Below are 139,417 nucleotides of genomic sequence, written 5' to 3' on the forward strand. Positions count from 1 at the left end.
CAAACAGTGCACAACATACTCTAACATGAACAGAACAATACAATGCTTGGTTCATAGATAAAGCACATCCAATAAACACTCAATAAGCACTTTTCTATGAGGCCAACTGCACCTTCCGTTAGATCAAAAGTGATTCAATACTCAGTTGTTTTTTTGTTTGCCTGGAAAGCCCGCCGTTATCACTGTTTTATCTCCTACATTAAGAACCAGTGGCTACCCTTCTCGGTGCTCGTCTCTCTTGGTCGGGCCCCGTGTGAGTGGAGGAGGGACCCCCTCCTTCAGGAGCCTGCCGGGCTGCAGGCTCTCCCCCCCGGGCCCGCTGCCCCGGGCCCCCAGCATCACCCTCCCCTGCTCCAGCAGCAGCGCCAGCAGCAGCCCCCTGCTGTTCCAGGGCACCAGGCAGCGTAGCGTCAGCCCCGTCTCCTGGGGCTGCAGCCGGCTGGCCGTCACGTAGTCCAGCGCCGCCAGGTAGCGCCGGCCCGCCGCCATGCGCAGCACCCCGCGGCCGCACAGCGCCCGCACGCAGCTGCACGGGTGCGGGGCGCTGTGCTCGATCACCGCCTGGAAGTCCTCCATCGCCCCCCCGCGGTCGCCCGAGAGGACCCTGGCGTAGCCGCGCAGCACGCGCACCGTGTTCCGGTAGCTGTTGAGGGCGCCGGGGGCCGGGGCGGCCAGCTGGCTGCAGATGGACAGCGCCTCCCTGTGCTCCCCCCGGAGCAGGAGGCACTCGGCCAGGCGCACGCGCAGCTCCCGCTCCCCGCCGCCGGGCTCCAGCCGGCACAGGGTCCGGAGGTGGGTGACGGCGGGGTCCAGCAGGTCGGCCCCCTCGTCCGAGCGCAGGTCCGCCCGGAGCAGGACCCTCTCCCGGTAGGCCAGCAGCCCCCGGTCCGCCTGCTGGCGAAGGTGCTGGCGGGCGGCCAGGCCGGCGCCCCGCCCGGCGAAGGACTTGCGGAAGTGTTGGCGGGCGGAGGCCGGGTGGAGCTCGAAGGCCGCGCCCAGATCGCCGCACGCCTCCGCCGCCCGGCCGCCCGCGGAGAAGCGGGCCGCCGCCCGACCCGTGAAGAGCCTGGCCTTCGTCTCGGCGTCGGGTCCCGGCTCGTTCCCCTCGGGGTTCGAACCCGCGTTCTTTGGCTCCGCGGGCACGCCGTCCAAGATGGCGGAGTACGCCTCGGCGCTCTCGACGTACAGACCCGTGAACAGCAGATGGGAGGCCTGCGCCTCCAGCACCCCTCTGTCGCCGGGGGTAACCGCCAGCAGGAAGTGGAGGAACTTGGACAGGTCGGCTGCGTCCAGTTCATCGTGGGCCTCGCCGGCCCCCGGCGTAGGCCCGTCTCCGTCAGGCCCGACGGTGGACGCGTACCGCTGGGACAGAACGCCGCCGAAGGCCTCGACGATCCTGGGCAGGTGCTGGGCCTGTCGCCGCCTGACCAGCGCCACCGCCTCGGACGGGTTCTCCCCGTGGGCCTGCAGGTAGAGGCGGAGCCAGCGGCCGTCCCGCGGGTCAGAGCACAGGGAGGCCAGGGCGCGGGTCAGCCTCAGCAACGCCCGGGCACTGCCCTCCGGACGGGGGCTCCGCCTGCCCGCGAGCAGGGCGGTGCAGCGGGCGTCGATCTCGTCGCAGCCGTGCCCTCCGCTCTGGAGGAGGGACTCCATCTTGAAGACGGTGGCGGACAGGTTGTTAGGGCTGAGTGTGGACAGGAACACGGCCGCCAGACCCTTACCGGCCGGGGACCCGCTCCCGTCGGGAGGGGGGTCTCCCCGGCCGTCCAGCCAGCCCTCCAGGGTGGAAACCACCGCCGCCAAGGCCGGTTTCTCCAGGGTCCGCATGTGGGCCACGGTGGAGGAGGCGTGGGTCTTGAAGGCGGAGGTGTAGCGGAAGGTGGCCTCGGCCACACGGCCTGACCCGAGGAGCTGGTCCCCGTCCCTGCAGAGCGCAGACACCCCGTTTCTAGGAGGAACCACCGCTGCCATGATGGAGCAGTGAGCCCCCTCACGTGGTCAATGTCTCTCTCTCTCTTTTTTTCTCTCCCTCTCCAAATCTTTAGAGTGAGGCTACCATCGGGGATCCATTGTCTTTGACCTCCTAAAAAAAAAAGAAAAGATTACGTTAAAGTGAGTGTCAGTTGATGGAAAGACACTAAAACATGCATAAGCCAAGCACAACAATAAATGAAGTGGTTCCCATCTCAGTTTATACAATGTATCGGGACTGAGCACTGAGCAAACTAACACAAGAAGAAAAAATAAATAAGCAAGTAAGTAATAGTAAATCACATAAGCATACGGTAACAAAACATATGTAGAATTGAAAATGAGGCCCAGTACAACAAATTGCTCAAACAGGCGATAACATCATGTCCATAACTTGCATGCAATACTTCTACAGTGGACTTGGCTCACCTGCTTGTTTCGGGTGTGCGTCTTGGCGGTGCGATTCATGCACTTAAAGCATACATCGACTATCATCTAATTGCGCTCATACCTCACATCAAATAAGATGTTTAACAGGGTTCTCGCTGGTTACAGCGGTCCAGCATCGGATAGTGAATGCCATACGCGACATAACAGCAACTCAAAACCATAGCCCCATCAGTGTAACTCAATAGCCCCCACTACACAGCAACCGCGACCACAACACCGCCACATTCACAATAAGCACACTTGTTTCGATGGATAATTGTTCGCGGTTGCGTAACTTGTAGTCGCTAACTAGTCCAATCGCTATTTATTCGATTCAACTTTTTCCAAAAAGTGGGAAGACACGCATCCAGAGTTGTCAGAGTTGAGTGTCTGGTTCAGAGCAGGAGTTCTGTTGCTAGTGGAAACGGTCGACGCTCCTATCCAAAACATAATGTGCCAGATACGCTCGACTAGATAAGAGGTCCTTTAAAGTGTGTGAATCAAAGCTAGTTTTTTTTGGTAAATGATCGCTCTTTGAATCTCGAAGTTTTTAATCGTTTTAGATCTCAATCACGAGGCTTAGACTAAAAGCAGGATTACCAAAGAGGACAGTGTGTGGACTCCTTGTCTTCACATTTGCAAGTCGTGATGAGATCACGCCGATGGAGCTCATGAATAAAAACTAGGGATTCAAGCAAGTGGAATGTCTATGAAGGGCGAACAAGTTCTCATTTATCGTGCACCAGAAAGTTCCCTTTCAGCGATGTCAACAGCGCCACCTGGTGACCTGCATTTCAATTAGAACAAGCATTCCGTGTATACAAAAACAAAAACAAGAGATGTGAAATAGAAAAAATAGACATTTCATAATTTGAAGGAAACTATAAAAGCGTAAACCAATTTGTTATAAGACATTTCAATATAAGGTACGGCAACGTAACAGCAAGACCACAAATGTCTGGACTGAACCTCAAACAAATTGATTCTGATGAGGACATGTATGTGAATTATTATTCACTCACATCTCAAAAGGTTGAATAATGGAGGTTTCTCAATTGCATACATGGAAATGTAATACTGAAAATGGAGTGAATACACATTACCAAAGAACCAGAATGCACTACTTCTGTTGTCACTTTAAGATGAAAACCCTTTTCCATTGATGCTCAATGATTTCAAAGTGGGTTAAGGGGCATTTCTTAAAGAACCTAAAGCAGTTTCTTGGTCAAACTGGGCGGTAGCATGGTTTAAATACACACAATCTACCAATCAACCCCCTTGTTCCTTGTGCAGTGTAAACAGCAGGTGCAGGTTCCTCAAACAATCAACCGAACAGGCGCTCAAAAGTCGAAATAAAATCCTCAATAAATTAAAGTCAGTACGATTTGTATTCCTATGAGTAGTTACTGATGAGCCTACGGTCTTGACCAGCACTAAGAACCAATCATAGTGTTCTCATGGACGACGGGTTGTGCAAGTGAGAAACCGGATATTACCATGCTTTAGCGCAGTATCGCTTTATCCTTTAGCCAAGGAAATGAGCAATATGGACAGACATATAAATATAAATATAATATAACTATAACAAATCAATTACTTTTTCACAAAGACAAATTCTCCACATCTTGAAGTTTTTAATAGTTTTAGATCTCAATCACGAGGCTAAGACTAAAAGCAGGATTACCAATGAGGACAGTGTGTCGACTCCTTATCTTCATATTTGCAAGTCGTGATGAGATCACGCCGATGGAGCTCATGAATAAAAACTAGGGATTCAAGCAAGTGGAATGTCTATGAAGGGCGAACAAGTTCTCATTTATCGTGCACCAGAAAGTTCCCTTTCAGAGATGTCAACAGCGCCATCTGGTGGCCGTGACCTGCATTTAAATTAGAACCAGCATTCCGTGTATATTTTTTAATAAACAATGAAATTCAATAAATAACACATTCTATGATGTTTTACAAAAACAAGAGATGTGAAATAGAAAAAATAGACATTTCATAATTTGAAGGAAGCTATAAAAGCATAAACCAATTTGTTATAAGACATTTCAACATAAGGTACGGCAACGTAACAGCAAGACCACAAATGTCTGGACTGAACCTCAAATAAATCGATTCTGATGAGGACATGCATGTGAATTATTATTATTCACACACATCTCAAAAGGTTGAATAATGGAGGTTTCTCAATTGCATACATGGAAACATAAATACTGAAAATGGACTGAGTGAATACACATTATCAAAGAACCAGAAAGCACTACTTCTGTTGTCAATTTAAGATGAAAACCCTTTTCCATTGATGCTCAATGATTTCAAAGTGGGTTAAGGGGCATTTCTTAAAGCACCTAAAGCAGTTTCTTGGTCAAACTGGGCGGTAGCATGGTTTGAATACACACAATCTACCAATCAACCCCCTTGTTCCTTGTGCAGTGTAAACAGCAGGTGCAGGTCCCTCAAACAATCAACCGAACAGGCGCTCAAAAGTCAAAATTAAATCCTCAATAAATTAAAGTCAGTACGATTTGTATTGCTATGAGTAGTTACTGATGAGCATACGGTCTTGACCAGCACTAAGAACCAATCATAGTGTTCTCATGGACGACGGGTTGTGCAAGTGAGAAACCGGACATTACCATGCTTTAGCGCAGTATCGCTTTATCCTTTAGCCAAGAAAATGAGCAATATGGACAGACATATAAATATAAATATAATATAACTATAACAAATAAATTACTTTTTCACAAAGACAAATTCTTTGTGAATATTGACTGACTGTATACACATTATCAGGACTGACTCACATTATCAAAGGTGTAGGCCAATTTCAGAGAAGTATCAATTATTTGTAGGAATGGAAGGTTCTGGGTTAGATTCCCAATATCTGCAGCCTACCTGTAGGCAACCTTGAGCATGACACCCGTAACCGTAACTTACTCCTTAAAGGTGACCTATCATACCACCAGGTGTGAGTGGATCACCCGCTACAAGCCGTTTGGAAAATCTGCCTCTTCTGACATCATTCGTGGGCATGTCCACATAGATGTGCGCTGGATAGATCGGTCTAGGTGGACAAGCCCACTTGTGATGTCAGAAGAGGCCGATTTTTCTACATTCATTGCCAGGTTCTTCTTCGAGACATTACTCGAAGAAGAGTAATGTCTGGAGACCATGGGGTCTCCTGGAGACCCCATGGTCTCCAGGAGGGGCCCTTCACTCTGCCCCCCCCTCCAGCCCCATGGTCCCCAGGAGGGGCCCTTCACTCTGCCCCCCCCCCCCCCCTCCAGCCCCATGGTCTCCAGGAGGGGCCCTTCACTCTGCCCCCCCCCCCCTCCAGCCCCATGGTCTCCAGGAGGGGCCCTTCACTCTGCCCCCCCCTCCAGCCCCATGGTCTCCAGGAGGGGCCCTTCACTCTGCCCCCCCCCCCCCTCCAGCCCCATGGTCTCCAGGAGGGGCCCTTCACTCTGCCCCCCCCTCCAGCCCCATGGTCTCCAGGAGGGGCCCTTCACTCTGCCCCCCCCTCCAGCCCCATGGTCTCCAGGAGGGGCCCTTCACTCTGCCCCCCCCTCCAGCCCCATGGTCTCCAGGAGGGGCCCTTCACTCTGCCCCCCCAAGCCCCAGGGTCCCCAGGTGCTCCCGGAGCAGCTGGGCGCAGCCGGCCAGCTCCATGCGCTGCAGCGCGGCGTACACCTCCGGCAGGGCGGACGCGGGCCGCTGGGTCCACAGCCTCAGCATCTGGTACTGCCTCTCCCTGGAGCCCAGGCAGGCGACCCCGGCCTCCACCTCCACCCGCTCCATCTGCTGCTCGGCCACGCCCAGGTGACGGAGGAACTCCTTCCAGCGCCGCAGGGGCACCTCCTGGATGAGGGAGTACAGGACGGCCGGGGGCCAGCGCTCCTGACCTCCTGGGGAGGAGGTCAGGGGGAGGGCTGATGCTGGGGGGAGAAGGGGACGGGACAGGGGTCGAGGGGTGGAGGTTAGGTTGGAGCGAGATGGGGGGGTGGAGGTCTGGGTGCAGCTTTGCTTGGTTAAGAATAATAGTCTCTGGACACAATAGGTCGTTTTTGTCTTGCTATGTTATCACCGCGCCTCTCCGATGGAGCTCACAGTTGTATGTTAAAGTTCACACATTATTCCACCACGTGTGAGTGTGATTCTGTAAAAGTGTGTGCCATTACAAGCCGTTTTGTAAATCCACCTCTTCTGACATCGCAAGTGGGCGTGTCCACCTACATGTATGACGGAAAGATATGGCTGATCACACTCACACCTGGTGGAATAATGTGTGACCTTTAACATACAACTGTGAGCTCCTTCCGAGAGGCACGGTGATAACATAGTGATAATGTTACATATGTTACCTTAAACGTATAATCACATTTGAACTTAGCCGTTTTGTAGCTTATTTTAGTTAGTTATGTAATTATACCATAATACTATAAAATAATTATATACCAATGATGAGCAGGTCAGTCTGCAATACTCATACCAATGTGAGATACCAATACTCATACCAATGTGAGATACCAATACTCATACCAATTTGCAATGTTTGCAAAGGCAACTGATGCTCAGTTTCCACCCATTCAACCGATCTGCTTTGGACTATTTTAAGCGGTTCGACCCTCCCTTCATCCATCTATGGCTCTGACTAAACCTGAAACTACTGTTCATTTCGGAAAAGGGAACTTTTAATTTGCAGGACACACGCTGGTATAACTGTATTGCTATGGTGAGGGAATCTGTCCTTGTGCACAAAGGGAGTTTCCTGTCTAAAGGGAAAGAAAAAAATATACTGCAGGTTTCTAAAATTTGGTTGTGATGAAACCTTGACGTCAGCATTGCGTCGATGTGTGAAGCATGCATGCATCACATATTGGCAATGTGTGATGTCTGATGGAAAAATGTGAGATAAATTATGCCATTTATGAACCCCCTTATATGGGGAGTAATGTTGGTTTAAACGAGTCTATCGGAGACATTCGATGTAACCTACACTCCTCACTCTCAATATTTCCATCCCTGTGTTTCCTCATGCCGGAGGAACAGAACTCTCAATGTCAAGTGTATTGATGTACAGTTCTGTGTTCGACCCAAGTATAAATAATGGCAGCCAGCGGATATGTGTCGTTCTGCCATCAGGAGAGGACATAAATCGGACCACCTTAAAGCTTATTTTTGCATTCGGTTTTGTTACCGTGTACAATACATTTAAAGCATCTATGACCGCCATACTAGCCATTCTTTAACCCAGCTCCGGGAAAAATTCACTCCCAGAGAGAGAGACAGAGATCCAGAGAGAGCGAGACCGAGAGCAAGAGGGAGAGAGAGATTGAGAGAGAGAGAGATCCAGAGAGAGCGAGAGAGAGAGAGAATGAGGAGGCCCCCCCAGGACATATGTGTGGCCCTGTATGCTTGGTCTCACCAGGAGCCTCCATGGGCCTCAGCAGGGGGTATTGGTGGCTGGGATGGGCTGCCATCAGGCCCTGAGAGAACAGCATCGCGGGAGACTCCTCACAAACATGAAGAGTCTTTGGAGAGAGAAAGAGGGGGGGGGGATTCATAAAAACATGTTCCTGCTCTCTCTCTCCCTCTCTCTCTCTCTCTCTCTCTCTCTCTCTCTCTCTCCCTCTCAATATATGTTCCTCTTACATTCTCACCATCTGGATAGAGAGAGAGAAGAGACATGTTGAAAATGTGACAGAAATAGGAACATATATACAGAGAGAGAGATTGTGTTGTTTGATAGAGAAAATAAGTAGTAGGAGTTGAAACCCCTAACCTGTAACCTCCCTCATGCCTCATTTCCTAGAAATTGAACCACATAAACCACCATGCATGCCTTTACCGTTGTTTTACCAAAGCTGTACCAAAATGATTCTTTCCATATCTTTCACGTCATATTTTAATCAGATAGACATGAAGAACATGCTATACACTTTTATTTTTCTGTTTTGTTTAAACATAAATACATAAAATGTGAACTTACCATGCTGCTGGGAGGAAGATTCTCTTGAGCTGTCAGAGGACAGAGGAAACTGATTTTAATCTCACGGTTTCCCGTCACAAGTGCTGATACAGTATTGACTCACAAACAACGTATAGTTTGATGTGGGTTATTTGCAAATAGGCTTTTCTTTCACATGGACATACTATTGCAAACCAACCTAGACCTTTGATCTAGGTCCCTATTCTGATCAAATTAGGATTTGTTTGATTGATATTATATAAATTATATACAGTGGCAGCAAGGTGTTTTGCATAGATACATTAATATATATTAAGGGTACATTAAAGAACCTGAATTTAAGTGAGTAAATGCAGTTGTGCGCATTATTAAACAAAATTAGCATAGAGGATAGTAGAGTAGTGGTTAAAGTGAGCTGGTTAAGGGGTTAAGAGTTAAAGGTTAACTCTGACCCTGTTTAAATGAATACCTTACAATTAGGGCATTTAGCAGACGCTTTTATCCAAAGCGACTTACATCGTTTAATACACACATTGGCACACCGACGGCAGAGTCAACCATGCAAGGTGACAGCCAGCTCGTCAGGAGCAGTTAGGGTTAAGCGTCTTGCTCAGGGACACATCAACATCTATCAAACTAGCAACCTCTCGGTTACAAGACAACTGCTCTACCTCCTGAGCTAAGCCGACACTTAGCATTAACAGCTTTACCCTAGTTAATACGAACACCATTAGTAAACATAAACACCGTTAGTAATGATTACTAGACCAGGTGTGATGATGATTGATTAACCACCAGGTGTGAGTGTGATTAGCCTTACAAGCCGTTTCGAAAATCTGCCCCATATGACATCACTAGTGGGCGTGTCCACCTAGATCTGTGCTGGATAGATCAGTCTACCAGCCTAGCAGTGGACTGAAGTAAACTTTGCTCATCCAGCACAGATCTAGGTGGACACTCCCACTATGTCATATGGGGCAGATCTTCGAAACGGCTTGTAAGGCTAATCACACTCACACCTGGTGGTATAATATGTCTCCTTTAGGCGGTTAGTATCATGGCACTATTACCGTTCAACTTCCACCCCAGGGAAGTGGACTCCAGGTCATCGCTGGCCACAGGCAGTCTGGTGCGGTATAGGATGCGGGCCAAGGCCACTAACCAGTTACAGATCAGAAAGGCCACCGTCACCACCACCACCACTATCAAAACCATCATCATGGTGTTGCTGTCTGCTGGGAAGAACCACAGGGGTAAGAAGAGTTCAACCACCGTGTCGCCATCAATGCCACTTGAAACTGCCAGCGATCCTCTGATACATATAGGACCAACACACTGTCTTTTACAAGACTGTTGCGGTAGCATGGTGTGTGTGTGTGTGTGTGTGTGTGTGTGTGTGTGTGTGTGTGTGTGTGTGTGTGTGTGTGTGTGTGTGTGGAGAGCTTCAAAAGATCTGATCTCCTTTTGATGAAGAAACAAATTGGATGAGTCTCAGAAATCAGACTTTCGTTCTTGGTTCTTGAAAACATAATAACCAATCCTTCCGAGATTACTCTTGGATCAAGGCTTTGTTGATATATGTTAATGGATAAAGACTGTTGAGTTCTTCAGATGGGCAGAAGGACCCATGGGTACTTTCTGGATTCTATGTCAAGAGGAACATCTTGTTTGTTGATCAATTACAATCGTTAAAAGATAACATTTAGCTCGTCTTCTTCTATGCTGTAGGTAATGTTTAGGGGTCCGAGCAGCGAAACTGCTTGGTCCCCTACGTTTCTGTGATGTTTTTTTTTTCCCCTCAAATTCTGTAAAAGTCATACTGCAGCCTATACCGTAAGTCGAAAACTCTTGAAATTTTCAGGTATGGTTAGCAAATTTGTGGTACCTCACCCAAAGGTGGCACTATTGTAAAAGATTATGAACTAGCCTTATTTCTCCTTACCAGATTGACTTGGACTCAAAATTCTTTCATCATATTAATCTCTAAAATCAGATGCATCTTTTTCACCCTGGTCTTCTGCTCTAAAAATGTTTACTTTTCCCACAATTTCATAGAAAAGCCAAACGTCCACAGTCTCAACCCATTTTGCCTATATGACTATTTTGTTAATGTATAGCTACCATACAGCTATCATTAGGTGGATATCATTAACAGGGCAAATTTTCAGTTCTGTACTCCTTTATTCTCCTTTATTATACAGTTCTGTAGCCCTTAATTCTCTTGTGAAATGTGTGCTTGGAGTTTTCTTGATGTTGTGTGCTTATCAATAGACATTTTCAACATGTGAACGAGGCTTCATGCTGTACCGGAATGTCAGTGGCTCAATGGGTTAATACCATGTACTAGTGATCCTTAGGTTGAGAGATCGAATCCTGATTAGAACAAGCTGAACATGACATTCAGTGGTACTCATTTAAGAAACACAATATTGAACAACACTAGAAATTCATCAGGCAATCAACATTCTGACTCATCAGTTTCAAAGAATCTGACCTTAAGGGGAACTTCTTCGTTAACCATTTTTCCTTCATAATTAACTCTGTCATATTTATATTTCTTCCGTTAGTGTTCTTGACTAAAAATGTTTAATTTCTGTTTTTTTTTTATTTTATGTTGAATTTCAAAGATTTTTCAGGTATATGCTTTTAAGAAAGCCATTAATTCACTTGAGAAATGTGTGCTTGGAGTTTTCTGGATGTTGTGTGCTTATCAATAGACATTTTGACCATGTGAATGAGGCTGCAGTTCAGGTTTATAAGAGGCTCAATAGGATAATGCCTTGTACAGGTCATCCTTAGGTTGAGAGTTCGAATCCCGATTAGAGCATTATGAACAAGCTGAACATGACATTCGGCCATTGCTCTGCAGCTCACCTGAAAGTTCATAATTATGTCATATTTATATATCTTCCATTAGTGTGTTCTTGACTTTTAATTTTGCTCGGACCCTGTTAATCACCGCTTGCGGTTATATTTAAGTTTTGATTTTGTTAAAAATGGTGTAGCATTCCATCAGCTTTTGAGTGAAATGCTCTTTGGGAATATCTGTTTAGGGTTTAATGTGCCTCTGTATCCGACTATTTCGTTTTCAGACTGCTCCCTCCTTTCGGTCAAAATCAGTGCATCTCTTCCCTAGTTGGTTCGGGACTCCACTTTGCCTTGTCAGTAACATGCATGCACACAGTGTTATAGCTACGCGTCAGGTGACTGCAACCAATACAACATCCTCAAAGGTGGAGAAAAGTACTGAGGGAGGGAGCAGAGAGGGAATGGGAACCCTATGGGGTAGGGTACCCCTTCTTTTGGGGTTGTTTATCATTATTCTTGCTCTGCTGTGCTCGCTCTCTTTGGCAACAGCCACATCTTACCAACAGCCGCTCTAAATGGGGACCTCCCTTACCCGGGTCAGTTGGTGGGCTGCGGCTGGGTCTTGATGTCCCTGATGTCCCCTCTGATGGGCCACGCCCCGTGGAGTTTAGGAGGGTGTTGCCGGGGGTTGACTTCTGACCCCCCGGATTCCTTGGCGGTAGAATACATTCTTTCCTGAAAACACACACACACAGGCACACAAAAACATATTAAAGAACATTTTCAATTTCAAGCAGGTTTAATGCTACACTGTTTTTCCCATTAGCAACCTAAGTGCCCCCATTAGCGCCCTCTAGGGGGCTTGAGCTGTAGATACAACTCTGTGCCCTTCTGATTGACGTCAAGACTAACTTGGTTTCCAAGCATTCACAATATTTGCCATAAGTATGTGTAGGTGGGCCTTTAAAAAAACACACTTGAGACAAAAAGACACTTGTCTGTTCCGTTGACTGATGCATGTATCAGTCCCTCTGACAAATGCAGCTATATGGTCTGCAGTTCATTTCAAAAACACACTAAACTGACTGAGGCATCTTGTCCTGTGCTCGAGGACACAACTGAGTGAATTTCGGTATAATCGTAAATATTGACCAAATGTGTCAGAACAAGATGTAACATTGTGCTACTCCAGATATCAATGCCGAAATAAATTGTATTGGGACTCTTATTTTATAAGTACTCCCACCTGGGGTCGTCATCACTTCGGAGCCCTGAAATGACAACAAACCGTTACTGTTAGGCAGCTCTGTAAAGTTACAGTCCACAGAGTTACAGTCTCCCTTCTGGAGGGGTTCAGAAACAGGCTTTGTGTGAGGTTGATTTTTTACAAACCGGAACAAGGGAGACATTCCAGTTTGTTAATAAAGGGTCCGGGGAACCATCCATCTTGGCATACACACACAGCATCCCTGTTGTAGTCGCATTCGGTTGACACCATCATGCCACCTGTGGATGAGTCCGATAGGGCATTTCATTATCAAACACACACAAAAACGTGGGGACCAGACCTCGCAAGTTAAGTTTTGATTTCTACATTTCTGCAGTGGCTGTTTGCTCAAGAGGTTTCTTCAGTGGTATTTTGTAATGGTCGGAAATCATTAACATGACATTACCCACCCAACATCAAAAACATGGCAAGGAACTCACCTCCTTGACACGTGTTGCATTTCAAACACTCGTCCACGTGGTTTCTTCTTGAGGTGAAGGTGCGGCCCTCACACCTCTTGCATCTGTATCCGGCCTTGGATTCCGAGTCCAACGCGTGATAGCCTGGAACAAAGCAAAACCAACCAATCTGATCTCTGCTGGCATCGAGGGAAAAGTGACCTAGAGTTCCAGTCCATTCCCTCTCATTGTAATCGGACCAATGCAGGGGCCGGTTGCCGGAAGGGTCCATGGTTTGTGGTTTTGAACTCACCAGGAGGACAGTTGTCACAATGCGTTTGGTTAGCGTTCGTCAGAGTCTCCTCACTACAACTCTGGCCAATTGGAAGGAGTCGCATCATCACCGTCCAAACCTGACAGGGAGAGGTCATACACGTTAATAAACGGACATTTCTCACATTTCCGACATGTGTGCCAAGGACGGGAATCAGCAGGGAGCTCACGATATGACATATCAACGATTTTGGAGTGCCGATATGCATTGCGATTCTGTAAATATTGCACTTTTGTAATTATTGCGATAAGATTTTCCGATTTAATGTGCGACTTAATTGTTTAACCAATTTGTGCCGGCTGCTACGCGGCGCAACATTGTATCTAGTAGATACAGTGCCGGCTGCTGCGCGGCGCAACATTGCATCTAGTAGATACAATGTTGCGCCACGCAGCAGCCGGCACAAATGGGTTAAGTGTTTCAACATACGCCGTATAATGTCCGGTTTCTACAGTTCTGTCTATGTCCTCCATTGTTTTTATACGAAAGTGGCTAAACAGAACTGAACAGCACAACGTTTATCAACTAAAGGCGAATAAACAAGAGCGACCTCTGTAGGACTGTACCATTAATATGTCTCTACTAGGACGACCTACACAAATTAATATAAACGTGTAATACAATAACAGCTAATAAAAAGAACAGTGAATATAATATTGGATAGGCCTAATAAAAACGTCAAGACATCAATACAAATGAGGCATTATGGATTTCGGTAAAGCATAGTCCTACTCACCAACACTGAGGATATCATTTCAAAAAAGAAAGAAAAATAGCCAAATTAAATAAAAGTTTTCCAATAAGATGTTAAAAACAAAATGAATGAGTTCAAGGAACTACATTCTCTTTGGAGTTAATTTGTAAGGGTTCCTCGGGTCATTTGCCGTCAACCGGGATGAAGGAGTGAGATGAGGACTCCACCAGTCAATAATGATCAAGTTTCGCCTCGTCTGTCCCCTCATCAGACTCAAGGGACAGGAAACGCACACTGAGTGACATCTCAGAAACCATCACACACACACACACACATCGGTCACGCTGCTTTCTGTCAGCACAGCGGGGTTATGCGGAACTCGTGTGGCCAGGATGTAGTTACCCTGTTAATACCGTAATATGGCCTTGGGTCATGTTAATTATTTTTGTCATCGTTCATGATGACCCACATGGTCATTTATTTGGACCTTATCACCACACGTCTAATAAATATGTTGTTACACAGCGGCTGTAACACTTCTTACGTTATTGTTCGTAATTGACATTGTAAGAACATTTGTATAACCTCACAACTTAAACATCTTCGACCGAGGCTACGTATAGTCCTATAGGTGGTCAAATGTATAATTATTATATCCATTTATATAGAATAAAATAGCTTTTTGGGAGCTTATTGAATATGGGCTATATAGCTTTCAATAAAATGTGCTTCCCTAAGCGTTGGTTTTAAATCCAGTGTTTTTACGATTACGACAATTGCGGTAAAACACTACATAAATACGACGAAGCAACAATACAGCACTGTTTAGGACACATTTCCAACTCTCTCTCCCTCTGTGTGTGTGTGTTGCACGGTGTGCAGGCTACCCAGAAGTGAACAAAGCGACCCGGAAGCGGTGGTCGTGTCGGAGGCTGGCAGAAAGAACATCAACCTTTTATATTATAGCTCTTCTGGAAAGAGAACATCTGCAATCACGACTCCCTCAGGTATTTCTGCACGTATTTCCACCGCTGCACTGTTTTTGCAGATCTCTAACACGCAACATGGTCCTCGAACGCGTTTGCATTGTTCACATTCTTTTGCTGTGTCTTGATTCGTCAGAAAGTTGCCGAATGTAAAAAAAAAAACAAGCCAAAGTGATTTTTTTGGGCTGCGACGGTTCGCCTCCCGAGCGACACGGGAGCGTACATGTGCAACATTATGCCCTTTATATTGCAATGCTATTGTTTTACCAATGCATCGGCAACGACTCCGCATCTTTGCTATTTCCGTGGTGTTTTTGCAGGGCATGGTCGCTGTAGGAAGTGTCAGTTTTTTTAGGAGGGGAGGCCGGGCTATTCAAACCTGCAAATCGCCGTAAACAATCCTTCATGCCTTTGACATGATAAACACAGCATTGAGCGAGGGGGTCGGCGCCTCCATCCTCTGCAATAGACGTACATGTTCCACATTTTTTTGGGGGGGGGGGTCTGCAGAATATGGCGTCCCGCCTTATAAAAATAAGGCTGCCATTTTTGTTTCTCTTTTGTCTGGAAATGTTTTACCTAAAGTGTCTGAGAATGTCTGGGTCGCACAGGCTGGGCCGCAGTAGCACGCACGCACGCACACACACACACACGCACACACACACACACACGATGTTTTGGTAGGCTATCAAAAAAAGCGATGTCAAGTTTACTAAGGCTCTTTTTTGTGAGAGTAACGACATATACTTATTGTAAGACATTCATTGCCAGATTTAAAAAAATCGATGCTACCATGAGAGGCGATTCGGTTTACATGCTTAAGAAACGTACCTTGCAAATTGTTGTTATCCAACTTGTTAGGGGTGCGCAGGCATGCCCTTTCACTATGTATTCGGGATTCCTATGGTATTACTATTGATGTGTAATAGCCTACCCAGACGTGTAATACCTTGGTGAATACATGAATTGTCTTACAGTAATAGCGACATTATCTAAATATTGGCAACTTTGTATGATGGCCGATTTAATTTGATTAAATATTCATAGATAATAACTAAACATTAAATCACAAGCAATGCAGGCCTATTCATGAACTAGTTGTAAAAAAATTTGAACAGATACATTTAATCATGGAAATGCATCGATACATAACCAGCTCACACATGATGAAATAAAAAGCAACAACTGCTTGAAAAATGATTTCAAACAAAACATTCAATGAATGTTGAATTGCTGTGAATGTAGAGCAAGCACCTGCTCCTTAAATAATCCCAGGCATCCAGGGGTTGATAAAGAAAACATCTGTATTAGTGTGGAACCAATTGTGCTTAACATAGGATGGTGATGTAAAAAAATATCGCTATTAACCCGATTTTTCAATCAAGAGCCAACGATTTTGCCCCAGGTTCATCATAGGCTGACATCTATTGTTCAGTTAACATAATAGTATAGTTTGTATTGAGTCTATACACTGTATTGCCATGTATTTGTGAAAACTTGTTACTTATATATATTTTACAAAAAACACAATATCTAAGGTCCTTTTAAACGCACAAGAGTAATAATACGTCTTGCATACAAACTCAAGAGGACACCTCTGATTTAAACAACCATTCATGAAATATGAGCATCTGTCCCACAACCAATCATTGATATTTCTAATCACAGGATGGCTGAGCCCCGGTTCAACAACCCATACTTCTGGCCTCCTCCTCCCTCCATGCCCAGCCAGGTAAGTCCCCTCCTAGCCCCCCCCGTGTGGAAGGCCCTACCTGGAGAGAGTGGGGAACCACCAGGGGACCCTGCTGTTGCACGGGAAGCCCCTTCTGTAGACAGCTGTGGACGGTTCTGTACCTTGGATTGGCGTGTGAGATGGTGGCGGTGGTGGTTCCGGAGTCATAGCTGTGTGAGAGCCTTTGAGAGTGCGTTTATTGTTTAATCTCTTTTATGATATGGATTCAGATAATAGCTGTGGAAGGTTGTGGGAGAGTCGCCACCCTGTCAAACAAAAGTCTCCATTAGTTTAACGCTGCTTAGCAGGGTTCAAACGCAGGCGTGGAACAGTCAAAGCCCTTAAAGGGCCTTTTACGTGCTTTGTTATGGTTGCCGCGTCAAACGTTGGCTGTTTGCATCTATGTGTCTAAAGGTCTCTTGGCCGTTTGAAGTGCCTAACCTTTTGGAAACTATGGAATATTTATTCTCAAGTCTGCTTTAATGCTACAGGGCTCGTTAGCGCCAGCTTTGGGTTAACAAGAAGGTGATAATAATAACCTAGTAGGAGAGCATAAAACACAGCAAACGTTTAGTCGGATATCGTCGACCAGTTGGGTGGGAGGGGTTTGTGGCTCGGATAAGATTGATTATTTACTCCAAGGATGACATTCACACACGGACGGCGGTCGTCTGTTGAGTCTGACCCCTGACCTCCTGAGGCTGACCCTTGACCCTTTCAGCTGGATAACCTGGTGCTCATCAACAAGATCAAGGAGCAGCTGATGGCCGAGAAGATCCGCCCGCTCCACCTGCCCCCGACGTCCAGCTCCTCCCAGCAGCCCTTGATGATGCCCTCCTCGCCCTCCGACGGTGGGGGTGGTGGCGGCGGTGGTGGTGGTGGTGGTGGGATCCAGCATGGCATGCAGGTGCCCAAGCTTCAGCCCCACCAAGTCCAAGGGCACCACCCATCCCAGCCCCAGTCCCAGGTGGGCTCCGGGCAGCCTGACATCGCCCTGCACGCACGCCCCCCCTCCAGCTCAGGACCAGGTACGGTGGGGGCGTCAGCACATTGGATCTATCAGAATCTGAGTCCTAACTTGTTAGGCGAGTACCTTGGCACTTGCCTTTTTATTACATTGTTTGGTTTGTTGTTGCTGCTGCTGTTGCTGCTGCTGCTGCTGTTGTTGTTTTTGAAGAACGATTCGGTCACGTATTCTCTCCTCCTCTTTGTGGTCAAAAACGCAGCAGAAATGAAAATTCTCATAGTTTGTTGAGGATTTTAATTTCTCCCCGGTCGTACGACCATGGCGATTCACAGTCAGCAGGATATCCTGAAACTCGAAAGAGAATCAAAAGGCGCTTGACATCGCACTATTATACACAGTATTAATAGCACGCCACCGCTTCCCCCGTCATGTTGACGTAGCCCCCCTACTAAACCACAAGGTATCCGGGGGGGTGGGGGTCCCCCTCAGGCGATTGATGTCCAACATAGACCACCCTTCCAGACGGCCACCCCCGGACAGTCCGCCCTGTTTAGAAATGTGCATGGTGCTGTTGTTTTACATGGGTGGTGTGATCATCATCTGCGCTGCTATGCAATACATGGGAAAAAAAATGTGCCGATCACCTTACAACTTCTCAGACGCAAACATGGACAACATGTCAGCAGTGAAGGCCAAAGGATTGTGGGAAGACTGGCACATGAGGCAGATTGGTGAGCAACCCCCCCCCCCGTCACCCACTGTCTACTAACGTGTCAGGTACCGCTGTCGGCTCCCCCCTTGCTGGGGATAACGGGGGAGACGACGGGAAGCCTGGCAGCCAGGAGGTGTATTGAGGGGAGGGGGAAGCGGGAATATCCCACAACTGTATAAGGAAAAGCTGGGATGGCTGGAGTACCGTAACATCAGAGAGGGTTTTATGTCATGGCCGTTGAGGTGGCTGGACAACCCTAACAGCCCGCTAAACCACCTGCTCCACATTGGGGAGGGAGGGAGGGAGGGAGGGAGGGGAGGCACTAAAGGGAGGTCACGGGCTGTGGGGTTGTTTAAGCGACTAGCTGGGGCTCTACTGAACGAGGCATGTTTAACCACATGGGTGTAATCCCTGAACGTAAAGACGCGCAGTTCAGATATAAGAGGCCGTTATGCAGCCAATCGGAGCGCAGGGCTTAAACAAACCCAGGGAGGCGGATCCAAGGCTAGAGCTAGATGTGGGAGGAGCATCTGAACTTAACGTCCTCAAAGGCTTGTTGACTTGACTAGGGGGTCTCCCTAGTATCCCCCCCCCCCCCCCTCTGTAAAGATTTTTTTTTGTTGCAGATTCTGTAGGTTGTTGCTCTGTACGGATACATCTCTGATCTTCCCCGAAACCCCAACAGGTCTGGCCCCCTCGTCGCGACCCGAGAACCACGGCACCTCGGAGGCCCTCACCCCCACCACGCCCACCTCCAGCGGCCAGAACCGCATGGGCGGGGCCCCGGGCGTCAACATCCTCTCCGGGCTGGCCAGCGGCCCCGGCATGGACCACATGAAGACGGGGGGCCTGGCGGGGCTCCTGGGACCCCCGCCCAAGGCCCCCAGGGGCCGGAAAAAGATCAAGGCGGAGAACCAGTCGGGCCCCCTGCTGGTGGTGCCGTACCCCATCATGGCGGACCAGGGCTGCGTCACCATCGCCCCCAAAGAGGGCAAGACATACAGGTTGGGGAGGGGGGCTATAATCGGGGTCCAGAGTTTACAACACAAATCACTTCCAAGAACCAATAGATTGGATGTTTGGCAGGTCAAACAATTCAGGGTTATAAATGTAAATTACTTTCCTAATCACATTTTGGACCCTAAATCTTGCATGTAGTTATACCCAGGAAGTTGTCGTGCCGTTAAAATACATCTTGTTATGGTTTTGTGTTATCAGTTTAAGAACGATATCAGTTTATCTTTCTTTAGATATTGTGAAAGGTCTGCTTTCGCAATGGTTTATTGAGTGCTGTTGCATCGTTGGTGCAACATCGGTGCTGTTGCTGTAGTACTGAAGTCAGACTGAGGCTCTGATATCTTGCCAATAGTGTATATAGTTTCAAAGTCAAGCTTACTCTGGCTGCTTTCTCCACATTGCCTACCTCACCTTTAAGACTAGGGGGAAGGATCAAAGCTTTGAGACGACCAAGACGACCCCTGACTCACGTTTGTGGCCCCCCAAACCCCAGGTGTAAGGTGTGCCCGCTCACCTTCTTCACCAAGTCGGAGATGCAGATCCACTCCAAGTCCCACACGGAGGCCAAGCCCCACAAGTGTCCCCACTGCTCCAAGTCCTTCGCCAACGCCTCGTACCTGGCCCAGCACCTGCGCATCCACCTGGGCATCAAGCCCTACCACTGCTCCTACTGCGAGAACTCCTTCCGCCAGCTGTCGCACCTGCAGCAGCACACCAGGTCAGCCTCCGCCCACCACCATGCAGACCGGGACAGGAGTGGGTGGGGTATGAGGCCTCCACCATGCACACTGGGACAGAGGTGGAGGGGGAATCTTGAATCATGGATTCAACCGTGCGCAGTGGATTTTTCAACACTTCTATCCTTGACTGATGAATTACCTTTCTTTTTTTGAATGTACTTTTCTTTATACTGTAACACACACAGCTCAAGCAGCACACATTTCAATCACATCTTCGACAGTGCAAAAGGGAATCCTATTTTTGATCGTGAATATTATGGATCTACGGGTAACGTTATAGAACAAGCTTGCCTCTGGTCTCGCGTAAACAACGTATTTTTTACTTCCCACAGAATCCACACTGGGGACCGGCCGTACAAATGTGCCCATCCGGGATGTGAAAAGGCCTTTACCCAGCTCTCGAACCTCCAGGTGAACACAATAATCATTAATTACTCATTAATTACTCATTAGTTAACTGACCTTCATTGAAAGCCAACGCTAACATTATTACATACCATTTGCATTAACCATTTCAATACTGGATTTTAGTCTCCGTAAAGGACATGTCATCGATCATATTTAATTTCCTGTGGTTGGAATCTTATCTGCGGTTGTGTTGTTTGCTTCCACAGTCCCACCAGAGACAGCACAACAAAGACAAGCCGTACAAATGTCCCAACTGCTACCGGGCCTACTCGGACTCCGCCTCACTCCAGATCCACCTGTCAGCGCACGCCATCAAGAACGCTAAGGCCTACTGCTGTAGCATGTGTGGGCGCGCCTACACTTCAGTGAGTGCCTTATCGCGCCTTCACTATCATTTTGAAAACAGTTAGCATAATATTTGCCATGTGATATTGACAGGAGACCTATATTATGAAGCAAATGTAAATGTTTTATAAAGATCAATATAACATTAATATTTCCCATGTGTTATTAACAGGAGACCTACCTTATGAAGCATATTTAACATGTTTTATAAAGATCAATAAAACATTAACATTTCCCCTTTGACTTTAACAGGAGACCTACCTTATGAAGCACATGTTTTAAAGATCAACATAATATTAACATTTCCCCTGTGATGTTAACAGGAGACCTCCCTAATGAAGCACATGTTTTAAAGATCAATATAACATTAATATTTCGCTGTGATGTTAACAGGAGACCTACCTAATGAAGCACATGTTTAAAAGATCCATATAACATTAACATTTCCCCTTTGACTTTAACAGGAGACCTACCTTATGAAGCACATGTCCAAACACACGGTGGTGGAGCACCTGGTCAGCCACCAGTCTCCCCAGAGAACTGAATCCCCCAACATCCCCATCCGCATCTCCCTCATCTAAGCCCCCCCCCAGGCCCCTGGGAGCCAGCAGCAGACACGGTATGATGACGATGATGATGACGAAGACGACGATGGTTCGTAGTCCGCAGGCCTGGAGAGAGAGGGGCCCTACACCCTGCACACGCGGCCCTCAACATTAGATCTACCTGTGCTATGGACACCCGACATGAGCATGGGAGGGCGGGGGGAGAAGGGAGGAGCCTGTACACGGACGACCTTTGACCTCCCCGCCACCCCTGTCTGTGACATAGGTCATCTGCTGAAGCGATACTCAGCAGCACACGTTGCTTTGTTTTGTTAGTATTTTTTGGATTTTGTTCCCTTCCCCCGTTTAACGAATGTAACGATTGAGCTCCGTTGGTGCAACAAAACAAGTGCGACGATACTAGTGCGACGAAACTAGTGCGTCGGACCAGTGCGACGAACTAGGGGAACGACGCGGGCCGAGAATGTCTGGCGTCAGATTCAGTCCGCACTTTGGTAGGCGATATGTTCGCTGCCGGATGCATCAGCCCCTTTCAGTTTTAATGTCCTTGTTTTTTTAATTTCTTTCAATTCCATGAAATGGGTTTCGAAAAAAAATGTGCCAGATGAAATTAGCCCTTATAAAGAAATTGAGAAATATACTTTTTTTTGAAAGAGTTTGTTGGGTGTACTCTGTTCACATCCAAAGATAATCCTTAAGCACTTTTAGGCCTTGCGGTTACGGGCTCATGTTGTCTTGGAGAAAGGAGAGCCAAAATGGCATCACTTGGGGCAGCTAGGAGTACGGACCATGTCCAGACCAACAGTCGTTCCCATTACTGTTTATTTGTTCTTTTTTATATCGCGCATATATACATATATATATATATATATATATATATATATATATATATATATATATATATATATATATATATATACATATACACGTTTACAGGGTCAGATCCACCTCCATGAAAAGAAGGGCAATCGGTAGGAGACAATTCAAAAGAGGCTGGTGTTAAAGCGGTGTATTATTTAAGGATAGCTCCAGTATTTTAAGTCGCCCAGACTGATGATCAGCCAAGTCTTTATGTTGGGTCCAGCAGAGAGCAGGATTGCTTTAGCCAGCTGCCAAGACAACAATTTGGGTTGACTGCAGACTGAAGGAGCTCTTTTTGGCACAGAGGTGGAGCGTTTGAAGCATGCTACAATGTTGGTTATGCTGCAAGGAGCAGTTTTTTTTGGACAAAACTGAAAGATATGGTGAGGGATGAATGAAGCATTCTTTTGAATTGCTGGACCAATTGAAACGACTCTAGTCTGTACGACTCTAAATTATATTGTAAAAGTATAGGTTCGAGGTTTAAAAATACCGTCACGTAGGCGAAACAAATTTGAAAAATACTGTTTTCCACATCTTCTATTACACCGTATTTGATAGTTTTAATCTTTGCTGAAATTCTTTGACGATAAACAATTCAATTACTGTCCTTCCGTGCCATACAAACCTTAAGATTTTTGAGCTCATGTATCAATTATTAACTCAGAATATGTTGTTCATAAATGCTACCGACATCTGCTTCTAATGTGTTCTGTTGATGCAGTGTAGTTGTATCAACTCCATGTTATTTTCAACTAAACGTTTCAACTGTTACTAGATTGAAATAGGCCGCTCATTATTTGACCAAAATGTGAAGCTGTTATTGTATAACTATTCTGTCCCAATAGAGTATTTTTATACTCCGTCTATGAAAAATAATGCCAAGCTTTACCCGTTTGAACTGAACTGCAGTATAAAGGCGTATTCTTTGGGCCTTTTTTGACAATGTGGGCACAAGGCTTCTCCCTCGATAGTTTTTATTTTTAAACTTTTAGTATTCCTTCATTGTATACAGTATTGTTTGTTGTATTTTAATGTAACTTTTAACCTCTGGTCACTCGGGACGGTACTAATAGGCCGATGTGCACGATTCCAGTTTCGGAAAGTATAAGTCCTGCCACATCTTTAAAAATACCCAAGAGGACCTTTACTTTCTTAACAGGAAGTTCCATCTCTGCTTGTAAATGGGCACCCTGTATTCAGCAGGGGACCAATGAAAGGTGCTATCAGTTGACTAAAGTTGGAGATGGAATTGAGAAATATTGTAAGGTAAATATACAGTATAAAGTATGTTTTCAAAACAAAACGAAAAAAAAGACAGAATAAAAACTCAAGCCCTGAGAAGGCCTGAGAGAACTCATCTACGCCAACAACAGACCCTGCCTCTCTAACGTGATCCTCTATTTCAAGAAAAGGGGGAATTGTACATGTTGCTGTACTGTAAAACATGTAACTCATCTATTGTATCTATTTTATGTTTTCATAAACCATCCTACTTGGGTTTTTATTAAAAAAAAAGTATATTTCTGTATAAACTTACTGTAATGATTTTTAGTCTACCTGTATCGTATTAACATTCATGTTTTTACACCAGTTCTTTTCGTCTAAGCCTTAACTGTTTTATCATCCCGCGACCAATCTATTCCATCTCTGTGTATTGTGTTTTGCAGTATTCAATCGTGTAGACATTTGTTTGTTTTGTTTATTTTTTTATCTCTTCCGCATGGAGTAACCCAAGCTGTAATCTGTATAAAAACTGTTTAACCCATGTTCTCTATCAAAATATATTGTGTAGATTTATGACTCCTTTTCCTGTCTTGCATTGTGGTTTCATATACAGTTTCTAGACAACTAAATATGCACAGCCAGGACTGAGAAGCAAAACTACAATTATCAATGTTTAAAAAAAAAATGAAAGAAAAAAAAACCTTTGTATCTTTACCTTGTTTAATAAACAGACTGTTATAAACTCAAATTGATTGCCCATGTTTTTTTAATTAAAGGTCCCATGGCATGAAAATCTCACTTTATGAGGTTTTCTAACATAAATATGAGTTCCCCTAGCCTGCCTATGGTCCCCCAGTGGCTAAAACTTGCGTTCGGTGTAAAACGAGCACTAGGTGTTCTGCTCACCTTGAAATAACGGAGGCTCAAGCGTGCTGATTTGGAATGTGGTCTCATATGTCGTCATAAAGGATCTAAACTCCTCCCCTTTCTCTCCCTGGCCCGCCCAGAGAATTTGGCCCGCCAATAAGACACAACCGTGCGAGCGCCACGTGTGTGTGTGTGTGTGTGTGATTACACACAGTGTTTGCTGTTGATGTTATGGCGCATAACACGTCGGTTCTTTGACGTCTCTTGTATTTCCACAACGAGACTGTAGTTGGGGTTATCTCAGCCATGGTTGAGAAGGAATTGGGGGATAGAAACCTTGGCTTTGACTCCCTGAAGTATGAACTGCGACATGCTGCCTGCCGCCGGTTGCCGCGAGGCACCACCACCGCGAATTAGCACCACCGCGAATCAGCACCGCCTGGCAGCGGGCAGCCAACAGCAGGCAGCGCGCGGTTCAGTCTACTTCAGATTGATGTGGAAGTGGAAGAACCAGAGACGTCGGAGAACCCGACAAAGTTGTTTGTGATTCATAATATCGTCTGGAGGCGCACACAGCTTGGCCGTGATAATATGTATTATATGATATAGATATCTATGTATTATATGATATTATTTAGATATAGAGCTCCAGGACTGTAACACGTGTGTCGTACACACGCGTACACACAAAGTGTTGTACACGCTGTTGGTGTTATGGCGCATAATACGTCGGGCTCTCGTCTCTGGTATTTCCACAACGAGACTCGTAGTGGGGGTTATCTCAGCCATGGTTGAGAATGAATTGGGGGAAAGGAACTTTGGCTTTGACTCCCTGAAGTACATGAACCACGACATGGAGGAGAAAGGGATTGTTGGCCTCGAATGTCTCCCGCTTGAGCCCCGCTTCCCACTACCGAGGGACCACCGCCTCGGCGCTGCAGGAGGCGGTGGTGCCTAAGCGCTGACCGCTGCCGAGGCGGTGGTCCCTCGGCAGCAAGGCTCCGGCGGGAGACAACCGCGGTCAACAATCCCTTTCTCCTCCATGTCGTGGTTCAGTCTACTTCAGATTGATGTGGACGTGGAAGAACAAGAGACGTCAGAGAACCCTACACGGTCGTTTGAGATTCATAATATCGTCTGGAGGCTCACACAGCTTTTGGCCATGATAATATATATTATACGATATAAATATCCATGTATAATATATTATTTAGATATAGAGCTCCGGGACACCCGTGTGTTGTAGAATATTAACAGAACACGGCTAAAGGCTGTGTGCGCCTCGCCATACACCACTGTAAACAGAGCCCTTGGTACCGTGGCTGCAAGCTGCTCAGGGCCACACCCCCACCCTCCTCCTTGACCCGCCTCGCTCCTCCTCATTTGCATTATAGCTACAGACACCAAAACAGCGCATTTGGGGGAAGTTCATTGTGCGACTGGCTCGGAGTGACTGTAACTCTGCACCACGGCTGAATTTCGGGAACGTCTTTGAATACTGTTAGTGGCCCACTAATACATATATTAAAGCATCCATAAAATAGCATGTCATGGGACCTTTAAAAGACGGATTCCTGCCTAAGAACAATATGGTTTTCACCAACATGTTTGATTGTGACACTTTCTGTGGTCTGGCTGTTTTTCTAATTTTAGTGTTTATGACTCACATTTCTAGACAAAATCCTCTGTATTCTATCCCAGTTCCTCTCTGACTCATAGACTTCGACTTCCCTGGTGGTAGAGAGAGTTTGAGAAATAGCAGAAAAGCAGTACAATGTTTCATTGTACTTTATTTATGAAAATAGGTTTCTGCAAACGAAACTAAAACAACCAAATATTTACAAGTCAAAGCGGGTTACATTTGTCCATAAGGACACATACAGAAGATGACAGTTGAGGCTGAGGCACAGTGACACAATGAGAAGTGGCTTCATCGTCTTAATTAAATTGTTCTGTTTCCGTAAAAAAACGTTACTATTCTGTAAATGTTAAAGGTAAAAACATCTCCAAAAAAAAATGTACAGCATACCTTTTCATCTAATTAAAAATACAAAATAGGTGGGTTCTTTACAGCAACCTTTATAGACCTTTATATACAACCCTCATGGCTGAATACTCAGGCTATGGTCCTTAAACCCCTTGAGACCAGCCTCAGCCACTGACTGGTAAATACAGCCATGCACGCTAGCAGGCTGTTAGCCTTTCACACTGGGTATAGTAAATACTCTGGTGCCTTTAGCTAGAAAGCTCTCAAACAAGCGTGGAACTTTAAACCAAAGCGTAGCGTTCCGTTTGTTCTATTGCAGGTGAATCGCAAAACAATTATACTGCTCATTATTAATATGAAATACATTCAAAGGTTTCTAGTGGGAGTACCATGATATTTTAAGTAAAAACAATATGTAAACATACAGCTTGACTTGAATTTCCTTATATGTCCAAGGGACTGTTTCACGTTTATCTTATGAACGCTTTCCTGCCATTGTCATTAGCATTTCCATTGGTACCAATATATCTATGTAAACCAAAAAGTTTAGTTTTTAAAGTGCTCATGTTAAAGAGTGTTAATTGATTGTACTTTGTAACACAGGCCTACACATACACAAGGCTATTTATGTTGACATATAAATACAATTGATTAACATCTTTTCCGATAATGCCCCTACAAATCTAGTCTTTGTATGTTTGGTGTCCCAATACAAAATAACTTTTAAAATTTGACACAATTCAAGCATAGAACACGTGTGACAATTATATTTCCATCCCTTTTCTGATTACAATGTCATCATGGTTACCATGTCACGGTTGTACTCCGCATTATTTAGGGTTTCAGTCAAAGGCTTTAGGATGTAACACATCCCAACTGTCTTTCTCACACACTTTCGTTGACTGTATTGCGGCTATCTAACTGAAGGAGAGAGCCCTATAATCTACAGTATCCTACAGGTGACTGCTACATAGACACTGCCCTGAGGAGTGAGAGGCCGTCTTTAAAACAATACTCCTCCTTGTGTTTCCTCCTGACTTTATCTTATCCAAGATTTGTTTACCACTTTCTAGATTGGGACGATGATATAAATATAACAGTGATCTTTGATGATATAAAAGACGTTTGATACAAGTCACACATCTATGTGTTTTTCAGTCTGAAAGGCTGTGATACGGTAAAGTAATCGATATTTACGACCAAGTTTTTTGTATACACATACAATACATTTATCCCATGCGACAGTGTCTATGTAATTACAGCATTGTATTATTATTATTATTATTCGTTTTCAATATCTATATCCACATAGAATAGTGCATGAATATCGAATCAGGATTGACCAAGAAATGTCCCATCAGTGCTCCCCCTAAATACTTGCTCAAAGGTTCCGGGTCACTGCACTGAGGGCGATTTATTGTCAATTGTGCCCTCAATGCCCATCTCTTCCTCCGTCTTCTCCTAAAGGGCTGATTACTGTTCCACGACAACGCAAGAGGGTTTACAGAACCATTACGTCCTTGCGGACCCTCCTTGCGTCCACCGCAAGGGCCTGACGTGCGCCTCCCAAAAAACTGTGTCGAGGCGACGCAGCAGCAAGGGCTGTGATTGGTCCGCTCACTAAAACCCGACACCGACCAAAAACAGGTTCGCGACTGCGTCGAAGCGTCTGCGTGGTCACTGCGTTGCGTCGACGTGGAACCATTACCAGGCCTCGACGAGGTGGTATCTGAATCGCACAGGGCGCCAGTACCTGGGTATGAGCGGAGGGCGTCTACCTCAGGAGACCCCCGTCGTGGTCCTCACCCCCAACCCCCCCCGTCATACCTGGTCGCGCTCTGCACTGTGCCGGGTCTCCGCCGGACCCCCTGGGCCGGGGGACGTGACGTTCAGGTAGCCCAGCTCCGAGGGCTGGAACTGGGGCGCGCTTTGCGGGGCGACGCGGGGACCCTCCGCCTTCACCCGGCAGATGGCGTCCAGGATCCCCAGGGGGTCGCAGGCGCCGGACGTCAGGCTGGACGTGGGACGGACACACACACACACACACACGTGATTGGTTATGAGTCAGTAGAGTGTGAAACAGGGGGATCTATGTTTAGTTTAAACAGAAAGAGGGGCTACCTCAGACTGGAGGAGTGGAGCACGCTGTCCATGGTCAGACCCTCGGAGGGCAACATCTTCCTCACCTCGTGCTGAACGAACAAATCACATGAAAAAACATTTTTACACACCCCCTCTCTGGTCAGTCAGGCACCAGCCAATCAGAACGTCCTGTAACGGTTACCATTGCTCAGTGCCATGACTAAGCAACACAGTTAAGGCCGATTTCCACCAGAACCGTCACGGAAGCGTCACGGCAGCGAAGCGGCTGTGTTCCGTACTGCAATCCCCACTGGAGGCGGTACGGACACGATCCGGCTGATGGCTCAAGACGTGCATAATTATAATAGGCCTTTATGAATGGCAAACAATGATTATGATTAGAATGATCTATACAATATTATAAACGAGTTATAATCAACCCCTACACATCAATATTATAACCCATTAAATACGGCATGATTCTAGATGTCATGGCAACGTCGCAGTCCGCTCGCGACACTGGACTTGCGATTCGAGAATAGACGAGGCATCGACGCAGACTTTCATTTCTTTTTTGCCACTGATTTGCTATTGATACCATAGGGTTATCAATAGCGTGAATTGCATAGGGGTCGATGTGATCTCATGAATATTCATGAGCAAATGCAAACTGATTGGATGTAGAAGTGTTTTGAGACACGGCTGCGAACCGGCAACCTTCAAAAATAGACCAGTGGAATAGCCTACAGTGACTATAATGGTTTCTATTATTTTTGGCCACGGTTTTACTGCCGTGGAACTTCCATGACGGTTCTTGTGGAAATTGGCCTTAACACACACACACACACACACACACACACACACACACACACACACACACACACACACACACACACACACACACACACACACACACACACACACACACATCCTCATTGAAACCAGTTTAGTCGCATACATACATATCACTATTACTCTGTCAAACTGTTCAAACAGGAAGTCACAAAGACGCACTGTATCACTAGTTCAAATATCCCTTGAAGGGGTCTTATATAAGAGCTAGTGATGATCCGGCAGAACGGGGCGGGCCTTCTACCTCCAGACTGCAGAACGATTGGACGTTCCTCAGCGCCCGCTCCAAGCAGCTCACTTGATTGGACAGCTTCAGCGTCCTGTCCTGCAGCTGTCGGTTCTCCAGCTCCAGGCCGTTGACCCTGAGGCAGGCGGAGGAGTTGATTGGGTTACAGGATGATGGATGGGACGGTGAAGTGGTCGTTCTCTGGGCTGGCTTTCACTGTTACAGCGGTTCATTAGCACAGCTCACAGTATTTTTAACAATTATTTGCAGAAGAGGTGAGGTGAATAATTGTTTTAGTATATACTACACTAATATTTTAGCGTGAAGAGACGACCGTCACGCACGCTTAAAGGGGGAAGTTTTGCGATGAAAACGATATCCCGAGTTTGAGATCTCACTCATCAAGTGTTAACCAATATCCCGAGATAGCGAATCAGACTGCGCCATCTTAGGAGGTTCACATGTAGCATATACTAATAACTAAACCTATATGATTTCTATACTGCACTGTAAGGCAGAGCACCGAACATCCAGAGTCGCATGAAACAAATAAAATGTATTGTATAATGGAGGAATCCAACAACCTGCAGTAAAAATACTAGCTTTAGCATGGGATTTAAGGCCGAGTAGATGATTTAGCCTGTTTGTTTGTTTTGCAATAAAACCAAGGTGCACCTTGGGGGATTGCGGGCAGGGTTGTACTTAGCAAGCTGCATCATGGGGGATTGAGACCTAGTCCTTAGCAAGGTGCATCATGGGTGATAGGGGCCTGGTACCTAGCAGGCTGCATAATGGTGGACTGAGGCATAGTACCTAGCAAGGTGCATCATGGGGTATTTGGGACTAGTACCTATCAAGGTGCATCATGGGGGATGGGACCTAGTACCTAGCAGGTTGCATCATGGGGGATTGAGGACAAGTACCTACCAAGCTGCATCATGGGGTATTGGGGCCTCGTAACTAGCAGGTTGCATCCTGGGGGATGGAGGACTAGTACCTAGCAGGGTGCATCATGGGGGATGGAGGGCGGGGCTGTACCTGTGCTGCACGGTGGAGGCGGTACGCATGCCAGCGCTGCCCAGGTCCTCAGCCTCGCTCATCCTCCGCAGCAGGTCTCTCTTCTCCACCAACAGCTTCTCATTCTCAGCCATCACCGTACGCACCGACTCCTTCTCCTGGAGACACCACCCATGGTGGTGGGAGGGAGGAGGAGGAGGAGCAGGAGGAGGAGGGTCAATGTGCAAGAGAGGGGGAGGAGGAGGAGGGGAAGGGGGGAGAGGAGGAGGAGGGGGGTTAAAGAGCAAAGGGGAGGTGGGATAACGAGCAAGAGAGGGGGGAGGAGGAGGAGGGGAAGGAGGGGAGTTGAAGAGGTGATGGAGCAGTGGGGGAGGGGGGGAGGGAGGATTTGAAGGGGAGAGGGATGAGGAAAAGGAGGAGGAGATGAAGAGGAGAAGGAGGAGGAGAAGAAGAAGAGAGGAAGGATGGGAGATGAAGAGGAGAAGGAGCAGGAGGAGGAGAAGAAGAAGAGAGGAAGGATGGGAGATGAAGAGGAGAAGGAGCAGTAGGGGGAGGGAGGAGGAGGAGGAGGAGGAGGAGGAGGAGGAGAAGAAGGAGAGAGGAAGGATGGGAGATGAAGAGGAGAAGGGGAATGGGGGGAGGAGGAGGAGAAGAAGGGGAGCGGGATGAGGATAAGGAGGAGGACGGGGAAAATGAGGAGAAATACAAGGAAAAGGAGGCAGAATAGAAAGAGAAGGACGACAAGAAGGGAGGGGAAGAGGAGAGGGAGGAGCAGAGTGTTATGAGGGGACTGGTGCCATGCTAAAAAAGCCTCCACAACTGGGTAGAATCATTATCCTCTAAAACAGATCTCCAAACCACCAGGAGGGTGCATGCAGTGTGTCAGTGTTGGAGATGTGCTGGTGTTGATGTAGCGAGTCAACTGTGACAATCTGGAGTGTTGGAAAAGATAACAGATTCATTGAAATATCACTCTGAATCCTGCCAATAATTGCTAAGAATGTGAAGCATTCTTTTTGGTCTTGTTTGTGTCAATAGCGCTCCATTGAGATACAGCACCAGATTAGATCACTAGGACCAGGGCTATTTCTTTAGTAAAACTAGGTATAATTGTTTTTAACAATTCTCCATTGTTTTTAACAATTATACCTAGGGGGATATTTGATTCGACGTGAGCCACATCGGACTCAGATTCCCTATTCCACAAAAAATGGATTCAGGTTCAATTCCGGTTTTGTGCAGCCTCATTTTAAACCGTAGGGAGGATTTACACTACAAAATGAATTGGTTCGGAACCCCGAAAAGTTGGTTTCCAGCCTAAACCAGCATATAGCAGATTTTCCTTGACGCTGAGGAGGGAACCATGACGACATAATTGAGCGTGCCCGATTCTACAGGTCAGAAAGAGAGGATGGCGAAAATAATGTTGTGCAACATCCTCCGTTGACGACGCGGTTCCAACCAAAGACGGCGAAACTCCTCAAGGACGTAACTGGTCCGTAAACCCCCTTGCGTTGCTTCAACGAACCATAACTAGGCCCTAACTCGGTGGAGGAAGGGGCTGAGAGAGGGGGGTGGGAGGGCACCTTGAGGGAGAGGCTGGAGGCCAGCTCCAGGTCGTTCTCCAGCCTCTGGATGGTGCGGTCTCGCTGCCCTGTGGCCTTCAGGCAGGCCTGCCGGGCCTGCCGCAGCTTGCTACGCTGTTGCTCCTGCTTCTCGTTGTGCTTCCTGCACGAGACACACACACACACGCACACACACACACACATATAAACACACATACAGAGGATTTTAAACCACATGGGGGAGAGCTGGGGAATGGGCCTTATTCACTTAGCGGCCATCTTGGTTCTAAATGCTAGCTAGCGTTTAGAACCAAGATGGCCTCTAGATGAATAAGGGGCATGGATTGAGGAAGTCTTTGGTTAGAGGATAAAAGAGCTCATGTTTAATCAAGTTGAAGCTATTTCTCAGTGGGGGGGAGTGGGGGAGTGAGTGAGTCTTACCTGACGTGTGTGTCCAGCTGTAGCAGGACCACCTGTATCTCTCCTTGTAACCTGTCTGTCTCCTGCTGGCTGGACAGCAGCTCCTCCTGCAGCTGATGGTTGGTGCTCTGGGCCTCTCTCTGCTGGTGGAAACCACACGGTGCACCCACATGGGTAAAAAACAGGTAGTGCCCCAGCAAGCTTGGGATACAGCAGTCCTATGTGATTGCAGAACTTCTGGGGGGAGCAGTCAAAAGAGCCCCGGAAACCAGGAACTGCAGGGGGCGGAGGGACGCCTTGTTTCCTGTTTGGATACGGGGATGTTCTGACATAGAAACTCATTCACGCAGGTGGATGAAGCTTTCACAAGGAGAAAGTATGTTTCTATAGTGACCAGCATACACAGTGTTGATTTGGGTTCGCTGTCAATATCAGCTTTCAGCTTGTCTGCCATCAGACTATTCTTAGGTCTGATTCTGGAGACCAATCAGATGATTTCACATGTTTGTCAGTGGCAAAACTACAGAAACACTTAAGGTACGTCCCAATATATTGTTAGAGATGTATGTTTCATGTATGTTTCCATAGTCCTATTCTATCTACTATCGAGCGTTTAGCAGGCACTTTTATCAAAAGATATCCAAAACTGTGATTCTTAAGCTTCGTCATTAACAAGCAGGCCGGGTTTTGCTCAAGGGGGGCAGTAATGTAAGGCTGCCGAGACCATGGACAAAACCCAGAACCTTTCAGCAATTAGTCTGTCCAATACACTAGAAACACCCTATTTACCCCCCTAGCTGCTCTAGCACCCTAGCAACCTCCCAACACTGCCCCTTTATGCCTCGATGTATGCCGACCAAGCCATAGGTAGCATCCCCACAGTTGGGAAAAAGTTGAGCAATCTACAAGCCAGATGTTTATGTATTTCCAACTGGTGGCTAGTGAGAAAACGGCCTACTACTCTGTAAAGTGTCTTGTTAGTACAGTTAGTACAGCCAGGAGAAGTCACCACTCACTGACACAATAAACAGTAATGATTCATTCAGCTCTGCACTGGGATTACGGTTAACGGAGACTCAGGGAAGAGAGTTCTCGATGAAAACCAGTGCATACAAGCTGTGTCAACAGTTGGGAACGATTTTGGAGTAAGTGTGCGAAGCTACGGACCGTTTCAGAGGGTTAAGCCCCTTCAAAATACAGACTGGCCGAGGGGACTTGACGAGGGAGGAAATGAACTGGCTTCAGTCACTGGGAGATGTTATGGTTGGATTAGTCTCCCAGCAACACAACATACTTAACCTCCTCTCACTTGATGCTCTGCGTCATCTGGGCAAGGTTTACTTTTCTCGGCCAAAGAAAAGTTTTAAAACGGATTGGATTTCTTTAGCCTCAACCAGCGTGGGACAGACATGACAGATTGCGGTGCCATATGGCGGACGGATTAAATTGTTGTTTTTTAAACGAGAAGTGTTGACTATGGTTCAGTGCAGATCCACACCACACAGCACCATGGCAACCATAAATAAACAAATTATTATATATTATAAAATAGGTAGATGCATCTCTTTCTTGTGAAATAGTGTCTGAGTGTAGATTAAATTCCATCACATGGCAAAGTGATCTGTGGCAATCCATTGGGGAGACAGGAGTGCACAGACTACAATCTGGAGACCAAAGCTAACCAAGCAACAGTGTAGCTACCAAAGATACCCCAAAGCTACAGTGTAGCTACCAAAGCAAACACAATGCTAGGGAGGCCACCAAAGCCAACACAAAGCTCACACTGTAGCTACCAGTTACCCCTTATACTCCATCCCGCTCCCTTCATATCATGTAACCAAATCTCCTCTCTGTCCACCGCACCAGGCTTTTACCCTGGGTGGAAGGTCTTTCAGCGCCATGGCCCCCAAACTGGAATTCCCTTCCTCAATCCCTCCGTGACTGTCCCTCCTTCCCTCTCTTTAAAGATCATCTCAAGACCTTTCTGTTTCAAGAACACATCTCCTCTTCCACCAATGCATAGACCTCTCTAGACCCCCCCTCTGTATATATTATTTATTTTTGTTTTTATTTGGGTTGTTGTACTTATTGTGATGCTGTCTTGCTCTGTGTGTGCTCATGAGTTTGTAAAGCGACATTGAGAGTGAGAAAGGTGCTATATAAAATAAACGCTTTATTGTAATTATTTCCAAAGCTAACCCTTACTAGCTGAGCACCTCCTGCGGCCCCGCCCCCCGCTCACCTCCTCGCGGGCCTGGCTGAGCTCCTCCTCCAGGAGCGTCAGGCGGCTCTCCAGCTGCTGGCTCTTCAGGCCCAGCTCCGAGTTGCTCCTGCCCAGCGACGCCTCCTTCTGCCTCAGGGAGCGCACCTGCTGCCGCAGCTCCTCCTCCCGCTGCTCCAGGAGCTTCCTGTCAGCAGGAGCCACGCAGGAAGTGGGGGGCGAGAGGGATGAGGGGTAGGGGGAGGTGGGGGAGGAAGGGGATGAGGGGGAGGCGCGGGAGGAGGGGGAGGCGCGGGAGGAGGGGGAGGTGGGGGATGAGGGAAGACTTTAGAGCAGGTCCATTACAATGCAGTTCCTGGTGTGTGTTGTGTTGTGGTGATGTGTGCAATAAAGACCTGGTGATGTGGTCCTCGTGGTGCTGGGCCCTCAGGGAGGACAGGCTGTCCGTCAGGTCCCGGGTGTCTCTCTCCAGCCGGCTGCTCTCCCCGGAGCGAGCCTCCTCCATTCGCAGTTGATGCTGCGAGTTCTTCAGCTGCTGCTGCAGCTCCACCACCTGGCGGGAGGAGGAAGGACACCCCTGCTTAACCTTTGACTTAAAGTGAGCCACTCTATTGTCATCAGGACCTTTCGCAGACCACTTCATATGCAAACACAAAAATGTAATTCTGAAGCAGTAGAGTTGTCGTAATCTCTCTCCTATTCCAGCGCAGCGATACCGCTGGTGATAAATGCTAATCCAGTCTAAGCCCCTAGCATTGAGAAACAGTATTGAAACAGACCCAGGGAGTAGTCCAGGATCACTGCAAATTAAGCTAGTAGTATAGAAGACTCTTCGTTCGCTGACCTTCTTGTCCGCGGCGATGAGGCGAGCCCTCTCTGCCTGCAGCTCCTCCTGCAGGCTGGTGGTGGTACTGCGGGTGGTGGAGCTCCGAGCCAGCTCCAGCTCCTGCTCCCGGATCCTCTGCTGCTGGCGCTCGCACTCGCTGCCCAGTCCCTGCACCTTCTGCTCCACCTGCAGCAACCGGGCCGCGCTCTGCTTCACCTCCGCACACAGCTAGTAGGAGCATGGACAAACACACAGGAGATAGCTTGGTTATGGAAACATGGTGTGGTTTGAAAACTCACCGGGGATGGTTTAAACACCCACTGAGGATGGTTTAAACACCCATTAAGGGTGTTTTAATCATCCAGTAGGGATGGTTCAAACAACCACTGGGGGACAGTTAAAGGTCCCATGACATGCCACCAGGTGTGAGTGTGAGTAGCCTTACAAGCCGGTGGCATGTCATGGGACCTATAATACTTTTAGATAAATGCTAGCTGGACAAGGAAATATAGATTTTCACTATAGGAGAAAAAAGATAACGCATCCACACACAAATTAATTCAGAAAGAAAACAAATGTAAGTGAAAAACTTGTATGGGTTTTTTTTGTCCCTTAATGGACCGGGCAGTGGTTTGAAAGTGTGAGTGTGCGAAATGTCAGCACACTCTGACTATTAAGCCACAAATTGGCTTAATACTTTCACTGAACAGTGAAAGTATGATTGTGCAACGTCTCCCAGGATAACCCAACACACGGCCACAGCACCATGGTGGGTTCATCTCCCACACCTTGAGTTTCTCCTGGTCCAGAAGCACGTTGTGTCTCTTCAGGTCCACGTTCTTCTCCCTCTCGTAGCGCAGCTCCCGCTCTGCCGAGGTGAACAGACTCTGGACCCTCTGGAGGTCCTGCTTCAGCTGCCGGGCCTCCTCCGCCTTCTGGCCCAGGACCATGTCTTGAGACTGGGGAGAACGAGGCAGGCCAGGGGGGTAGCATTATGTTAGATGGGTGGAGGATGGAGGTAAGGCCAGTTTAGCATACTTAAGAACAAAAGGTCATTCAGCGATAATATAATTAACTTAAAAAGGAAATGCTAAATAAAAGACAATATGACAGTGCCGACATGAACATTTTGATTTAGAAATTTAGTGTTAAGGCAGAACTCAAGATGCGTTCCTAAAAACTAAACGCTTGGTTTGGCACCATGCTTTGTCTGAACCCATCTGGCTCAATGATGCCCACAGGTACATTGTGGACGTTGGGGATGGAACTCAGTACCTTTGGGCTTGGAGTCCAACATGAAGTTGAATGGTGATATGATGGCGAGTATAAACGGGGCTGGTGAATACATAGGCATGAACACGGAGAGAGTACCTTGGCGCGGGCCTGGGCTTCAGTCACCTGGGCCTGCAGGGCCAGCTGGCGCCGGGCAGACAGCTGTCTCTCCTCCTCCAGGTCGGCCTGCAGGCCAGCCGGGTCCCACTTCATGCTGGGCAGCTGGGTAACATTTAGCTAATTAGCACAGGCACAACGCCACTTAGAGGGGAATCAGATGCATGTGGTAAATAGGCAGGTAGGGGGCTGGAGGAATGGTCCTGCTGCTTCTAGACATCAGGGATTGAACCCAATTCCTCAACTAGGAGTCAAACACACCAACTGCATTGTCCTGTACCCTCAGAGCTTTTAAAACAAATGTTTTCTACAGTTGATGTGCAAGTTGTGCTTATTCACAGTGGCTCATCTGGTTGACGTCTTAGGAATTCTCTCATATGTGTCAATGGAAAACCGTATCCTCCCTAACAGGTGTGTTGGAAGCACTCCGGGCCATGTACCTGCTCATCCCTGCTCCCCGCTGGACCTCCGGGACTAGGTTTGGTCAGCGGCTCCTGGCTGCTGCTCCCCGTGGAGGCATGATGCTCCTTCAGCTGCAGCTCAAGCCTCTGCTGGAGCTGCTGGACCTCCAGGACCAGCCTGTCCCTCTCTCCCTGGGCCGACAGCGTCTCCTGGGCCCCAGAGTGGAGGTCCGCCTGGAGCCTGCTGCTCTGGAGCTTCTCGGTCCCCAGCTCATCTCTGGATGGGGGCGACAGGAGAACAGCCAGGAAGGGGTTAACAGGATGCTCCCGCCTGCATTGGAACAGATGCTTACGACTAACTGCAGAGTGCACAAGCACACACCGCAGCCGCAGTTTCCATCTGCACCCACACCCCCACCCACGCATTGCATTTCCCACTTCCTATTTAAACCTACAACCTCTAACTGGGTTGATCATAAACAAATCAATATGAACCAATAAAAAGAATAAGCAATAGTAGTAACCTGGGTTAGAGCTATAAATATCCCTGTTCAATATGACGTGGTGCATAGCTTAAATCAAACTTTCACTCCATCTCAGAAAGACTACTTCATGGCCAAGTCCATAGGGAGTTTGACACTGGTGCTGAGATGAGCTACATGCTAACGAGAGCCCCAGGCCAACCTCAGAGCGTCGCGGGCCGTCCTCAGGCTGGTCAGCTCAGAGGTCAGCCGGTAGGTCTGGTCCCTGAGCTGCTCCACCTCCGCCCTGCTCTCCCTCAGGTCCTCCTTGGCCCCGCCACTCTCCCGCTGGCGCTCCAGCTCGCCCTGCAGGCGGGCGTGAGTGCGCTCCAACTGGGCCAACTGGAACACACAAGCGCACAAACACGCACACGCACACGCGCGCGCACACACACACACACACACACGTGTCGAAGTTTAAGTTCAGTGTTCAAGTACATACTCAGTATACCAGGAACTTGTAAACTACTAGTATAAACTATAATTATATAGGTCTACTTTGATTACAAACCCAAACCGGAGGACATATAGACAAAAAAATTGAAATAGAAAAGATGATGCAAGGAAAATAAGGAAGAATGCAAGTCTTGCAACATCCAAATTGATTCAATATCAAATCAATGAATTATTATCTCTTAGGGAGACCAAAGACTGACTGGAAATAGAAGCACCACGTGGGAATCTGGAAATTACTATTATTATTATAAAGTAATATTTCTCTGACTGTATCTTTAAAACGACACTCTCGAGTTGGGTCAGGATAATGTATTAAATATTTTCAAACATTGTAACACAAGAGCATGTGGGTGACGGAAGCTAGCGAGCTAGCTAGCGAGTGAGCCAGACCTTTTCCTCCAGCACGGCCTTCTCTCCCTTGACCTGCGTGAGGCTCTTGATGAGGGTCTTCCCCTGCTGACACTCAGTCTGCAGACTGTTCACCTCCATCCTCAGCTTCTTCAGCTCCCGCTCGCCCATCTGAAGGGCCTTCAGCAGCACGCAGAATCACACACAAACACACAAGGAATAAACACAATGGCACAATGACACCATCGCGAATACATTGGATGGGGTTATCACAGTGAAGAATAGGCTTTTCTATTATATATATTCTATACTAGTACTGACAAGCACTGACATATAAACTGATAACATGTCAGTAGTAGTTAGTACTAAATAGTACTATGCTGTATTATTGTACAACAAAGAACACTGCATGATTTTCCTCCATTTTAGAAAACAAATGCACTGTTGACGCATATTGCCTGCCAAAATAATGAATTTATATGCAAATATAATGCAATATATATGCAAATATTCAACATGGTGCCAATTTTCTTTATGTTTTCATCAAACACAGCGGTCAACTTTTAAAAAAAATAAATAATAATAATTTATTCATGTTATCCCATTTTTTCTCAAGCATTTCCTTTAACAAATTTTCCTCAAAAACACAAACTAATTCCATCATCATCATCATCATCATCATCATCATCATCATGAGCGTGGCTGTGCTGTCTGTGTGAGGGCCCTTCCCCCACCTCCTTGTCTTTCTTCAGGGCTCCCTGGGCGGAGGTGAGGTCCACCTCCAGCTGCTTCCTCCAGTCCTTCTCCTCCGTCAGCCGCGCCTCCATCAGGGACACCCGCTCCTGGCTGCTGCCCCCGCCCCTCAGCTGGCCGCGGAGGACACACACACACACACACACACACACACACACACACACAGAAGGTAAAGGGTCAAAGTGTGCTTGACAGATGAGGTCAGGTTCGTCATAACTATACCACTACTGTCTTATTAATTAGTAAGTTAGCCTTTGACCGAATGGACTCTTTGTTTTTTCTTTAGATACATGTCCTTACAGTTAGACTGTGAGGACGATGACATAACCACAACACAGGTTTATCCAAATTGACTCACATCAATCTTCATATCAAGGATGCATACAGGCAGACTGCAGACATTTGGTAGAATATTTATTTCCCTGTTTTATTTCATTGTATTGCATTTCTTAACTAAACGATGCATCTCTATTTTCGGCTGTCTTTCTGCTGCTGTAGACAACCACATTTCTTCGCCTGGGTATCAATTAAGTGTTATCTTATCTTATACGTACATTTCAGAATGTTGCATACAATCTTGGCACAACACTTGCTTTGAGACTAGATAAATGGAATAATAATCTGTCTGTGGGTTATAATCAAAGCGCAATACCAGCAGTAACACATTGTAATGTGTGTATATCAGTGTTCGTGTTTCCACTGCTGGCCCTATTACAGGGGGATTTGGGCCAAAAACACACTATTCATTCCACGTCCCACCTCGAGGGGTGATGTCTTTGGTATCGACCTGTTTTGATGAATGTGGAAAGGAGGAAGATTGATGACGGGCTCCGACCCAACGGCTACTCACCGGCTGGAAGTAGGGCTCCGGCTCTTTGCTCTCCTCTCCGTTTTTCAGAAGCCTTTCCTGGGCAAACTGCTTCTTCAGCTCCACCTCCAGGCTTTTAATCTGGTGGTTCCAGCGCACATCGTTAGTCAGACATTTGGGAGCTGTCTCCATTTCTCCCTCTATCATGCGCACGCACACACACACACACACACACCAACCATGATCCACCACCAAAAGTACACCATCAGGGAAATGTCTTGAGCAACACAGGAATTAATTAGACCCGGAGAAAGAGGCTGTGTTGAATTCTAATAAATAAAACTCATTAAACTGGTCTTTCGCACTAACAGAAGTTACTATGTGTAACTTTACACACTGTCCACTAATGCCTGTTCTCCTATTTAGCAGACGCTTCTATCCAAAGTGACTTTGAGGTCATTCTGTTCAGCAGGTAGGCGACACACTAAGGAGACTTGGGATCAAACCAGGAACCTTTCAGTTAGGAGTCAAACCCCCTAACCACTTACCATTAACACTTAACATCTTACCTCTATACTATATTAAAAGTATTCCAATACCATAGCATCAAATAAATAAGCTGCACTTCAAAAAAGCATTCTCCCTCCAACCACTAAGCCTTCGGGCTTTAATGTGTCATCCCTGATTATTTATGTATTTTAATGTATGACAGAGTGCTGTTCCTATTCTAGATCAAAATGGTCAAATCAAATCAATCAATGAACCCTCAGCATCCAATCAGAGAGCAGCTCTCCACAGTCGCCATGTTCCCTCCCCCCCAGCGTGATCCCACTGTTGGCTCCCTGTCTCACCTTCCTGCGCAGGCCTTCCAGCTCCCCGTCGTGCCGCTGCCGCTCCTCCTTGCTGGCGTTCTGCGTCTCCCCCACCAGGGCCTCCAGCTCCTCGTTCCTCTCCACCAACTCCTCCTGGTCAGCCCGCTGCTTCTGCAGCCGCCGCTGCAGCTCCCGCAGCTGCACACGGCCGTCCTCCACCACCTCGCGACACCTGGAGCAAGACGTGCGATAGCCACTTAGCATCGTGGAGGCTAATTAGCCTGGTGTCCCCTTACTATGCCAGTGTCGGCTAATGAGCAGAGTATAAGCTATATAGGGCAGTGACGGCTAACTAGTGTAGCGTCAGCTACATCACTATGCTAGTGTCAGCTAACGAGTAGAGTGTTAGCTTCTAGGGTAGTGACAGCTAGTTAGTGTAGTGTCAGCTACATCACTATGCTAGTGTCAGCTTACGAGCAGAGTGTTAGCTTCTAGGGTAGTGACAGTTAGTTAGTGTAGTGTCAGCTACATCACTATGCTACTGTCAGCTAACGAGCAGAGTGTTAGCTTCTAGGGTAGTGACAGCTAGCTAGTGTAGTGTCAGCTACATCCCTATGCTACTGTCAGCTAACTAGTAGAGTGTTAACTATTTAGGGTAGTGACGGCTAACTTCTGTAATTTCAGCTAAGTAGCATTGTGACAACTAATTAGACCTGTGTCAGAACACTAGCATAGTGTCAGAACACTAGCATAGTGTCAGCTAATTAGCCTAGTATCAGCTTATATGCTAGTGACAGCTAACTCGCGTAGTGTCAGCCTAATGTCGGCTAGCCAGCCGAGTTTCAGCTATACAGAATAATGTTGGTTAGCTAGGATAGTATCAGCTAACTAGTGTAGTGTCGGCTAACTAGTGTCAGATAGTAATTCTACTATCAGATAGCCAGGCCAGTATAAACTAGCTTGTTGCATGTGCATGGGATTGGAATCTGCTTTTGTTTCCTTACACAAATATCAGTCTTAAAGAATCATAAACATCAAAATGAAGGGGACAGCAGTTTGTCTGGAGAATTATAGGTTATTACGTTTGATGTCTAATTTGTTAAAAAAAAATACTGTCCAGGGATGTCATTTTAGTGAGCAATAATCAATGGACCAAGGGAATTGAAATGCATTGTGTGACCTTGGTATAGCCTGGTGCTGTACATTGACACTATAATCCTATACGACTAAATAGGGATGCAACATGAACCAATATTTAGGAGCAGGGCGCATGAGTGTACCGTTTGTGAGCATGCTCCTCTTCATTCCACAAGGGGGCCACATTGCTCTGAAGCTCTCCACTTCTCCCCTTCCCCTCTCCTTGTGGCTGTGGTTTGACAGAGGAAGCTTGCTCTGGCTCCTGCTGTGCCAGCTTCATGAATATAAAAGGGATACACAAACATCATGCATCAAACTAAACTATAAACCATGCGTCTAGCATTTTGCCCGCGCTGAGAGTTCACTAGCAGTTCAATGATATGAGTGCATGTATTAGTGTTTGGTGAATGCTTACCTTGTCCAGAAGGGTTTTCTTCTCGGTGTCTAACGCTCGTACCCGCTCCCTCAGAACACGCATCTCCCCGTCCTGCCTTTCGTTTTGGTCTTTGGCCTTCTGCAGCTCCACCATGTCTGGGGAACATCAGCCAGCATGGTTACACGTACCATGGTCGACATTACATGACATCTGAACTACGGACCTTCTGAAGCCAGAGTGACCGTTGAACCGGGGAACCGGATCAAAAGGTAATTGGAACAACCGCAACACAGTGGTCACGAAAACCAATCTCTGCAGGAAACATAGCCATAGCTTCACGATCACGTTTTGTTGTGGTTGAGTGAAATGACTTGGATCAGGTTCCAAATGTTTGGCTCCGGTGACTCAAAATGTGGCTACATAAAGAACAGACATGTAGGCATTCAAAAAGGGAAGAGGTGAAAAATAGAAAATCTGTTTTATGAATTATGCAGTTTTTTTGTGCAGTTTGAAAAAGTATTTTGTCAAGCTGAGCAAAGTTCCAACATCTCATCATGCTTTCCCACATATAGTTACACTCATATTTGTCTCACCACAGTGCCTCAGCTTGTCCACTTCCTTCCTCAGGTTTTCCACTTCCTGTTCTGTTCGCTCCAGCTCAGCTCCTGTGATTAGGAAGAAATAATACAATTTAGGCGGTTGGAACTGTGTGCCCTGGTATCCTGACCATGAATTCATTAGAATATCTCCAACACGCTCATAGCTACGCATAGAAATTGGGAGAGAATTAAATGTAAAACGGTACCCTTCAGTTCACAGTTTGACATTGTCTATATACTATGAATCTAAACTGTCCTGAAGGAGACTCTTAAACTCGCTGGTTTCGCTCGGATTGGTTTCGACACCAATGCGGCAGCACAATGTGAAAGAGATGCTAGGCAACGTGTCTGTGTATTAGAAACTGTAGCCAAGCAATCATTTATTTTCTAGGGTCTGGGCTGGCGCTTATTTTGTAATGTTTCATAGGGAGTCTGACCATGGTTCAAGCACTTGGGAGAAAGAAAAATGGAATCATTACATAACGTCATACACAATGTTGGTTCTATTATGCATCAACATTTGACTGGAACTGATTTACAAAAAGAAAGTACAGAAGAACGACAATGTAACTTGTGAATGAGGCTAAAGTCTCCTCTTGGAAGTACAACCAAGAGGTAGGATTAATGATCAGACTGGATAAATCCTGCAACTCGACTTTTCCAATCCTCACTAGAACCCATTTCAGCATAACACAGAAAAAAAACACCACCTCATCCCAATGTAAAAAGACGGATGAACCCCCTGTGTTTAAACATGTCCCGTTCACATCATTGAGCTTATCTGTATTGGGTGTGAGCGCCTACCGCTGAGTCCCAGGCTGCCGTCGTCGTGGTCGTGCGGGCTCTTCCTGGCGGCGTCCAGCTCTGCGGTGAGCCTGCGGATGTCCTGGTGAGCCATGGCCAGCCTCCGGGACGCCTCCTCCAGGTCCCGCTCCAGGCCCTGGCGCCCTCCCCTCTCCTGGGACACCTCCTCCTCGTGGAGCTATCCCGGGGGGAGACACCACAATCATCCGCTGAGCTTAGGGGGCCAGCGGCCGAGACGATGGAGGGGAAAAGACAGCACACTATGCAGGGCCCCTGGAAGGGTAGGGGGGCTGGGGGGCGTTGAGAGAGCCGTGCTCGGGGGTAAACATCGTTTTAACTAAAAGACGGACGGCAAGGCCCAGCGTCCGTGTATCGCTGCGTGCCGACGCGCCTGAGGAAAGGAAAGAGTCAGTAGCAACGTGAACAGGAAGTGGACATGCTGCTTGAGAAGGAATCATGCGCCAATGCACCCATCACAAGTATTGAACACCTTTCAGGTATAAATGTCTATATAAGACCGATTAGTTGCATGCAGATGTTGGCATGGCAATCCAAGAAAAACACCCTCAGTGGAACAAGAAAACAAGAGCAGTAAAGTAGCGGTAGTAGGTGGTTGTGGCAATAAGCTGGCCAGCATTCCAACGTCAGCCTGCGGTTCTCAAACGGGTGAGTGGTTAGTTTAAACTTTAAACCATGGGGGGTATAGTGAGGACCTACGGGGACGCTAGTGAGTCTGCTCTGAGCAGAGGATCTTCTGGGACCAAACAGCTTCCTCCAGGTGCTCTGACTCGAACACTGTCGAGAAGACGGATCGGTGTGGATGGGATGGAGAGCAAACAACACAACACGTCAGCAACACTGGTGGTACGCCGTCTAGGGCTCTCTTACTGGCTTCCATCCCTCACTCAGAACTTAAAGGTCAGGCCTGGATGGAGGAAGAACCGTGCGGGAGCCCAATGTCCTAGTTGTGGTGAACGTTCTCACCTTTGTCATGTTGTCTCTGGTCTTCAGCAGCTCCTGACCCAAAGTGCGGCGGACGTGCTCAACCTCCTCCTGTCGGGGTGATTCCAGCGCGTGGGCGAGAGGGGAAGGCTGTTAAATGTCAAAGCTCTCTATCCTGTTTTGTCGTGCTTTAAGAAGCACAACATCAGAACCGTTTCCAGCATTTAAACAACTGTTTAGCAATCCTGAAATTCCAGATTTGTCTTTATGCCTTTATGAACTGCTGCTCGCATCTCCATTAATATACATAGGACAATAAACTTGAAAGTGAAACTAAAACTAAACGTGAATTGAAACTGAAAGTGAAACGACGATGGTAAGTCTGTGTACCTGCAGGTGGACCTCCCTCAGGCTGCCGGTGAGGCTCTGGGAGTCCAGCCTCCTCTCGGCCGCCTCCAGCCTCTCCAGCAGCGTGGTCCTCTCCACCAGCAGGTAGGCCACCTGTTCGCTGGGGCTGCTCAGGCCCACGTCCCCCAGGCCCTCCTGGGACAGCAGCTCCACCAGCTCCTTGCTCTGGTTCTCTGGCAGAACGGAGAAGACGGAGGAGAAGAGGTCAGGTGCTGGACTCCTATGACCGGCTCAAAACGTCAGTGACAGAGACGTACTTGTCGCTTTCCAAAGACATGAAAATGACACGGGGGTTTTAACTCAGTTCATGCTTCTGGTGCCTCTTCATGCTACATATAGGCTTTGGGAGTTGAGAGAGGTCCAAATAGGGAACGTTATTTATTAAAAAAAACAAAAACGTCTGATAGCATGGATCGAACGGTAGCATGTTATGTAACAACAGGTGAAAAGGAAGAAAAACAAATCTGGAAAGTATGAACATAATACTTACACAGTACACATCCTAGCCTAAACTCCTTTGCATGTAACCCCCCCCCCAGCATTAATTTGGCGACCACAACGATAGCAGAAACAATGACGGTGATGGCAGCTGTGGTGAACAGAGTGGTGGTGCGGTACCGTGCAGGAGCCGGCTCTGTTTGAGCTCCAGGCGCAGCTGCTCGTTGTCTCTCTCGTACTCCGTTGTCAGCATCTCCCTCTCCTCCAGCAGACCCCTGATGTGCTCCACGTAGCTCTCCACCTGGGCCCCCCCACACACACGCACACATGCACACGCACACACACACACACACACACACACCAGCAAGCAACCACTGATGTTTGTACTGAAGTGATATAGATAAATTAGGGTACAGACAAGTTGCAAACACAACATCGTAATACGATACTGTAATAACATGTAACAGCATTAAAGTACACTGTGCACATTCATTTCATGCAACTTATTGGATGCAAGACATATGGTAACTATGTCTCTCTCCCTCGACTGTTGAAACATCTTCTCTCTGCGAGCTGAACCTCCTGACCGTGGCCTTGTAAAGAAGCTGTAAAGTGGCGTGGCTGGTGCCCATGTCGCGGCTCACCTCCTTCATCTCGCCGGCCTGCTGCGTGCGCAGGGTCTGCAGCTCCCGGGAGGCGGCCAGCAGCTTCCCCTCGCTGCCCACCAGCTCTCGCCACAGGTGGCACTGCCGCTCCTCGGGGTCCGCCGCCGGGGCCAGGCCATCGTCCTGCAGCCGCGCAGCGATCTGGTCCAGCTCCGTCCGCACCTGGACGCCCCCACCCAACAGCCCCACCAACCAGCCCGGGAGAACTTGAGAAAGGGTGCTACAGCGATTTGAGATGCAACGATCGCTGGATTTAGATTATTGATTTTTTTTGTTTATAGTATCGATTGTTTTGGTATTTATCAAATATTGCTGTCCATGCCAACAAGCCATTTAGCCTAGATGGTGCAAAATAAATGTGGGTATTCTCTAATACAGAGGTCTTCAACAGGGGGTCCGCGACCCCTAGGGGGTCCACGGAGGTACTGCAGGGCGGTCGCGAAAGTTTTGGTTGATTAGACATTGTTTTTATATTACCCCCGCAATCTTTTCCACAAATTGAATGTCTTTGAATACACATTTACATAAATCCAAGACACTAGCTGCGTTTACATGGACACCTTTGATCCGATTTCTAATCGGAATAGATCTATTCCTATCATGCGATCCAAATGTACTATATATATGGCATTTACAAAAGTGGTAAGCGTACGTTCGTATGTCTCTCAGGCACACCTGACACATCTGGACTGGCTGCGACATTTTTATGTATTTGATTTTAATGAAAGCCCAGCAGGAGATAGCTTTTCTCTGCCTGCTCCTTCAAATAAGAAGAAGGACAGCACAGCGACGTCAGTTTCTCGTCCGGTCTTTATGTTTACTCCCTCCTCCGCCGCAAACAATACGTATTTGGATGAGAGTGCACAGCCAAGACTGTTGGGAGAGAGAGAGTGCTGTTATGTAAGGGATAATGTACAGAACGCCGGTCATTATGCTTATAAAAATAAGCGAAAAATAGCAACCGGACACGCTGGGGTTGATAACTTACCGGACTACTTGCGGAGTGACAAGAAAGAAACTAACAAACATCTCTCATTTTCGTATCCACATTTATGTTTTAAAAATGTCCATTTGAATAGCTTTTATGCATGATTACATGCAATTGACAGACATTGGTGATCTTGGCAGGTATCAGTTTATTATGTCATGCTGTGTTTATGAATGGCAGTGGCATGGCCACCCCTACTCACTGTACCTTGCGCATGTTTAAAATAAAAACATGAATATATGAACCTGTGTATTATTTGAATATCTTAGTATTGAATGCAAAATAACAAGGTACATTTACACATGGCACTATAGGACCAGTTTAATATAAAACACAATTTTATACAATATATAAGTAGGGGGTCCATGCTCCATCTCTCCATCAGTTTGGGGGTCCTTGGCCTTGAAAATGTTGAAGACCCCTGCTCTAATATATATTTAATACAGTAAAGCTGTCCCAGCTATTGCTGACCAGCTGCAAGTTTGTTTTTCTTGTTACTAGATATTAGTGAATATTATCTTAGCGTAAAGGGATCCCGGTTTGATCCACAATGTCTGCTGGTAAACCTGTGGGAGTCAGGTTCACTTCAGCAAGTCGCCTAACTCGTCTGCTTTAGTGCTCCATCCATGTCATTACCTCTTCTACTTGGTTAAGGTCAATAGAAGCCCAGGCAGAAGAAGAGTATCCTCCAGCAACCATGTGTGGTATGTCTACGGCACTATGAGCACACTGGAAAGTAATTAGCCTCTTGTCTTTCTGCCCCTAAAATACATTGTAAGACTACTCAAGAGTGCTATACTCGCATTATGACACAAGGGGGAAAATATGCATCTTTTATTTTTGCCATTCGCTCCGTTCGACACGGAGCTGCTGAAGTCAACCCGTTAGGGAGGTCAGAAGGTCTCTCCCCGACAAACATCAAGCTTGGTTGGCCAGCGTGCATTATGCTCCCTATCGCCACGCGCGGCAGGAACCTATAGCGCGCTGAGAGAGGACGACTCAGCGCTTCACACCTGTCACCAAACACAATGCTGTCATTCACGGGCCCTGTAACCCGAGTGGGCCGCTCATTCACAGGCCGTGGACAGCTGTGGCGGGGGACACGGCCCCAGCCAGGCCAGGAGCATCAGGTCTCATGTACCTTCTGGTATTTAAAGATGAGACAAAATAAAGAAATTTTGACGCTATGAGGAAGTGGGCGTTGCTGTTTTTCTATAGAAAATATATATTTGTGGATTGATAGATTCATCTGCCACATTTGCTGATGAACTGGGACTCAACTCACTTTCATTGAATAAAAGTCATTTCTAAATGTCTTTAATGATGTTATTGTTTGATGTGTTACATAAAACACAAACACTATTAGCCTGACTACAGTGTTTTCAATGGGAATCTTTTAATATATAATAAACAATATAGTCATCATCTTTCGCCAGGGAGACAGAAAATAACATACGCTTATCGACAGTGTGTGTGTGTGTGTGTGTGTGTGTTTGTTGTGTTTGTTACCTCTTCATGTTCCATGGTCACACATTAGGTTTGAGGAGGAGGCATCTGTTCGATGTTGAAACTTTTCCTCAAGAGCAAGAACAAAGATCTCATATAGACTTCTATAGGTCCACTATATGGCATCGTTCAGGATGTCCATTCGTTTGAAGAACATTGTTTAATGATGAACAGATCTTCAAAAGTCCAACATGTCCAATTCATGTCCAAGTTCCTCCATTACTATTTTATGTAGCTCACCTGTAAACAAAAAGAGAAGAAGAATACATACATTTAGAGGTGTGCACTGTGACCGTAACCGCATACAGTATAGCAAATCAGCACCTGTAGTTACACAATACTAATCCTCCAGATTAGAGTAGCTACCTTGTAGTACGAGGCAAGCAGAGGCGCATCACTGCACCCTCAGAAGCAATGCAAGCGCCAAGCCGATTAGCTGTGTTTTTCTGCACCACGTCTCTAGTATGACATTCCATAATTCCAATTAGGTATTCTGTAAACACCGTATACCAGAGACACTGGCAATTATTAGAGGGCCCTCTCTACGGATCAGCACTGCAAATGTTCGCTGGCCTGCCAGTGTGTTTCAGCAGGAAGAGGGTTAAAAGAGCTCAAATATGTGGGCTGTTTACCCCTCATACCAAAATGTCTGACAAGAGTTTTTCGTCGCCACAAGCGCCCTATGATCCCCTTGCAGAGCTAGCTGGCTAGGCGGGGGTACGGTGTGTACATTTGTGAAAAATATGCATCCATACATGATATTATACGACAGCCAGCAAGACACCGCGTTAGAAAACGGTAAGCATCCGCTGGCTGGTGAGAAAACTTGGTCAACCAAGAGTTGATTTGGTTGACGCTCCACGGCTACGTCGCTAGCCGTAGCTACGCTTCTCTAGCAGGGAAGGTGAAATAGTTTTACCTCGGACATGAAGCCAAATAGCAAGTCTAGCTCTAGGCTTCTTTTTATTGACACTCAATACGACTTCAGTCTGAACTTATTTATGAAAAGTTGCACAAACCTGGTAACGGGTGGCAGCGGTGAGAACAGGCGTGGCGAAAATAATTTGGCTTCTGCAGGCGCCTAGGCAACCGGTCATACCATTTTGGTCGGTGATACGGGGGAAACGGGAAAGTCTATGTGCAGCTTGACACATACAAATATATTATCGTTTTTTCTTCTCTGTCGAATGAAAATACAAGTACACAATATAACATATATACCACGTACTAGTGTGTGGGGTATTATTGGTCTACAAAAGTTTTCCCCTTAAAAGTCGTTCCCCTTTTTACTCATTAACTGTTGAGTACTAATAAGGACACTTTTTCTGATTTGTTTTCTTTTTTCCTTTAAAAGCAATGATAAATGTTTTTGTTTTTTAATCAAATAAAACAGAAGCTGGTCTGTGGAGTTGGAGTATGCTAAAGAGTTATAGCCTATTTATTTGCCATATTCGCCCTTTTTAGAAGCATAACAAAGCACAATGGGGCCACTGAGGTGATTTTAAAAAGTAACGGAGTTACGGAGCCCTCCAAAAAGGCTGTTGACACTTTGTGTTTTCATGTGGTGGGGCCTCGCTGGCCGCGGGTGGGTGTAGCCTGCGAGGTTTTTGGATGGTGATCTCTCCCTCTCCGGATGTGTGAGGCAGAGTTAAAGGCCGGTCTGTTCTGCAGGGAGAAAATGGGCGTTTTAAACGTTTCTTTTTAAGAAGTCTACATTCCTGGTCCTGGAAACTCTGGATGGAATGAGTAAGTGAAAAGTAAAAAAAAATAAAGGGGAGGTGCTTTGGTACAAATTTGAGGACCACCGAAAGGGGTTTGATACTACAGAGTTGCACGGCTGTGGGTGAAGTCAGAAAAACAAGACACAAGAATATCCTGATGTAAGTTAAGATTTATTAATATTTTTACATTTTTGTTTATGGAGATCTATTATGGTGACCTATGGTTGCATTGTACTGGACATAAATAGTTTTGCAATGACTCAAACTCAGTACCCTCCCTAGTTCAACACGATCTAATGGCCTACTTCTGGATTATCATTTTTGTCCTGCATCTTGGTACAATATTTTATAACGCCTTGAATGATGATGAAGTATGATCGAAGAGCAGTTATAAAAAAATCATCCCTTTGCATTGGGTTTCAAGTGTGATGGATGTAACCAAGCAGAACGATGTAGGCCTAATTGACAGCCATGTCAACCCCCCAGTTGGCCGGATCTCCTGATAACTATCTATAATGCATCCGGTCTCCTTTCCCACTGATATTTTGGTTTGTTTTAATGTTTTCTATTTGTTTTCCTAAATTGTGTTTTCTCAAAGGATTCTATGAATTCCTTGTAATAGCTACATTTATGACATCATCACTAACTCAAATAAATATGCTAAAATATATGTATAGCCTAATAGCAAAAAGAAAAAAACGTTGAGACTTTCATTTAAAAAAACGAGTTTAAAAGCCTAAATGATTTCCAGGTGTACATTCAGTGGAAGTTGTTTACTATGCGCAGTGACAAACAAAAGCCTTCACAGTAAACTGGGTAAATATTTTGACTGCGTTTTGATCTTAACAGGCCTCGCCCTTTACTGCAATATAAATTAGCTGCTCTAGAAAAAAAGGCCCAACACACAGGCCCAGTTGTGGGGGGAAAAAAAAAGAATTTCATTGGCACTGTGTTTTTAACCGTCTCGTTGCATAACACAGGCTATACTTTGTGCTGCTGGTCACATTTTCCATTTCTTGTTTCAAGTTGAGGTAGGCACGCTTTTTTTAATCTGGGACTTCTGTGTTGAACCATGCAACAGGATAAATGGTTTTGCTCTTCAGCCAATGCTTGTATATATTTATAGACTTCTGTATATTTTGTTTGGGAAGTAATGTATATATTCCCTTTTTCTTTTTTCTGTAGCCCAAATTAAAAAATGGCGTACCTTTTGATGTTTGTGACACTACTGCATCTCATCACCCTGGCTATGCTGTTCATTGCCACTATGGAGAAGGTATCAAATGATTTCCCGCCTATTTATTCAACCTATCATCATCCAATGTTCTCCCTCATAGTAATTAAATGTACCATCAGCAAAGGTTTTCCTCCTTTTCATTCAACGTGTCAATGAATCATCCACCATCTCCCTCCTTATTACTTGTTACTTGACGAGGACTAGAGAAGAGTTGGCATCACCTTGTTGTTTCTCCCTCTCCAGTCATGGTGGGTGTGGGACGGCATGGAGAATTCGGACCTGTGGTACAACTGTAGGTTCGATAACGACACGGGCACGTGGCTGTGTGCCTCCTCCAAAGAGACCGGTGGGCTCCCCTCTCAGGCATCTCCCGTTCCCCTGACAGAATGGGCAAATGAGCACGTCTCACTCCTCTCCCCTCGCCCCCTTTCCTCTCTCTCATGACTCATTCCATATTCTCTCGTTTAATCCTTCTCATTGCTCCCTCTCGATCTCCCCCTCTCCCCCCCCGTCTCTCTATCTCTCTCTCTCACACACTCTCTCTCTCTCTCTCTCTCTCTCTCTCTCTCTCACACCATATCAATCAATACATATAGATTTTATTGACATTATTAATGGTATTGCTGTATTTACTGTATTTATCGACTGTATTAACAGTTTGTACAGGACTGTAATGATTGGATGAATGGACTACACACAAACAGAGTGTTTGTTTTACAGTACTGATTGTATAGACCCTCAGATTGATTGTATGAAGTCAGAGTATTGACTGTATGGACCTCAAGAGTAATTATATTAACACTACTGATTGCATAGACCCTCAGAGGAATTGTATTGTCTGTGTGACTGTATGGACCACAGAGTGATTGTATTAACATTACTGTCTGTGTTACTGTATGGACCCTCAGAGTGATTGTATTAACATTAATGTCTGAAAACTGTATGGACCCTCAGAGTGATTGTATTAACACTACTGTCTGTGTGACTGTAGGGACCCTCAGAGTGATTGTATTAACAGTACTGTCTGTGTGACTGTAGGGACCCTCAGAGTGATTGTATTAACAGTACTGTCTGTGTGACTGTAGGGACCCTCAGAGTGATTGTATTAACAGTACTGTCTGTGTGACTGTAGGGACCCTCAGAGTGATTGTATTAACAGTACTGTCTGTGTGACCCTCAGAGTGGCTCCAGTCCGTGCAGGTGCTGATGGTTCTGTCGGTAGTCTTCTCCTCCATCTCCTTCCTGGTGTTCCTGGGCCAGCTGTTCACCATGTCCAAGGGGGGTCTCTTCTACTTTACCGGCCTCTGTCAGGTCTTCGCAGGTAACGAGCCCAGCCCAGCGGCTGTTTCCTCCCAGTAACAACACTTCCCTTCGCTGCTTGTTTTCAACCTGTAATCCCCCCTGGGTGTCTTTGCGCTGACGGAGACTTGACCCGGTGCCTTTTCATTAGAATCCCGTGACCAGGTCAAAATACTTTGATTCAAGGTCAGACGTTTGACTTATTATTGTAATAATATGATATCATTACAACGCCATTTAATTTTGGTTATATTTATGTATTTATATATATATTTTAAATCGCTATAGAAAGCAAAGCTGGTCTTTCTGTGCATTGTTGAGGAACGGATCATGGGATTGTACTATATTTCCAATAAATTCTGTGCCTAATAAAATATCAACATGAATAAAAAAAGGTCAGGCCCACGGAAACGGGCCTGATTTTTGTAAATGGAAATTATAAGGGTCACCCTCTATAATTCACCCGTAATAATATCACAGAGGGCAGAGATAATCCAGTTTGTTTTGCTTTGTTTTGCGATTTGTTTTAGGTCTAACTGCCTTCGCAGCAGCGCTTATCTACACGCTACACAATAAGGACATCCTGCAAGACTCCCGGGAACTCACCCTAGGCCACTTTGGGTACTGCTACATCCTGGCCTGGACGTGTGTCCCTATGCTGCTCGTCAGCGGACTGCTGTACATCCACCTTCGCAAGAAAGAGTGACCAGCAATAGCAGAAGACAGTTGTAGTTCCCTGTATTATGAGGAACTACAACAATGGCCGATACAGTGTAATCATCTTACAGTCCTGTTGTTGATGCCTCTGCTTTAGTAGAAGCCATGTCCGAGAATATTTGCATGTAGGCCAATAGTTAAATGTGCTTTTTTATTTTTGTACATGCGTAGAACGGATAAGGATGTGTACTAGTTTTTAGCTATTTGATTCAGAAGCCATTGGAGTCTTGACTTATAATGCAGGAGGCTTTCATCCTATATTTAATATCTTTCTTTTGAAGTTGGATTTAATCATGCATATACCAAAGAAGTATTATAAATTGCAGCCTGATACCAAATAAGTATTAGCTTTAAATTGTTTTTAGAAAAGTTCAGGTTTATACATAACAATTGCTTTTCAATTCTGACTAGAAAAAAAGGGTTAGAGGGTTAAAAATTGAAATATATTTTTGTACATATCATTAATGTTTGATATATGTTTAATAGATTCTCCAAGTTTTCTTAATAAAAGGATTAATATTAAAACAAAAAAACGATCGTTCTGTGCTCCATGCATTTGCCTCAATGCTCAAATAAGTCCGTCCAAATCAGTAATATAGTGATTTATTATTGTCCCAAATGCTGAACCTAATTTAAACACCTCTACACTACTCAAATGGTCGCGGGGGGGGGGGGGGGGAAATCAATTCAAAGGGCGTTGCCATGGCAACCGGAGACATAACGACGTGTACTCAAGGCGTTACTATCCTCGGGTGTTTGATTCGGTCAGCACCGGTAAAGCACGTCTCTACGGTCCTTTCATTATAGCCATCGTTAGACATTTTTGGGGTGACCATTAATCGCCCAGGAGTGATGATGACGTCGACGATAAGTCCTCTCGCACTTCCCAAAGGCACCAGGAAACAATGTGAACTATGTCAAAAACCTGCACGGCTACAGTGTCTGCAATGTCGCGTCACATTTTACTGGTAAGACATTGAGTAACTCGCTTCTACATGATATGTGAAATGTAGACAATTTCCTTTTCAACCAGCATATGCATACTTTCAACTACCAGTTAGTGCTTATCTTGATTTTCCACACTAGGGGGCGGTATTCAATAGATTTCAAACATGCAGCCTGAGCATAAAAACATGGGAACATGTGACGAGCCAGACGAAGGGGTGCGACCCTGGGAGGAACATCTTGAAACAGAATCACCAAACTCTCCACTTTAAAATATTTCAAGAACCTAACATCATTATCAACACCGACTTTGTCCTTTCATCAAGATCAAAATGACAAAGCACAACATCAGATCTAAAGAAATGTTTAAATTCCCATGCAAAAAAGAGATAAGTCATTGTCTTTGTAATTGTCTAGACACGTTGTCATTTTAGCCTTTGTGGTAGAGTCTTTAACCCAACCCTGTGAGAGGAAAAGAGATCACTATTTTACTTTTTCGTTTTTTTGTTTACTTCTTAGGAAACGATTTGAATGCATTTCATGTGACCGATATTTCTGGAATCAATGAGACAGTGTACACAAGTAGGCCTATGCTGTCAAACCGTTAGAAAATGGGAGAGAGCGAGAGAGAGAGAGAGAGAGAGGGAGAGAAAGAGAGAGAGCGAGAGAGGTAGAGAATGAGAGAGAGAGAGAGTTTAAGAGCATCACGCGACACAAGAGCCAGTGAATAGCCACATCCATAACAACATGGGGATTTAGGCATCTAGGCTGAAGAACTAATGTCCTTCAAGTGACCATAAGTTTATCCTCAATGATGAGTTAAGTCCACAAATGACCCTGTACAACCGAAACATTGTGTGCTCTATTGTATCACTAAGGGAGTTTGTTTTCCTGGCCTGTGTGGTAGACAAAGAGCGCAGTCATTGTGTGTTATTAGGGTGCGCTCTCTGATTTTCGACACCGCCTTGTGAATCCCTATTTATACCTGCGTGTTTAATGGATGTGTTGCAGCCTGGCACGCACACACACACACACACACACACACACACACACACACACACACACACAGAGACACGCGTATACACACTCACACACACACACACACACATGCACACACATATGGTCACAACAAGTCAGTATGACACAGCGTTGTTATTGATGTGACGTGGCCAGTGGGCCCCCCCTTCCCCAACACACACACACACACACACACACACACACACACACACACACACACACACACACACACACGTACACAAACATACACACACATGCACACACACATATACACACACATGCACACACACATGCACACAGTCACACACCAAACATATGGTCACAACAAGACAGTATAACACGGCGTTGTTATTGATGTGACGTGGCCAGTGTGCCCCCCCAACACACACACACACACACACACACACACACACACATCCTTGCCTTGCTGAAAAAACAGAAATTATCCCTGCAAAAAAAAGAAAGGATAGGGGGAAAAAACAGTCACACTGGAATGAATGCACAGGCTCAGCAGAAGGAGAAAGAGAAAACGGGTGCACACACATACACAAACACAGACACAGACATGCACACACACACGCACACGCACACTCACACACGGACATGCATACACACACGCACACACACACACACACACACACACACACAAATGCCCGGGGAAACTCAAGATAGTTTCCACCGGGCCGTGCTGAAGACGAGGAGCAGGCGAACGCCAGAGGAGCGAAATTACAGGCTTGTTATGCAGGGCTGTGTTATTTAGCATGGCCGCGGCGCACTCAGAAAAAACCCCAGGACTGAACGCTCTTCAGCTCTGCTTCTACAGGCACAGAAACACGTATACGTATACACACACACACACACACACACACATACACACACACATACACACAGACAGATAGACAGACAGACAAACACAGACAGACAGACACACATACACACACACACACACACAGATCTGCATATGCTCGTACAGTACTGCCACAGACTCACACTACAACATCTACTTGTTTTCTATATTTCAGATTTCGAGGCCGAGGTGGGCCTTCTTGGGCAAGCAATCAGCAAATTTGGATTCAGTATTAGTGCTGATGCTAAGCTCCTTTGTAGTGGCCGATGGTAAACAGGCTGATTACGGTGTGATTATCTGAATAAATGAGGACACCCAGGCATACCGAGGAGGCTGAGTAACTTCCCAATATTGCCTCGTTAACCTTCAGGGCACTGTGGTGCGCCTTCAGCCACAAGCAGAAAGGAACATACTAATTACCCAGATGCACTGCAAGAACAGGGAGCTCGATATGAAATATCAATATGTGCGCCGTACACCGGATGAACAAGCTGTGTTCTGTTTTCATTCCAAGTTCTGTTTTTTTCTGTTAGTTGTTAGTTTCTGTTAGTTCTGATAGTTCTGCGCTGTATGGATTTTAAAAATAGGTTGAAAGTAACGTGCTTGATGTGAAAAGTACTTTCCCGGTACTTTATACACTGTGTATAGCACCCTTAACCTTTGTGTGTCCCCGCTCAGTGACCCGGACCACCAGGCCGCAGACTGGGTGGGCATCCACCAGGAGGTGTGCCCCCGCCTGGCATGGATGCGTAGGCCCGCCCCTCCCCTGGTCCTGCAGGCCGACCGGGACGCCCACCACGCCCAGGCAAGACTCAGAATGGTGAGGACCAGCCAGTGATGGGGGGGGGGGTCTCTGTCTCTTTCTCCCTCTCCCTCACTCTCTCTTTCTCTCTCTCTCTCTCTCTCTCTCTCTCTCTCTCTCTCTCTCTCTCTCTCTCTGTGAAGTAGTGCTCTGCTGACGTAGATTCCTTCAACCTGATGAAGCCTCAGAAGGTGGCAGGTGGGGCTCGGAACAGAAGAGGCATTGTTATGAACCGGGGGTTGTGAACAATTATTAGTGTAATATAATATTTAGGAGTGTTTATATGCACATTGTTTAATGTATGTGGTTGCGTGTTTGTGTTTCTCTGTTTGTGTGCAGTGCTCCTGTGTGTATGTGTTTGTGAGCAGTGCCTGTGTGTGTGTGTGTGTCTGTGCGTGTGTGTTTGTGCACAGTGCCTGTGTGTGTGACCGTGCGCAGTGCCTGTGTGTGTGTTTGTGTGTGTGCATGTGAGTTCAGGTGTGTGCGTGTATCACAAAGATGGTTCATCAACTCTTAGATGTGAGTCAGATTTTCCCTGTGCCGCTGTGGATTCCCTTGTAAAATAACTTCAGCCGTCTGCAACACATAAAAACCCTTCCAACACGTGTACCTCTACAGACACTCATCTTACTCCAGGAAATTGAACTTTATTAAATTCATAGCAACCCCATGATGTGTAGCGTGTCAGACTATGAAGCCTCCTTAAACACAATTATACTGTATAAAATACCTATTTAGAGAAACCAAACACTGAAACAGCTTGAACAGGTTATTGAAGTGATCTCATCATCTTGTGTTGGTTGATATTACATAATGTCAGGTGATGTCCTGTGGCCTGCTCCTTGCGTTGACAGCTTTGCACATTGGTCATGCACTGATCTTTTGCATCACTGGGCTCGACTTTGAAAACGTGCTTTGAAAGCAGACACATGATGCATGCTCTACGGGTTGAGGCTTAGTTATGGTTCAACATCGACGCAACTGAAGGACCCATTACGTCCTGTGGACCCCCCTTACGTCCAGGGGGGCTGACGTGAGCCCAGAAATCGCGTCGAGTGTCTGCGTCGAAGCGTCGAAGCGGTCATTGCGTTGCGTCGACGTTGGACCATAACTGAGCCTTTAGACTGTAGCAGGCCGTGACACAGCTGACAGACGCCCTGGATCAGCTAGTTGGTTCTGTGGTCTCTCCCCCCCTAGGAGGAGCTGCTGGGGGTGTGCCGGGAGGTGGCCCGGGGTAAGCTGGGGGAGGGGAGGCACCAGGAGGCCCTGCCCGCCCTGCAGCTCGCCCTGGCCTGCGGCCTGGAGCTGTTTGGCCCCGGGGCCATACCGCTGGTGCCCCTCTACCTGATGCTGGGCCGGGCCTACATGGGTGAGCTGGGGGGACTGGAACGGTGGGGTCTATTTGTGTGTGTGTGTGTGTGTGTGTGTGTGTGTGTGTGTGTGTGTGTGTGTGTGTGTGTATCTGTGTTTATATATGTGTTTCTATGTATGTGTGTGTGTGTTTGTGTTTATCTGTTTTTCTATATGTGTTTCTATGTACGTGTGTGTGTGTGTTTATCTGTGTTTCTATATGTGTTTGTATGCGTGTGTATCTGTGTGTATCTGTGTGTGTGTGTGTGTGTGTGTGTGTGTGTATCTGTGTTCTTATATGGGTTTCTATGTGTGTGTTTGTGTGTATCTGTGTTTTTATATGTGTTTCTATGTGTGTGTATCTGTGTTTCTATATGTGTTTCTATGTGTGTGTGTGTGTCTGTGTGTGTTTCTATGTGTGTGCGTTAAGGCCTGGGCAGGCTGGGCCGGGCCAGGGTCTACCTGTCCGATGCAGAGTGGAGCATGCTGCAGAACCCGGGCTGTGAGCGGGTGCTCCTCCACCAGCTGCACCGCACCCTGGGGTGCCTCCACACCTCCACCGGGGACCTGGAGTCCGCCCTCTTCCACCTCGCCACCGACGTCCGTAGAGCTGGCCTATCCACACTGCTAGAATAACTTAGCGCTATACCCCTCCCTTACATGCTCCTAGCATAGCTTAGCCGCTGTTCCGCTCTTTTACATGCTGTTAGCATAGCTTTAGGCAAGGCAAGGCAACTTTATTTATATAGCACTTTTCATACACAAGGCAGACTCAAAGTGCTTCACATATAAACATTGTCATACAATAAAAAAAAATAATCGATAAGTAAATGAAACATATGCAAAGAAATGAGTAAAATAGAAAGTGCAATGTATTTAACATCAGATCAACAGTCTCTCTGGTACCCACGTCGGGACTCCAACCCAACCTAAAGGAATTTGTTAACCACTTCGGGACTCCAACCCGACCTAAAGGAACTTGGTCCTTTCTCTGGGACTCCAACCCGGATTCTAGTCAATTTCTATTCTAGGACTCTAATTCTATTCTAGGACTCTATTCTAGGACTCTAACCCAGATTCTAGGACTCTAACCCAGACAAATGTCGGGACTCTAACCACAAACCAAAGGCCTTATTCTGGGACTCGAACCCAGACAGATGTCGGGACTCTAACCCAGACAGAACTCAGGCCTTTCTCTGGGACTCCAACCCGGTAAAAATAGAAAATAAAGGAAAAGATAAAAAGGCATTTTAGTTATAAAATAGAAAATAAAGGCAAAGTTAAAAAAGCTTTTTAGAAAGTGCAATGTATTTAAGATTTAGCAGAAAGCTTAAGCAAACATAAAAGTCTTCAGTCTTGTTTTAAAGGGGATCAGAGTTGGGGCAAGTCTTAAATCCTCAGGAAGTTTATTCCAGCTATTTTTTGCATAGTAACTAAATCCTGCTTTCCCATGTTTCGTGTCTACTCTGGGGATAATTAACAGATTGGTCTCAGAAGATCTTAGTGGTCTAGAAGGCTTATGTGGTGGAAGCATATCAGTTAAATATTCTGGGCCTAAACCATGTAGGGATTTATAGGTTAGCAACATGATTTTAAAATCAATTCTCTGACCTACAGGAAACCAATGTAACGTTTTAAGAATTGGTGTAAGATGTTCAAATATTTGGTCTGTGTTAGAACTCTAGCAGCAGCATTCTGAACAAGCTGAAGCTTCCTTAGAGTTTGTTTTGGGAGACCTGTAAGGAGACCATTGCAGTAATCAAGCTTACTAGTGATAAAGGCACTTGCTAGTGATAAAGGCAAGTTTTTGTAAGTCTTTGGTGGACATGAGCCCTCTAAGTCTTGCTACATTTTTAAGGTGATAATATGCAGATTTTGTAACTGATTTGATGTGACTGTCGAAATGTAAATCTGAATCCATGATAACCCCTAGATTTCTGGCTTTGATTGAGGTTTTCAGGGACAGAGAGTGAAGGTGTTGGGTTACTTTAAGCCTTTCCGTTTTAACACCAAATACAATATCTCTGTTTTGTCCTCATTTAGTTGAAGGAAATTTCGGCACATCCAGTCTTTCACTTGCTCAATGCACTGGCACAGCAGATCTATGGGCCGATAGTCATTTGGTGATAGGGATACATAGATTTGCGGGTCATCAGCATAGCAATGATGGTCAATATTGTTATTTTGCATGATTTGCCCTAGTGGGAGCATGTAGATGTTGAATAAAGAGGGTCCTAAGATCGAACCTTGTGGGACTCCACATGTCACGTTGGTTGATTCTGATACAAAGTCCCCAATGAAAACAAAGTAGTTCCTATTTTGTAGGTAGGACCTGAACCAATTTAAGACTGTGCCTGAAAGCCCCACCCAGTTTTCTAACCTGTAAAAGGTTTCCAAAAGTATTGTATGGTCTACAGTGTCGAATGCAGCACTGACATCTAGTGGTATTGAGGTTTTGCCAGAGTCGGATGGACGTCGGATGTCGTTTACAACAATAAGGGCAGTCTCAGTGCTGTGCAGGGGTTGAAATCCTGATTGGAAAGTGTCATAACAACCAGTTGATGCCAGGAAGTGATTAAGTTGCTGGAGGACAACTTTCTCAATGATTTTACTTATAAAGGGTAGATTTGATATTGGTCTGTATTTGTTAACAATAGAGGCATCTAGGCTCCGCTTTTTTAAAAGGGGTTTATTAATTAAGTTTTCAAGGCTTTTGGGAAATTGCCTGACTGGAGGGAGTTGTTAACTATATGCAATATGTCTATTGCTAGGCAGTCAAAAACATTCTTAAAGAGGTTGGTAGGTAAAGTATCAAGGCAACAGGTGGATGGCTTTAGTTGTGTCACAGTTTCCACAAGAGTTTTAGAGTCTATAACATTAAAGCATGCCATCCTTGCCACGTTACTTTTGCCTGAACAGGGTGGTAGTCCAACATTTTTGTTTGAAGTGGAGATATTTATGGCGCGTCTGATGCCTTCAATTTTATTAGTATAAAAAGCTGCAAACTCATTGCATTTCTGTGTGGAATGGAGATCAGGTGGAATTTGTGTTGGGGGGTTGGTCAATCTGTCAACAGTTGCAAATAGGGTTTTTGCATTATTAGAATTGGTTTTAATGATATTGGAGAAAAATGTTTCTCTAGCACTTTTTATGTCTAAATTGTAGGCACGGAGGATCTCTTTATAGATATCATGGTGAATATGAAGTTTTGCTTTACACCAGATGCGTTCAACCTTCCTGCATTCTTTTTTCTGTGCTGTTACAGAAGCAGCTTTTCTCCAGGGTGCCTTTTGCTTTCCAGAAATCGTTTTAACCTTATAAGGTGCAATGACATCTATGACTTTCAAAATTTTCAAATTAAAGTTTTCTACAAGATCATCAGCAGAACATGGGTTGAGAGGTGGTAGCAAGGAGATGGCCTTTTTAAAAAGTACAGAGACAGTTCAAATGTGTCCAAAGTGGTAAAAAGTTTTTTTGCACACTTCAAATCATCAGTATGAAAATTAAAGTCACCAGTTATAACTAGACAGTCAAAGTCTGTTGAGATGCTTGACAATAATCCTGTGAAGTCATCATGGCTCTGGGGTGCACGGGTGGCCGACGCATGCACAGCTCGCCTCTCAGGCGACGGGTTTATGGGTGGCAGGCGCATTCGTGGACTCTTGAAGTGGCAGGAACCGGTTCTTCAGCGGCAGGGTTCATTTCAGTGACGGGCTAATCCGGCTGATACATGCAACTTTAGCTTCGGGTAGCTTAGCATTTGGCGTTGAGTGAACTTGTTGATTCACTTTGGTATGTTGTTTTGGCTTAGTGCCGACTCTGTGCCAGTGAGACGCAGCTGGAACTGTCTCTCTCTTGTCCAGCTTCGGGAAGGATACAGTGTAGCTTTGATCATCTTGTTGTGCATTTGTCTGAGTTAGCTCAGCAAACTCACCCATCGGCACTGTATCCTGGAGGAGTCCTTTGCATTTTTCTAATGCCGCTAGTCTCGTTTCAAATAAAGCCACTGTCTGTCGCAGTTTGGTGCAGTCTGTGCATTTCCCAGTCTCCGTGCCTGAGATATCCGAGTACAGAGGCATGTTGGCGATAGGAAAGTCCAAGGCTTTTGCTGCGGTCTGATCCGGGAGTCATAAAAAGTGCCAAAATGTATTGTTGAATCGTGTGATGGAGGACGATGGAAACAAACTATATATCGTTAAGTATTATGATCATGAAATAAAATCAAATAAAGTAGATCCGAACGATGAATTAAGTTGTTTTTTCCAATGCCTAGCGGAGCTTCGGGAAACATGACCTCTTTCTCTGCTGCCTCTTATCAAGATAGAGCTATACCGCTCTCTTGCATGCTGTTACAATAGCTTAGTCGCTGTTCCGCTCTCTTGCATGCTGTTACAATAGCTTAGCCGCTGTTCCACTCTCTTGAATGCTGTTAGCATAGCTTAGCCGCTGTTCCGCTCTCTTACATGCTGTTAGCATAGCTTAGCCGCTGTTCCGCTCTCTTACATGCTGTTAGCATAGCTGTAGCGCTATACCGCTCTTTTACATGCTGTTAGCATAGCTTAGCCGCTACACCACTCTCTTACATGTTGTTAGCAGAGCTTTAGCGCTAACTTTGCTGCAGACCTTTACCGCCATACTGCTCTCTTGAATGCTGTTAGCATACCTTAGCTGCTGTTCCGCTCTCGTGCATGCTGTGTTATCAGAGTTGAACTGCTATATCACTCATTTAAATGCTGTTAGCATAGCTTATCCACTGTTCCTCTCTTTTAAATGCTGTTAGCAGAGCTTAGCCGCTGTTCCTCTCTTTTAAATGCTGCTAGCAGAGCTTAGCCGCTGTTCCTCTCTTTTACATGCTGTTAGCAGAGCTTAGCCGCTGTTTCACTCTTTAACATGCTGTTAGCATAGCTTAGCCGCTATACTGCTCTTTTACATGCTTTCCCGCTCTCTTGCATGCTGTTAGCATAGCTTTAGCGCTAACTTTAATGCAGAGCTTTACCGCTATATTGTTATATGGTTACCTGGTTATGATTGTGTGTACTATCCCGTCGTCATGGTTACCAGGTGTACCACGCCACTGAGGAGTTTGGCCTGGAAAGCACGGTGCCCTGCGGGGGGTACTTCCTCATGGCCGAGGTGTTCAGGAGGCAGGAGAAGAAGCAGGTCGCTCGGTCCCTGTACTCCCAGGTGAGGGGATACATAGGTCTTATTCACCTAGTGGCCATCTTGGAAATGAATCAGGAATTCAGCCCTCAGTTCCAAGATGGCAGCTAGCTCAATAAGAATTTTCGATAAAACAGATAATAACATAGCTGCCATTTAAAACCTAGATGGCCGCTTGGTGACTTGAGGCCCATTGAGAGTAGGTTGACATTTTTTTGTGTATGTTTTGACGATGACAATGAAGTAGTGTGTTCATCAGACAATCCATCCATCTTCCTATCTATTTATTTTCTGTCTGTCTGTCTGTCTGTCTGTCTCTCTCTATCTATCATTCTCTGTGTTTTTTAGAATTAATTGCTGAAATTGTGTTTTCTGTTGTGGTTGTAGGTCGCGACCACGTGGCACTCCCATCTGACCAAACTTTGTGAGCCGTACCTCAGCAGTGGCTCCTCCCCGCTCCAGCCTCCCTTTGGTAGGCTCACACGGGGTGATGGGACGGGGAACTCTCTGTGCCTGTTTACCAGAACCGCTCCGGAGTCAGATGGTGTTACGTCGTGGATTGTACACGATATCTAAAACTGGTTTGACCTCAACTGATACTAAGAATGCCAGGATGGGGAAAAGCGTGAAGAAGGCCATCAAGACAGATTTCTTTGAAAATGACGTTGTGAAGTTTGGCGTAAAAGCCTCATGAGACCATCCTGATATTCACGTTTGATTTTGAATATGGCCCTATATTGATCCAAAACCTTCCAATCAGAGTAAAGCAAAGTAAAGCAATACAATATTCTAATCTGAGAAAAGCCTTCTGTGCAAATTTCTGTTAATCTTTTGACATCTTCCTCAGTATATTGGAGATAAAAACTGATTGCTACACTTCCTTCAGCACCAGCACTGCATTATTGGGAGACTGCTTGTTTGTCATGAACTGAACCTCCCTCACCTTAGTGCTGATTGTTCCTAACATTTGAACAGCCTACTTACTACACATACTACACACATACAGTATGAAATATCAACATCAGCATAGTACACTATAGACATTTGATAATATAGTCTACAGTATACTGTAGACACCTCGATAGATACATTACGTATCATCAATCCGGTGACAGCTGATGTCCACATTGAGGACCCTATTGAGGACCCCCACCACCACCACCACCACAACTACGTCACACAACGTTAGCGTAGCCCTTAAAAATAAGGTCAACTTTGTAATATTTAGCCGTGCTAGCATGCTGTGTTTTAGGAAAGCTAAAGCCTGGATTTACACCAGGGGGCGGGGGGGACATAAGGTCTACTGCTGACACATCCCCCACCCACCCCCCAACCTGCCCCACACATGACTCTAAGCCTATTAGCCGCAATGCTATTTCTCGGGCTTTGCGGCTAGTTAGCGGACGTGTGACCTTCCTGCCCTTCCTATCTCTTGGATCTCCTGGTCATGATGGCGCGGCCCGGAACATTCCACATCAACAATAGCAAATCACTGTATGCACTCACAATAACACCTATAGGGTTAATGTGGTCAGCGTCGATGACAGAGACAGCTTCAGCTCCAACGCTTTGGTCCTCAATGGATTGTGGCATCTTTCCGTCTGAGACACGGGTTAGTCTAGTGGCGGTTAGAGGGTTTGACTCCCAGCTAGACAATGTTCTGGCTTCGAACCCCCTTGTCATGAAGATGTCATTGTGATCCATTCTGGATAAAAGGGTCTGTTAAAAGACCACAGAGTAGGGGTCTATGCTGTGACCGGGAGGCGGTTTTGGTCAAGGCGCCACCCGATATTTTGTCCTTCTCCTTACATTGTCGTTACATTCATGTCGAAAAAGCGAGAGGACTTTGGTCTGTGCATATTGTTTGTCGATACAGTGTCAACGGTCGAGTCATGTCAAAAACAACTTATGATTGTGTCCAGCCCCCCAACTCATTGTGGGGGTCTCGTCCCATAGTTGGAGAACCGGTGGTCCGGTGGTCTGTCTGGCGCGTCGTGTTTTCATGTGTTTTCTCCTCAGACCACACGCAGCTCGTCGAGTCCGACCGGATGCTGAGGAGCATGCTGGCGTTAGAGGGGGAGGAGGAGGAGGAGGAGAAGGAGAAGGAGGAGGAGAAGGAGGAGCCATCCAGTGAGCGTGACAATCAGGGGGTCCTTTTGAACCACAGCCTGGCCATGCTCTGGTTCCTGGCCGGTGACGCCCAACAGGTGAGGCCGTGGCAGAGGTCTGCAAGCCGAGAGTCACAACAACATCACAGCAACACGGTGACACATGTCCCCTGTTGGGGTTTCAGTGTTGTTACAGGATCAACTGGAAAAGCAGAAAATGGACCAAAAAAAACTTCTAATATTACAACTATATTACTACGAAAGAGCTTTTTTTGGATAACTATATGGCTTCATATAACCACCTCTTTTATATATGTCCCATGATTGAAATTTTCATTTTCATTTAAAGCAACTGAGGAGGATTTCTCCTAGATACAGGAGTAGCTTTTTCACGGATGATCAAAATGATGATTTGATTGATTTGAGTTTGACACCAGAACCACCAACCAGAAGGCTGTCCTGCCCACTAAAACATAATTTTTTCGGGGGCAGGACAGGAGAGGAGCGTAGGGTGTGGGTAAACGCTGCCCCTGAGAAGTGACTGTGCTAGGGAGTGCCTCTAAGCAAATCAAACAGAGGATGACACCTCTATGGCGTTACTACAGAGCACACTCCATATGTTTAACCCTGAGGGGGTTAAACAGGCATAGGGGGGAGAAACACACTCTGTTTCAAAGCTGCGGCCATCCGGGTGCATTCGACACGTCGCGGTGTCATGTTTCCTCACTTAAACCGCAACGGTGACGTATGTGAGGGTAGGCACTGTAGAGACGGCGCCCTAACCTGTCCGTCCTCTGGGAGTAGGGCGGGGGGGGGGGGGGGGGGGGGGGGGGGGGGGGGGAGTCTGGCTGCCTGCAGGTCAAGCATCCAGCAGGAAGTGAGGGATTAGCTGGCTAGGCCTGGTGCGGCCGCAGACAAATCCCTGCGCATTACACCAGCCGGGCCTCTGCTGTTCCCACAGAGAGCAGGGCAGCTGTAGCACGCACACGCGTGTGTGTGTCTGTGTGTGTTTGTGTGTTAATGTATGTATGTTTAAATGTATGCGTTTGTTTACATGTGTGTGTGTTTTTATATATATATATATATATACATATATTTGTGTGTGTGTGAGTGTCTGTATGTGTGAGTGGGTATATATGTGTGTGTGTGTGTGTGTGTGTGCGTGTGTGTGTCTGTGTGTGTACCAGGTGCTGGAGCTGGGCCGGGGGGCCCTCCAGGGGGCCGGCTCCATCCAGAGCCTGCTGCGGCTGGCAGGGAGCCAGGACCCAGAACCCATGCAGACCCAGGAGCCCTCAGGGGCCCTTGGACCTCAAGACCTAGTCCCCTGAGACCAGCCAGCAGGCCAATCCTCCCCGATGGCCCCCGTGCCGACTCTTCTTAACCTCCCCCCCGACTTCTGAAGCCCGCCCTCCCCCCCAAGGTTACATGATGACTGCAATGTAAACTAATTAAAGTGTGTTGTGTTACCAAAGGCGTGTGAGTCTGTGGGGCCGCCCTCCACTCGCTGAACAGGCTTCTGTTCCGACCTGTAGAGCAGCTGGAGGGAGAGCTCTGAGAAATGCTTTCCTTCAACGCAAAGTCGAAGATAAATGCCATCTGATCAGAACCCTGGGGCACAACAGGGTGGCATTTTTAATTGGTTATTTTAATCCGTCTCTGATGGGCTGAACTGGTGAGAAGCGACACAGTGATGTCATGTGAATTGGTACTGATACAGTCACCTATTTAGTGTTGGGGGGCTGTGAGGTAATCCCCCACGCCTCCCCCAGTGAACTTAAGGCTTAGTTATGGTTGCACGTCGACACAACACAAGGGGATTTACGGACCCGTAACGCCCTTACGGACCCTCCTTGTGTCAACCGCAAGGGCCTGACGTGCGCCTCCCAAAAATGTTAAGACCTGTCCGCTCCCTAAAACCCAACGCAGAACCAAAACAGGTTCACGACTGCGGCGAAGCGTATGCGTGGCCCTTGCGTTGCGTCGACGTGGAACCATAACTGAGCCTTAAGTGAGGTCGCCCTTCCCCTCCCCCTCCCCCAGATCCAGTGAACTGAGTGAGGTCACCCTCCCCCCAATCTCCCCCAGATCCAGTGAACTGAGCGAGGTCAACCCCCCCCCCCCCCCCCCCCCCCCCCCACACACTCCCTCCCCGTTCCCAGATCCGAGGTCAGGTTCATCCGTTGTGCACGTGTGGTCTATCGCACCTCCAGTTCCATTGATTGTGAACGCTCGCCTTGTTTTCAATAATGACTCATTTATTTATTTTTACTATATAAAAAGAAACATATTTATATTAACATCATCTCTCACTTGTGTGAATTACATATCCTCTGGGATCCACATTGCAACACTGGTAAAATGATTTCACACGGTCATATCGCTTTGAGGTTTCTTTTTTGGTACACAACGATTTGTTGGCCGGCTGAATACTGCTTTGCAAGTCAGAGGCCCCTCTGAGCATTTGACCGTCACATCCAATCCACTGTTCCCTTTCCAGCCTGACATTTTGCCATGATGTGATATATAACGCCAAGCATGATTCTGTCTGTTGTCAAGACACCACAGTCACTCCCTCTTAAATAGGGCTTCAATGTGTTGCTTCATCCAACTGTTGGTATAAAGATGTTTACCTTGGTATAAAGATTGACCATCAGTGGAGGACAGGGAAACCTAATGATCCGTGTGAAACATATTTTATATATACACACAGAATTCATTCAGCATGTGTCTCATTATTCATATCAAAACAAGTGTCAATGTTCAAACCATCTTGCAATTGGTATTACGAGTATTGAATTATACAACAAAATGCTTGCGAGTGGTCTTTTTTTTTCGGCATTGAGATTCATTTTTATTCGTCGTCGAGAGGCAACAAGACATGGGAACACTCGGTTCTTCATTCCCTTTTTCATATTTTGAGCCAAATGTACAGTAGCAGCATTTTCATCAATAAATAGTAACCTTACTTCATGCCGTTGTACACAACAACCGGAAACGTAGGGGGCCTCTTCCACCACCCCCCCTCAAAAACACACTCTCTCTGCCCCCCACTACGACCGGGTCAGAACAGCAAGACGTCACCTCAATGACATCATCCAACTCCTCTCTCACACATCTCCTCCCCCTCTCGACTCAATCCTCTTCTCTCCATCCCTGGCATCGAATGAGGGACTTATGCCTTCTTGAGCCTCCCTTCTGCTTTGAAACCACCTCAGTTGTACACAGGGCTGCTGGAGAAAGGGGTGTGTGTGTGTGTGTGTGTGTGTGTGTGTGTGTGTGTGTGTGTGTGTGTGTGTGTGTGTGTGTGTGTGTGTGTGTGTGTGTGTGTGTGTGTGTGTGTTTAAAGTCATTAGTGGTCACGACGACCGTACCGGGACCATCTTTGGTCGCGTGCTCAGGATGCCGTAAACACTGTTTACAACTGGTAGGGGGCCGGACGTAAAAGAAACACATTTGAGATCCACCCCCGTGGAGGAGAGGAGGGTGTATTTTGTTGTTTTTTTTGTATTTATTATTTACATTTACCTAGAAAATACTGTAATGGGGAAAGGGACACATACTTGGATACAAAAGACGACAAGAGATGGTGACGGGAGTGTTGTCCCGGGATCGGGCAGGAATCGCTGTGTTCACATTTGTAGTTTTTCAAAAGGTGTTTCTGTAATATACTGTATATATCCCCAGACAACATCACAGTATTGTAAACGGTGTTAAAAATCTCAGGGATAGTGTGTAAAATGTTGGCAGCCGTCTTGTCGGTTTGGCCCTTGGTAGATGATCCCGGACAGGGTTAAGATTCACAGCAGTCTCGCGTCACGGAGACAAGATTAGTGTGCACAAACATGAGCGAGGATTTAAAAAAACACAGAACAATGTAGAAAAGAAAAAGAAGAAAAAAAGGAAGGAAAAAAAAGTGCATGTTTACCTTGAGAGGTGTACACAGCATTCTTTTTTTTTAATCACAAGCCTTTTTTTGTTTCGACTGTTGTGTGTAGATGTCAGTGTGTGTAGTTGTGTGTGAGTGTGTGTGGACACATGCGCCACATGCTTTGAGTTTGGGTGAGATTTGGGGGCGGGGCTAGGGAGAGATCAAGGCTGCTTCCCTGAGTCGCGTTCAGGGGGTAGATGAGCTAAACGGGGAGAAGTGAACCGTCCACACACACACACACACACACACACACACACACACACACACACACACACACACACACACACACACACACACACACAAGTGGCACACGCTGTGTGACCATTTTGTGCTTTTAATCCCAGGTGGGACTCGAGAGGATTATACAGTGTTTTTGTTGTCCTCAGCTAGCAGATATTTTTGCTGATAGGCATTGGTTGAAACAAGGCTGCCTGGTGAAAGTGAGGTGAAAATCAGATTTTTTGTTTTGTTGTTTTAAATCAAAAGCTCAAGAAAATCTTTCAAACGCTTTAGAAATCCCCAGAAAAGATAAGTTATTTTCTAAACCATCAATAAAACAAAAAAAATTACATTATATTGAAAACAGCTGAAAAAATATATTTTTTTCTATTTTTTTATTTGTACATCATGCCTAGGCCTATGTAATCGATGGGTTACCTCAGCTTGCTTAAAAGAACGGAAGAAAAACAGAAAGACGATAGTTTATCATAGTATGCATTAGAAATCATAGAAATCAACGTCTAAATCCATTCAAGAAGAATTAGCACCAAATATCAGTTTAAGTCATCCCCCCCACCCCCTCCAACATCGCAGGTCTGTACAAAACTGGATTTGTACCCAATAACTTGTTAAAATTGGCAGTCATTGTAACCATTTTTGACAGTTGCGATCTGGTCGATGGTTAAAATATCAAAGAGTTAAACCCTACTCTATTATTTACAAGACAACGTACGCTAACTAGCTAGCTCGTTATTAAAAAGGGTGGAGGGGGCTGGATTTATCGGCATCCCAATGAATAACAAAAGACCCCATATGGAATGATATGTATGGATCGAGCCTAGTTCATCGTATGGCAGTGAGAAGTCATGACTGTTCTTGAGGTATATCCTGCTTACAGGTGGAAAGGCTTGTTTTTTCTTTTTCTCAAAAGATCCTCTTCTTAGCAAAAACAAATGCATGTTTATCATAAAGTGCTAAGTTTTCAAGATGTTCTACTCTTAAAAAAACAGCAGCTCAACACAAACATTTTAAACTTGTATTTGTAATAGTATTTATAATTTAAAAAAACATGCCGGTCGAGCTACTGAAAGTTTAATAAAAAACAAAACAAAAACAGAATAAAAAATTTAAAAGAATTGATGATGCTCTTATTCCCATGCCTCTAAAGATGTTCTAATAAGCCTACAAACCTATGCCTGGCATTTGGTCGTTTCCATAGATACGCACTACGTTTGATGGGTCCCGTGAGTACGTGGAGCCTAAAAAGCGATATCGCGGGGCCTATTAGACCCTGGCAGGTACAGATGGAGAATCTCTCTGTAGCTTGTTCCCACACGCGATGGAAATCGAACATGCTACGCCCCCACACCCTCAGCCAGCAACCATTCGAAGCCCCTGGCACGCGAGTGTGATGGTGGCTGCTCCTGAAAGGTCATGGTGTGTGGGGAGGGGGCTTAGCCGATGGCTAAGGAGAGATCTATTACACATAACTCAGTGGCACTTTGGTCTTCCTGGCGCACAAGCCTTCCACGAGCGGTTGGCCGCGTGTCGCGTTGGATTGAATACTGTACATTACACTGCTGTTTGTTTGGGTACGTGTGTTTCGAGAGGCGGGGGGAACTAGGGGGGGGGGGAGGAGCATCTTTCTCTGGAGCTGAGGACCACCGCTTTGCTACATTTCAACTGACGTCAATTCAACTGAAGTCGTCCACCCTGTTAAATAGAACTTCATCGCACCTTCAATCCCCCGTAAACTCTAGTCTCCCAATGCTAAGGTTTCCGGGGGCAACCGTAAGAAAGTCAAAAAACGCACGGGATGGCCCGTCTCTGGTGAAAAGGCGGCTCATCGCGACTCAAGATTCCGATTGGCTGATGCTAGTGCGTTGTGACATCACGACCAGGATAACCGGTCTATCGTTGCGCTAATTCGGAACCGAGGAAACAGATCGCAATAACCGCCCTTTCGGTCGTGCTGTGTCGCTCATGGGGTTTGTGAGTATCGCGGTCGCTACGTTCTTTTACAACTTTTTCCGCCGGCGTCCCGGTCGAGTTCCCTTCAACACCTCCGGCCCCAAGAGGGTAGCAAAACATAACTAAATGGAATTCTGCCTAAAATCCACAGTGAGCTAGCACACCGTACCTCCCTCTCCGGCCACCACATCGCAGCTCAGCACGCTAATGCTAATGCTAACTGCGGAGGGTGAGGTGGAGGGGGGAGCGAAGAGATGGGGGGGTTCAGGGGAGCAGCCTCGGATCGCATTGTGTTTGGAGGTAGTGTGAGATATGGTGCGTGTCGGTGCCGCGTGTGTGTGTGTGTGTGTAGGTGTTGGTGTGTTGGCCAGATTATCTGGGGTTGTGGTGGTGCGGGTCAGGTATCCATGTGTATCATTTGTTCATCTCTCGCTGCTGCGTCGTAGCGATAATACCTGCATGTCCTTCTGTGTTGACGAGGGGCGAGAGGTTTGAGCTCGGTGAGGAACGTCTTTCGCCACCGTGCACAAGTACGCACGTATTAGTGTGTTGACGTGGATGCATTATATAGTGTGTGTGTGTGTGTGTGTGCGCGTGTCTGTGAGTGTGTGTTGATATGTATGGATATAGTGTGTGTGTGTGTGTGCGTGTCTGTGAGTGTGTGTGTGTGTTGATATGTATAGATATAGTGTGTGTGCGGGGGGGTGGGGGGGGAATGGGAGGGCGCCGGGGGTCCGCCCCGTCTCACTCAGTCAATAGCTTGATCTCGTTGGCGAGCAGGGTGTTGAAGTTGTACCCGGGGGGCTCGGCCAGTCCCTCCAGCACCCCTCCCAGCCCGCCCAGCCCGGGGAGCTCCGGGTCCGAGGCCTGCCGCGGCGGGGTGGGCTCGGCCAGCTCGGGGTCGCTCTCGCTGGAGGTGGAGCCCACGCTCATGTTGCACGCCGCCTCGGTCCCGCCGCCGCCGCCGCCGCCGCCGCCGCCGCCGCCGCCGCCCAGCGAGACCCCGGCGCCGGGGGGCCCCACGGGGCCACAGCACACCTCGGGCTCGCTGCTGCTCGACACCACCGACAGCAGGGACATCTTGCGTGTGATGAGGGGCCGGCCGGGCAGCAGCGAGAGCGCGTAGTCCGCCACGATGCCCGCCACGTCCATGCCGCACGCCTGGTCGAAGGCGATGAAGCCCACGTTGGCGTTGGCCTCGCACACCACGAAGGAGCCGTCGTCCAGCTGCAGCAGGTCGATGCCGCACACGTCCATGCCCAGGATGTTGGACACCTGCGTGGCCAGCTGCTTGCCCTGCTCGCTGAGCGGGCACATCATGCCCACGCCGCCTGGAGGGGGGAGGGGGGGAGAGAGAGAGGCAAGGTGGGGGGGTTGAAGAGAGAATAGAGGGGGGGGGGAGAAAGGGGGAGTCGGGAGTTGGGGCGAAAGGGAGGGGAGAGAGGGAGGGGGGGGAGAGAGAGGTTGGGGGAGAATAGTGTGGGTGGGAGGGTCGGGGGGGAAGGAGAGAAAGAGGGAGTCGGGAGGGTTGGAAGAGAGGTTGGGGGGGAGGAGAGAGAGAGGCAAGGTGGGAGGGTTGAAGAGATAGGTAGGGGGAGAATAGAGAGGGGGGAGGGGGAGAGGGGTTTAGGGGGAGAGGAGAGGGAGGGGGAGAGAGAGGGGGAGAGAGAAGGTTAGAGAGAAAGTGATATAGGGAAAAAAGGAGAAAGGGAGTGAGCGAGGGCAAGGGAGTTAAGAGAGAAAGGGGGAGGCGGGAGGGTTGGTAGAGAGAAAGGGGGAGAATAGAGGGGGGGGCTTGATGAAGGGAGAGGTAGGGGGAGAGAAGGAAAGAGAGGGAGGGGAGAGAGAGGGGGGGAGAGAAGGTTGGGGAGAAAGTGATACAGGGAAAATGGACAGAGAAAGAGGGGGAGGGAGGGGGAGGCACAGATGGAGATCAAGACAAAGAGAAATGGAGAAGGAGGGAAAGAGGAATAGAAAGATAAATACAAGGCGAGAGAGAGACAGAGACAGAGGAAGGGGAAACAGAGACAGACAGAGAGACGTTAGGACAGTTTCTGTGCACTTTAATCGTTCTTGCCTTGTTTTTCACTTCAGACACGATCTCACATTGATTCTCTTATGATGTGACAAAACCATTGCAGTTGAACATCCATCTCCACGATGAAAATTGTATTTCAGAGACCACTCCCGCCATCCCATAATCAAAGCTGACAACGCGCATCGCGTCAAAAATCGCCCAGCTCAGAGCGTTGGGGTGCTGCACCCTTTACATAAACGCGAGGTGATCTTTGTCCCAATTATGCCACCCTGCGTTACCACCCGCCCTAGCAAGCACCCTGGACATCTGTCACTAGCTCGAAGGCGGGGTCCCTGTAAGTCAGGGGGGGGGAACCAGATCCAGCTAGTTATGACTGTGGAGATGGTCTACTGTAGTGTCTGTCTGTTGGTCAGAATGTACTCTAGTGGTCAGATTCAGAGAACAGACTCTAGTCTACTGGACAGATTCAGAGATCAGACTGTAGTCTACTGGACAGATTCAGAGAACAGACTCTAGTCTACTGGACAGATTCAGAGAACAGACTCTAGTCTACTGGACAGATTCAGAGATCAGACTGTAGTCTACTGGACAGATTCAGAGAACAGACTCTAGTCTACTGGACAGATTCAGAGAACAGACTGTAGTCTACTGGACAGATTCAGAGATCAGACTGTAGTCTACTGGACGGATTCAGAGAACAGACTCTAGTCTACTGGACAGATTCAGAGAACAGACTCTAGTCTACTGGACAGATTCAGAGAACAGACTCTAGTCTACTGGACAGATTCAGAGAACAGACTCTAGTCTACTGGACAGATTCAGAGAACAGACTCTAGTCTACTGGACAGATTCAGAGAACAGACTCTAGTCTACTGGACAGATTCAGAGATCAGACTGTAGTCTACTGGACGGATTCAGAGATCAGACTGTAGACTATTGGACGGATTCAGAGAACAGACTCTAGTCTACTGGACAGATTCAGCTATTAGACTCTAGTCTCCTGGACAGATTCAGTGATTACCTCATCCTGCCTTGATTCATAAAAGGCAGATGCCATGCAAACTCAGCCTGAGAAGCCATGATAATAACCACCAACATCCGTTGCACAGTGCAATAGTAAACAGCGCTAAAGAGGGCGCTGCCTATAAAGTCATCGACTCCAGGCAAACGCGGGTCATCGGTTAAGCACACACCACCTTCCAGCCGGTCACCCCCTCTCCACTGGAGAGCTTCAGCCCAATGAAGACCTTCCTCAATGACATACCCAGAGTGGGCTATCATGTATTGAGATGCACTGACCTTTACCAGTTAATCTGTAGCTGCGCTAGGGAATAAATAACATACCTGGGTCTGGAGTGAGTGTGTGTGGTTGACGGCTGGTTTAAGCAGCCTAACCTGTCCTGAGTCAGGCTGAATGAACTGTGGGGCAAGGTGAGGCTGCACACCTGTTGAACATTTAGTATCAGGGCGCACCGGGTAAAGCAACCATCACAAGACGACACACACACACACGAGAGAGAGAGAGAGAGAGAGAGAGAGAGAGAGAGAGAGAGAGAGAGAGAGAGAGAGAGAGAGAGAGAGAGAGAGAGAGAGAGAGAGAGAGAGAGAGAGAGAGAGAGAGAGAGAGAGAGAGAGAGAGAGAGAGAGCGCTCTGGCATGTGGGTATTCACCACCTGCTCTGCATAATCCCATCTTGCCTACTCCACTGCACTGGCTTCGCTTGAAGCCCCCACCGGTGTCCAGGTGCTTGAGGAGCCCGTAAAGCCACTTAAATAAGGAGAGCCACTAAGGAACAATCCGCATTGTTTACTATGTGGCAGACGTTAAGGAACAAACAAAGCAAAACTGGCAGTGAATTCAGATGCAGCACGTTAAGGACCAGGTAGGGGTTAGTCATCTTGCTCAAGGTAAATTCAACACCCCTAGCCACTATCCTCCCACTCCCTTGTCCTTTGAGTTGTCTGCCTGTCCGGGATTTCATTCTCACTGACATCCCGGCCGGAGTAAAAACCCATGCCAGGTTTTCACAGCCACACCCAGGCACGGAGACAGCTGATTTGCCTAAACCCTGGTACCTCGGGGTTAATGCTAATTCGAGGAATACGTGGTTGACTCGTGAAACAGATGAAAGCGATCTGGATGTGCCAGTGTATGTATCATCGTGTTACTGCAACATGATCGTTCCAAGAATACACAACAACAACATCTTTAGAAGTCATCATTCAGCATTTAAACATATCAGGTGATAAGACGAGCCATTGCTGTAAAGGTTGAAAGGCATAAACCTGTTCTAATCTGGAGATGGAGAAGTTGTGGTCAGAAGGGGGGAGGAGCCATTGGCAGCATCTGGTGTTATGGTCTTAACTATCCAGTGGGGGGGAGGAGCATATCCAAGGGGGAGGGGTACTTCATGTGATGGATACCTAAATGAGGGGAAGGGGCACTTCCAGGCTTTGTTATGAACAAGTGGGGGCACTTCCTGTCATTGTTACCTAGTCAGGGTGCTCGGGTGGCTGGGTGTGTACCTACTCAGGGTTTGGTGAGGAATGGGTGCCAACCTACCCAGGTGGCAGGTTGTCTGCATACCTACCAAGGGTGGGTGAAGGCTGTGTGTTTACCTGCCCAGGGTTGAGTGAGGGCTGGGTGTCTACCTATTCAGGGTGGAGTGAGGGCTGGGTGTCTACCTATTCAGGGTGGAGTGAGGGCTGGGTGTCTACCTATTCAGGGTGGAGTGAGGGCTGGGTGTGTGTACCTACCCAGGGTGGGGTGAGGGCTGTGTGTGTGTGTACCTACCCAGGGTGGGCTGAGAGCTGGGTGTGTGTGTATCTACCAAGGGTGCGTGCTCTGTGTCTGTGTGTACCTACCCAGGGTGGGCTGAGGGCTGTGTGTGTGTGTACCTACCCAGGGTGGGCTGAGGGCTGGGTGTGTGTGTACCTACCCAGGGTGGGCTGAGGGCTGTGTGTGTGTGTACCTACCCAGGGTGGGCTGAGGGCTGGGTGTGTGTGTATCTACCCAGGGTGCGTGCTCTGTGTGTGTGTACCTACCAAGGGAGCAGTTGCTCTGCATGCGCCCGTCGGTGGAGCAGCGCTGCATGGAGCCGATGACCCGGCCTCCCACCAGCACCACGCGCACGTCGCGGCCGTGCGACTCCTTCACGTACTCCTGGAAGAGGTAGGGAGCGTCGTGGCGGATCAGGTGGCACAGGTCCGACAGGTGGTGCTTGTCCCGGGCCAGGAACACCGCCTTGCCTTGGTGGGTGGAGGTGGAGGGATTTAAGGAGGAAGGGGTTGAGCGTGGAGACCAGAGCCTGGAGCCACAGAGGCATCGGAAGAAGTAAAATCCTCGAAACGGACGGTTTATTCTTAAGATTGGTCTCGCTAAAAACTGTAAAAAAAAATAAAACTGCCATTCCCCGACAGATATCTTGAGAGAATAGTCCTATCGTTCATCTTTGAACGTTTCCTGTGAAAAGATTAAATGGGATTCTTGAAAAATAAGATCTTACATTTCGTGTCTGGGTGTGTGTGTGTGTGTGTGTGTGTGTGTGTGTGTGTGTGTGTGTGTGTGTGTGTGTGTGTGTGTGTGTGTCCCATCTCCCCTTCTCTCTGTGCAGCTATTTGAAGTGCTGTACGAGCTCACAGCAATCTCACTTTGTCACCTTTCTTCCACACGAGGCTAACGGCTTGTCACACGGGCTACAACACTCGGCCTCCAATTACCACCACAGGGCCCTCAGCCGGCTGACACAACCTCTGACCTGCCGCCCCGCCACACTGCGTCCACGGTGGGGACATGTGATGTGCTCTGTGCTTCCCACATGCTATCCACGTAGAGACGCGTGCACACACACACACACACACACACACACACACACACACACACACACACACACACACACACACACACACACACACACACACACACACACACACACACACACACACACACCAAGGCTACCCCTCTCTCTGGGGCATAATACAATTATTTATTTGTACCTCATCCAGTTGAATGGACAAAAGAGGTTGGTGCTAGCTGGGGTATGCTAATGGTCACCAGCCACTGCAGGAGGGACAACAAGGCTGTGGAAATGGGGGGGGGGGGGGGGGGGGATGGCTAACGGCTGCTTCCCCTACAATGCCTCATAACGACTGAGGAGCGATCTAAAGTCCATCCTGCACAATGTAGGAAACAACGAGGTGTCGAGGGGTGAAAGGGCAAGGCCTAAGAGCTTCAACATCAATGACCTCCCATCCTATCAAAGGAAACGCAACATGAAAGCCCCCAGTCGTGGACTGCATAGGGGATGTGGGGGGGGGGACAAGGCCAGATAGAGAGAGCCTCCTGGGTGAATAATTAAACGACACCGGGGGAATCATTAGCTTCGTTTCTCAAGCGTCCGAAGGACCTTGACGTCTTGACCTCCTGTTTGTTGGTTTGTCCTGGGGCCCTCCCTCCCTCCCTCCCTCCCTCTCTCTCCCCCCTCCTTCTCTCTCTCTCCCCCTCCCTCCTTCTCTCCCTCCCCCTCTCCTTCTCTTCCTCCCTCCCCCTCTCCCCCTCTCTCCCTCTCCCCCTCCCCCTCCCTCTCATTCAACAAGCCGTCGATGAATTCCCTATAGGGGTGCGTCGGAGGGCGTCTGACCATCATTAGGGCAACCGTGTGAGGGGGTCTCACCTCGGTGGCCTCGTGCGTTCTTCACCACCACAGGGTAGCCCAGGGGCTCGGCCTCGTCGATCATCTTCCGGAAGTTGTCGTGGCCACCTGTGAAGCGCGCACACACACACACGCACACACCAAACACACACAGACACACACACACACAAACACACACGGAATGTACCAACACAAACACACGGACAGACAGGCAGGGGTATAGACACAATGTGCCAGTACACACATACACACACACACACACACACACAAACAAAGAGGCATAAGCATAAACATAGCAACAACACAATCCGACGCCCACAGTCACACATACGATTGAATTGTGATAGCAGCCCTTCACACATCCCAGCTGACTGAGAGGATGGAAAAGAGGAGGGGGGGGGGGAGCCACCATAGGAAATGTAGCTTGTTACTATGGAAACGGCACACACCAACTCATAACAGAGGGAGGCTGGCCTGGTCCATGTGATGTGATTGGGGGGGGGGGGGGGGGGGGGGGGAGCCTGCACCATCTGCAGGCTCGCTATTGATTCACACCAGATGAGATCAGCGCATGCTCGTCAAACTCTGTGCTGCTTTCCTATCAACGTCCCGTTGTTGTGCTTTTATTTTGGGCCGAGCAGGGCTCTGGCATAAGAGGACCCAAGACACACCTTGTTGTGTATATGTGCATGTTTGTGTTTGTGCGTTCTTGCATGCATGTTGTGTGTGTGTGTGTGTGTGGCCATTTTCCCCCCTCAGAAGCAGCAAGCCGCCCCTTTCCTCCACATGTGGAGGGGGAAAGCGCTCCCACAGACGGCGCACCAAATGTCAGCCTGCTGCAGTCCGCGTCACAGGCTGCATGGAAGGGAGAGCACGGGCAGGGGGGGGGGGGGGGGTCGGGTGCAGCTTTTATTCTGAAAATCACGAGGGGGATGTGGATGTGGCAGGGTTGGGGGGGGGTGGGGGGGTGCAGGGGGGTTACATAAGCCCTCCAGCCGCGCTGCGTGCACCGCCTGGCCTACTGTTCGTCAGAGAGGGACACATGGAATTCAGGGCTCTGTCTCTGTCTCTCTCTCTGTCTGTCTCTCTCTGTCTCTCTGTCCCTGTCTCTGTCTCTCTCTCTCTCTCTCTCTCTACCTTGCTCTCTCTCTTTCTCTCTCCGTCCCTTCCCTCTCGCTGTCTCTCTCGCTGTCTCTCTCTCTCTCTCTCTCTCCCTTTCCCCCTCTCTCTCCCTGGCTCCATGACTAGAGAGAGAGAGAGAGAGAGAGAGAGAGAGAGAGAGAGAGAGAGAGAGAGAGAGAGAGAGAGAGAGAGAGAGAGAGAGAGAGAGAGAGAGAGAGAGAGAGAGAGAGAGAGAGAGAGAAAGAGAGCGAGGGGGAGAAAAACAACCGAGGCGGGAAAAGGGAACCCAAAATAACATAAAATCCGATACGCGGCAGTGGGTCGTTCGGCCCCTTTGTTTCGTCTTGAAAGAGGACCACGTGAACACGGAGGGATGCAGAGCCACCCCCCCCTCCCCTCCCAGCTCTGCTCGCCGCATTCCCGAGCACGCCGGCTTGTGCTGAGGAACAGGTTTGAACCGGAGCATCCAAGGCAATCGCAGGGAACGGGGGAAACACACGCGACGAAGCAGACGATGGGAAATGTTTGCCGATACAGGAGTCTGGGGCTGAAGGCTGCGCGTGCATGTGTTGGTGCATGCGTGCGTGCGTGCGTGCGTGCGTGCGCGTGTGTGTGTGTGTGTGTAAGCCGAGCTTGGACACCAGATTGGCTGACTGTTGCTACCGATCTGCATCAAAGAGCCTTATGTGGTCCCAGGGATTATGATGTAACTAATTTGACTGATGGTTTGAAGGCAGAGCGAAAGTAATTATCGCTTGTTCTGCTACCTGTGGCGTTGATTTGTCGAGTTGGGTACAAAGCATTAACAAAGCTTTTATGACCCCGAATGCCAAGAATACAGAAAAAGATGCATCCCCAACACACTTAAGATGCTAGGTCCAACATATCTCCACTGATTTGCGGTAAAGATGGATGGAAGATTGTTGCAGACTTTGTTGAACGTTCAAGAAACTAAATGTTTGAACGCCGTCTATTGGTCACTTTTTTTCAGGTCACATGTTTTTTCACTTAGCCGTGACAAGGTTTCACCGACCCAAAGGAAAACAAGGCACAAAGGTTGTTAACCAGTGAATGGAAAAAGTGCAGGCTGTGACGACGGATGTTTTGAAAAACACTGGGTCCAAACACAAAAATATCCGTGGACGATGGGTGGATCCAGACGGCCAACATGTGTGTTGGCGGTGGAAGTAGTAGGGTGTAGGCAACACAATCACACAGCTTTTCAACGCTGACTTGAACTCATTCAACTCTACCCCAAACTCTTTCCAATGCTAACGACTCAATAACAACATTCAACGCTAACCATAACCCAACTCAATGCCGTCCATTACCTCATTCCATGCTAAACCTCAACCCATTCCATGTTAACAAGAAAGCCATGTAATGCTTACCACCTCATTCAGTACCAAAAACAAACCAATTCAGTGCTTGCCACAACCCCATTCAATGCTAACTCTAACCCAATAAAGACTAACCACCCCTCATTTAATGGAAAACCAAAACACCATGCTACACTCACCATAAACCAATTCCATGCTCTGCTGAATGGGTAAAGCTGGGGGATGGATGGAGGACGGGGGGAAGGGGGGGGCGGGTGACTCACCGTACGAGAAGGTGTCAGGCAGGGGGACCCCGTGTCCCGCCAGCTCCTGGAAGGTCCAGAACTTGTTGACACAGTTGAGGATGGCCTGTGGCCGGTTGATGAGCCGACAGCCCATCTTCTCCAGGTGCCGCAGCACGGTGATGTCGCTGTCCGACTGCACCCATGGCGTGGGCACGCGCACCACCGCCACCTGGGGGTAGGAGGTCACGACCTCCTGCTCCACCCGGAGACCTGGAGAGGACGGAGGGGTTAGAGTCGGCTTCATATCCACGTTTTGATTCTCAGAGTTAAACCAGAGGCGTTAGAAGCACAACCAAATCGCTTGTCATTTATAGTCCTCCATGATGCCGCACACACGTGCAGATGATAGAGCCGTTAAACACCTGTCCATTGTTATTGGGTTCCTCTTTTAGTTAGTAAGTTTAGTTTCTAAGATTCGGTTGCTAAGGTGCAGACTGGTTTCTACCGAACAGGACGAGATCAACAGTTGGAAAGTTGACCAACAACAGTAGCCTGTGGCTCCTGCGCTGGTTATTTACTGGATTGCGTGGCCGCTGGCCAGAGTAGAGTCACTGCTTTAGCCAGCTTAAGACCAGCCAGTTCCATTGGTCGCGCCTCCGAGAGGATTTGGAAACTGCCCTGCCTGCTGTATGTGTATGTGTGTGTGTGTGTGTGTGTGTGTGTGTGTGTGTGTGTGTGTGTGTGTGTGTGTGTGTGTGTGTGTGTGTGTGTGTGTGTGTGTGTGTGTGTGTGTGTGTGTGTGTTTGGGCTAATTTGATACCCAACCCCCGTGGCCGCAGGGCCAAGGCAGGTCGCTTTTGTGGCTAGCTCGGCGTTCCACCGGTGAGCATACTGGAGGAACGCACTAAGGAGCACTTTGTCTCAATGTAGGACAGTCGGTTGGGGAGGTTCAGATTCCCCAGGGAAACGATTGGAGATCATTTACAGTACAGCACACGACAGAGAGAAACCGTTTATGCGTCAGTTTCATTTGATTTCAGTCGATAAGCTCTGCATCCCCCCCCCATGAAATCCTGCAGTTTCTGGATTATTTTTCCCCTTCGGAATCCACATTTATAAGGTTGGATAACAGTTCCTACGATTATCTACTGCCTTGTTGAGTCCAAGACGCTCAGATATACGTCACATAGCAACCGCGGAGCCAAGGCCAAAATAAGAACTGATTATTCCAGACAGACATAACATTAGCATTTATGAGCGTGCCTTGAGCTTCAGGGTACCGTTTAGTTAAAAAGAATGATAAAAACAGCTTACATTCCCTTCCAATTATACAAAAGTCAACACCAAGGGTGCCTATTGAAATGACGCTATGCTGAAAATGTTAACATTTGCTGAAATACTTGCTATTATCGGGGCATGATCACTGAACACAATCGGACAGGTTCCCATATGAATCAACCTTTTAAACTCTCCTATAGTCCATCAGGCTGGCTCTCTATGACGTAGGAGAGGGGACACATCTACACATGCTAAATTATTAACTGGGAAATGTATTATTAATTTCCCATCGTGGCTACGAATAAGCAAGAATAATTATTTTTGGGCAGGGATGAAGTGGGCGGGGCTTAGACACAGAGAAGCAGCAATAAATCACATGCTGAGAAACGACAGCTCATCAGGAAAGGAACGACTGGGAAGAGGAGGACTGAGGAATGATGGGAGGTGGAGACAGGGCTGTCGCAACTGCCACAGCACTTCACCTCCTCCGTGACCTGCTTTTTCAGCCATCTTAGGATCACACCCCCAACAAGTCAGTACCTAATGGAATTGGGGGGGGGGGGGGGGTGCTTCAGTGGGGCTTGTGGGAGGTTCCCTTGATACATGTGCATATGAATGAATGGGGGGTGGAGGGGCTGAGTGGCTACCTGCAGAGTGCAGACCCCCCCCCCCCCGAGACACTACGTGATCAATCCCCTCATGCAATGCCTTGCAGTGCATTTCACCTCACCGTAGGTAGGTACTATGTTATGTCTTGCGAGAGAGAGAGCTGCAGAGCTGGCAAAGATCCATCCCATGTTCATACCTTCCACCAAAATAGATGTTGACGTTTACATAATTCAATACATCAAAACATCATTCACTAAGAATTTGATTTGTGGAATAGCCATGTTGAGGGTTTGCATGAGGTGAATGTGCGTGTGTCTCGTCTCCTGTAGATCTCTAGCATGTGGGGAGGCAGGAGAAGGTCAGCCATGTCCTGCGCTCCCTCTAATGCCTCCAAGGGGGAGGAGGACGGCGGGTGGGAGAAAGCGATGAGCACGTAGACGTGTGTGTGTGTGTGTGTGTGTAATGTGAATAGAAAACCCCAGGCAGCCATCGCCCACATCCTCCAATGACCCACACTGCTCCTTGTTGCTTCTGCTGAATCAGAGAGATCACAGTATTCCCCATTCAGTGCCTGACCAGACTGCAGCTCGTGGGCGACCAATGAGTTGTGATACTGTTTGAGCCGGGGGGTCGGATGGTTGCTGTGTGTGGAGGGAGGGGGGGGGGGGCTTAAGATGGGAACGTATTCATTGTCTGTGCTCGGCTCTCTCGTCTCCAGAGGAACAAACGGAAGGCCGGTGGGGCGGACGTGTGAATCGCTGCCGGTTCTGTTTCAGAGAGTCGTTATTCACTCGCGCTGCCGTCGCCGGTCACATGACCATTTGAAAACGTTCAGAGAAAAAAATAAAAACAGCCCTCATGACCGTTTCAGTCAATGGAACACAAAGAGGCGGGCCGGGCACTGGGTTTTGCATCATCCACGTTTTGTGTATGGTCTGGTTGACTATTGTTTCAACTGTTTCATTTCATCTTACAGTCACAGCAGCAAGCCAGAAGTTCCCAATGAACTCTTGTGTGTAACTGTGTGTGTGCGTTTGCGTGTGTGTGTGCGTGTTGTTTCTCTTCCTCATTACTAAACTGTGCTTAATACTGGGTCAAACCTCAGCATTCAGCGCATCCTAGGATTCTCAAGAATGTCGGTGACCACAACATATTGAACTTGCTGGGACATTCAAGCATAATTTCTTATCACTCCAGTGAACGCGCCTAGCGAGATGCCTGGTCTCAACCCATGGCCTGAGTATTGATGGTATCTGCTCAGAAGAGCTGTTTGTCAATGGTCTTCAATGCATTTTATTTGATGTTGTTTTCATCCCAGGGCCCCCGCCTTTTACGCAAGCAGCTCGCTCAATCGTAAACAAGCTTGTGGTTGAGAACTTCCCAGCGTTTGATGGAGGCCGGGTTATAATGTGTAACAATATGGTATTTTGTTGCGGTCGTTTCATTTGAAATGCTCTGCAGTTCTGGAAAGTGTGGTTCCTGTTAAATCTAGATTGGCCTCCTCTGTACCTCCTCCCCGTCGAGGAAAGACACCATCCGTTATTTCAGGTGTATATATCACACAGGCGTAAATATCACAAGAATCTCCAAGTCCAACGTCTGCAACTAAAATTCCTTACCTGCTTTGAACCACATGAGGATGTCAGAGCTTACTCTTTTACCAACCTAATCTCCTCCAGCAAAATAAATCCTTAGCAACTTATATTACTAACAATATTAAAAAAATTGATTCTCCTGCTACACCACATGTGCCTCTGTTCTCTAGGGATGACTTAATCCCTCTCTCACTCACTTTGTGGACAACAGTAGAAATGTTAGGGCAATGGTTTTCTCTGCAACAATACACACACTCCTCATACACACTGTTGTCTGCACTGTACTCTGTGGACACTTTAAAGCTAAATGCTCATCTATTCAGACAGGCTTTTGGCTAGTATTATGCTGGTTGCATAGTATTTGATGTCTTATTACCATTTTTCTGTGTTTGTAGTATGTTTCATGCTGGTGAAGCACTGTGTGACCTTTGTCGGTCAGTGCCATCTAAATAAACTTGAATTGCCTACTTTCTTATCAAGAAATAACAATGTGGATGTTGTGACCATTACCCTGCACAAATAGCCACAGAAGTAGCAAAACGACATCCACATTCCTGTGATCAGTGAATTGAATCTCTATGCCATTAACATAGGATCAAAAAAAGTAGTTTTGCCTTTGATTAACAACAACTCTTCTATGTTCCTTGCAGGCGCAGAGTAAATACAAACACATGAGGTCATAGTTTGAGCAGAAGCTAGGCACACTAGCATTGAAACTCCCTTACATTCAGCAGTATAAAGCGTGTAGCTAGTGTAATCACTGCCAGTGCAATGGTGCATCAATTGGTCTCTTAGTCCTAACTAGTTCTATAAAAGACACGTTGTTTTGGTGCGGGTCCAAGTAATAAAATGGTTGCCACTGTTTTGCTTGAATAAAACCACCAGCTGTGTTTTCTAAAGGTGAACTCAATTGAATCTCCCAGACGTGGGCCTGGTTTGTGTTGGAATCATCTTACAACCTTAATAAAAAGCTTGAAATGTTATGATCGATTTCTCCTCCAGGTTCCTAAACACCACCTCTCCAACACCTGCTTCTTATGGAAACAGCTCCCTCTCTTTCACTCCCAAGACACAAGACACCGTCTCCTTACCGAGATCTTAAAAATAAATCTCTCATTCATTAAATTGTATCAAATCACACGCTAAATTAGCATTAGAGTGAAAATGTGGAGAAATCCACAGATACTTGTTTTATCAAATGTGTAAATACTCACACAGGGCGAGATTAAGTGTTTCTAAATCCGTAAAGTGCTTTCTAATACCTAATTCAATGTTCAATCCTCTGCTGCTGGTATATTTATGAGAACGGGCTCTAAAGCTTGCCTGGTGGTGTCTGATAGGACTGCAAGGAAATGTAGTCATCTGTTCCTAGCCTGCCTTCTGGTCTTTTTTTGCACATCTCTTGAACACACATCTTGGGGCTAGAAATGCGTTCCCAAACCTGATTGGCTGATTGCCATTCTTCGTGTGTGTGTGGGTGCATGGGTGCGTGCGTGGGTGCGCGTGTTTGTGAGTGCACATTTGGGACATGGCAAACTCATTAACTTCCTCAACGGATGGACTTTAGCCTGACTGGGTCACTGAAGTAGCAATATGTGAAATGGATCCCTTCCCAGTAATGTGAAGAGTTGTTTGTTTACAAGTATTCATTTTTTTAATACCTGGCCTCTCGCTTAAAGAAGAAGGCAAATATTAGCTCCAAATGGTGACGATATGCATATTTCCATAACCCTAACCCAAAACGATACCTCCTTTGCCCTTGGCTCTGGCACGGAGAGCCTTGAGTGTGGTCAACATGGATTAGAGTTCAGGCTAACTACCCTGTGCCTGTTGTGACTCCCTCGATCCCACAGGTCTAGCTGCCTACCTACCTAGCTATGTAGGTCAGTGTGCCCTCTTCTTATTGGCTCCTGCTTGAGTAAATTTGCATTGTAAACACATTTAAGCCTACAATCAACAATTAATTAACGCCATGGCACGTTAATGGCAGTGTAACCAAAGACGTACAGCCATAATCTTACACTGTGCTTGGCGATCTCTCTTAGTGTGAAACATATCGGTAATTACAGCACAATGTGAATTGCATCACTGATGATAAGCCTATGATTAGTGTCAGATTAAAGCTATTACATAGAGACATTTATTACAAAGAGATACTTGCCCTAATCTAATGTCCACAGCAATCTGTAAATGTGTTTTTCCCCACCAACCAAAGTGAATGAGCAACGCTAATCCCAGACACCTTTTATTAGGCTGAAGAAAGGCCGTACCTCACACCTCTCTGGTAAATTCTGCTCGCGTCTGTTTGTCATGAGTTCCTACTTTATCGACCACTCGAGTCATTACGACATCGGGTATCACCGCAATATTACAAATAGCCTCACAATTATGTGGTGTTGTTGGTCCGCAAAATGAACATAAACATAGCGACGTCGAATGGCAATAAGCACAGCTGCTCGTCTTCATGTACCGTCATGTTCGCCTCCTTTACACGTGGCATCTTCTGCAATAACGTTGTTACAACAATATTTAAATCATAGTGGCTCTTTAAAAACGGTTGTACTAATTTATATCAGCCGACTTATTCATTTAAATGAGAAAACGATTTTTTTATATCTTTATTACCAACCGTTATAAATAAAAGCCAACTAAATCCAGCTGTCACCGTATTGCAATATGTGTATTGTGATCGTTGTGCATACGTGGGCCTGCCCATTATAGACACACTGCTACAGATCGGTCAGCAGTACGCGTACTGCATGTGTTGAGCTGCCTCGCCAGCCAGCATCCACACCAACACACACACATACACACACGCCGTCTCGAAGCGAGGAGACGAGAAAGTGGGTTAGGCGGTCACCGTCACACTTAGCTTAGCTTCCCTGGCGGGGCTAGCCGCCTCCAGCTACCAAACAATGCCCGTTAGCCGTTAGCCTCTCCCAATGCAATAGCCCATAACGACGGAGTGTGTATCGAGTGAATCAACCAAACCCAAAACCAAAAAGCGATTGTACATTTCTTATAAATCACACAACATTCGGGCCGATTAATCTAAGATACTTGCCTAGGTTCCCCTCGCTGATAGTGAGGACGATCTGGTCCATGAGAAGGGAGCGGAATTCAACATCCTCCTCCACACATCGCTCTTTCAGCGCCCGGAGGATCTGGACCTGAGGGTACTCCTGGTGGATACGGCGGTCGGTCACGAACCAAACCCGAGAACACATACTGATGTGATGTAGTGGAACCGACGGTGAGATAGCGCGTCGTTACAGCCACCCGAGTTGTTGTGCAGCGGCAGCGGCAGCGCTAGCAGCAGCAGCGGCAGCAGCAGCAGCGCGGGATCCGACAGCGGCCGGGGGTTCACACAATGGAGAGCAACAGCTAGCTGCACTGACGAGCTGGACCTGCCCACCACCACCACCGCTCGGCTGCAGCTGGTCGGATCGCGCTAGCTGGAATCACCACGTTTCGTTACACACTCTATTTTCATGTCATTCGCAGGCGTATAAGTGCACGGCGCGGCTCCGTCGGTAGTGGTCGCTCGTTGTTTCAGTAGGGGGCGCGTAATCTGTTCTGCCGAATACAACTCTCCATCGATGCAGAGGCGACCACTAGCACATTTGCCCACAGGGGCAAAGCAACCAGAGCTAGATGTTATAGTATCCACTGTCCCGTCGCCTGGAAACTCTCCAAAAAGTTGACCGGTTTACCCTGCTGTCTGGCAGACTGAGAGACCACAAGAATGTGGTGAATAAATTACACTGAAAATACCTATATTTCCTAACTTCCTTTGGATGCTATCCAAGGTGCTGAAAAGTGTACGCCGAAAATGTCTCTGGAACGCGCTTTGGATTACAACTCCACTCCTCCGCGCTCTCGCGCCGTCAACAACCCTCCAATGGTATGGGCGGATTGGAAACAGGGATCGCAACTATATACGCACGTAAACGCCTTCGCCCCCCCTAGGTCCAATCCGAAAAGGGAAGGTGTGGACAAAACCCGTGCACGTGAGCCAATGGGTATTGTTTGGGCCGAAGGGAGGGCGCGGGAGTCGAGGCAGTGAATCTGTGCACGAGATAAAAAATGCAGCACGCTTTCACACGAGTGCGCGCGTTTTCCGAACCGGTTCAGACCGGGCAGCACAAGGAGGTTTGACGAGTACCAACGCCTGTCTCAATGCCCAAGCGGCAGAGTATGCAGGATTCTTTGTGTTAGCCACTAATCATTACAATAAACCTGTTAATATGTTAAAAAAAAAAGAAGAAAAAAAAGGCTAGTAGTTTAATGTCTGGTAACAGTGAGGCCCTCTATCTACTCATTTTGTCGGTTTGTTTTTCTGCGTCTGTACTTCTGAGGGAACAAGAACATATAGCAATAAAATCCTGTTTTGGTCGTCGACGTTGTTCTCTTGAATCCGTTGACGCGTGGCCTGTATCATGTCAGTTAATATTCTTGCGTGTGATTCTGAATCACATGCCTCTCATAAAGAGTATATCTGTCTGCAAACAGAGTTTGGTAGCACACATCTCACCGGCACACACCTTTGTGAAGAAAAGCTGTTAAGTGACTCCATTATAATTGAATCCTCTAAATACAAAATATATTAAAATATATCGTGCAGCAGTGACGGTTATTTCACTCAATCAAAAACGTATTCTCCATCAGTTACCCCCATGAAGTTGGTTGCAGCTTTGTTTGTTCTCAAAAAATAAATGTGTGCACTTTTTTTATTCAATAAACGTTTGTAAGTGTTTGCACATTCAATTTACAATAATAAAAACAATATTTTTATTTGCCTTTAAAAACGGTCACGTGTTTTAACATGCCTTAAGTGGAAGGCAGATAGCTTGCTACATACATGCTTCAGTTTGGAATCGAAACCAAGTCACACAGGTGGCAGGTAGACACTCTATTCTACCACTCACTTTTTATGAAAATATGCCACTTTAATTTAAATAGTATTGGTATCGATATCGGCAATTCGGCTTATTCTGAGCCATGAGTCACGAGACTAGCCACAAAACCAGCAACCCTTCCTTAGCTTTGGTTTGGTCGAGCGGAGGCTCCAGATGAGCCCGAGCTGTCGTGTGCAAAAACAACCGCGCCAGTTTCCCTGCCCAATCAGAACGCTCCAAGGGCGGGGACACACACACACGCACACACACACGCACACGCACGCACGCACAGCTGAACATTGTGGGGTATACCCTTTATATTACTCTGGCAAAGCACGGTATTATCTTTAAGATTGTTGATCATTTGGTTCTGTGCACTTGGCAATATTTGTGATCTTATTTTCTAATAATTTAAGTTGTCAAATAGGGCAAGTGTGCCATGTTTACAATTCACCATAGTCTCATGAATATCAGGAGGCAGAGATCTGTGTTTAATTGGCTATTAACCGCCAACACCGCCAGCGTGTAGACTGACCACTGCATAAATAAATGCATTTAAATCCCCTTTTGAATGCTTCCTCCACTCACGAAAAGAAGAGATAGTATATATCTCCAAAACGAAACAGGAATTAAGGTAACTCCGCCCATTTCCGTTTTTGGTTTCCGGCCCAGGTTCTGTGCCATCTCTTCCACCAGTAGTTATGCTATAACCCAGTAGGAATGATTGAGTGACATTGCCATCTCATAATCCCATACAATATGATTTTTTGTAAAGGCCTATGTCGATACACTTGTTCTCGTGCCAATTTGCTCAGCAATTTCCCTTAATAATCTCCATTTCCAGGTATTATAGAAATAATATAGCTTGATATAGGCAAGTATACATTGATATGAATAAGTTTCAGAATTATTTTATTTCAGTTTCAAGTATATTTGCACATTTAAGGAAAGTGGTGAGATTTGTCCATAAAAGATATAAAGCAAACAGAAGTAAAACCAAACATGAATTAGCAGTATTACACATTAAGTTATAAGAACTGTGAATGATATAGGCTGTGCAAGATGAAAAATACCCTAACTCCAATGAGAAAATCGTTGAATAGAATAATTGAATAGAATACAACAGTTGAATAGAACGGTAAATGTTTGGTCGGAGGAATTACTTTGCCATCTGTGCTCGAGGCTTGCTGCCAGAACGCAAGGCTGTCGGGATGCATCGCTGCCCAGCAGTGATTAGTTGAGTGCGACCTCTAGCGTTAGTTTCTTAGACCGCAATTAGTTATAGGGTTGTTTACAAAGTAGATATTCTCTTGCAAAAAATACATTATTATTAAAGGAGTTAATTACGATTGAAAGTAGAAAGTTACTCTGACACATACAAATACCACCATACTATTATTTTTACAACATTATTAAATTCATACGTAAGAATCCTGACAGACAACACAACTTCCCTTAACAATCCCTAAACTAATCCATCTATTTTAGGTAACAAATGAAAGTCGGCCTATTTTAATGTTGCTGAAAGTCTCTTGACGGAGGGATAATTAAAATTAAATATGGATGTAATAGATGCTTATAACCTCTTGGAGGCAGCATTGAGTTATAATCATATTCCGCTGTAACATTAGCGAGAGCGAGGTTTATGCGTTTTTTCCAATCATCAGACATTTATAGCTATGCTAGGATCTTGCAAATTTGGGTTTGCAGGGATGAGCGCTGCATCTGATCTAAAATCTACTTAAAGACAACAGTTATGAAAATAACAGTTATTATCTACTGTAAAATTATAAGCTAAACTAGGGTATATATATTTTTTAGGTAATACACTGAATTATTTTTCTGTTAAAAATCGTTTAATTGAATGATTAACTTTGTTGCTCAGTGCTCGTTATGGAATTGCCTGGATTAGGGCCTGCTGTGATATCGACAAGCCTGTTTATCATATCTGATGTGGCTGTTCACTCCTGACTTCATCATTTGCATCAGCTGAACCTGAACTACACAGGGAGTACTATAGGATTAAATATAAAGGACACTCTTAATGACTGGTTTGATCCATTCATTCCAGTGTTGCACAATTTTGACAGTGTCCTTTGAAGAAGTATTGAAAAAGACTTAATGTATGTATGTATGTTTGCTGCATGTATATATGTGTGTATGTGTGTGTGTGTGTGTGTGTGTGTGTGTGTGTGTGTGCGCGCGTGCGTGTGTGTGCGTGTGTTTGCATGCATGTACGTACGTATGTTTGAATTTATGTATGCATGAATGTAGGCAAAATTTAAATTTAAATTATGTCGATATAAACATATATAGTGTGTATATTTATTATATGAAGTGACAGCAAGTCTCTGTGTACTGTATGTAAATCACCACATATCATTGCAAAACCACACATTAAATATTAAAATTAGGAACTAGTTAAGTCAATATGATTTCACAAACCCCTCACCCCCCACCACCGCCCCCCTTTGTGGTGCATGAATTCATCTTCAACGTGCTCCGGCTGGCATTGTAAGTAGTTCCGGTGGTTTAGCTCGAGAGCGGAGTAGATGCACCCGGGATTTTGTGATTGAGCGCAAATCCGAATAGCGGGTCAAGTCTGCCTGTCATGATGCCTAAATGACCGCACGACTGACCAATTAGACGCCTTTAGAGCCACTTGCAATCAGCTCGAGCAACGGCACCGTAACGCTGGTGAATCTTTGTCTTCGAATGGGAATTCTCAAGTGTAGAACAGGCGTCTGGAACCGCTGTACCTGAAGAAAATTGCCGGTTCATACTAACCTAAGAGGGTAAGCAGCCTTTAATGAAGGGGTTTGAAATGCCGATATCATCATTTTGGGTAACGTTTCTCTCAATAGGAACACAATATCTCGGGCTCGACGTTTAATTAATACAGGCCGTGACAAGTTGTCTCTCTTACAATATGAATGGTAATAAAGCGGGTTCTAGTTTTGTATAAAATGTAAACTTATTTTTTCCTAAGTTTTCTTTTATAGATGCATGGGGCCAGAACGAAACTATGGCCGTAATGATCGAATCATGTCACATTTAGGAGGCTACTTTTTAAAACGATGATTCAAGTTTCATAGGCAGGCTTGCACTACGTGCCATAATACATGCGTATCGCCGATGACTGGTGCAACTGTGGGCACTTTAGAAGTGACACTATTGCAATGCAAAGGCTAACTATTGGACTGCAATTCAGCATATTGGACTATGCTATATATTTTTTGCAGCAGATCGTTTGTGTGAAGACAAAAGCTTAAACTTTGCCTTCTTACAAAGTTGCTACGCACTATTCTATTTTCAAGACTCATTAACATGTAGGCTGTGTGTGTGTGTGTGTGTGTGTGTGTGTGTGTGTGTGTATGTATTTATGCAGGTATGTATGTATGTATGTATGTATGTATGTATGTATGTATGTATGTATGTTTGTATGTATGTAGGCTATGTATGTATTTTTATATATATATATATATATATGTGTGTGTATATATATATATATGTGTGTGTGTGTGCATGCATGTTTGTTTTTGTGTGTGTGAATGTTTGTAAATATGTATGCGTGTGTAATATTCAGGGCATGTATTTGAACACTAGAATTACATATTGGCAATCAAGGAGGATTGTCACAATTGGTGTGTGTGTGTGTGTGTGTGTGTGTGTGTGTGTGTGTGTCAGTGTGTTGTGGGATTTTCACATTGTGTGTGTGTGTGTGTGTGAGAGAGAGAAAAGGTGTTTTGTGTGTGTGTGTGTATGTGTATGTGTGTGTTGTATGATTTTCACAGTGTATGTGTTTGGGACACAACAGAGCAAGCCTTAATGGATAGTTTTTATTACAGCTGTATGATTGATAGAATTAATACAATTGTTTTCGGGAGATCTGATCGGATGCTGATTGTCGGCTGGTCTTGCCGCCACAATTTAGCATTAACAGACTAAACAAAATAATATCGTATTTGGATCCCAATCGAACACACCCTGTCCATCCATTTATCAATTCAGCAATCAAAATCAAAAGCTGCACGACAATATGATGTATGGTCAATATTGTTATTTAATAACTTGGAATGAAATAACGACACAAAACAGGAAGGATAAGGACACTCAGATGAACCAAACTTTCACCAATTGACTCAACAAAGCCCATTCACCCTCGCCCTCGTGAACAGCGTGCTGTTGTTATTCATTTCATTACACAGGCTCCCTCCCCGCCCGTGGTAGTTAACCGCTAGTGCACTGCTGTCCACCAAACCTGCCCCCTAACTCAGAGGTTAGATCCCGGGCTCCTACGCAATCGGCAGGTTATTCACTCAGGGTCACAGATGACCCTGTCCTTTACTGGGGGTCCCTGCCTCTCTCTGACCCGGCTTGTCTGGCTCGGGACCGCGGGTCACGCACATGTCCTGTTGTGGCTGCTAGGGAGCTGTGAAGAGCCGGTTTGCTTAGTGAATTAGCCGTGGCCTTTCATCGAAAGTGTCTTACAGTGAATTACGATTTAGGAACAGGTATTGGTTCGGTGCTCAAGGCTCCATTGCAGAAAACAGACATCAGACGTCTACCTGTACTACTTAAACTCTATTCAGCAGACCCTCTCGTCCAGAGCTAAGTGATTCTTTAATGAGAAGGTTGGGGTTCGGGGGGGCCATCTGGCTCCAGGATGGCTGCGGGGAGACGGTGGACAGCGGGGGTCCGGTCCCAGAATCTTGCAAGCTGGGAGTCACTGAAGAAGCCCTGACTATGGTCCCCCCTGTCCCCCTGGCTGTGATGCAGGCTTGTGGGTGGGGAGCCTCCAGCGTTGCCTCTGGGAGGGGCGGCGAGCGTGGCTGGGATCAGGATGTGAACGTCAGCTCTCGTTTCTCAGTCTGAGCACATTCGTTCCTCAGGGGTGGGGAGTCTCGACGACGCAGAGGCAGATCCGGGAGCAGGGGGATGCAAATTTTGACATTCTCTCCTGGCCGATCACTGACCCCTCGGTAATCGGTTATTATACGTTAAGTGATGAGGTTAGAATTGGAGTTAGGAGGCGCCCTGTGCGGTCTGTGACCCGTGACGCATTAGGGAAGTCCGTCGTAATGACTCATTTAGCGGATGTCCAACCGGATGATCGTACCATCGACCGCACAGCAAGTCTATTAAAGATTGAGCCAATAGAACATTTAGGTACGCTTAGAAACTTTGATATGTGAGTCGAAGTGTAATAACATAAATCGAATTTAATTGCACAATTTAATAGCCCTTTTACCCAGAGGTCAAATAGTTGGCAGTCTCTATTTCCTCGTCTTAACGTGTCGCCTTTTTGTAGTTGTTTTTCTCTTGTCTTTATGTCTTATTTTTTAAAAGTTAACCTCAAGTAGCCTCAGCACATGACTAGGGTTACCAGTTAGAACTCTTTAGAAATTAGTATTTTAGCCTGAAGTAGCCTTATTTTATGATGACAGTGAATTATGTTGGTTATTTCCTGGGTCCACCGAGAATGGCGGTTTATCCGCTTGTATTTACTAGCACACACATTAAAGTAAGTATAGATTGTTCAATCGTATTACATTTAAGCACGCACTGTGGAGTTTAAACCTTTCACTTTTGAGTGTTAATGGCAAACACTGAACCTGTTGGCTATCCGCCCTTCTGTAGATCCTGGGTACCTCCAGAGCACATCATCATTTAAGGAGAAACAAACCCCAACACCACTCCACGCCATTCGTTTGTATTACATTAATCCCTTTATAGGTTTATCACTTGCAATGGAAAATATAGCCTCTTATTGGCTGGTTACCTGGTCACCTGCTGATTAAGCGTTGATTGGACACACCTGTCCTTGACTTACTGAAACTCAATTGAAGGGAATAACCTGAAATATTTTTTTAAAGGCGGGGTCAGGGGTTTGGTTCTGTTCAAAATGCCTATGATGGAAGAACGGCCGAGTTCTGGTGGGTTTTGTGCTAGCTGTTATGCTAGCTGGCTGTAAGCATGACACAAGAGCGCTGGATTCATGGATTCCTTCAGTGTAATGGAGTGTGGTACCTGTGGTAACTTAAGATAACCTACTCTGCTTTCAGCAAATGAGCACAGAATGAGTCACTATTGTTGTTATAAGACAGGAAACGGTGTTGGCTCCGCAAAGATTTAAACTCCAGCAGATGGGAGTAGCAGAGAAGAAAGGCATGGTCTGCGACCAATGGTCATAGAGCAAGGCAGGTTTTATAGGGTGGGTGGTGAGACTGTGGAATGGGTGTGTTGGATCCTGAAGGATCCAGGCAGGTTATCTTCATTGGAGATCGTCTCTGTGTTCGCCATAGCTCTGGGTTCGGTTGGGTGATCCTCATCAGGGAAGGTACCTGAGATACAGACTGTTCTCGCTCAGAGCAGAACTGTAGTGAAGACGAAGTGAAGCATGACCTTGTTGTTGGTCCATCCTGGCGAATGGCGTACGTCTCAAGTTGTAGTCTGTGGCTGACTGTCTCAGGGGCACCTCGGCCGTCTCAAGCTGCACCTCTGTAAATGTATCATAGTGAATGGCTTTGAGCGGTGAATAATGGCTTGAAGGTGGATGGACTCCAGGGAGAAAGAGGAGGCTTTAAAACCTTTACGTAACATGTTGAATTGAAAAGAACGTATTAAAGACTGTAATTACATTTTTGACGTGATGTAAGTAACCCATCATTTTTACCACTCTTTTACAGTAGTCTATGACAGTCCTATTTGATGATGGTTCATATACCACCGTATGTTCTGTTCTGCACAGTTGAGTGCCTTTACTATGAATGAATAGAGGACACACCCACTTCTTCACATTGTGAGGCAGTGCTAAATACCAAGCAGGGCCTGTGATGCAGTGCTGCTGGAAAACAGGCTATGGTTAATGGCCGTTTTAACTACACTGATATATTATTAAACAGTATTATAGGATTACGGTATTATACACACACACACTATCATGCATGTTAAAGTTTTTTAACATAAATAAAACTTAAAAACAAAAGGGATATAAACTGTAAACACAGAGGTAATTGATAAACCTGCCAGAGACTTTAAACCCATGAGGTAGAAATAGTCGTTTTTTGCGACTCCGGATTCACTGTTTAGTTATTAGGCTGACACGATGGAAATTAGGAACATGTTGGTTAGTTGCAGGTAGGGGTAAGGAGCATTAAAGCAAGCCTACAGGTATGCTGCAGACTTTTGGGATCAAACCAAGTAGTAGCTTTTAGCATGGAGTTGACTTAACTATCTTGCCCCTCACATCTTTCTTATTTTTATCCATGTTAATGAAATAAAACAAAGACCTAACAAAACAAACCATGAAACAGAAAACAACTGAGGTAAAGATGAACTATGACGTTAAGTTCAGCTGAACTATGACCTGGACAGCCATGAACCGATGTTGAGGTGGGAAATAACAAAAGTGTCTGTCAAGCCATAGCACAGTAGTCCCAGTGAAAATAAAATAAAGTGCAACAAAGACACCAAGATTTCGATGCGTGGAGGAGATCATGATGTCCCTGATTTGGAAGCGTCTTTAATTCTTATCAAGATGAGAGCTGTCTGAACACATTTCTCTCATCATTATTTGTGCTGAGATTTACGCGCACCCTTAAATGGTGTTGATTGAGGGTAATTTGGCTTTTTAATTGCGGAACAGCTGCCACACTCAGTGTTGATTGCCATTGTAGACACTCTCAATAGATCACTTGTAGACCCCTAAATGCCTCATTAAAATGTTTTATGCCGAATTGTGTGAATCGTGCTGGGACGTAATGTTTTTTTCTTTTCTCCGGTTCTGATTTGTGTTTTATCATCAGAAAGGTCGTTGTAATTATCGTCAATGTCAGCAAATGCATTGCTAAGAAATGAGTTTCGAGTTCGTGACTTTTTCGAAAGTTGAATTAACAGCTATTTGTGGGCCGTAGGAATTTTCAATCACTTTGCCGCTGATAAAGACCCACTTAACCATATGCCAGCGCATGAATCACTCTGTCATTCATCGTCATTTAAGGTTGTCTGCCCCCATATTCATCACAATCAATAATCTATTTGAAAAATTGATGAGTTAAAGATAGTGTCAAGCAGATTCTTTATCCTTTTGCTTCATATTCTCAATAGTATGATTAACCAAACAGAGTTATATCAAAATTGGGTTAAATCGATGCAGTTACCCAATACCAAACTGGAGTAAAAACAAGAGAAAGGATTGACAACGAGTATTACAGTATTCCGGCATACAAAGGCATTTTCATAGCTCCTATGAAGAATAAAAAAACAATAATAACGGAATTTGATATCTCAATATTTATATTTCAACCTTTTCATGGGTGTGTAGTAATACATCTCGACAGGTGATGCACTCTGTACCCTCCTGAGTGGTCTTTATTGCAACATAAAAACTCCAGGAAACAATATTATACTGAGATATATAAGATCACAGCTTCAAGCCACTGACTCCAGTGTGTGGTCCGTGCGGTGAATAACATATTCACCCGCCTCTGCCATAGTCTTTATCCGAGTCACAGACTCAGGCTCACCTCTGCATGTGAATGCTATTACCTGGAATAATGTTCTAACCTTTGTTTGTTTGTTTGTCTGTATATATATATACTATATATATATATATATATATATATATATATATATATATATATATATATATATATATATATATATATATATATATATATATATATATAATATGCGAGTACATGCGCCGGTTTTCTGGTTCATATATTCAGAATTCCTGATTTCAAAATATATATTTTCTAGATAGCCATTACTTTACCTAGACTTTATAACTGCTAGTCTGATGTCATGTGTTCATTGGTGACTTTATTATTTCAAAATGGCTCTGAGGTTTTAAGTCTAGAAAAATCCACATGAAATGTATATAAAAGTAGAACATGTATCCTATGATAAATTTAAGTGACAACACAATCAAATATGAGAGACAATAAATTGCGGCCATGTAGGTGATAAGTTTTATTATTTAGTGCTGATAGAGCTAAAGTACTGTCCTTACCAAATGAGGAATTGGATCTACAGGAAAATCGAATCTTATAGTTGGATTAAAATGGATATCATATACATCACATTAAAATGCACAATCTGATATAGTCTGTAAAATGAGTCCTAAAACAATATTTGAATAATCAAGAATAGGGTTAGTGCTCTGGTTATTTGATATGAGTTGCAGGAGCTAGAATCCCTTAGAGACAAAAGTCACTAATCAGATTATTCCATGATTCAGTACACTCACTACCTTAAAATACCCTTCATCACAGAGTGAAAAGGAGACTTGGAATAGATACCTATTTTTTCTCTCTCTGTCCCTCTCTCTCTCTTTCCCCCTCTCTCTCTATCTCTCTTTTCTCCTCTTGTTGTCTCTCTATCGCTCCCTCCCTCTTTATTTTTAGTTTGCTTTGGTTCCAGTGAGTGCTCCAGGTTACTGTAATCTTCCTACAGGCCACAGAAAAGAGCACATCATCTGGAATCAAATAAAGTAAATCCTTTCATCTTGTCAAACAAAATCCAGCTTTGATTCCGTTCGAAAGGCATTTCCCTGATTTGAGGGCGAGAGATGTAACAGATGAAATGGAGGGATGATCACTTTCAGAGAGGAACCTGTCGTCCTCCGCATACTCTGTGTCGGCGAGGCCGGTGGCAAACCTCACCGCTTGAGTGCCAGAAAGCGTGAACTTTGTGTGCGAAAGCCTGCGTTTCTCCCCCGAAACCCTGCATCACATCACATCGCTTTTAATGACAAAACCATTTCTAACCAATTTGCATTTAAAACAACATAATTCTGAAACAACCATCCAAAAGTTGCAATAGCCTACATGTAAAAACAGCAAAAAAAGAAACCAAAGAAATGTAAATGACTCCCCATTAGAAAGCTCTACAAAGCCCGAGCCCAAGTGAAAGGGCCTAAAGGTTTCCAAGGGCGTGTTTCCATTATTAATGCTATTCACCAAGCCCACTAACTTTTTAAGGTTGGCGTTGTTGGTTCCTTTCATCTATTTCTGTTGGAAAATTAATGAATTTTTAAAGAGGAGGGAGGCGATGCTGGATGTGGGACTGGATACGGCGATGCAGTCTAGGGTACCAGCAGTGACGCTGCTGAGCCATAACCCCCTTTTACAGCACTAAGTACGGGTTCACGCACAGCCTCGCGCTGTCTCCGGGGACTCTCTCGCTGGGAGTGTACCGAAATGCCGCACTCGTATGTTTTATTTATGACAAAATATGAGGTTTTATTTTCTCCCCCGGAATCTCGATCTCATTGGTGTTTTTTCCGTCAATAGCGGTAAGTCCCCCACCTGGTTGCTAACTTCCCCTATACTTGGGTAGATCTTCCCAGGGGTTGTGTTCAGTGTGGGCTGAAGTTAAATATTTAGTTGGGGCTCCTCTGGTTCTCCTCAGGGGTATCTCGTGGTGATCTACCGGGCCTCCAATGGGAGGATTCACGGTCTTGGAGTGGTGCAAATTTCAAAGGTTGGAAAAACCTTGCGCGACAACGACACACCTTTCATTCATATTCCTTCATCGTGTGGCATGAAATACCAAGGCTGAGCTCCACACCTCTGGGTGATCATCTGATCTCAGCTGCCATTCTTCTTTTTTCAAAGGGAAATACTTCATTTTCCACACATCATGTGCACTTTTGATTTGGTTTCAAACACACAAACACACACACACTTACCTTACCCACCTGGTTTTCAAGGCCCAGCCCAGCCCACCCCCCTTCCCTTCCCCCACCCCCCCCGGCATCCCAAACCCTCCCTCCGAAACATGATTAGTCCTCCCTCGTCGACACCCCATGTCGCCTTGGGTCTCGGCGACTGCACGCGCCGAGCGCGGAATGATAATTACGGATGTTAGCGTCATTGAGCGAGCGGCGACCGCCCAGCACAAGGCCAGCGCCGTGGCCCCCGATGTACCGTAATTGAACCTATTCAGCGCCACGTTTTCCGGCACTGCAAAGGAAAGTAATTAAGATGTCGGATTTGGCTTCTCGGACCCCTCTTTTCTCGCGCGTCTTGAATGGCCCACATCTCTGGACACGGCCTTGCTCGCCTACAGCGATTCTTTTGACACATTGAGCACCCCCCCCCCCCCCCCCCCCCCCACCCTGTTCCCAGGAGCCCACCCCCCACCCCCCCACCCCACCCCCCCGGTCAGGCACACCGGTATTTTTGTGGTTACTTTTGCGCTTTCGTCTGAAAATATTTTGATTCCTTTTTTCTTCTTGTGCCTCCCCCCACCCCCACCGCTGCAGAACTCCCCCCCCCCACACACACACACACACACACACACACACACACACACCCCCCCACCCACCCACCACCCACCCTTCCATTCCTTCACTCCATTCAAAGTTCTCTATTAAAATGCAGAAGCGCAAAGCTTCGGCTCGGTTTAAAAGCCTGCGAGCAGCAGGGGGCTGTTAGCTGTTAGTGATGCATTCAGCTGAGTGAGTGCATCACAGCCACCAAGTCTAATGGTTGAATACATTCAATCACACAACAACAACAACAACAACAACTTACACACACACACATACACACACACAGACACACACAAAACTCTTTAAAGGGGCAAGATCCATCTTCTTGGGAAAGTGATGTATTGAAGTTCAATGAATGGTTTTCAGTTTCCAGTAATCACTAATGTCCAAAAATCACAGCTCTATTCTTTGTTTCCCATTAATTGCTTGTAATTTTTTGGTAAAAGCCTGGCAGGTAGTTATTATTACAAACCATTTTGGTACATATTTTAAAGTGCTGTGTGAATTTGTAATATGTTATTTGACATTTGGCAGTTTTAGTGTATTAATAATAATTTTAAGAGCATCGCCAATCACCTCAAACTTTGGGGATTCATAAAGGGGCCTACCCACCGCCCAGACTCAAACCAACGGCCCACCGCCTTTATCGGACCACTCCGTTGCCCCTAGCACATCGCTCCGTTGCCACAGCAATGTGCGCACAACCAATCAGAGTATCCAATGGCTCAAATCCTCAGACCGCCAGCGCTCTCAGACTTTGCATGTTGAATCGGACCCGACGCCGTCCGCACGGTTCCCAAAGCTTCCAACACAGCTGAACACACTGAACCGATTTGTTCCCGCACGCGTCCGATTCTCCCCCAACGTTTCAGATGGCCAACGGTTGGGCCAGTGTGTTGGGGCCTTAATGGCTGCACGACTCCTGTTCCCGGCGCTTCGTACCAGAGTGCCCAGCATCAGCACTGGGTTCCTCCCTGCCGCTCAGTAAGCCTGTCCTTAGTCAGCCCACCTCAATGATTCATTGATTGATGTTGCTTAATCCTCTGTGTGGTCGACAAGGTGTCATAACCCCTTCTCTCCCACTCACACACACACAGAAAAATACAAACACACAAACACGCACAAAAGTACGCACAGAAAAGCACACACAAATACACACAAACACTCCTTGTGTAAAGCTCTTTGGATGCTTTGCAATATAAATGCAGTGAATTATTATTATTATTACTATGCTATGCACTGCAACAAATCAAAGCGGTTAAAGAAATAAAAATCAATGACCTCTGAGGTTATCAGACTAGTGTTAGCGAAGATGTGTTTTAACGTCTCGACATTGCCTTGCAGAGTTGGGTTCTTTGCACCACTAAAGTATGTGGCTAGCATCCTGTGGTCTGTGCGTCAAGGGAAGTATATCTGGCAGGAGCACAAGAAGTAAGAAAGTAAAGGCCGTTTAACTGTCCCTGATGTAATTGCCTCTCAGTTGCATCTGTTTGTCTAATTTGTAGCGTGACCGTAGAGCACTCTGTGTGGAGCGAGAGTCTGCAGGCACTTCCTGCATCTAAAACTCAGATGGACATTGAACACAACACTTGAATTTGTGTATGGGGAGAGCTTGTCTCTGTGCAGTATTGTGCATACATATCTACTCAGGCTCTGCCTCTTCTCTGCAGTTTGAAACTCGTGAATTGTTCACTTTATAATCAGTTTATAGTCCTTGGTTTTAAAGATGTAGCGGTGTTCGTAAACAGCAATTCAAAAGGATTTTGACAGTTGAACTTGGATCGGGGCCATTCCCTTGAAGATACAACTAAAGTAAAATCAATGAGAGCAATTGCCAAGGTCAACGCACACATGCACCCAATCGCACATTGGATGTGGTTCGAATGAAGTGTGCAGTCCACGGGTGCTCATGTCCTTAAAAACAAACTCTAAAAGTCCGATCAGCCTGACCCATCACCCCTTGACAAAGTTTCACACAGTTTCACCTTAAAATTTCTCCGGTACACAAACTGGAGATATTGAGCTTCCGTTCATGTCTTTCGAACCGTACACCCATGTACACACTCAAATTCAGTTCATGAATCAAGCGAACTCAGAGGACATTTATGTGCAATGGCGCATACATACACATGCTCCCCTTATATCAGCCTTGTTGTCTCGATTGCTTCCCAGAGTGGGGGGGGGGACTCAGGGAGACGGAAGCCTCTCAACGGTATGGAGACAGCGTACCAAGGTCAACCCAGCCACTCTCCGAGCTGGTTGCTGCGGCCTCTCCGGCAGACGCCGGAAACATCTGAACACGGGTCGTGTTTTTCTCAGCTTAGGCCCACCGTTCGCAATAGGCTGCCGTTTTTTGAGAGTGGTATCCAGCGTGGATGAAAATACCCACTACCAAAACCTTGCATTTTACATTTACATTCAGGGGATTCCGTTGACGCTTTTATCGAGGGCGAATTACAACCAGTTGTTTTTTCATTCACACGTTCACACACTGACGGCGGAGTCAACCACGCAGGGTGACAGCCAGCTCATCAGGAGCAGTTACACCTCGACACTCATCTAGGAGGAGCCGGGGAGCTGAGTAGCTTGCCGTTCAGTTCCATTACAGCGAGGATGAGCAAAACTTGTATGTCTTGTACTGCGGACGTATATTTGTCGTGATCCGTGAAGGATGAGGGAAAGTGTGCACTTGTATTGCCGAAAAACTTTGGATGGATGAAAAATCTGTGCTTTTTCACTTCATCCAACGCAGTCAGTGTGGACACGACCTGAGTCGACCGGGTAGCTCGTCTCCTCCAGGCCCCCCCCCCCCTTCATGGCCCTCTTCCCCCAGAAGCCAAGTGGTTCTACTACCACTGCACCCCCTGCCAGCTCCAACTCCGTCTGCTACACCTCCCAACACCACCTCCTCCATTTTCACCCGCCTCCCGTCCCCCCGTGTTGGCTGCTTGGGATTAGTCATCAGCGTAGCTCCCCGCTAGGCTAACGTAGCTACGCCGCCGCCGCCGCCGCGCAGCGCTAGCCTGCCCACGCTTCCAAACTCCCCGACAACAACAGCAACAGCAGCAGCTAAGGAGACACAGCAGGCTGGGGCTTGTGGCGCGTTGATTTGCAGTTTGAGTCCTCTTTTTAATGAGAAGAAAATAAGTATATGCTGTTGTGCTTTTCTCTTCCCGACACGCTCACACACACACACACGCGCGCACACACACACACACACACACACACACACACACACACACACACACACACACACACACACACACACACACACACACACACACACACACACACACACACACACACACAACTCACACATACACACGCACCACCTCCACTAACTTCCCTTCAGCAGGAAAAAAGTGTACTAATTATGATGGCTTCCTGGGATTTCGAAGGAGGGGGAGGAGGAGTGGGGGTTGGCCTTTTATCGGGCATACCCCTCCCTCTTGCTTCTCTCTCCCTTGCGTTCCTCTCTCCCGCTTTTCTCCCTCCTTTCTCTCTCCCCCTCGTCTTTTCCTCCTCCCTCCCCTCCCCCCCTTTCTCAACTCCCACTCCTCCTTCTCCCCTCCCCTCCCCCCGTCTCTTTTCTTCCACTCCCCGGCGTGGCGAATGTGTTCTAAACATTTATTTTTCTGCTACTAGTAATTAAGCGAGGGTTTTGTGTGTGTGTGTGTGTGTGTGTGTGTGTGTGTGTGTGTGTTGCAGGCATGGAGTATTTCTCCCAGTCTTCTACCTCCTGGTGCTTATAGATCTCCAGGGGGGATCATTGGAGAGGAGGAGAGGCACAGGGGCTTGTGTTCCCCCCCCCCCCCCCCCCCCGCGGTAGGCAAGAAGCCCATTGAAGTTCTCTCCCAGCGAGATGAGTTATAGGGACCGTGAATGGAGAATGCGTGGGCCATTCGTTGCTTTGTTGTTGAAGGACAAACAGGGGTTATTTCGTAGGATGCAGGATGAAGGTTGTTGTTGTTTTTTTAGGATAGAAAAGGCAATGTATATCCCGAGGAGATCGGATACATTCAATGGCGGTTAACTCTTCGCTGGTCAGGGTTTAAGAGTTTGCGTTTGGACTCGCTGTGCAGCTACGTTTTTTAGGACCGCCCTGAATTCTGGGGCAAGTTTGTTTTTTCCAATGGTGAATGTTTTCTTTTCAGGGCATCGCGCAGGAGATCATTTGTATAGACTCCGTACCTGTTATGGATTTGAGGGGTTGGATCAAGTGGAGTCCTCCTGAACCTCATTGATCCCCGATAGTAAATCAAATGATGGGCCAATGGTGTTAGCACAAGGCTCGGGGGCCAGCCCGCTTTCCATGCCTGCAGTATTGCTTTCCATTTGTCTGGATATACGCTGCTGTGCTGGAATGCGTCCTTAGAAGGAGTTAGTTAAAAAGTTGTTTGATCAATTCCTTCCCATTTGCCACCCATCATTTCCTGGTAAATGCCATTGAAAGGGTTGTGTGGGTAATCACATTTTTGGCGAGTAGGGCACCCAAAAGTTGCACCCATTGCTCATACAATGACTGGGGGATCGATCCCGAGCGACGAACGAAACAACAACACAATCGGATTAAAAATGTTTGCTCCAAACTTTCCAACCGAGTCCTGCTGCTTGTGCGATCGTATCAGTCAGTAGGTCCCAAACTCTCCCTTGTCTGCCATGATGAAACATTCAGTGAGTGCACGCCACCACAGGGTGCGCATGGAAAGGCTGACGACCCATGGGCCCCGGAGCCTCACTGAAAAAAAACGGATTTGAACCTCTCCACCCTCCCGATGTTAACGCTGCGCTCTACCAATCGAGATAAAACGCATGATTGGAAACCCAAATAAAACAGTGTTTGGGGTCTACTGACCATGGGGGCTGAATATCGGAGACCATGTTTCACGATGTAGGTGCGTCGCTAATGCAAGTTAAAATAGACGTTTATACGGATGTTTCGGACGCCGTTTTGCGATTTTTGCTCTGTGACATTTATTGGGGACTAGAGTGCAACCGCTTTCACCCCTCCGACATTCCGGGCTATTCTTGGGTGGAGTATGGCTTTAAAGTATTTCACACAAGTCTCCTTACAACCCCCACCCCCACCAACCCACCCGGCCCACCCCAGCCCTGCCTCCTTCCAAGTGGTCCTCCCAGTCCAGATGACCCATGCCGGCCCAACCTCAACCAGCAAGTCCAACTGCAGGGGGGGGGGGGGGGGGGGGGGGCTGACCTTCTTTTTTTGTTAAGGCTAGAGGGAATAGAGGTCTGGGAGGTTGAGTGTTGGGGGGCGGTGAGCGTGGAATTGACAGGAGAGTGAGACATGACGGTGGGGAGAATATGGGTTGTTTGGGGGTGGGGCGCGAGGTTGCAGAGGGGAGTCGAAGGGAAGTTCATCTTTTTGGAAGAAAAAAAAAGTGGGACAAATGTTTCAGCGCCTCCTGCAGAGGCTTAGAACTCCCCCCCCCCCCCCCCCCCCCCTCACTCTTCCACGGCCCCCCTAACGCTTCCACATCCCCCCCCCCCTGCCCGCCCGCCAACGCCAGCACCCTCACCTCTGTTTGGCAGACGTTCGTGAAAACAATTCCCCAGATTTTAGTCACTCCACAGATCCAATTCCCGTTTCCACTGTAGAGGGGGGAAACCAGAGTGACAGGAAGAGACAGAACAGAGAGACTGAGAGAGAGAGAGAGAGCACAAAGACAGCGGAAACAAAGACAGAGAAAGAGAGAGAGACAGACAGAGAGACAGTTAGAGTGAGACAGAGAGAGAGAGAGAGAGAACACAAACAGAGGAAACAAAGACAGAGAAAGAGAGAGAGACAGACAGAGAGACAGTTAGAGTGAGACAGAGAGAGAGAGAGAAAGAACACAAACAGAGGAAACAAAGACAGAGAAAGAGAGAGAGACAGACAGACAGAGAGACAGTTAGAGTGAGACAGAGAGAGAGAGAACACAAACAGAGGAAACAAAGACAGAGAAAGAGAGAGAGACAGACAGAGAGACAGTTAGAGTGAGACAGAGAGAGAGAGAGAGAGAGAGAACACAAACAGAGGAAACAAAGACAGAGAAAGAGAGAGAGACAGACAGAGAGACAGTTAGAGAGAGACAGAGAGATAGTTAGAGAGAGACAGACAGAGAGAGAGTTTTAGATACCCGGTCCGGATGGCTGGCGAGGTTGTGTAGTATTAATATCTCATGAAGGCTGTAGCTCACCACGCCGTGTTGCTCCGCGTTGTGCGGCGTTGTGCTTGGTTGTGTGTTGCAGCGGCTGAATGAACGACTCGACAACATGCGGCGAGGAAGGAGTCGGCCTTCATCCTCCTCTTCCTCGGTGAATTCCCCAGATGCTTTGGCCCGCCGAGAGATGGAACGGACCGGAAAGTGTGAGGCCCACGGAACGACTCGTACTCTGTTTTATATCTGTGTTTTTTTAAAGATGGAAAATAGTTGCTGTTTGTGTCTATTTCGGAGCTCCGTGCTCGGTAGTATCGATTGATAAAGTTACAAGGATACCCTGAATGAGTTCTGCAAGTCTAATTTTAGACTCACGAATCCCTGCGTGGTGGAAGACACATGCCAAATTGAAACGTTTTATTTGAATGAGATAAACAGATGGAATAAACAAGCCTCTCTCTATGTCTCTCTATCTTTCTTTCCCTCTCTCTCTCTCTTTTCCAGACGTGAACCAGGGGCAAGGCATTACAGCAAATCCTCTGTGAATCAACGTCTCCTCCTCCTCCAGCTCTGCCACCTCCCCTCCCCCGACCTTGTCTTCCTCCTCCTCCTCACACCAGAGACTCCTTCCCGTGTGACCCTCTCCCTCTCCCTTCTCCCCCCCCCCCCCCCCTCCCACCCGATCCCTCCCACCCCCTCCTCCCCCTCTCCAGGATGACCTCTGAACTGGAGAGCAGCCTCACCTCCATGGACTGGCTCCCCCAGCTCAGCATGAGGTCGGCCCTCCAGAAGGCCGACGCCGGCAACCACCACCACCACCACAACCATCACCATCACCACGGCAACCACCCGCATCCCCTCCTCCACCACCACCACCACCACCACCACAACCTCCACCACCCTGGGCACCTCCAACATGGACACCAGCAGCAGCACCAGCAGCACCAGCAGCACCAGCAGCAGCAGCAGCAACAGGCGCTGGTGCACAGCGTCGCGGTTGCCACGGCGCCGGTGGCGATGGCGGGGAAGAAGGGCGGGGTCCAGCTGGAGCCCGGGGCCACGCTGGACCCCGAGGAGGCGGCCACGCAGCACCGCGACGGCAAGCCGCCCTACAGCTACGCCAGCCTCATCACGTTCGCCATCAACGGCTCGGCGCGCAAGAGGATGACCCTCAGTGAGATCTACCAGTGGATCTGCGACAACTTTCCCTACTACCGGGAGGCGGGCAGCGGCTGGAAGGTAGGGCCCCCCGCCGCGCAGGGGAAGCACTGTGTTTATTGTGGTGAGGACGGAGAGAGAGGCATTGAGAGAGAGGAAGATGGATGTATTTGGAATGGGAAGGAGATGGAGGTGGAGGAAGAGAGAGGGGAAGAGAGAGAGAGATAGAGAGAAAGAAATAGAGAGAGAGCCTTATTTTGAATTTGAAGGAGGCAGTGGGTTGAGAGACAGAGAGGGGAAGGGCGAGAGACATAAATTGGGAGAGAGAGTTGGACAGAAAGCGAGTGAGACATCGAGCGAGAGAAAAAGAGAGAAAGAGGTAGCCTTATCGTGAATACGAAGGTGAAGGATGTGGAGTTGAGAGCGAGAGCAGAAGAGAGAGGCAGTGGAATTGGCCTGTGACAGAAAGTGAGTGAGTGAGAGAGTGATGGAAAGGGAGAGAGAGAGATTGAGATTTCTATGGAAATTGGGATGTGGAATTCGGCTAATGCTTCGCCGTGTAGCCGGGCTAATGATGAAAACCAAACCCCGCGCGGCGCACAGCAAACCTTTTCTTGGAGCCGAGGGTTTTGATTGACAGATGCCTGCCGTCTGCTTCAGACGACGTTATTAAATCCCTATGTAAATCTTGCCATGAGAAATCCCAGGCAATAAGAGCAGGAAGAGCCCGCCATGTTATTGGAGATAGATGAATGGTTCCCCACGGTTGTGTCTGGGGACTTCTCTACCTTATTAGTGAAGAAGGAGACCGACGGCGCGTCTCTCTCTCCCTCTGTCTGTCTCTTTCCCCGCTCTCTCTCTCTTCCTCTCACTCTCTGGCTCTCACTCTCTCTCAATTGCTCTGTGTCTCTCTCTCTGGGTCTCTGTTTCTCATTCTCCTCTCTCTCTCTCTCTCTCTCTCTCTCTCTCTCTCTTTCTCTACTGACAACCGTCAAGAGGCTGCAAACTATCGCCCATTTTATCTATGGCACATTTTCCCCCAAACAAGATGCTTTTTTCCTCTCTCTCTCCCTCTCACTCTCTCTCCCTCTCGTTATTTTTTCTCCCTTTTTTTTTGCCAAATCTGTCCTCCCTATATTCTCTCCTATTTTACCATTCCTATTTTCCTTCCTCCCCTCTCTCTCTCTCTCTCTCTCTCTCTCTCCCTCTGTCTCTGTCTCTGTCTCTGTCTCTCTCTCTCCCTCTCCAACCCTACCTCTGGATGTCTCTCTATCTCTCTGTCTCCTTCCTTTCACGACTAACCTGTGCTGGCTCCCCATCTGTAATCTTCCATGCACGCTTCCCGCTCCACCGCTACGCCTGCCAGCGCCTCAGACGAGCGCGGCGGCGGCGGCGGCGGCGGCGGCGGCGGCGGCGGCGGCGGCGGCGGTGGCGGCGGCGGTACGAGCCAGCACTCACCTGGCAGGGCTTCAGACCTGCGTGTGGAGGCTCAGCAAATGAGTTTGCCTTTCAGTGGGGAAGCTGGTTAGGAACGTGGAGAGACCCTCCATGCTGGGTCCCTGTGTAGCCCCAACGGGCTGCTGCTGCCATTGGCTGTTGTGGCATCTAATCATGTGACCCCCCCCCATCTGTTGTTTTGGTTACTGTGTAACTGATTATCGGAAGAGTGATATTGTTATTTTTTTGGGGTGGATTTCTTTTTTTGCACATTGCTGAGTTTCGTCTTGCTCACCTGAGGACAAGCTTTGAGAGTGCAGAGCGATCAGTGACACACGCAGTTGATATTCCCCTAGCACGAGGTGCGATAAAAGCATGCGTGTTGTGTCTTACTGCATTGCTATCAATCAATCAACGTCCTTTATTTAACCAGGTAAAAAATCATTGAGATTCAAATCTATTTTCCAAGAATGACCTGGCCAAGAAGCCAGCACTATGATAAAATAAGCACAATCAACAATATGCTCTACATCTGTTCAATATTTGACATGACAGAGAAAACTGTTTTGGGGTTTTGCTGAACGGCTTCTCGATTTGTGTGTGCGTTGTCGATTAGTAATCCTGGCGTTTCAATCACAACATTTACAAATGTTGAAAAAAATCATACAATCATACGAACACAACTGCGCAGAGGGTGTCAAACAAAGACGTCCATCAAACCTCTAATAACCCAAACAGACGTACGGGACGGTGCTTTCCCTTGGTATCCATGGAACCTATCGGAGCGCGTGGGACCGCAGCCGCCGCTGCCGCTCCACGTTTGACCCCACCGCGCGGGGGCGGGGTCAGAGCCAGAGCCAGCCCTGGCCCATCATTGGGGGGGGATGTTACGCAAGTCCGGTTCATTCCAGTTCAGGTGATTGCTGTCAGCTGTGCGCGCTAGCACGCCGACAAAGAGCGCAGAGAGGTTGTCTGGCTGTCGTCGGTGATGACAGTTTGCCCGCACACACACACACACACACACACACCGGATACAAACACACACAATACACACACAGACAGACACACACACACTGCATGTACAAGCTTTAAAAGGCCTTTCTTTCTCGCTTGTCTGATTGCACACTTTTGTCTGATTGCGAGTCATACGAAAGATGTTCAGAGAGAAGAAATGTTATACATCCCCCCAACATCCCCCCGCATCCCTATTCTACATGAATGAAGATTACACGCTAAGCTATTATACTCCTCTATACACACACACACACACACACGGTCCACATTCATTCGTGTACGCGCACACACACATGGACATAACCCTTCAACCTATATTCCATTTGAGTATACACACCCTTTGACACAGACATACACACACACAAACAGCTGAACACACACACACAGATAGACTTCCACTTACGTACGTGCGAAGTCTACAGATTGCATATCGACTGCTCAGCAGGCGAGTGGACTGGTGAGACAGCAAGAGACAGAGAGAGAGAGAGAGAGAGAGAGAGAGAGAGAGAGAGAGAGAGAGAGAGAGAGAGAGAGAGAGAGAGACGGAGAGATGAAGGGAGAGACACAGTGATACAGTGACAGAGTGGGAAAAAGAGATAGAGGAAGAGTGAAAGAAAGAGAGAAAGAGGGCGGGGATGAGAGGTGAAATTGCAGAGGGAGGGGGGGGAGGAGAGAGAGAGAGAGAGTGAGAGTAGAAGAGTAGGAGATGGGAGGAGAGGAGGAATGAGGAAAGGTAGAAGAGAAGACAGAGAGGTAGAGGAGACGGAGAGGGAAGAGAGGGAGAGGAGAGAAGAGGGAGGAGAGGAGAAGGGGGTGAGGAGGAAAGGAGAGGACACAGTGAAGGAGAGGAGGGGAGAGGAGACAGAGAGAGGAGATAGAGAGAGAGAAGATGGAGAGGGAGGAAAGAAGATGAGAGGAGAGGAGGGGACACAGAGAAGGAGAGGAGGGGATAGGAAAGGAAAGGGAGAGGAGACGGAGAGAGAGGAGACGGAGACAGAGAGGGAGGAGAGGAGAGGGAGGAGAGGAGGGGAGAGGAAAGGAGAGTATTACTATCCTACACACGCACTCTGTCTGCTCTGTATGATAATGTGAGAGTGCAGCAACGGTAGAGTTGAAACCAGGACAACACACACACACACACACACACACACACACACACACACACACACACACACACACACACACACACACACACACACACCCACACAGACACAGCCATATTCATATGTGATACACACCTATATACACGCTACATTCAGCACCCGCTCACACGTACATTGATTAAATCAGAACAAACACACGCACACACACACACTCTCAGACACACATACACACACACACACGCACGCACCCACGCACACACGCACACCACACACATACACACACAGATGTTCAGAAACACATACACACACACATACCACACACACATACCATACCACACTCATAAACAATACATGTCCATACACACTAACTCACTCACTCACTCACTCACTCCCCCTCACACACTTTGGCAGACTTTTGTCACGGACACTCAATCACACACGCACACGCACACACACACACACACACACACACACACACACACACACACACACACACACAAACAAAGCACGTCGGGCACTCCTGTGCCCATTAGCAGCAGCCGTCCATCCCGCCTTAATAATCAGCGGGCTCGTCAAGGTCGTGGGACCGCCGTCACCGTGGCGACTCCATAGGAGAGAGGGCTCTCGGCGCGAGGGGTCATGACGAGTGGCTGAGTGGGTTTCTCTAGCGGAGGAAGTAGCGGATGTAGTCGGAGGAGTCGCCGCGCGATCCAGGCTAGCATGTCGGACACGTCAGAAATGATTTATTATTGTTGGAAATGGCGAATGTATCTAATAACGCTGTACGTGTGTTTATTTAAAAAGATGGACAACTGATGTCCTGCACGGCCCTATGGGATATCAACCAAAAACCATCGGTGGACCTTGAAATGACGCCAAATCTAGGTACCTAGTGAGGTTTCATCCTACTGAACCGGGGCGGTCCTGCACCACCGTGATACGTACATCAACCCCTAACAGCCTTGCAATGGAGACACGACCATTGATGACTCTTGATCAGTGATGAGTCTCACCTGGACCTGGTCCTGTTGAGACCATGTAGTCTCACCTGGTCCTGTTGAGACCATGTAGTCTCACCTGGTCCTGTTGAGACCATGTAGTCTCACCTGGACCTGGTCCTGTTGAGACCATGTAGTCTCACCTGGACCTGGTCCTGTTGAGACCACCTGAATATAGTCTCACCTGGACCTGGTCCTGTTGAGACCATGTAGTTTCACCTGGACCTGGTCCTGTTGAGACCATGTAGTCTCACCTGGTCCTGGTGCTGTTGAGACCATGTAGTCTCACCTGGTCCTGTTGAGACCATGTAGTCTCACCTGGTCCTGTTGAGACCATGTAGTCTCACCTGGTCCTGGTCCTGTTGAGACCATGTAGTCTCACCTGGACCTGGTCCTGTTGAGACCATGTAGTCTCACCTGGTCCTGGTGCTGTTGAGACCATGTAGTCTCACCTGGTCCTGTTGAGACCATGTAGTCTCACCTGGTCCTGTTGAGACCATGTAGTCTCACCTGGTCCTGGTCCTGTTGAGACCATGTAGTCTCACCTGGTCCTGTTGAGACCATGTAGTCTCACCTGGTCCTGGTCCTGTTGAGACCATGTAGTCTCACCTGGTCCTGTTGAGACCATGTAGTCTCACCTGGACCTGGTCCTGTTGAGACCATGTAGTCTCACCTGGTCCTGGTCCTGTTGAGACCATGTAGTCTCACCTGGTCCTGGTCCACCTTGAGGACTCAGTCTTGAGTTTTTGCTGTACAATAAAAGTGTTTTATTTCCCTCCTTTTTAAAGACTACTTTTCCTTATGTGATGGATATATATATATGCAGGTTTATGGATAAATTGGGGTATTGGAGTGAAGTATCAAAAAGTCAAAAAGTACCAAAAATATCACTGAGATAAGGTGATTTGATTTTCCTGTCTTTTTGACAATTTAATGTTTGAGCTCGCAGCCCTAATATTAATGTTCCCACTCCTTGATGCATTCCCTAAAGGTTGATTATAGCACAATAAAGACGTTGAATGAGGGAAAGATATATAGTCATTAAAAAATAGTAAACAAACCATTAGTGATCATGTCGATTAAATGCCAGAATACAACTGTATATGAGCGTACTTTCACAACAGCAGCAACGCAGACCCATTCCATTGTTTTTGAAGTGAAGTGAATTAAAACCCGTTCAACCACAGACTGGGATTCAGATAGCTAGTTACTGCGGCGGCTCTGTGATGTGATGAGGCCTTAGCACAATGCTAGCCATTGTTTCACCTGGCGCTCTGACCTGCGGCCCCTGGTTTCCCAGGCCCTCTCGGCCCTCTCACACCCACGTGTTCCTCCGCTCTAACCACCGCGGCGCCCCTCAAAACGCCGTCATAACCATGAGCGCACACAAGACCCCTTTTCTTCTTCCTCCGTGCTTCTTTTCTTTCTCACTCGTTATACAAAAATATGAGGTCATGGTAGTAGAAGAGAAAAATAGAGCGAAAGCCAAAATATGTAAAGCATTTGGTGCAGGGCGGAAGAAAAAATACCATAGGCCTTGTAGGCTCCAGAAAGAAAGTGGTGTTTACTGCCTGGGAAACAGAGGTGACTAAGAGAAGCTTTCAGTCCTTGAGTTAGCTAGGAGTTAGAAACTCCTAGCTAACTCCTAGCTTAATATATACTGAATATATTATATTTATGTATAAATACAAATACAAAATACATAGCTATATGTGTACATAAATTAATTAGTTTATGGATTATTTTTTGTAAGAGACGTAGTAGTACAAGCAGTAGTGGTAGCAGTAGTGGATCGTAGTAGTAGTAGGGGTACTATTAGCAGTAAGTTAAACGATCCCTTATTATCCTTTTTTGGGGGCGATTCTTTCTCTGCTATTGACCCATCCGGGAGACGTTTTGCACACCCGGAGCAGCGGTCAGCCGCAGTGCAGCGAGTGCAGCACAACTACTACCCGTCCACATTTTTGTGTACCTGTCGCGATTCAAGCCGGCCACCCTCCAGTTACCGGCCCAACTCCTTAACCAGTAAGCCACAGTTGCCCCAAGTAATAGTAGTAGTAGCAGTAGTAGTAGAAGCAGCAGTAGCAGTAGTAGTTGTAGCAGCAGTAGCAGTAGTAGTAGTAGCAGTAGCGACGTTATGAGGTGACATTTCCTCTACCATTCCCCATCTCCAAAACGCTACACTCTGCCCTTGCGAGCGCTGGCGTGTCTGCCAGCCCTCGCCATGCCATTGACCTATGACCCTCCTCTCCCTGTCGCCACAGGCTAGCTTCCACATAGCTCGGCTTAATTGCCTGCAAATTAGCGCGGCTCTAATGTGACGCTGCAAAGGGCAAGTGCTGGCCTTCTGGCCCTCGGCAGAGCAAGGGATGTCACAGAGCATCACCTGATATATGGAGCGGCGCGCGGCTAACGCTATGCTAACATTATGCTAACTCGTAGCATTGACGTCGGCGCAACGGGAAAAGCTAGGGATGAGGAGAGGACGTAAAGTGGCTGGTGTGATGCCATCACAGGATGTATATAGGGGTCTCTGACGCCGGCCGTTGCCGTGGTTGCAGATGCCTCGCGGACTCTTTAGAGGATTGGAAAAATGTTCACTAACAACCTCATTCATATTTAGAACAGTTCCCGAAAGTAATGCTATTTAATAATGGATTTATCTGGGAGATTATGCACTTTTATATGTCAGATTTGTTTCTTCTTTTTTGTGTGTTTGCGTGTTTACTTGTGCCTTTAAATGCATGTGTGTGTGTGTGTCTGTGTGCATGTTGGCACTGGAATGTATTTTTTGGTGTGTGTGTGTGTGTATATTTGCATGTTGTGTGTTAGCGTGTGTGCATGTGTTTCTGTAATATGCATATATGTTTACACATATGTCAGTATGTGAGTGTCTCTGTGGGTGCGTGTGTGTGTCAGTAGTTGAGTGTGTATGTGTGTGTGTGTGTGTGCCTTTGTGCTTGTCTGTGTATGTCTGTGTATGTGTTTTGTGCGTGTGTCTGTGTCTGAGCATCTGTGTGTGTGTATGTGTGTGTGGTGACCGTGCTTGTGTGTGTGTATGTGATTCTGTGTGTGTGTGTGTGTGTGTGTGTGTGTGTGTGCGTGTGTCTGTGTGTGTGTCTGTTTGTGTGTGTGTCTGTCTCTTCCCAGCAGTGGATCCAGACATCATGTGTTTGCCTCTAGAGGAGAGCTGTGTGTTGGAGGGGGGGGTGATGATGCAAGCAGGCCAGATCCCCCCTGCAGGCTGAGAACACGCCTCACCCAACCCACCCCACTCACGCACACACCACACACGCACACGGACACACAGACACACACACAAACACGCCAATCACTCTAGGAACACACGTGTAGACGTAACATTTTCATCCCGACATACTAGGTTTACATGCACCAGCCTGTCCTGTCTGATTACCTTAGGCGTGTGTGTGTATGTGCGCATCTGTGAGTGTGTGTGCGTGTGCATGTGTGTGTGTTCGTGCTTCTGTGCATATATGTGTGTGAACATATCTGCATGTGTATATGTCTGTGTGTGCATATGTGTGTGCCTGTGTGTGTGTGTGTGTGTGTGCTCATGAGTGTGTGTGTGTGTGTGTGTGTATGTGTGCTTCTGTGTGTGTGTTTGTGCTGCCAGCCTAAGGGTCAGAAGCAATGGAATGCTTTTGAAGTGATTAAGTATTTTCAAGTTAGGGTAGGCAATTTATTTTAGAGGCATTTTTTGTCATATCTGTTGAGTTTATCTCAACATCCCGACAGCGATCAATAAATCAAATACTCTCTGTTGAAATGGACATGAAATACACAAGTCAGATTGTAATCGAAAAGAAAGATATCTTCGTCATCAATTCGTCTAATCAAAAACGTGTTTATTTTGAAATGTGCTTGTGGTGTGAAGGGGGCGTGGCTAGGCTTGGGCTACAGACGGGGGGGGGGGGGAGACCCAGCTGTGGCAGGGGAGCATAATGAGAAAGCAGGACATAAATACCGACTGTGTTGGGCTCCCTCTCTTACAGTGAGGTTCGGTCCTGGTTCGTACGATCATAGTGGATGATCGGGGGGGGGGGGGGGGGGGGGGGGGGGGGGGGGGGGGGGGGGGGGGGTTTGGATAGATCGTGAACGTCTTGTCGGTGCAGGTTGGCCGATCGTTGTCCCCTCCACCTCTGTACTAAAGACTCCCCGACAACGCTGATTGCTTCATTCAGGAACCTGATGAGTGGTAGTAGCCACCGACATTGCTGCAGTGCTTAAATCGACCAACAGTCAAACCTCCTCGCAAGCGTTTCTTCTAAACATGTGGAGGAGATAGCGTCCACCAGCCCAGTGGTATAGTGAGGGGTTTGGGCATTAATCTGTTAATCCCTCCTTTAAATTAAACGCAACTCGCTAAACTCCTGGCACGGAGTCGTTGCTCAATTACAGACGTGTCACGTGTTGCGGGCAATGACGTTTGATGTGAAAACACACAAACAACACATACACGCACACAAACACACAAACATCCCCACGCCCTCATACACACACACACACAACCATGTACACATACACACAAATACATATACACATACGCACACTCACATACACACACACACACACACGCATATACAGATACACACAACCACATACACATGCAAACACACACAACCACATACACACACATGTGCCCCCCCCCGCCCCCATACACACACCATTGCGCACAGCTATTAATTATACGTGTGCGCATTCAACACGGCACAAGCTTTTAATTACACACTAATCACTAATAGCAGTCTCAGTATTAAATTCTTAATTAAAAGCCAGGCATTTCCCCTGCTATCTCCATAAGGTTCTGGATGCCATCCAGGGCCCCTAGGATCCGTCTCCATCCACCGAGGGCCCCTAGCACGCGCTCCTCTACATGCTGCTAATAATAGGCTTGGGGCCCCTCTGGAGAGAGTAAGAAATTATAATGTACACGAAGTTTACCACCTTCAGACCCCTCAGCCCCCACAGGAGAGCGGACCGGGGCGCGGCGCGGCGCTGGTAATGGCTCCCCGCGTGACAGTTAAGAACTACCGCTTAATGGGGAATGCCTTATTTAATTATTTTTTTTTACCTACCGTTTTTTTTTTTGGTGGAGAATATAAAAAGTTTTGTTAATTAATGAAATGTTTTCCATGTTGGAACATTAGCCCGGAGTATACGGTGACTAAAGGGCGATGACCTTTTGGAGGTTCTCTGACCTTGTGATATCGTTATGTTGTGAAATGTGTATTATTGTGCAGTGGGTACATTCTCACCAACGTTACAGTATTAGTATTCAACAGCACTGATAGTAATTCATCATACTAATTGTTATAAATAGTATTATATACATAATAATGATTCATGCATGCAATTACTAGTATTCATGTAGCTAGCGTGATGCTATGCTAACTCTGCTGGAGCTCAGCCATTGTGATTGCAGCAACTATTTCTCTTGAGATACTTTGTACTACCATCAGCATGCATTCTAACGGCGTACTAACATGACCACGTGCACATTCTCAAGAATCTTAACAGCCTTTTGAATTTACATACACGTGCATAGGTGCACAACAATGTAAGTGGAGAAAAACACATAACACATATGCACTGCACACAAAATCTGTGTTCACATATTTTGGCATACGGCAGAATAAATTGCGTATTCACAGAGGCTGAAACCAACAAACACACACACCCACAGAAAAATCCACACTTGTATGTATGTACATTTATTCTATAGATGACTTGTGAAGCACTTCAGTGTGTGCGTGTGTGTGAGTGCCCTATGTGTGAGCGAGGTGCATGTAAGTGTGGCTGTAGGAACATAGGTGTGTGTGTCTGTCTGTGTGTGTGTGTGTGTGTGTGTTTGTGTGTGTGTGTTTGTGTGTGTACTTGTGTGAGGTTGCTATTCATCACACACACACTCACATGGGTTCACATGCCTTCATGCACACACATTCACACACACACACACACACACACACACACACACACACACACACACACACACACACACATGCATGCCAACACTTTCACGCTCACTTGTGTGTGTGTGTGTGTGTGTGTGTGTGTGTGTGTGTGTGTGTGTGTGTGTGTGTGTGCGTGTGTGTGTGTGTTTGTGCGCACACAGGTGAAGGGTCCATCAAGTGAGATGAATATGTATAAGACTTTGAAGCGGTGAATCCCGCCCTGACGCTGCAGCGACTGGCTGTCACTCCCCGCCTGCCAGGGTATAATGGGCCGCTTGGTGGATGTTCACAGACCCCGTTCTGAGCACCTCACTTCTGAGACACCTGTCCGTATGTAGGCATACCCCCACCCCCCCATATCCCCATCCAGACGCCGGCGATGGCTCTGTCTTTATTCTCTCTCTCGATCTCTCTCTCTCTCTCTCACTTGCGCTCTCTCTCGCCCGCTCTGTCTTTGTCTCTATTGTGCACCTCTCTCTCTCTGGCTCGCTCCCTCTATTTCTCTCTCTCTCTCTCTCTCTCTCTCTCTGTTGTTGCCGCTCTCTCTCCCTATCTGTCTCTCGTGCTCTCTCTCTCCCTCTCCCCTCGCTCGCTCTCTAGCTTAGTCTCCATTGTGCATCCCTCTCCCTCTCTCTCTCTCTCTCTCTCTCTCTCTCTATTGTCTGCCTCATGCACCTTGCTTCTCAACTTCACCCGTTCTTCAACTCCTCCCCCCCCTCAGCCCCCCTCAGCCCCCCCCCTCTCTGTGTCTCCCCCCATTAGCACTTCCCTCTTTGTTGCAGTGCAGAGTGAAGGTTAGGGGAAAGTTTCAGACTGCACACTTCCTCTCTCTGCTGTTTTGTATAAATCGTCCCCCCTCTCTCTTTCTTTCACTCTTCCTCTATCTCTTTTTCCCACTCTGTCACTGTATCACTCTCTCTCTCTCTCTCTCTCTGTTCCCTGATATTTGTTTTATTTGTCTCATTAATTCCCACAGAATTGATTAGATTAAATTATTTCTCAATAAATTTGAATACTTTGTACTGTTGAATAGGTGATTATTTTCTTGGATGAAACTGTGTGAAAGAGCTCACAAAAAAAGAAATGAAGAATTTAGCTTGGATAAATTTGCTTTGGATAAAAGATGACAAAAATTAAAACGAACAAGCAATTAATAATAACCTACAAAATCATTTGAGTTAGTGAGTTGGTTAGAGTGCCCTTTAATAGGTTAAGAATGCTGGTTAACTCGTCATGCCTCTCAGGCCCCGGACCCAGCTGTATATTATCTTCACTGTGCCTGCGTACGCTTTTTATCATTTGACGGAGATGTTGATGAAGACAGCTCTATCAGAAGGATATAACACTATGAAAGGTGACACACAGTTCAATAACTATATAGATACGGCAGTGATTGCAAGGCCGACGTCGATAAGTTCATGGCAAGCTGAGCTATCTTAGTGATGTTTTCCTGGGTACCGCTGTCTTCCCCTCCGTCCTGCTGTGTGTTCTCTAACTACAGCTCTAATGCCTCCGTGCTCAAGGGCATGGGAGGAGGGAGACATTGCTGCATTCTGCTCAGTGTGTGTGTGTGTGTGTGTGTGTGTGTGTGTGTGTGTGTGTGTGTGTGAGCCTGCGAGCAAGGATGTGTGTATGTGTGTGTGTGTGTGTGTGTGTGTGTGTGTGTGTGTGTGTGTGTGTGAATGTATAGTTTGTGTTTGTGTTTGCTGGTTCCAGAGTGTCTCCATCCAGCAGACTTGACCTTTGTGACCCCAGTGTCTCACCACAGAGACGGAGAGTGGGCGTCTCAGTCGGGGTTCTCTGCGACCTTCCCGGTCTTGATTCCGGGACACATACCCCATTTGAAAACAGAACGTTAAAAGGTTGTTTCACCTAAACCTTAAGCTACAAGGTGCAGCTAAACGGGTTACCATAGAAGTAATGGGGAGTTTCATTTAAATAATGCACAAGATGACATTGTATCTTACAATGACACTTTTTTAATATTGCACTGGGGTGCCATTTTGAGAAAAAAAGAATTTTAACAAGGTATACACCTGCCATTTAGTCTTCAGCTTTCTGCAGCTTTAAAGGACAACCCTAGGTTTGGTGATCATTACCGTTCCAGCTTGTTTGACTTAAACCTATGTTTATTTGTCCAAATTACATTGTGTCACTGAAGAGCTTTGAGTGTGAGTGCACCCTTACCACGAACAAACAATAGCATTAGCATTAGCACTTCCACCTTTTTGAATGAAGTGCTACTGCTAATGTTTACATTCGCGGTGAGGTGCGATCATGCTTGTTCAGCATTCTTTGTAACGGAAGATCTAGTGGATTGAGACTTGATGTTTTTAGCTTTGGTAGAAATTGTACAGAATGTGTGTTGGTTTGCTAAGAATGCTGCAGTTAGTTTAGAATGCTGGTCAATTAGTCAAGAGTGAAAGTCAGTTAGTTAATAATGCTAGGGTTAGATAGCATTATTAGTGCTTACTTTATATTATTACTTTTTAATAATTTGATTTAATAATACTTTTGCAGAAGTAGCATGTCTCTGAAGACAGCTCAGTCGGAGAGATGACTGCCTAACACCATATTATCCGTCCATACAATGTTATTTCAGGTTGCCCCTCAGTTGCCATGACCTAAATCTTAGCGACTACCCACTTACGTAACTCTAATCTACTCCATGTGACCCCGTTCCTGAGCGAATATGCACACACCATTACACACAGATGCACGTACACAGTCAACACACAAACACAACCACACACACACAGACAAGCACGCACGCACACACACACACACACACACACACACACACACACACACACACACACACACACACACACACACACACACACGTGGCTGCCAAACACTTCCTCTCTATTGCCTCAACCCTGACAGAGCATCTGCCGCTGGCTCCATCAGCATCACACACACACACAAACATACACACACACACACACACACACACACACACACACACACACACACACACACACACACAGGTTGACAGATACACAGCCACAGACACACAAACTGCAGTAGCAACTAACCTGGCTTTAACCTCGCTTATTTCATCCTTTTTTATCTTATCCTCTTTTACCTAATCTCTCCATCTCCCATTACTCCCTCTATCGTGATGACACATACACATGCACACACGCACACAGACACACACACACACACACACAGACACACACACACACACACACACACACACACACACACACACACACACACACACACACACACACACACATTCCAACCCACACACTCTTCTCTTCACTAATAACACCTCCTGGATGCCTTCTTCTCCCCTCCCTCCCTCCTTCCCTCCCTCCTCTCCTCTGTACAGCAGACTGCAGAGTTAGCTCACATCTAGCCTGCTTCAGTGATCTATTCTAAGTTCACAATAGCTCACCTCTTAACAAGGTCATGCCGATACCAACGCAGTCTTCGCTAAACTCCGGAGAACACGTGCGCGCAAATTTGGCGTTCATAAACGATTGAAATGCTTGCGCAAAAAACTCAGCAGACACAGTTTTCACAACTGCGGAACCAAACATAGGAAGATAATCTGCAGGCAATGCTTGTTTGGTGTTGAGTTTGTACGTTCATCGGAGACAGATTGGATAGGTCTTCTCGCGTACCGGTGCTAAATCATGCAGAATAATTTCGCCCAATAATCACATCGGATTTGAGCCCTATGTATCTAATTAATTTCTAAACAATTAACACATCATTCATTAGCATTTATCATTGAGCTGATGCTTTAATCCAAGGTGATTTACGGTACATTTCTGATATCTCTTCATTAAGCACCAGGCACGTGTTCTACGCGTCTTTGCTTGGAACACGCTTACTAGTTAGGCTGCAGACATCAGGCTCTGTATCCTTCACTAATTTGTATTAGTATGGATAAACCGCTTCAATCATTTAATCCAACAGCGTCATAATGATGTGATGTATGGAGTCATGGTGATTCACATGGACCCATTGATATGCGCTGACAGACTCTGGGAAGCGTGGTAGTGGAAGCCTCCTGCAGACCCTGAATAACCCGTGGAGGCTCCTCACTGACTGATCTGAGGAGCTGGCTGGGCATGGACTCAGCCAACCCACTCATTCATCAGAGGGTAATGTGTTGGAGTGTGTGTGTGTGCATGTGTAGGTGTTTGTGGATGTTTGGGGCTGTGTGTGTGTGTGTGTGTGTGTGTGTGTGTGTGTGTGTGTGTGTGTGTGTGTGTGTGTGTGTGTGTGTGTGTGTGTGTGTGTGTGTGTTAATGTGGTCACTGATGAAGGCCGCTGGGTTTAAATGGATGAAGTGTAATTTAATCTGAGAGGATTACACTTATGTAAATGACATACACACACACACACCCTCTCTCACACACACACACACACACACACACACACACACACACACACACACACACACAGTATAGAAATCCTTCTGCACTTGATCAGGTTGAGAGGGAGACAGATAGATGGATGAATGGATATATGGATGGACAGATAAATGAAGATTGTGACATGAAGGGTAGATGTTTCTCATCCTCCTCTTCCTCCTCTTGTTCCTTTCCTCTTCCTCCCCTCTTCCTTCTCTTCTTCTTCCCCTCCTCCTGTTCTTATTCCTCTCCTCCGCCTCCCCCTCTTCACCCCCTCCTCTCTTCCCCCTCCCTTCCTCCTCCTCTTCCTCCTCCTCTTCCTCTCCTACTCCTCCCCCTCCTCCTCTTCCTCCCTTCCTCCTCCTCTTCCTCTCCTACTCCTCCTCTTCCTCCCTTCCTCCTCCTCCCCAGTAGTGTTAATTAGTAGCAGAATTGGGAGCCTTGAGCAGAGCAGGTTCATGTCAGGTTAGCTCGCTCTCTCTCTCTCTCTCTCGCTCTCTCGCTCTCTCTCTCTCTCTCTCTGTCTCTCTCCCTCTCTCTCTCGTGCTCTGATACATGAACACAAATTTTTTTTGCTTCAGGCTTTATCCAACTGTCAATTTTTACACATGCAAGCATGGAGGCAACCACAGACACACACCTCAAACTGAATTAAATCGAACACACACGCATACAGGCATGTGCGCTCACACCCCCTCACACACTCACACGCAGACACACACACACACACACACACACACACGCACAAACACACACGTTTCAGGGTGTTTGAATGGACATTAGTTTCGCTCAACGAGAGATTGAAAATTTGAAGAAATTATGAGCAAAATAGATTTATTAACTGTTCATTCTTAACTCTATTCACGCCTTTTGTCCCCCCTCTCTCTCTTTCTCAACTCTGTCTCCCTCCCTCTGCGTCTCTCTCTCTCTCTCTCTCTCTTCCACAGAACTCCATACGACACAACCTGTCCTTGAACAAGTGTTTTCTCAAAGTGCCTCGCTCCAAAGACGACCCTGGGAAAGTGAGTCCATCTCATGCACTAATAAGAGAACGGTGAACGGCTCACCTTGAGTGTGGCAACGCGAGGCTGTTCACACTCTCACCGATATCACCGCGGAGATGTTAGCCTGCATGTGTTAGGACTCTGCTGTGTGCGTGTGTGTGTGTGTGTGTGTGCATGCGCAGACTATGTGTGTGCTTGTGCAGGAGCCTGCGTGTGTGTGGGTGTGTGTGTGTGTGTGTGTGCGTGTGTGTGTACGTATGTATGTGTTGTTATATATACACAAACACCGACACACACACACACACACAGACAAACACATACACGGACAGCCTCTTTCCGCATTCACACACACACACACACACACACACACACACACACACACACACACACACACACACACACACACCGTCTGCGCTTAAAAGCAATTTCTAGTTCCATAGGTGCCTGTGCTGAATGCCTGATGCAGTGTTGGCTGTTCACGGCTGCTCTTCACATATTGATTCTGCCAAGTAATAATGAGGTACAGGGACTAATAAATAATAAGTATAATAATACACCGGCACCGCTATATGTTGTGTTCTATTAGCTTGCACGCTATCTACCATTCTAGACCTCTCGCTATGTCTCTCTCTCTCTCTCTCTCTCTCTCTCTCTCTCTCTCTCTCTCTCTCTCTCTTTGTCTCTGTCTCTGTCTCTATGTTGTCTCTCTCTCTATGTCTCTCTATCTCTCACTCACTCACTCACTCACTCACTCACTCACTCACTCCCTCTCTCTGTCGTTCTACTTCTCTCTCTACCACTCTGTATGTATCGATTATATCTATGTGCTCCCACATGTGTGTTTGTGTGCATACATGCTAATCGCACAGGAGCAATGTGTGTGTGTGTGTGATTCCATTTTAAAGGCCTTTTAAAAGCGGTGTGATTCTGATTGCAGAATTTGAATCCAAATAGTCACTCCTCAAAGGGAGGAAGTGTGTAATTATTGTAGATCAGTGAAGCGTGACCCTCTTCTGGGCGGTTTTGAATGCAAGTTTAAAGGTCTGCATTTTACTGAAAAGGCATTCCGCCATTTTGACAAACTCCCTTAGCAAAAAACTTATCAAATTTTCACAAAACTTCTTGGGCAATTTATTTTACCTCTTTTGTGTGTGTGGGGTGGGGGGGTTTGTGTCTGAGGGTTTGTGTATGTGGCGACGCCGGGTGTGAGTGTGTGTGGGCGTCGGGGGGGGTTATGGTGGGTATGGTTTGGCCATTGAAAAAGGAATTTAGAAGGAAGTGAGCTTAAATAATTCATACTGAATCCTTGGGCTTGAGAAGAGAGACCAGAATGCTACAAAGATTCAGAGAAAACACACAAAAAGATAACCCAGCTATACTACAGCAGCCCCCCATTAACCTGACTTGGACCTGACCGGCACCTTAATTTGGCCCCGGGATCGAACCAATCGATAGCCCAGCAAGGGGTGTCTGGGTGTGAGCAGGTTGCGCTGGGCGAGTGGGTGAGCTAAATCATGCATGGGTCTGGTATTAATTGGCAGTGTGGTGCAGGCCGACTCTGAGACAGGGAGCTCACTCGGAACAGGGGGAGGAGACCATGAGAGAAGGTGTGTGTGTGTGTGTGTGTGTGTGTGTGTGTGTGTTTTTGTGCGTCTGTGTTTGTGTGTGCCTTTGCGTGTGTGTGTTTGTGTCTGTCGGTGTATGCATTTGTGAGTTTGTCCTTTTTTGTGTGTGTGGGCGTGTCTGTGTGTGTGTGTGTGCACATGTCTGTACGTGTGTGTGTGTGTTTTTGTGTGTGTGTGCGTTTGTGTGTGTGTACATGCATACATGCGTGTGTGCGTTTGTTTATGTGCTTGCGTGTGTATGCGTGTGCGCGCACACACATGCGTGTGTGTGTAGCTGTGTTTGTGTGTGCGTACGTGTGTGTGTGAGTGTGTTGCACTGACTTGAACCCACTGAGGGCGGTGGGCTGCTCGGGACCCCTGAAGAGAAGCAGGCGAGCGAAGGGAAGGGAAAAAAACACGAAGGTAGCGCACAAAAAATAAAAAAGAGTGGAGAAAATGAAGGACCTAAAAACAATTGATTTCCTCTGCCTCACCTTGTATGTCTTAAGGAGGCGGCAGCGGTGGGTTTCTTCTTGCTTTGTTTTTTTTCCGCCCTGCGTGTCCAAAGGATTTCAGCTGATTTCACGGCTAAGGGAGAGAACACCCCCCACCCCTCCCCCTCGCCCCCACATCGGGAAGAAACCACAACACAGAATTTGGTCTGGTGGGAATCGATTGGCTACAGACGCGGGCTAAAGGAATAAAGACGGATGCCATGAGTTTACCTGATGTGAAGTAGTCCTGTGTTTTCAGTTTTATTTTTTTGCGTTGGACGTTTGTTTTATTTCTATCCCTCCCGTTGGAGGGAATGAGGCAGCATCACAGCAGGCTTGAGGAACCAGAGGCGATGATTGCACACAAATTTAATGTTCAATAAGTAACCTTCCTTACTGCTTTGTATTGCTCTATGTTGTATTTTAAAACTGAATAGCTGGCATCTATTGCACTCCTAGTCATCCCTATAGGGAGGGATCTCTAATCTGTGTTTCCTACTTTCTTAGGGTTTTGGGGTTTTGTTCCTTGGCCCTATGGCCTAGGGCTAGGGGTGGTTGGTGTGACCTGTGAATCCTTTCAGACTGGAACTGTAATTACAGTTTATAGAAATACAATAGACTCTAACTTGACTAAATACGTGGTGCAGAAATTAAGAATGACCACGGGATGATATGAAAAAAATCACGACACATTCCCTGTCGTGACGTCACAGCCAACCTAAAGTAGGGCATCATGAGCACTTGAGGATGGTCGGTATTTTAATTCACTTGGGTGCCTCAGCCTGTTGAACCCTATGTTTCCCTCTGTCTGCAGGGATCCTACTGGGCCATCGACAACAACCCCAAGGAGGACTCGGTGCCCAGCCGGCCCAAGAAGAGACCGCGGTCCGGGGAGAGGGTAAGGAGCCCGGCTGCCTCTCAGTAACAGTGTATACCTGAAAGCAGGGCAGGGAATTACCTGATTTTCTACCTGAGTGCAGATGTGGCAATGTCATGCAAAACACGCCATCTTTTACGTGGCTTTCACTGGGCGCCTCCAAAACCAGGATACAGGTTGGTGATGTTGAACTTTAAACTGGTTTATTGCAGAGTTTAAGAAAACAGAGGACAGATCCATGCAGTAGAACTCTCCCTGAGTGTGTGTGGTGATGGCTGGTTAAACCTGTGCACATTGATTACTCAATGCAGTTGAGCAGCTTTACCCAGCCCCAGAGTCCAATCAGTCTGGCTCGGGTCAGGTGAGGCTGCTCAAACCAGCAAATCAACCACAGACCCTCCACGGCCAAACATCTGAGACTTTTGAATCCATTCCGGGGCAATTCGATGAAATGTTGTATAAAAATAAATACCTTATTTTACCAGGGAAGAATGACTGACGAAAACTCCAATTAAAAAACAGTTGTACAAAATATATAATTGAGAAAATTGGGATGACGAGGACATTTAGGACAAATCTATATTTCTTTGGGGCCGTGCCACCGTTCATTCCTTAAGTAGTTTTTAATCTTATTTGGATACACCACAGCCTCCCCTCTCCAAATAGTAATTCTGACTACCTGGTTGGGTCCACTGCTACACGTACATATCAGAACCTTTCAGAGCTAGAAGGGAAACCATGTCTGTTCAAAAGAAGCATGGTAGAACGTGCTTCACGTGGCCACATGGCTGAAAGGCGTCAGTCTGGTGATGGTGGGTGTACTTTCTCTCACCAACGTTACACTTAACATTCTAAAGGGTTTCATTGTTTTTCCTTCTCGGGTCGAGACGTTTTAATCTGATTGCTGTAGTCCGATGCGTTTCTTTTTGAAAGAGTCCTGGTGATCGACAGGAACGCATGCTGAGGAGCCCGTGTCTCGTTCCCCAACATATCAACTGGCCTCAGCAACAGAATTGAAAAATACATCTGTCAAGAGGGTATAGGCAGTGGTTGAGAGGCAGAATTGGCTTCTCAGCAGCACCTATCAGAGGGACCTATCTCTGTATGTATTGCTTTGTGCGAGCGAGTGTGGTGATGGAGGCATTTTCTTGGCTAGACAGAACTGCGACATCAGCCCTGCATTACAAGTATGCAGCCTTAGCTCCGTCCAGTGACCTGCTGATAGCACCTGGCTGAATGCAGCGTGGCTGCGACCGTCTGAGTGTCCTCCATATTGGATCTAAACTCTCTTGTTCAGTGTCCTCCATATTGGATCTAAACTCTCTGTTTCAGTGTCCTCCATATTGGATTTTAACTTTCTCTGACTGTCCTCCATATTGGATCTAAACTCTCTGTTTCAGTGTCTTCCATATTGGATTTTAACTTTCTCTGACTGTCCTCCATATTGGATCTAAACTCTGTATCTCAGTGTCCTCAATATTTGATCTAAACTCTCCGTTTCCTTTTCATGAAATGTGTTGGAATCAATAGCTACAATGTCATTACGAGATTGTATTTGGATGACAACAACAGTCACGAGTTAGATAAGTCTTAAATTTGTTTTAAGCTATTCTTGATTGATCATTAAACGCTGGCGTGATTGGGTTGTCTTTATTCTCCTTCCTGGTGAGAAGCTGCTATATTCTTCCTCCTGCCTACATCTGTTGTGTGCCTAGCAAGCAGGGGATAAATGTGTGTCATTGGTGTGACAGATAAACAGAAACAAAAGCGGTAAACAGATCTACGTCCATATGCAGTACACTGCATATATTAGAATCTGCCTTGCTGTTAGAATATTCTGGCATCGCTTTGGCTACAGTACAGTCCTGTGAGGGTATTGTGGTTTTGGACGAAGGTAAAAGCCTAGCACCAACACTGCTCTGCTGTTCTCTTCATTAAGGGTTGATGCTTAGATTAAGCGCTCTCCCTCTCCCAATAATAGTCACAACACTGATAATTCCTCGTAATATTCAAGGGGAGGGAACCAACCAACTGACAAATACAAGACCAATTCCAACATCCTTGTTCTGAAAACGTTTCCAAAGTGCCCAATAAATGCTCTGAAGGACCGCTCTGTGTATCAGAGCTTCTCTCATGGTCGTTTGATTGCATTCAGTCTTGCTCAGATTTACCATTAGTGCATTTTGATCTGGTTTGCGGTCTATATTTATTTAGTCGTTGTCCATTTCGTCTTTGCTTGCTGCTCATTGTTTTGTCGTATGTCTGGCTAAAATAATCACTATCTAGTCTGTCTGCCCACCTGCTTTCTGGTCGGCTTCTCTCTCTCTCTCTCTCTCTCTCTCTCTCTCTCTCTCTCTCTCTCTCTCTCTCTCTCTCTCTATCGCTATCTCTCTCTGTCCATTTGTCTATCTTCAGATATTAATGCCTGTGTGTCCACCGTTCATTGTATATTTCTGTGTGTGTGTGTGTGTGTGTATGTTTTTTTGTGTGTTACTATAAATAACTATATATAACTCAATTCATTATATTCCCTCTGCTCTCTGCTTCTCCCCCTGGGCAAAGAGCATTGCTGCAGGAGCTTGAGAGAGAGAAAAAGAGAGAGAGAGGCAGATGGAAATGGGGAGAGAGAGAGGTAGAAACAGATGGAAATGGAGAGCGAGAGAGAGAGAGAGGGAATGAGCGAGGTAGAAACAGATGGAAATAGAGAGAGAGGTGAAGGAGGATGGTGATGAAAAAAGGAGAAACTAAACAACAACAGAAGGTGGGGAATGTGTCAATCAGATAGGGAGATAGAGAGTATTTTGGAGAGGTGGGGTCGGGGGAGAGAGAGAGAGAGAATGAAGGAGTGGTAGAATCGGGAAAGAGAGAGAGAAAGAGTAATAACACGAGGTAGGGAGAGAGAGTATTACAGAGCTTTGGGGTTGGGGCCGAGAGAAAAAGAGTTTTAAGGAAAAGTATAATTGAGAGAGAGAAAGAGGAAGAGCGATTGAGTCTCAATGAGAGATTTGAAGCGGGAGCGAGTTAGAGAACAAGAGGGACAGAGTAAAAGGAGAGGTAGAATCTGAGAGAGAGGTTGCGAGAGAGTTTCAAGAGAGGTAGAATCCAGGAGACAGAGGAGGGTGGGATTAGAGACGTGTGTTCCAGCTTATTACCACAAGAAGCCCCTTGGGCTGCCATTAGACGTATTTTCCTCCCCCAACAATTTTATTATTTTCCCTTTCATTATTTCTTTATTTCTTAACGCACGTTAATTAATTCGGAGCCTTGTCATCTCGCTGTCCTAACGCGGAAGGGCCCTCCCCCTTCCTCCCCCACTGCCGACGGACGTTGCGGGGAGACGAACGGGGGGCTGTCACATGGGCTAAGGACAATTAGAGAAGCCTTAACTGTTGGAGGAGGTGGGCGGAGTGTAGCCCGCCGCACGCTGGAGAAGAAGAAGAAGATTAGAGAAGGAGACGGCTGCCAATTGTTGCGGCTCGTCACTACTCAGAGTTTGGGTACAAAATAACCTAAAAGATAGTTTCATTTGGGACAGAAAATGACTATTGGGTAATGCATTTATGCAAGATATTCCTTGACCTCAATTTCTTTTTATTCAAATCATTTATTCAAAGCTCTCATTTTCTGACAAAGCAAAATTTGAAAATAATGCAAATGATATTTTGGGGCAGTTGGCAAAGAAATTAAACCTGAATGTTTTACTAATGTTGTAACGTGAGCGTTTGGCTGAACCCAAGTGCACAGACGGGCGAAGAGCGTGGAACAGTGTCAATCGTGTATTCGGATTCAGGATCGGCAGGCAGGATAGTCGGACAGGCGGGGATCAGGAACCAGCAGAATATTTAGACAGGCGGGGATCAGGAGCAGGCAGGATAGTCAGACAGGCGAGGATCAGGAGCAGGCAGGATAGTCAGACAGGCGAGGATCGGAGAGCAGGCAGGATAGGTGGTAGGTCAGGATTCGAATCGCGGGAAAGCACTGTGAAACACAAGAGACAATCTGGCAGGGAATGTTTGGGAGGAAAGGACTGATATAGGGGAAACACAGGTGAAGGTGGTTGGGTTAATTGGGAGTGATCAGGGTGGCAGGCAGGTGAATGGGAAAACCAGGGGCGGATCATGACAAATGTACTGACTTACTGATTTGACACCAAAGTCAAAGTCAGCTTTATTGTCAATTACAACCAATGTACAAGACAAATAGCAGAACCGAAATTTTGTTTGTCTCTGACCCGCGGTGCATTATGTATAAAGGATAAAATGAAATAAAATAAAATAAGGTAAGTAATATGTACAATAAATAAATTCTGAATAGTGCAAAAAGGTCTGGAATAGTGCAAGGTAGGCAAAGCAAAACGGTATATATAAATAAATTATACCATCAATTTACCATTACTCGAGAATACTAATGTATACAGAATGCATAGATGTACATGTATGTTCTGATAAAACCTTTGATTATACCACTCACCCATGTCGCGGTTTGTCACTGCAGCGACCTTTCTGGCTGTCGCCTTTCAGTATGCGTCACTCTCGAGGTATTCTGTCTGGTTCCTCAGCTTCCACAGACTGCCTTGAATCTTCACCTCGTCCTTATTGTCCCGCTAAGTCTTCTTTAGTCATGGAAAACGCGACAAAAACACTTTTTCTGCTCCGGGGAGTTTATCATAAATTAAAGATTGCATTGTTGCCAACCAATCCTCTTACTGTAAGCAGTTTGGGAGACGCAGCCCAGATACCTTGAACCCTGAGGATAGTGAAAATACTTTCCTTCATTTTTTTGTTATTATTATAACAAATCAGTCTGTAGCAGTCTGCGTCAGTTTAACCTTCCATCGACCTCGGAGCCTTCCCGAATCCCTTACACCGAGCTGAGCCGACTCTACATTTTTATGTTTATTAAAAATGAAAAATAAGGATGGACTGCTCACTCACCTTTCTGGAAAGTCATGAAAAACACGTCTGCCTTCGTCTAGTCGGACTCGTGCTGCGAGTCCTCATCCGCGTGTTCTAAGTGTGTGCTAATTAAACAAAATTAAATGAGCTGCCCCTTGTTTCCAGGAATCTAAGGCAAAGGGTGCATCCCATTTCCCCCCCTGGTTTGTCCGGGCCCAATGCGATTAACGTCGTCCCTGGCCTCCTGAACACTTAATGGAAAGCAGTGGCTTGGCTCTGAGTTTCACTGCGACCAGACACAGAGACACGTCTTCTGAAATGCCTTCTCAAACATTGAGGAGAATTGAAAAAAGGCATGAACTCACTGTTGGATCGTGAGTGAGCGCAGCCTTTGCTATAGAGAAGGGATAGACAGGTCATAGGCTTCCAAGGCGAGACAATCCAGCTGTAGACGAAGCTGCTCTATGTAACCTCCTGTTAAATATGATGACATCCAAGGCCCCGATTTCAGTCCAAATACTCTTTGCTCCAAGTGTACTGGGGTAGACTACAGCTCCTGCGATGTGCAGTGCACACGCACAGGCACTGTTACTCAAAGCAGGCGTACACAGATTTATTCCACTATTTTACCACTTTGACCGAGATTAACATTTTTGCGGATATGCAACAGGGCTTTATTAATTTCTTCTTTGTTTTGCTCCTCACCTGTTTTGGCAACACAAGTATTGCTCTCCTATGCAAATGGGAAGCTTTCTTCTGTTTCTTTTTATTTAATGGGGTGGATGGGATGTTTTCCCTGCCCAACAGGCGTCCACTCCCTACACCCTGGAGTCTGAGTCTCTGAGGATGGACTGTATCATGTCTGGAGGGAGCTCCCCCAGCTTGGCCATCAACACCGTCACCAACAAGGTAGGACATGGTGCAACTACAAGGGATGACTTACAAGGGACATGCTTTACAAGTTAGGAGTTGCAGGAGGAGTGTTACACGGGAGTTAAATCAAGTGACCAGATGCAAGCAAGAGGTTTACAATTTATGAGTTTAGGTGTGAGTTACACGTTCAAGTTATGAGTTAGAAGTTAGAAGTTGAAAGTTAGGTTAGAAGTTAAAAGATGCAAGTTAGAGGTTGATAAGTTTATGGTTAAAAGGCACAAGTTTGAAGTTTGAAGTTAGAGGTGGAGCTACAAGTTAGGTTTTATGTTACAAGTTTAAGGCACTAGGTTGGTGTGAACCCGAGCTTTGAGTTTTCTAGTATGCTGAACACAGAATCCTTTCAGGTCTCTACTGTTGTGAGGCTGTTGTACAGTACAGTACAGTACAGTACAGTAGCTGTCAAACTGTATGATGTGAAAGGCTGACCTTCCAGGTTCAGGAAGTAGAAGCCTGGTGTTTTGAGTGAACCATCTGTATTCATTAATCATCACAGCTCAGTGTCGAATGCATGGGTGGAGCAAAACGCTCGCAGGACTTTCATTTCTAAATCCAATTTAATTGTCCATCACTGGTTCCCACGTCAAATTAATTGGACCCATTTGAGCCGGATTCACTTTGGATTGACTTGATTCAGTTCCTCTGGCTAAATATATCTTGTTGTAAAATTGTATAGTGAAGTGTTGATGAAGTGTTTGATTGTAAGTCTTGCTTTTACCACCATATATAAAGCTCCCCCCCCCGCCCCCCACACACACACAAACACACGTAAAAAAACCACGCACACACACAAATTTAAGTTGCTCACAGAATAGGATGTAGACAACCTATAATACATTGGTGCATTCCAGCAATATAAAAAGTGAACCATACTTTATGACAACAACAACAACAACAACAACGCTGTATAGTTCATGTGTATCACCTTCCCACATGAAGCCATTCATGTATATGTGTGTGTGTGTGCGTGTGTATATGTGTGTGTGTGTGTGTGTGTGTGTGTGTGTGTGTGTGAGTGTGTGTGTGTGTGTGTGTGTGTGTGCGTGTGTGTGTCACAGGTAGCGTTGTACAATGCGGACACGGAGGGCAGCGAGAGTCCCGGCAGCCTGGGAGGAAGTCTGAGCACCAGCCTGTCAGACCAGAGCCTGGCCTCCCTCAACCTCAACACGGCCAGCAGCACCGCCCACCCATACCCCTCGGTGAGGCCTCTCTGTCTCCCTCTCTCTGTCTCCCTCTCTCTGTCTCCCTCTCCCTGTCTCCCTCTCCCTCTGTCTCCCTCTCCCTCTGTCTCCCTCCCTCTCTCTCCCTCTCTCTGTCTCCTTCTCTCTGTCTCCCCCTCTCTCTGTCTCCCTCCCTCTGTCTCCCTCTCTCTCTCCCTCTCTCTCCCTCTCTCTGTCTCCCTCTCTCTCTGTCTCCCCCTCTCTCTGTCTCCCTCTCTCTCTGTCTCCCTCTCTCTCTGTCTCCCTCTCTCCCTCTCTCTCCCTCTCTCTCTGTCTCCCTCTCTCTCTGTCTCCCCCTCTCTCTGTCTCCCTCCCTCTGTCTCCCTCTCTCTCTCTCTCTCCCTCCCTGTCTCCCTCTCCCTCTGGCTCCCTCTCTCTGTCTCCCTCTCTCTCTCTCCCTCTCTCTGCCTCCCTCTCTCTGCCTCCCTCCCTCTGCCTCCCTCTCTCTGTCTCCTCTCTGTCTCCCTCTCTCTCTGTCTCCCTGCCTCCTTCTGTCTCCCTCTCTCTCTGTCTCCCCCCTCTCTGTCTCCCTCCCTCTCACCCCCTCCCTCTGTATGAGGGCGACCGTCTGTGTGCTGATTGTAAAGATGATAATTGACAATGCGCATTAGGGCTGGGGTCTCCGGTGCTGCTCGCTGTCCATGCCTGGCCACCCCATCCTGCCATCTCCCCCCCCCCCCCCCCCCCCGATGAAGGGTGGTGGGCTGGGTGATTTATGAGGGATGAGCACCCTCTCGTTCCTGGGGATGTAATCAGCCGCGGCCATGTTCCTGGCGTCTTTCTTCCCAAGTGGGTCTTTTCGTCAAGAGCGCGTTTGATGTAAACATGCGGCGACCTTAGCGCCGATGTTGTACCAGAATTAGCTTTAGCACGTGAGGAGTGCCTAAACGTCAGGGGAAAAGCGGTCAAAACGAGTTATTTCCAAAGTCTCGATTATGGTCTATGTTTTCTCTGAATTGCGCTTGTTTCTTCACGCTGTAACCGCCTCACGCAGGATTTGCTTTTTGTCGACGAGGGAGACAACATGGCCGACGTGTCACAGTGATGTTACGAACGAGGCAGGAGCTGAGAAATGGTGAATGACTTCGAAGACTTGGCAGGTTCTCAGTTACCTTGTTAAGGAATGGCTTCATCATTGGCTCCATTTATTTATCTGTAAAGAAGCACTGTGATCCGGTGTCATTTTGAGCAATCACATACACGCCATCCGTTTGATGATGTCATCCTCAGGAAATTCAGATATAACTTATAATAACGTGTGTGTACATTAATGGAAGCATCATGAGTCAAGACATGCACACATGCACTCATATTATTATACGACGCTTGGGATAGCAGCGCTTACATATATATATATATATACAGTGTTTCCCCTAGAATTTTTTGTAGCAGTGGTTCTGTGAGTTGGTAACCTAGCAACGCTAGGGAGGTCAGGGGGCATGCGCCCCCCGGAAGAATATTTTGAAAAATAACACGTTAAATGCATGGACTTCAGTTTGGTTTGAAATGTGCTGGGGACAGAGACGCATTCGGAAGTGCATTTTCAGAAGTGCTGGGTACAATGAGGATGCACTCTTTTTTCTCTCTTTAGTGCCGGTAATGAAAGGTTCTGAAATACGGCATACCCATGTAGCTAATTACTAAGGAATAAAATGTATACGAAATCTGTCTGGCACGTTTTATGAAGAAAACGTTTCCAAAAAGCATCGGACACATGACCCACTATGTTCTGCTCCATGTATCCAATGTTGACAACATGACATGACATGGCTAAGCAACCAACATAAACAAGAGGCGCTAGGAAAGGAAATTAACTGTATTTAAGTTCAGAAGGGGCAAACGTGTGGCTACACACAGCACTACAAAAGTCGTCAAGATTGAAAAAGAAAAGAATATTTGTTGCACAGCTCAACGCTGTATCACATCATGAGCTGGCTGTTCTCAATTCACAACACGCATTCCATCCAATCTAGCCTACATCAGGCATTCTGACCAAAACTCATGCACTCCCCCCCACAATTATTCCGGAATTCAAGCAAAGCAAGAATGACCAAAAGTCACTTTGTGTCAACAAGAGACCGACTCCACCGACTATCAATTGCAAGTTAAAACAGCTGACCACTTGAGTGCAAACTCAAAACACAAAAGACCACGCCACAGCACCAGCAAATCTTAAGCAATAAATATCACGTCTTACCTTTATTTATGTGGCAGTGGTCTGCAGATGCATCCCGTGGTGTAGCCTACTACATCCATTTAGTTCAACAGGTTATCGTTCTGATACTGTCCATGGTACTAGCAACCTGCTCTGGTGCTTCTTACCTATGTATTCAGGCTAAAATGACTTGATTGTCTGATGCCTCATCATTGCATCCCAGCCAAAGAGTATTGGTATTATTAGTATTGGCTACTTGCCGAAACGAAAAAATAACTTCACAGTGTGTCTTTTTACAATGTATTTGTTATCATTCGTAGCGTTGATCAGCAGAGAAATAGTTCGCCAAAGTCGTTGACGTTGCTTAGCAACCGAATACGCTGGGGTGGATAAGTTACCGGTCTGCGGAGTGATACAGATGACGTGAATCAGAGGCAAAAAAATCACTTTCCTTGAAGCGGTCAAATATGCTGGACGTGAGCATTCCACGGCATTGAGAAGAGCCGTGTCATAAGTAAGGGATAATCACAGAGATGCAGGGCAATAAACAGTTTGATATGCCCGGCTCGTGGATAGCTTACTGGCCGAGACGAAGTCGAGTGCGGTAACCTTGGATGTGTGTGATGCGATGTGTTTTTGATTGTCGGTGCCGTTAAAGTAACATTAATAAACGTTTACTACTTACGGCACCGACAATCCGAAACCCAAGTGGAATCTAGATGGAAAAAGCATGTAGTTCAAAACGTGAGCAGCTTTTACTTCTTCGTCACCTAGAGAGTTTGTTATTTACGATCATTTAAAAAACCCATGTTATTTCCCATAGACATTTGACCGATGGAACCGGAGCCTCGGAGGCAGGACTTGTTCTTCAGAGGTCTATTCATACTTTTATGAATTGAGAAGAGCCGTGTAATAAACAAAAATATTTGACAGCTGAATGTTGGTAAGGCCCATGCAAGTGAATGGAGCAGTCTACAGCATTGAGAATAGCCGTGTAATAATCCATAATAATTAAACTTGTGTTGTTGTCTTTTTACAAGTGGTGTGTACAAAATGAATCTTGATGAAAACTGGTGTGGACGCGTCCCCAGCGGAACTGACGCCTATGGTTAAATGGTTACTTCTGGTGAGATTTTTTGGGGAAAATTTACAGATTGAGCTTCCAAATATGACATAACAACCAACAGAGTCAAGGTATCTGCTTGGACCAGATCATTGTGCAAATGTGCCTTGAACTTGGCAGAAACAATTTTATTTATATATATATATTTCTTTTTTTTGCAGTGGCACTGACGATCCAGCAGCGGCGGTGCGCCGCTGCTGAATGCATATAGGCGAAACATATATATATAATTAAACTGTATGTATATATATATGTGTGTATGTATATATATATATATAGATATAGATATAGATATAGATATAGATATAGAACATCAATTTGGTCTATACTAATCCCTGATCCAGCATTCCTACTGTTACAGAAGAACTTCAGGGGGTGGCAACCAAGAACTGCAAAGGGCGGAGTTACTCATTGTTTACCGTCGCGTTACGGAGGTGTTCCACCGAGGTGAAACTCATGTGCACGAGTGGATGAATCGTCAGGAAAGGGATTTCAATAAGTGTATTCCTACACAATCACGTCTGTCAATCACATGCTTACAGATTCCCGCCCCCAGCAAGATGATTGATCAAAACTAATATGAAGTGAGAGAAAGTTAAACACCCATTCACCAGAGTTTAGCTCGTCTGCCATCAGACCTCAGACGGTAATCGTCTGATTAAACGTCTGATTTGTGAGACTATGTCGATACTAATCAACGGGAGAGGTGTTGTGACGATAGCACATGTATAATTCCTCCTTCATTACCAGAACTGGCCTGGAAGAGGCTAGGATGAGCCTTCGGGGTGGTGGTAATGCAGTCAGTACCCGGCCCCCACTCCTGTGTGTTTGAGTGTTGTATGTATATAATCTCAGTGAGTCATCGCATTGCAGCTCACAAACAAAGCTCTCAATCAACGAGGCGGTCGTGTTTTAATGGCATCAGAAGATCTCTGCGGCTGTGATGAGACGCATGGAGAGGTTGGTTGTGATGTGATGAGTTATAGTAACGCTCCGTCATACAAACACCACACACACACGTGACACCACCGGTTACAGGTCTGTAGTTGAAAGGCGTAAATGATGCTAACCTGATGTTTTTCTTTTTGGGTGGGTTTGGGACATTCTCTTTACTTCCTGTTTTAATCGAAGCAAACCAATGGGATTCAACGTGTGCGCAAACGCACACACACACACACACACACACATGCACGCATGCACATGCAGACACAAACAAGCAGACACATTCCCGGAGCAATGCATGAAAGCATAAATACATAGAAGACAAACAGGCAAACAGAAGTATTTTTGCCTAGTATCTGTCACGCACACACACACACACACACACACACACACACACACACACACACACACACACACACACACAGACACACAGACAAACTTACACATACACACACACAGACACACACACACACACACACACACACAGACACACGGAAACGGAGGTGTGCCAGTGCCTGGGGTCTTGGATGAGGCAGTAGATCTACTCTCGGCAGACAACTGGATTTACAGGGACGTACTTGGCCAGTTAACACAGTGGCTGCTCAAATTGATCAAATACTTCCTTGTCCTCTGCTAAACAAGGTCCTTTGGCTATTTGAATCAATTAGTCGCATATGGACACTGTGTGTGTGTGTGTGTGTGTGTGTGTGTGTGTGTGTGTGTGCAGGCTTTTTACGTGTTTGAGTGTGTTGGGTG

General features: G+C 46.7%; 7 protein-coding genes across 10 annotated transcripts in view; 4 read left to right on the forward strand and 3 right to left on the reverse strand.

Moving 5' to 3' along the window:
* Positions 1-6,000: 6,000 nt before the first annotated feature.
* Positions 6,001-14,045, reverse strand: LOC307078807 (tumor necrosis factor receptor superfamily member 25; the record flags this gene model as incomplete). The annotated part of the gene is made up of 10 exons (XM_079740796.1): positions 13,915-14,045; positions 13,158-13,257; positions 12,887-13,009; positions 12,572-12,685; positions 12,426-12,450; positions 11,772-11,914; positions 9,442-9,603; positions 8,393-8,421; positions 7,829-7,934; positions 6,001-6,338 (listed from the first exon to the last, which is right to left on the reverse strand). Exons 1-10 carry the CDS (start codon positions 13,930-13,932, stop codon positions 6,001-6,003), a joined length of 1,158 nt encoding a protein of 385 aa, XP_079596922.1. The 5' UTR covers positions 13,933-14,045.
* Positions 14,046-14,791: 746 nt separating this feature from the next.
* On the forward strand, positions 14,792-24,150 carry znf362b (zinc finger protein 362b). 2 transcript variants are annotated; one of them, XM_079741353.1, is made up of 9 exons: positions 14,792-14,879; positions 16,527-16,590; positions 17,312-17,618; positions 18,217-18,288; positions 18,955-19,273; positions 19,780-20,004; positions 20,359-20,437; positions 20,641-20,799; positions 21,244-24,150. In XM_079741353.1, exons 2-9 carry the CDS (start codon positions 16,528-16,530, stop codon positions 21,358-21,360), a joined length of 1,341 nt encoding a protein of 446 aa, XP_079597479.1. In that variant the 5' UTR covers positions 14,792-14,879; position 16,527; the 3' UTR covers positions 21,361-24,150. The 2 variants fall into 2 exon arrangements, with proteins under 2 accessions (XP_079597479.1, XP_079597480.1); XM_079741354.1 differs by lacking the exon at positions 18,217-18,288.
* Positions 24,151-26,156: 2,006 nt separating this feature from the next.
* On the reverse strand, positions 26,157-49,908 carry ccdc30 (coiled-coil domain containing 30). Of its 3 annotated transcripts, none has more exons than XM_079741112.1 (28): positions 49,867-49,908; positions 48,851-49,087; positions 46,333-46,515; positions 45,869-45,989; positions 45,233-45,423; positions 44,885-44,953; positions 44,618-44,695; positions 43,901-44,078; positions 43,091-43,162; positions 42,537-42,652; positions 42,265-42,395; positions 41,024-41,216; positions 40,215-40,313; positions 39,346-39,477; positions 38,654-38,791; positions 37,971-38,149; positions 37,326-37,563; positions 36,868-36,990; positions 36,285-36,455; positions 35,515-35,724; positions 35,066-35,223; positions 34,692-34,857; positions 32,471-32,589; positions 32,051-32,192; positions 30,486-30,622; positions 29,466-29,583; positions 28,409-28,479; positions 26,157-28,301 (listed from the first exon to the last, which is right to left on the reverse strand). In XM_079741112.1, the coding sequence occupies exons 2-28, from the start codon at positions 48,863-48,865 to the stop codon at positions 28,109-28,111; spliced, it is 3,741 nt and encodes a 1,246-aa protein (XP_079597238.1). In that variant the 5' UTR covers positions 48,866-49,087; positions 49,867-49,908; the 3' UTR covers positions 26,157-28,108. The 3 variants fall into 3 exon arrangements, with proteins under 3 accessions (XP_079597238.1, XP_079597237.1, XP_079597239.1); XM_079741111.1 differs by having other exon boundaries at positions 32,471-32,592; XM_079741113.1 differs by lacking the exon at positions 44,618-44,695 and having other exon boundaries at positions 32,471-32,592.
* A 641-nt stretch (positions 49,909-50,549) lies between these two features.
* On the forward strand, positions 50,550-54,345 carry LOC307079736 (epithelial membrane protein 3-like). Its single transcript, XM_079742238.1, has 5 exons — positions 50,550-50,727; positions 51,754-51,844; positions 52,049-52,151; positions 52,986-53,126; positions 53,635-54,345. Exons 2-5 carry the CDS (start codon positions 51,767-51,769, stop codon positions 53,808-53,810), a joined length of 498 nt encoding a protein of 165 aa, XP_079598364.1. The 5' UTR covers positions 50,550-50,727; positions 51,754-51,766; the 3' UTR covers positions 53,811-54,345.
* A 328-nt stretch (positions 54,346-54,673) lies between these two features.
* Positions 54,674-67,378, forward strand: zmynd12 (zinc finger, MYND-type containing 12; the record flags this gene model as incomplete). The annotated part of the gene is made up of 8 exons (XM_079741162.1): positions 54,674-54,789; positions 57,309-57,450; positions 58,630-58,801; positions 59,213-59,382; positions 63,844-63,966; positions 64,330-64,414; positions 65,962-66,149; positions 67,238-67,378. 8 exons carry the CDS (start codon positions 54,674-54,676, stop codon positions 67,376-67,378), a joined length of 1,137 nt encoding a protein of 378 aa, XP_079597288.1.
* Positions 67,379-72,912: 5,534 nt separating this feature from the next.
* Positions 72,913-88,344, reverse strand: rimkla (ribosomal modification protein rimK-like family member A; the record flags this gene model as incomplete). Its single annotated transcript, XM_079742436.1, has 5 exons — positions 88,090-88,344; positions 81,583-81,813; positions 78,879-78,965; positions 77,251-77,454; positions 72,913-73,499 (listed from the first exon to the last, which is right to left on the reverse strand). Exons 1-5 carry the CDS (start codon positions 88,250-88,252, stop codon positions 72,913-72,915), a joined length of 1,272 nt encoding a protein of 423 aa, XP_079598562.1. The 5' UTR covers positions 88,253-88,344.
* Positions 88,345-108,076: 19,732 nt separating this feature from the next.
* The window catches only part of LOC307079604 (forkhead box protein J3-like), a gene marked incomplete at both ends in the record, with an annotated part of 44,805 nt that continues 13,464 nt past the window's right edge, over positions 108,077-139,417 (forward strand). Inside the window, 5 exon segments of the mRNA XM_079742041.1 lie at positions 108,077-108,601; positions 124,365-124,439; positions 127,334-127,417; positions 133,099-133,200; positions 134,280-134,420. Coding sequence (XP_079598167.1) covers positions 108,077-108,601; positions 124,365-124,439; positions 127,334-127,417; positions 133,099-133,200; positions 134,280-134,420 — 927 coding nt within the window.

The sequence above is a fragment of the Pollachius pollachius genome (assembly GCF_949987615.1).
Source record: "Pollachius pollachius genome assembly, chromosome: 8".
NCBI lineage: Eukaryota > Metazoa > Chordata > Actinopteri > Gadiformes > Gadidae > Pollachius > Pollachius pollachius.

What these genes read in the sequence shown, in the direction of transcription:
- LOC307079736 (XM_079742238.1), top strand. Translation starts at nt 51,767, where the DNA reads ATGGCGTACCTTTTGATGTTTGTGACACTACTGCATCTCATCACCCTG. An exon ending in TGCCTCCTCCAAAGAGACCG is followed by an intron (nt 52,152 to 52,985) that starts GTGGGCTCCCCT and finishes TGTGACCCTCAG; the next exon opens with AGTGGCTCCAGTCCGTGCAG. An exon ending in CCTCTGTCAGGTCTTCGCAG is followed by an intron (nt 53,127 to 53,634) that starts GTAACGAGCCCA and finishes GATTTGTTTTAG; the next exon opens with GTCTAACTGCCTTCGCAGCA.
- znf362b (XM_079741353.1), top strand. Translation starts at nt 16,528, where the DNA reads ATGGCTGAGCCCCGGTTCAACAACCCATACTTCTGGCCTCCTCCTCCC. An exon ending in CACCTGCAGCAGCACACCAG is followed by an intron (nt 20,005 to 20,358) that starts GTCAGCCTCCGC and finishes TACTTCCCACAG; the next exon opens with AATCCACACTGGGGACCGGC. An exon ending in CCCAGCTCTCGAACCTCCAG is followed by an intron (nt 20,438 to 20,640) that starts GTGAACACAATA and finishes TTGCTTCCACAG; the next exon opens with TCCCACCAGAGACAGCACAA.
- ccdc30 (XM_079741111.1), bottom strand. An exon ending in CGGCAGCCTGGGACTCAGCG is followed by an intron (nt 43,163 to 43,900) that starts GTAGGCGCTCAC and finishes TCCTAATCACAG; the next exon opens with GAGCTGAGCTGGAGCGAACA. An exon ending in ACGGCCCGCGACGCTCTGAG is followed by an intron (nt 37,564 to 37,970) that starts GTTGGCCTGGGG and finishes GCCCCCATCCAG; the next exon opens with AGATGAGCTGGGGACCGAGA.